Genomic DNA, 144,179 nt, shown 5'->3' with positions numbered 1-144,179 from the left:
ATGTAAGACGTAATGAATCATACTTTATATTATATATACAATATATCAAACAGAGACTTGAACTTCTCTTTGAGGATGATGTATTCTTTTTGGGCTAATGGTCAAATTAGTCTTGGATTTTGTAAGAGTTTGATTTTAGTCCCTCGGCGGAAAAAATGATGTTTAGTGGCAGTCATTTTTGTAACTACTATCTATTTTTTACCGTCATTAAACATTATTTTTCCGTCAAAGGACTAAAACAAACTCACTTACAAAATTATGGATTAATTTGACCATTAACTCATTCTTTTTCTTAATGCTGAAGAGGCTTTCATCAAAGACTTTCCTCATTAATGCACCATTGCAGTCATTAGCTATGATATACTCGTACTTAACATCCTTTTACAATTCATTTTCACCTTGTTTTCCTTCACCCTCTCTTCTGTTTTCACATATAACATCATATCACTCGTTTTTCTCTCTTCTGATTCTATATCTCTCTAACACTGTGTTTAATAGCATAGAGATGGAGAAGAGATTGAGGGAAGAGAGAGATATGAGAGAGGTGGATTGTGTATCATTGTTTGGTTGTGCATTAATGTAGGTGAGAGAGATAGAGTGTGGGTTTTTCCCCTTTGTTAATCTCTTCACATTTTGCAAAGAGATTCATGGCTCAACTTTTTTTTTTTAATTTAAGTGCAGTTGGTGGCGGTTCTAAACCCTAAACTGCCACTATTATATGATTTATTTTTTCATTTTCTTAGCAGAACCGCTACTAAGCTACATTCTGACTTTTTTGTTTTTAAAAATATTTTTTTAATCAAAACTTAACTTTTTCTTTTCTTCCACCTCATTATTTCCCATCTCTTTCTTTTATCTATATAATACCAAACAACATATAAATTTACTTTATTTCTCTATTTTAAATTCCTCTCTTCTCAATTCTTTTTTTGTCTATTTTTTTCTTCTCTACCAAATAAAATAAAATGTAAAAGTGTAAGTGGAGATTATGTTTATGTGACATTGATGTATATAATAAAACAAGAAACAAAGCATTCAACAAAAAAGCATTTGTTTTCTTTTTTCGTGATTTTGACCTCCTATATCATTTTCATTATTTGTGGTGATTTAACTTCTTCATTCTCTGATTTTTCTATCTCACCAACTTTTCCTTATTATTACTAGACCCATCATTAGTTCCTCTGGAAAAGTTGGACAACACTCAACCCGAATTATAACTCGATAAAATTAGAGGGTTAAGGTTAATACGATTAGAAAAAAATATATAATGTCCCAATTTAAATCAACCTGAGTGGGTATAGAGTAGTCTGCAAGTTTGAATTATATAGTAAAAGAAACATTTATTTATATAAAATCATTTTAAAACTTTCAGTCATATTTTTTCTACTTAACTTTTGATTATATAAATACGAAATAAAAAGCATAAGCGAATAGATGGACCTGAGTAGGGTTAATCAAATTAATTCGATAACTCTCCTTTGGAATGTGAGGATAAAAACATAATCAATCTTGTTTTTATGGCGAATTGACCAGTTAAAAAGGGAAATTTTAATAAAAGAAAATACATATAAAAATCACAAATGCATTGTTCAAATTGGATGTTTTTGTGAGTTTTCTTTTGTTCAAAGTGAGTTGATGAATTAATTCAGCAAAATAGTGCAGATTGGTTTTTTCACTAAGTAGCTGTTTTTTTTAAATAATACTTTGAAAATATTATTATATTTTATGTTTGTAACACATATAGTGATAAGTATGAATAAGTAGAGTATAATTTTTACAGGGACATCTTATTAGAGTTAATCAATCTGTGACATCATAATTAATTTTAAATAAAATATTTAAAATGAAAAATTAAGATATATAATTAGATGTATATGAAAAACTCTTTACATTATCGTCCTATATAAATTAAATACCTATTCCAATAATAATTTTATTGATCGAAAATTTAGTAGCATTGATTGCATAAAATCAACCAACTTTATAATGACTATGATTAGACTTAATTACTACTTGCGGTGTGGAAATGGCCTTTTGTTGCTGGACGTTGATGGCACTGACTACGGCAGACAAGAAATTGACGCGATTATGACAATATAAAAAATCACTTTCATTAATGTAACAACTTCCATATCCTTATTGACTCAAAGTTTTCTTTGTTTTTGGTCAATACAAAGTTTTCAAAAGTAAAAGTAGCCACATTTTGGGCCATTGTGAGACTCATGTTGGGCCCTGCATATTCCCCAACAGTATATCAGTCTTCTTTTTGGTTGATAGTACCCAAATTTCAGCAGTAAAAATGATTATTTTTGTCAAAGCAGTATAAATGTAGAATCGCATTTTGTGATTGATAATGTTTTGACGTATTCTGTTTGGATTGCTGCACTTGCAAGCCCAAAACAGAGACATTGTTTTACAAAGGCATGGGCTCCTTTTCTCACACCCTACACTCAGAGCAGTTTGACAAAACACAAAGGATATCAATAATCAAAGTTCATTTTTTTTTAGTTACATCGGAAAACAATAATCAAAGTTCTTTAAAGACATATAACTTGGCTTGAAAGACATATCAGGATGAAGATCCTTTGCGGATATGGAAGTTTCTGCCGTACACTGTCACTTTGATTCCCCTTATGTGTTAGGACCTTTATGTCTAGTTTTTTTTGGATTTCTTTAATTCTTTTTGTTACACTTACAAAATTAAAGAAATCCAAAAAAAACTAGACATAAAGGTCCTAACACATAAGGGGAATCAAAGTGACAGTGTACGGCAGAAACTTCCATATCCGCAAAGGATCTTCATCCTGATATGTCTTTCAAGCCAAGTTATATGCAACAAGATTATCCTCACGACCTCATGGGAAATATGAAAGAAAGTAACTGACCAGTCCATGTCCAACATCAATTGTGACTATCTTCTCCCTTAACCAGTAGCTATGAATGTCTTTGTCATTACTAAGAACATGTTTTTACTGTAGTCAAACGCACAGACAACCTTACGTAAGCTACGGTACCCCAAATCTAATACGTGTCGGAAACCAAACACTACATCAAGTAACTCCACGAAAGAATCCTCTTCTTCAAAACTGTCTGAGAAACCTGAAATCATCTCCCATCTAATTCTTGAATTGCTCCTCCTGCTCTCATCTTTTTCACATCATGTAGCCAACTTCCATATATCCACTGTAAGACGCAGTTGTGTTGAGTTCGCGACAACATAGAATTAAGTGGTCTTAATTTGAAAAAGTGTTTAAAAATTATGATAAATGTGTTTTTTAATCTTTAAATATATATAATTTAATCCATTTTTGAGAAACTATTTTTTTATGAAAACATTGTATAATACAATTACAATGAGTTTGTTATATTTTCGGATGACAAAAACGATGAGAGTCTCAAATTGTTTTAAAAATGAGTAGAATGTATTTTGGTTGAACTAAAATAGAAAATTTTAAATTTGAAAAAAAAAATCTTAAAAACAATGTTTGTTTGAATGGTAACATACAATTACTTTTGAAGTTTAAGTGTAATGTGTGAGTCCCACACTCATAAAAAATCTGGATGGAAACATAAGAAAGTTTTACTTCACTAAAAAGATCTTTAACATAGAAAAAAAAGTTGCTTTTAGTATAATTAATTTTATTTATAAGAAATGACTTATGGTTTGCCCACATCATTCTAGTAGAATACATTTTGCCCACAATGCATTTTGGAACTCAAAATAACCAGGCACCAAATTTTTAAAATTGCTAATCGAAATGATTCTTTAGATATATATAACTATTCAAAAAATTATTTTACATTATTACTTCTATCAACTGGTTCATCAATTTCATGTATAATGTAGGATATAAGATCTAATTTCAACTGTAGATGGTTTCATGATTTGGCCTATGTAAATAGTATAAATTAAGTAAGGTTGTGTCTTTATTGCAGGGGTATCATTATGTGTTTCTCTGCCATGATGAATTTCTGCGAATCAGCTTTGTTAGGCTTCAAGCGCAAGGCTTATGCTAATTCAAATAAGACTCAAGAACATGATAAAGTCCAATTTATCTCTTACATAACACTTGCTTATAAAAAAAAAATGGGGGTTGTTTAGGTGGGTTAGGACTATAAGTGAGGATTTTCATCTGGCAGTTGCATTATTTGGGAATGCAGAACTTATGGTTTACATTTCTTTTTGCTAAGACAGAATGTGATGGAATAATTCCATTATGGGTGGTTTGTTTTTAGCTAGCTGGTGATCTGTAATTCCCATTCTTAAGAGATGGTTGTTCTCAAGCTTTGGCGTTTCAATAATAATATTAATTTAAAAAAAATAAAAAAAATCTCTTACATAACACTTGTGACCCTTTAACTTTACTAAAGCACACATTGATGAGGCAGCGGTAGAATAAACAACATAGGGAATAGAGTAAAAATTCGCCAAAATTAATTAGTCAACATAGCTAGCCAAACAACAAAGCTAAAAGCTTATAGAATAAAAAAAACTTATAATATTTTTAATCTTATCTTATTTTAGATAATTTAGATTATTTCCCAAATTAATTAATTTTCTAGTTTTTTTTATATAACTAGGATTAGGAGTCTACACATTATTATGAGTAGGGGTATGTAGGTTATCTTTTAATAAAATCAATCATTCACAATGTAAACTCTAGTGCACTTCTGTTTCTTCTTCTCTTCTTTCTTCTTCCCTCTTATCTTTACATTGTTTCTCCTTACCCTTGCAATTGAGAACTAAGAATAATACGGTTACGGTAACAAATTGTTGAAACACACAATTTGAAATTCAAGATATCTTTGTAACAACCAAATACGTGTGTTAGGCTAATGCCAGCATATAGGAGCAAATTAGATTTGTTTAGACTTTGTCAATTTAAATTTAAACAGGTTTGTTAGAGTTGTTAGATATTCTAGCAACAAACTCATGTACATATACAACACTTTGATTCAGAAATAAACATCTGAGAAAACCATTTTTACATGGTATCAGAGCACAGACCAAAATTAACGTGAAAGCTTCATATGGAAGATCCAACAAATGGAGCTGAGAGTCTTGCGACATCTTCAACAATTGAAGATGCTCAAAAGAAGAAACCTTCCCCTTATGACCATCATAACAGTGATAATCCTGGAAACATAATTGCTCAGGTGCAATTGAAAGGTGATAATTATGATGAATGGGCAAGAGCTATGAAGAGGTCTTTGAGAGCCAGAAGAAAGTGGAGCTTCATTGACGGCACCATAGCAGAACCCAAAGAAGGATCCCCAAACTTTGAAGATTGGTGCACTGTTCAAGCCATGTTGGTTTCATGGATCTTGAATACAGTTGAACCAAAACTAAGAACTTCCATATCATACTTGGAAACAGCCAAGGAGGTGTGGGATGACATCAAGGAACGATTCTCGGTTGTGAATGGACCTCGAATTCACCAACTGAAATCAGAACTAGCACAATGCAAGCAAGGAGGGATGTCCATAATAGCCTATTATGGAAGGCTGAAAGAGTTGTGGGATGATCTCGCGACTCATGAACCAGCCATCATCTGCACTTGTAGCGGGTGTACCTGTGGAGTTGCTGCGAAACTTGAGAAACGCAAGGAAGAAGAAAAATGTCACACTTTTTTAATGGGTCTTGACGACGCAACATATGGACCGATTCGTTCCAACTTACTTGCATCTGATCCACTGTATTCACTGAATAAGATGTATGCTATTCTTATTCAAGAAGAACGTGTGCGTGACATCACTCAGGAAAGAGATTCCCGACCTGATGCTATGGCTCTTATCGTTCAAGCAAACGTAAAGGCAAGGAGTCGTGACAACAGCAAGGTGACTTGTACTCATTGTAACCGAAGTGGTCATGAGGCCGCAGGTTGCTTCTTGCTTATCGGATACCCATAATGGCGGGGGGATCGTCCTCGCAACGGAGACCGCACCGCTGCACGCCGACGCCCGCAGAATGGGAGTGACGGTCCCAGTACTCGTGCTCCTAAAGGTCATGTGCGTGCTAATGCTGTGCAAAATACATGGAACAATTATGACGGAAATTTGGAATATGGAGGCTTGAGCAGCAAACAGTGGAAAACTTTGGTAGGAATGCTTAATTCATCCAAAGTCACTCCAAATGAGAGCATGAGTGGTAAGTATACAAATAATGCATGGATTCTTGATAGTGGGGCCTCACATCACATGACAGGTAACTTACACAATTTGTGTAATGCAAGAGACGTCTCTGGAAGTCCTGTTGGACTTCCTAATGGACAATATGTTCGCTCTACTAAGGAAGGAACAACAAAGCTGACTGAAAATTTGCATCTTCAGAACGTCCTTTATGTCCCTAAATTAAATTGCGATTTGATTTCTATTTCTAAATTGACAGATGAGTCAAATTGCAATGTTTTATTCACTCGTAAAATGTGTGCTATACAGGACCAAACCTCGAAGACGGTGATTGGAGCGGGTAAACGACGGGATGGACTCTATTTCTTTCAACCAACTCCTAAGAAGACAGTGTGCAAGGTTGAAGGAATGCATGAATTTGAAGTATGGCACAAGAGGTTGGGACATCCTTCATGGAAGACTACTCGGTTTATTTTAAAGGACAATACTATTAGAGATTTCAATAAAGTTTGTGATACCTGTCAAAGGGCAAAACAAACTAGAGAAACATTTCCCTTGAGCATTAGTCAAGCTTCTAATAAATTTGATTTGATTCACTTTGATTTATGGGGTCCGTATAGAACTCGCTCATCTTGTGGTGCTTCTTATTTCTTGACTATTGTTGATGATTGTTCGCGTGCGGTGTGGATATTTTTGTTAACCGACAAGAAACAAGTCACGAAAACATTGACAAATTTTTTTTCTATGATTGAACGACAATTTGGCAAAAGGGTTAAAACTGTGCGTAGCGACAATGGAACAAAATTTATCTGTATGAAAAATTATTTTTTGGACCATGGCATAGTTTTCCAAATTTCGTGTACAGGAACACCTCAACAAAATGGGAGGGTCGAACGCAAACACCGTCACATTCTAAATGTTGCCCGTGCCTTGCGTTTCCAGAGAAATTTGCCAATTAAGTTTTGGGGCGAGTGTGTTTTGACAGCAGGTTATTTGATAAACAGAACTCCAACCGCAATCCTAAACGGCAAGACCCCATTTGAAGTGTTAAATGGACAAGAGCCTTCCTATCAACACCTTCGTGTTTTTGGCTCTCTCTGTTTTGCTCGAAATTCTAATGTTCAAGGTGATAAATTTGCAAGTCGCAGTAGACGTTGTGTATTTGTGGGATATCCCTATGGGCAGAAAGGTTAGAGACTTTATGATTTGGAAACTCATGCATTTTTTGTCTCTAGAGATGTTCAATTTTTTGAAACTCAATTTCCCTTCACAAAATCAGAACCAGAACCCAATCCTCCTGCTCTCCTGCCCATTGAGCCACTGGAGATTGATGATGAAGACGATCTGCACAACAGGGGGGGTCCACGAAATACTCTCATAGACAACCCAGTCTCTTCTCATGCGCCTGACCCAGCGGCTTCCTCTACTGATGTCGCGTCTTTTTCAAACTCTATGGACGCTGCGTCTTCTCTTGCGCCAGGGCCAGCGGCTCCCTCCCCTGAGGTCGCATCTCCTCCAGAACCCATGGAAGCAATTGCTGGTTCTTCTACTGCACCTGAGTCTGCGACTTCCTCCGCTGGTGACAGCTTGCTTCCCGATGCTTCTGTTGATCCTGATGCATCTTCTCCTTCCCCTCTTGGCCGCGGACATCGCACCAAACAGAAATCAACCAGATTACAGGGGTACGTCACTAATACTGCACACATTAAGAGTCCATCCCCGAGTTCATCAGCTTCATCATCGTCTTCAGGTACTCTTTATCCTATTGCTCACTATGTCAGCTATGACAAATTCTCTGTGCCCCATAGAAACTTTCTTGCAGCTATTACAACAGAGACAGAACCTGTATATTTTCATGAGGCAGTAAAAGACCCTCGGTGGAGAAAGGCCATGCAGGCTGAGATTGATGCTCTCGAACGAAACGACACCTGGAGCGTACAACATTTACCTCCCGGAAAGAAGGTTCTCGGATGCAAATGGGTGTATCGTATCAAATATAACTCTGATGGCACAATTGAGCGGTTTAAAGCTCGCTTAGTTGTTCTCGGCAATCGTCAGGAAGAAGGCATCAATTATACAGAGACTTTTGCACCTGTTGAAAAAATGGTGACTGTACGCACTCTTCTTGCTGTAGCTGTGGCCCAGTCATGGGAACTACATCAAATGGATGTGCACAATGCTTTTCTTCACGGTGATCTTCATGATGAGGTGTTCATTCGCAAGCCTCCTGGCTTTACCGATTCTTCACCTCACATGGTGTGCAAATTGCGCAAATCTTTATATGGATTGAAGCAGGCTCCGCGTTGCTGGTTCAATAAGTTGTCCTCTGCTCTTGCTTCCTATGGTTTTCTACAATCTTGTCTTGATCATTCTCTATTTACTTTGTATCGTGACGGCACCCAGCTCGCTGTACTGGTTTATGTTGATGATCTTATTATTGCTGGCAACAACTCTTCTGCCATCCAGAGATTTAAAACATATCTCAGTGAATGTTTCCACATGAAAGACCTTGGCAGTTTGAAGTATTTTCTGGGTATTGAGGTTGCTCGCAATCCTACAGGAATTTTTCTTTGTCAGCGAAAATATGCACTAGATATTATCTCTGAGGCTGGCCTTCTTGGCGCCAAACCAGCCGGCACTCCATTGGAACAAAATCACCATTTGTCTTCTGCCTCTGGTCCACTCCTTGCTGATCCAGAGCGTTATCGTCTTTTGGTTGGCCGCCTAATTTATCTCTGTTTCACTCGTCCAGAGCTGTCTTTTAGTGTACACACCTTATCTCAGTTTATGCAGCAACCTCATATCGTGCACTGGGATGCTGCTCTCCGGGTGGTTCGCTTTCTCAAAGGCAATCCAGGACAAGGCATATTCCTCTCCAGCAATTGTGATCTCCGGCTTCACGGGTGGTGTGATTCTGATTGGGCAAGTTGTCCTCTCACCCGGCGCTCCGTGACTGGATGGCTTGTTCAACTAGGTCAATCTCCTGTTTCGTGGAAGACCAAGAAGCAGCATATTGTTTCACGCTCTTCGGCTGAGGTTGAGTATCGCTCCATGGCTACAGCTACTTGCGAACTCAAATGGTTAAAAAGGATTCTTTCTGATCTTGGCATTTCTCATCCCAAACCGATGGCTCTTCACTGTGATAGTCAAGCAGCGTTACACATCGCCAAAAATCCGGTGTTTCATGAACGCACCAAGCATATTGAGGTTGACTGTCATTTTGTCCGTAATGAGGTTCTACAACAGAATATTCTTCCGGCATATGTCTCTAGTACAGTCCAGCTTGCAGACATCTTCACCAAGGCATTGGGCAGACCACAGTTCGAATTCTTGATGAGCAAGTTGGGCATTCTGAATCTTCATGCTCCTACTTGAGGGTACGGTTACGGTAACAAATTGTTGAAACACACAATTTGAAATTCAAGATATCTTTGTAACAACCAAATACGTGTGTTAGGCTAATGCCAGCATATAGGAGCAAATTAGATTTGTTTAGACTTTGTCAATTTAAATTTAAACAGGTTTGTTAGAGTTGTTAGATATTCTAGCAACAAACTCATGTACATATACAACACTTTGATTCAAAAATAAACATCTGACAAAGTCATTTTTACAAAGAAGATGAAAAAAAAAAACACAAGAAATGTGTGAATCAAATTTCTCACACCTACCTCATCTCATCGATCCAACCGTTCATGATGTTTTGAAACTGCTATGAAAATTTCAGCCACATTCCAACTCTAAATAAAACTGCAGTAGCAATGTTATGTCAACTACTTTGAGTGAGATTGACTTTGTGCCTCTTTGAATTTGAATTGGTGGCAAAATAAATTCTATCAAAACTTATTTCAAAACTCTCATTCTTTGGTTAAAATTTAAGTGGGTTCAAAAAAATTTGGGACTCACGTGAATTTTAACTAATTAATAAAAGTGCTACTAGCACTCCTCTTGGTGAAAATGTGAAAACACAATCGCCCAATACAACAAGTGTATTTCATTAGTTGAATGTGCATTGAAATTTACAATAATGATATGGAACAACATTTCAATGCATCTCAACAAAAAAAAAGAATAACTTTATGTTCACACTCTTTTACCACCACCTACACTAAGGAGAGAAAAGAGAAAAATAATGGGTATTATGATGTAAACAGAAAATAAAGATAAGGCTTAATTGCAGTTTTTGTCCCTGATGTATACCCCTTGTGCAATTTTGGTCCCTTTTTTTAAAAAGAGCAATTTTGGTCCACCAAAGATCTGGACGTGACAATTGGGTCCTTCTGTTAGTTGTTGTTCAATTCCTAACGGAATATTCTTTTCTAGATTCTTTTTTACTAATTTCACCACCAGAAATGACACATCAGTAAATAAATAAAACAAAAAAAAAACAAAGTAAATAAAGCAAATTAATTAAAAACTAAAATTAAATCACATTGAACCCTAATCCCAAATATCTAACATCTCAGTTCAGAACCTCCAGCCCACAACCACCGTTGCTCCTAACTCCCCTAAATTCTTCTCAATCCAACAACCAACGCATCAAGCCGATCCGGACATGGCCTATTTTCCTTCGCCTTTGAGCATGTTCATCTTCCTCCTCTTCATCTTCACACACGAAGAGAGAGAAAGCCAGATCAAGAGTGGATGAAGGTGAGTCTCCAGATCGAGGTTGTCTTTGGAGCGGTGGTGCGCCTCCAGAAAGAGAAAAAGCCAAATCCATGTTGTCTCTTGAACGGTGGTGCGTCTCCAGATCGAAGAGGGAGAAGGGGAAATGGTCGTGGAAGGGGAAGAGGCTTCGCCGCAGCCACCGCATGTCTTCCTCCACCGTCTCCATATCTCTTCTTCTTTTTCCCTCTCTCTTTGTGTCGATTCACTTAGCTTCGTCGATTGGGCATGGGGAGAAGCTTAGTGATCTGGGTAAGGCAGAGGTTTGTGGAGTGGGTTTCTGAGTAATATGAAGAGGTTTTGGGTGTTTTGGGGCAAGTGACGTTAAATTTTGGGTTAGATTTGTTGAATCTAACATGAAGATGAAGATGATGTTGTTATTTCTGGACTTTTTATTATTTTTTGGATTAGGGTGAAGGAAGGGGAAAATTGATTTTTGTTTATGGAATTTCTATAGCCTTCTTGTTGATTCTGGATTTGTTGTTGCTTCTCAATTTTTTCCAGATTTTTGTTGTTGTTGTTGCTTGCAATTACTGCATTGTCCACACTTGAATTACAGTGTTTGTGAGAGGGGTTATCACTTATTGGAGGAAGCTCTTGCTGATCATCAGAACATATCAGATTTTGTTGTTGTTGTTGTTGATTCATCTGAGATGAAGGTGGAGGGTGATTAGGGATTAATGATTTAATTAGAATTAAAGTTAAATAAATTGTTTTTTTTTTAGAATTTTTATTAATTTTTAGTTTTATTATGTGGAGTCTTAGTGTTAAAATGTGTGAGCGCCACATCATTAATGAGCGTCACGTATGCAAATTCTGTTTGAAATTGAACGGAAACTAACGGAAGGACCCAATTGTCACGTCCTAATCTTTGAGGTACTAAAATTGCTCCTTTTAAATAAAGGGGACCAAAATTGCACAAGAGGTATAGATCAGGGACGAAAACTGCAATTAAGCCTAAAGATAAAAACCAAAATTTAGTGAACATTACATGAAATAGAAAGAAAAATGTGAATGTATCAAAATCCAAAAGCCACCAAGCCCTTTCTCTCATCTTTCCATATGTGACTTTTCTATCTTGACAAAACAAAAACTATTTGTACACATAATAAGATCATTCTTCACTCAAACAAGTGAGATACAAATTGAGCTCACACATTCATACATTTTCTCCACATATAAAAGTAGCCAAACCCATCATACATAACCCATTGAAGGAGCAATGTTCAAGCCTTGTCAACTGTGGTGCAAAGGGTGGGGTGACACATTCATGCCAGGGCCCCCAACCTTTTCAGTTTTGGTTTTCTTGCAGATGATACATACATATCTCAATTGTATAAACTATTATGATTTATGAACCTATCATATTCTTTGATATTTGGTCTTGTAGTCTCAAATTTCTATCACTTGCCAATTCAACTCAACCCTATTGGGGAAAACAGAGAAACCCGAGAGAGAAGATTAGAGATAGAGAGTGTTTGGACATAATATAAAACATTTCATATAACCCTTATCTAACGGTGGCTGTTAGGGTGCAAGTGCACCCTAAGTCTTACACCATGCAAGACCAAAAAATACCTGCTATAATAGGTTATGTTTACCTGTTAGAAAAAAAATCAAAACAATAAGTACGTGAATAATACAAAAATACCCTCTCCACCTCTCTTCCCTAGTCTTCAGTCTTCACTCATGCTTCCGCCGCCGCCGTTCTACTCTGCCGCTACCGTCGCTTTTCCTTCCTTGTTGCATATTGAGATGCTCCGTCACATGACCACCACTCTCCCTTCTCCCTCTGTCCATTCTCCTTTCCTCATCAAGGTCGATTGGTGGTGTGTGGTTCGCAGATGAAAGGGGTATTGCTGGTTCGACAGAGGAGTTCTACGGTGCGGCGGCCGTTGGGCCATGAACGGCGGTGGGCGATTAACGCCGATCTGATTGCGATTCATTTCCTTCTCATTCGATCTATCAAGTTTGGGGAAATCGTTTGAGCCAGATCTGGGTGTTCATTGTTACATTCTGAGCATTGTTACTTCTAGTTTTTTTCTTGGAAATTTCAAATCTTTGTCAAGGTTGATGTGAGCGACATAGTGGGGCGACGGTGGTCGCGAGTTCGACGATGGTGTTTCGCGTTCTGGTTCATTCTAGTTTTTGTATTAGTTTGGATTTCTCCATCCACGTTTTGGGCAAAGCTCAATTAGAAACGGTGTTTCCTGTTCTGAGTTTGACTATTAATTTTATCCTGATCTCAATTTTCTATTTTGATCTCATTTTTGCCAAAATTAATGTAAATATTACAACTTTCTCCTGAAATATCTGGGTTGATGCAACTCATGCAAGGTCTGGGTTTTGGACAGCTAGATTTTTATAATCAGGTTGAATTTCCAAGGCAAAATCCAGATGCCAAGTTCTTGAATTGGGGATGAAGGGTGTTGAAATCAAAATGGGTTGATTATTGTAAGTAGTATAATACAAAAGTCAGTTAGTTAGTATTTTGTTAAGTGATTGTTTAGGGGTTAATTGACTGTTACTTGTTAATTCAGTGAGTCCATATATAAAGAGTCAATTGATATAATTGTGAATTGTGAAATCATCATATAAGTTTGGCTTAATTGCACTTTTGGTCCCCCAACTATTGCCTTCCTGCGAAAATCGTCCCCAAACTTCAAAATTAGCAAAAAACGTCCTCCAACTATACATGTTGTTGCACTTTTGGTCTGCCGTTTGCCTTCCATGAGAAAACTAACGTGAGAAGCTGATGTGACTCCCTCACGCGTGTCTCACGTGACTTTCTTCAGAGAGCTTGATGACTGGACAAGTCACATGCTTCTCACGTGACTCTAAAAGGGTTTCTATGGTGAAGAAGACGATGGAGGAGGGAGATGACCGTTGGAGCCTTTCAGAGTTACGTGAGAAACATGTGACTTGTCCAGTCATCAAGCTCTCTGAAGAAAGTCACGTAAGACGCGCGTGAGGGAGCCACATCAGCTTCTCATGTTAGTTTTCTCACGGAAGGCAAACGACAGACCAAAAGTGCAATAACAGGTATAGTTGGTGGACATTTTTTGCTAATTTTGAAGTTTGGGGACGATTTTCGCAGGAAGGCAATAGTTGGGGGACCAAAAGTGCAATTAAGCCAAACTTATATGATGATTTCACAATTCACAATTATATCAATTGACTCTTTATATATGGACTCACTGAATTAACAAGTAACAGTCAATTAACCCCTAAACAATCACTTAACAAAATACTAACTAACTGACTTTTGTATTATACTACTTACAACAAACCCAACCTCCACCTCCCAACCCCCCTCCCCCCTGGACCAAAGAAAGGACCATTACAGCACAGTGAAGGATCCAAGGACACCTCTGCCTCACAACAGAGTAATTCTCTTCGCAACAACCATTATAAGTTTATTAAATAATGTCCAAAGTTTTTTGGGGGTGGTGGATGATTCACACTGACTTGGTAACAGTTACACAAGTTCAACATGGAATCTTATAACTTTGTAATACTGGTCCAGCCTGACCAGCCAGTCCACCAAACAGAAGGGCTCGCCATTAATTGATTCATGGCCTTAAGTGTTGGAGGTGTTTGGAGCAAACAGCCATCCATTTACTTTGGCAAATATGTGGTGCTGTTGACAAACATTGAATTTAATTATTTGCTCATCCCTGCTTTGCAAAATGTTTACATGTCAGAGAGTTGGGTTACTAATTAAATAATGACAATTTATTTCACGCTAGTTGGGAAATTCAACCAAATTAAATAGAGTACTGTTTTGAGAGGCAGGGAAGAAGGACTATACTGAATTACTGATGCATTGAATAAACCTCAATTTTGTCAAACTTACCCTGTATCCGTTGTTTCACTAGTTATTAGTTCTCTCTTATTTATTAGGAAAATAATCTTAAAAAGATTTATTCGCACCTCATATTTTTTTCACTTTATTTTCGCCCAATTTTTTTATATCTCCCTCGTTATCTTTTATCCTCTACTTCTAATATTTTCTCTCTCTTTCTCTCCTCTTTTTTTCTACCTATCATTTTCCTCCTCTACTTTCTAGTAGAGTGTGAACAAAACAGTTTCCATCATGAAAATGATTAGTGGACAATTAGGTGTAAATACCTACAGTAAAGACTAGGGAAAACAAATGAATATAATATATGATATAATGTGATAAAAAGAAAAAGAAAGAGAGAAAAAAAAAGTGAGTATACAATTTTGATGTTTATCTAACATAATTCTATTTATAAATAAAAAAATTTATTTCTTTACATTTGTGACTTTTTAAAATAAGACACCTGACTAACTCTTTTACTAGCCAAACACAAATTTAGACTTAAAAAAATATAAGTATGTGATAAAAAACAATGTTTTTTTTTCCATCAAAAGTTTTGTGAATAAAAAAAATTCATTGAAAGTTAGTCTTATAATGATGTAGGTGTTTCTAGTTTAAACATGATTTTCTCATCAGAGAATACATGTAATTACTAAATACTAATATAACCCACCAAGTGATAAGTGTGTAGATCCGGCAAGGTCTCATGTTGAAATCCTACTAAATGTAATAGCCTTAAATATTTAGTAAAGGATTTTTCGTCTAACTTGTTTATTTACTCTAAAATTAAAAATTAAAAATTTTAATAATGTCAATGAGTGAAACTTTTCTTATCCCAGTCGCAATTGTCATTTTTCTTTTTTAAAAAAACCATCCTATATTGTCATATACTTGTCAACTTATTATAATCATAATGTATAAGAAAAATTCAAAAACATGTTGTTCATCTAGCAAATCAATATTAATTGTTTGTCTGGAAGGTAATCATGTGAACATAGTGGTGACAATCCAAATAATGACATATGTCAGTTATGAGAATTTTGTTTTGTTCAAGAGATATCATCTCTTGTTTGTGTATATATATGTTCCTCGCAACAAATGTTTTTTCTAAGATTTAAACTTGTACTGTAATCCTTATGAGAATCTAACATACTTATCATTACACTAACACATTTATTGGTTTAAGTTATGGGAATTTTATTTAAGGAAAAAAGGATGGAAGTTTGAATAAGACATTTAGTTTCCATGTGAGGAGAAGCCATTGGAGTAGTTGTGAGTTTTCTCTTTTATCAGCAGAAAGGAAGGAACCAAAAGCGGGTACCCCGTATTGATAATGGTGGTGGAGCCGGTTGCTGCTGGTTGGAATTGGTTCGGCACTGTCTTTTCTCCCACGCTCTCATAGGAGCGTGTCAGCACGTGCACAAGACGACAAAACTGATTTAAGCGAAAGTAACACGTGTCAGGAAAGGGATAGATGAGAAGTATGGGTCCTGTCTATTAGATCCCAACATATTAATGTTGGCATTGACTCTGCATCGACTCTTTTTGGTCCTCACCTTCACCCTATTAATTCTACTTCTATTATTCTCTCATGTCATGTGAAAGTATCTAAGGTGTCGCCACTTTTATATATATTGCATTAATGATTATAAAATTGGTAATGATATGTGGACATACTACATACAAATATATACGGATATCCAATAAATATAGGGTTAGTGATGATTTTTAACCGCCGAAAGTTAAAAACGGTCATTAACCTGTATGTCCCATTGGGTTATCTGTTCAATTTGTATGTTCCGCTAACATTTTCCATTCATGTATCCAACTAACATTTTTCTTATAAAATAACAACAAGTTGTGTAATAAGGTATCATATAATTAATTTTTTTAGTAAAACATTTTAATTTTGGTAATAGATCTTCATTTTAATTTTTTATTATTTTAAATTATTTTTTAATCTAATTGTAATGTTGCAAAATGATTAAATCTAATTGACTAACGATGTAATTTTTTTAATGATTAATATAATTAATTATTTTTAAAAATATATGATAAGCCTTAAACGATATGAGACAAGAGGGATTGTTATTGGAGTCACAGCTACCTCTAAACAAGGAGGTCATTCTAATCTTATGAAATCACTTTATTTATTTAAGTATGAAAAAAAATCTTAAAATATTTACATTAATTTTCTCTTCCATTTTTTATTTCCACAAACTTTATCACACACATCTCTCGCTACTTTCTCTTCTATTTTTTCTCTCTCTCTTTAGATAGAGATGGAGGTGAAATGTGATGTCAAAGTAACTTTTTTAGAGAAAGATTGATCCAAGCTTCATTTATATCCACACACATGGAGAACTAGGAATATAACACTTTGTTTGGAGATAGATGTTGAAGATCTTGCGAGAAAGAATGATCCATCATCGTTAGGTTCAACGTATCGTAGAGAAAAGAGACTCGCATGCAAAATGTGTAGAAGTGGGACATTAATGTGTTTTTTTGGGACTTATTTATCCATATAACTTGTAGTTGTAAACCGCCACAAATGATGTTTATTAAGTGCCAACAAATGTTTACATTTGATACAAATTTATTTTGATAAAATAAAAAACTTTTTCTTACATCAATTATCCACATCATTAGTTTCAAAAAAATATTATCCACATAATTTTTTATTAACTTTCTCTTTTCTCTTTATCATACAAAATAACTTACAAATTAACTTTTCTTCTCACATCTTTATCTTCTTCTCCCTTCTTCTTTTTCTCTTTCTCTCAACAACCAAGCAAAACATAAGAGAGAGAAATAAGAGATATGATTAAAAAAATATATATAAAAAGAGAATATTAGTGAAAATGAGATGAAAGAGAAAATAAAATAGAAAAAATCAAAACCATTCAGATGCCAACCATTTCGGGTTGGGATACAGTCACAATTACGATTATTCATCCCTCCTCAAATGTATTGTACTAGGATCAGACCCAATAGGTTGCCAACTTGGTTGTCCCTCATGGTGAAAATACATCTATTAGATAAAAGATATAAGAGCTAGGATTACATTATTGATCTTGGAAAAACGAAAAGTTCACACTCATTCCACTCGAACCTTATTAAAACATAAAAATGAAAGAAAAAGAAGTGAAAAACATGATCGATCATCTAATCAAGCGCATTTTGTAATCAGTCATTTACCGTTTAGTGCGAGCATTTGCGACATAAGATAACTTAATGATCGGATACTAGGCTGAAAAAAGATTAAATTAGTTAACTAATATTTAATACCTCTATCTCTCAATTAACTGCACAGGTGTCTCATGGAGTCAGAGTAAATTGGGTGTGAATATGGAATTCTGATACTGCATAGGGGTGTTCATAACCGAACCAATCCAAACAAAACCGACAAACCGATCCAAAAAAACCGAAATCCAATCAAACCGAAAACCGAACGGACTGGAAATTGAAAAAACCGAAATTATTTATTGGATCGGATCGGATTTCGGATTTGATTTCCAAAACCGAACCAATCCAATCCAAACCGAACATTCACAAATATGTATACTTTTAGTTATATATATATCATTTCATTTACACTTACATAGTACATATTTATTGTATATATATTGATTATATCACACATGCATAAAAGTTTGCTATATACATGCATCAAAGTAAACAATTATAATCATAATTTTAAAATATGTTGACTATGTTATAATTTATGAATGTTATATTAATATTATAAATTATGTATCATTGTATTTATCATATATTATATATTTTTAAAATTTATACAACACAATTTCAAAGTATAAAAAAGTGAAACAAAAACCGAACAATCCAATCCAATCCAATCCAAACCGCTATAGATTGGATCGGATTGGTTCGGATTTGAATTTAGTAAAAAATTCATTGGATGACAAAATCATAAAACCGATGAGATCGGATCGAATGATTTTTCTCCTCAAAACCAATCCAATCCAATCCGCGAACACCCCTAATACTGCACACTCTCAATGTCTCTCTCCAAAAATAGCAACCCACAAAGCAAACCTCTACAGTTTCAATGGAGTTTAGGAGACCGACGCAGCAGTGACACTATTTCAAGTTTCAAGTACACTTCTTCAAGTAAAGTGACACACTTTCTTTCTTTCTATCTATATCTCTTTCTCTCTCTCACCACTTGACTTGGGCAACTAGTAGTTTTCCTTTTCTCATCCCCTCAATGTCTTTCTCTTTCAGTACAATAATACTACTATATGGATTCTGTGTTATTTGCCTCCTTCATCTCCTCTGCTTAAGCTGACACACTCTTTTCATTCATCATCATCATATTCACCCCCTTTCTTTTCGTTTCTCTTCACGTGCTCCTCTGACATTTTTCTGCTCTCTTTCTTGCCTCCTACTTGGGTTAATCTTCTCTTCTTTTTCTCACCTTTTCTTTTTTATTTATTTGTCAGGAATGAACATGAACTACAACAAAAACTTGTGGCTTCAGGGAGAGTAACCAAAAATCTTTGCTGCTTTTCTCTGTCTGTTTTGTTGGGCACTCGTTTGTCGTGGCCTGTGTACAACAAAAATGCTTTTTCAAGCCTCTCCAATGGTTCCTTTCTGAGGCTGAAATTTAAGCTCAACTTTTTTAGCTACAGAATCACTGTTAAACCGAACTGGCTTCTTGTTTCTTTCTCACTTTCTCTCTTGCTTCCTGATTCTGTTGCATGTGATGGAATCTTGGAGCTTTGTCTCTGAGGATCAAAAGGGGTATTCACTTTCACCTCCCAACACTCTTGGTAGAAGTAAAAATTCATTCTTAGGCTGGGAATTGAACACCCCTTGTAGTTTTTCCACCGACATCAACATGAGTCAGCAAAACGTTGATAATCAACCAACTGAGGAATTGGGTTTTCCTGATATGTTGGGTGGGAAACAGCAATTTTCTGATCATGATCTGGTTTGCAGTGTTCTCAACAGAGGTGAATCAAATTCCTCCAAGCTTACTTCAAACTCTGTGGCGGTTTCTAACGGTCGGGATTCCTTCATTGATTTGAAGCTGGGGCGTTTTGCTGATCATGGAGATTCACATGCCTTTGATTCAGGATTTTCCAGAAGAGTTCCTATTTTGTCTTCTTCTGAGTCATCAACACCACCCAAGAGAGTGAGAGCTTCAGGGATGCACTCTCAGACTGCATATTGTCAAGTCTATGGCTGTAACAAGGATCTAAGCTCATGTAAAGACTATCACAAGAGGCACAAAGTTTGTGAGGTTCACTCCAAGACTGCCACAGTTATTGTGAATGGAACTGAGCAGAGATTTTGTCAGCAATGCAGTAGGTTGGTCAATTTTTCATGATTTCTTCTCTGGAATCTTTGTTAATTCAAGGCTGTTTTTGTAAGCTGAATTTTTGTTGATACACAAACTTATTTTACCTGCTTATAGCATGTTTGAATTGGCTACTATTGTCCTAGAATAAATTTGGACACCAGAAACTACTTAGTTCATGTTTGAATACATGGACGGTGAGAGTCAAAATCACGATGGACTGAACCAAAGTAACTTGCCTTAGCTTTTGGAGCTATCCATTGTGATTTTGGTCAGAAGCTACTTAGTCTATGTTTGGATACACGGAAGTGAGTCAAAATCACGGTGGCCCAGACCAAAGTACCAGGATTTTGGCTTTACCGTGGTTTTCCATCATGTATCCAAACAAAACTTTCTTAGAATTGATTTTGGCTTTAGAATCAATTGTAGAAGAATTCCAAACACACTATTGTTATGCTTATGAACTGTAAATTGTTGCTCCACTAACTTTTCTACTTCACTGAAATGGACAAGCTTGAAATAAGAAGCTGCGTTGGTATATGATGTATAGTTCTGCTGAAATGTTTTGCTTGTTATACAGGTTTCATTTGCTCACTGAATTTGATGATGGTAAGCGCAGCTGCCGTAAACGCCTTGCAGGCCATAATGAGCGGCGAAGAAAACCACAATTGGGTATTCACTCCGGAAAGTCCGGGAGGTTGCTTCAGCCATGTGGTGGTACTGATATAACTCTGCTCTCTACTTCACACTTCCCTTTACTCTCATGGTCCCGTTCCTCCTTTTGGCTTATGCACATTCATCATTGCATTCTTCAGTTATTAAGTTCCATGTAATTGACTGCTTAACTATAAGGAAAATGCTTTTGTTGGAAAGGTTTTTCATGTGTACTAATGAATATTAGGCTAAATATAAGTGAACGGTTTCACAGTTACTTTTAAACAACTTCACATAGACCAGACCCAAGATTTGTCATACATTACTTCGTTTTGTGCTCACCTTCATCAGAATCATGACGATCTTTTAGTAAATAGCATTTTTTCTTTTCAATAAAGGATTCATTGGATGTGTGGTGGATGTAAACCATAAAAGCATGTTTTCTTTTCAGTTGTCTTTAAGTGAATGTGGATCCATGTTTAACCCTTGTTTCACGTTTGGTGTCTGGGAAAGTCGGATCTCAGTTTCCAAGCAAATGAACGTGCTTTCAAGCAAAAGCAAACACACCCTTATTCAAAGAGAATAATGGTGTTATCACTGAGGGGAAGAGATTTTCTGTCACTAAACATGCCCCCCCTCAGGAACTATGTTTTCTCCTTATGATCAATCATTAACTTATACCTGTTTACTAATAGAATGAAGTCTAATTGACAGTAATTAGTTCCCTACTTACCTTTCATAATACTAACCTTAAGGTTCCAGCATATATCTTGGCTGTTACTACTCATTTTCTATCTGATTAAAAGGCGGGAAAAGGGTGAAGCCAACCTTAACTGTGATAACTGATGCCAATTTTCTCTGCTTTTGCAGTCATTATTTGATATCGGAAAAATGGTTTGATTTAAAGTTTTATAAAGATCTTATGGTTCTTGCAGATAGCAGATTCCAGGGAACAAAGCTCACACCAGCATCTTTTATCGTCCCAGAGATGCTCCCTAGTGGGATCATGCATCCTGAGAGATATGAAATAGGTGGCTTCTGGAGACCTATAATAAAAGCAGAATGTGGGGGTGGCTTTAAACATCTTTCTTCTATGTCTATTACCAATGGACATCCTATGTCAAGATCTCTATTTCCTTCACACAACCAAAAACAATTTCCCTTTCTTCATCATGAAAATGGTGCCGCGTCCACTACCGAAAGCATCTTCTGTGATAGCAATGGCCAATATCCACCTTCCCTCGGGGCTGCCCAAAATTCTGGTTTACGACCACTATTCCACGACACCTCCTTAGGAAGTGAGGACTTCAATGTTTTCTACACACCATCAACTGTTCAGGGATTATCGGGAATTTCAGACTCTTGTGCTCTCTCTCTTCTGTCATCACAATCCCAGAACTCGCCAAGCCAATCGTCAGGAATTCCTTTGGCTCACCCCTTTGTTATTCCCAGCAGCCATAGCCATCACTACAGCATGAGTCAGGTCTCGGAAAAGATAGGAATAAGCTCACACACTTCTTCAAGCCGTGTGTCGGATGGGTTTCCATCAGAACTAAATCATGCAGATGGAGGTAATCTCGGTCCTGCATTGATATCAGACAATCATGATATTGTCCACTTTGGAATGGCAGATGGGATTTTCCAACAATCAGATTTTGTGAGCGTGAAAGATCGTCTTTCCTGTGAAGATGATGCGACCATTGACTTGCTCCAACTGTCATCACAGCTTCAGCGAGTGGAGCATCAGCGGCAATCCTTGCAGCTAAAGCAAGAGAATGATTCTCCGTGCACTCTCCGGATTACTTAAGGTGCCTTGAAATGGTATGTCGTTCTGTTTTGTTAAATTTTACAAACTGTTTTCTCCATGCAAACTATGTTCGCACTAGATCAAGATCCTCCGAGGCTCCGACCCCAAATGGTGTCTCATTCTCTATCCCACCAATGAGATTGTGACATGTCAATTAAAAGCCATCCATGTAAAGTTTTAAATTTCATATCCTTGTTTTTTTTAATTGGCATGACATAATTTCATTGGTTGAGACATAAATGATAGTACATCTCATTTGGGAACAGAAGATCTCAATCAGTTAGCACTTTGCTCCAGACAAACTTGTTTTGCACTAGCCTGAAATCATGTTTCATTTGATGCAGGGTAAAAGTTGTGCAGCATGTGACATACACCTATGCCAATCATCTTAGACAATGTAGAAGACAAGGAAGTAGAAACTTGGTGCTATTCCCATCAGATGCTAACTATTTGGATCAATTTGGTTGTGCTGATTTGGAGGAAGAACTTGTGAGTAGAATAGCTTACCGTGTAATCACGTGAGGCTACATCAATTTTTGTTTGTTGGGACTAAAAAAGTTGTCCCTCTCAGTCTTAATTTATCCATGCGGATGTAATAAACTAGAGCCTTAGATGCATCAAAATGTTCTCTTCTGGGCATAAATACTGATACCCGATTTCATGAATCTGTCATTGACTTTTTTAAGGTCATAATGAAGTGTTAATGCTATGCAGTAATGTGAACCAAACAGTAGAAGATAGCTTCATCATGTTAGATCAAGGAAGATAAGGAGTTTTCCTTTTTTTAATGAAAGGGTAATGATACATCACTCTGACAGAGGCAGAAGGAAATTCATCAATCCACTCTGGAAGAGGCCAGACCAACTCACAAGTAGGAGTAATGCATATTAATTTGGTTAGGTTTTGAAAATGAAAGTTTTTCTTTCAGCTCATCCCTTTTTTTTTTAGAAAGATAAATATATATAATAATAATAATAATATCAAAAGGCTTCAGAGCAACTATACTTATTTTTGGGCCTAGTTTAGTTTCAGCTCATCCCTTCTTATAATTCAACTAGTTTAGTTTAAATTAAAATTTAAAATGATTTGGATTAAATCAATTTTTTTGGTTTTAATTAATCTTACTATTCTTTAAGCTGGTAGTGAATAAATCCTAAATATTTAATAAATGTAAACAATTTAAAATATCAATTATTCTGTCTATAACTTCAAATATTTAGCGATTAATTACTTTACATTGATGACGGTGTATCAAGGGTTAATTAATTACTTTACATTGATGACGGTGTATCAAGGGTTAACACAATCGTACAATTAGAAATTATCAATTTATCATGTCACAATTAAATTTGAATTTTAAAATATTTAAAATAGAAAATAGTGATATGATTGGATGGGAAAAAAATCTCATTACTCCCATAGGATATAGAGTGTTCAGTTCATTCCTTCTTCCATTCAAATTATGCAACCTATCTTTGTATGGTTTTTTCTTTTGGTCATCTGCCTATGTATGGTTAGTTATCCGCACTATTTAATTATTGAGTCCAAATTTTTACAAAATGAACACGATAATTGTGTACTAGAGAAGTACTGAGTGTTAGTATTCTGGGACTACCAAAGATTTTCTCTATTGAGTGCATGTGTAAAACTCTTTACAGTTTACACTGTCAATCATTGTATGTAAATTGAATCCTAATATTTAATGCAAGTAAAGTTGATTTAAAGAATTTCATGATTTTATTCATATTTAATCCAAAATAAATAAAAATTAATATGCGAAAATGGATAATTAATTAATTATACTTTTAATTATTATATTACAAGATATTTAATTATTTGAATTAATTTTTTAAATATAAATCAACATTATGGTTCAATTGATGATGAAATTCTAAAATATCTTCTGATTAGTATCTTCCTCGTGACCAAAAAATCAACATTAGTAATATGATAATTTTAAAATATTCAGAAAAGTAGACATTCAAAAAAATTGTGAATAAAAGAGATATAATAAATCTATAAGTAAATACTATATAGTTTTTTTTTTAAATGTATAAGTAAGTATATAGTCGGACCCATATATTTTTTACCAACATTGTTTTTGGTTTACATGTGGAATGATGAGGGAATAGGTAAAGTGATAAATTTCACTTAAAAGTCCATTTAAAAATATTACATATGTTACCTTCAAAAAAAAATATTACATATGTTTGAAAAAAAAGAGATTACATAGATGGGTGGACGACACATAGCCCAACCCAAGTTCTCTTATTTCTTTGCTTGCTTTTAGGAGGAAGAATTACCGATAAGGATATTTGAAGCCGGAGTTTATATTGTTATTGAATCCAATTATCCAACCTTTTATTTGTGTGCCCATTGCGCGCATGTTACTTTTTTTATTATTTTGTCAGCTTTGTAGGTTACTGTTTAGCAAGGCCGAGTATGATCATCTCGTATCTAATAGGCCCAAAAATAAGTATAAGCCAAGTAAAGATACCATGTCCTAAAAAAGGCAAAAAGGAACTGGGTTATAATTAAATCATATTTTTGTCAGTGGTGTTTAGCTAAACACTTAAAATGGTTGTGTAATGTTCTCGAATGATAGTTCAAGTGGTAAGAGCTAAGGGATATGTGGGTTGGGTGGAGGAGGTCCCGAGATCAATCCCTAAATGGTGCAATTTATATTTTCAATGTTTCCCCGAGGGTTTTCTCACATCTTTGAAATCTGATTGGTTGATAGTGTAATAAAACTTTCTACCGTCGGTGCATCATCTTTTTCTCATACTGAACTAGAATAGTACATTTATAGTTTTAACTTTTAAGTATTAAAGCAATGATTGGTGCTTTTTTAACTAGATTAATTAGAGTAATTTACTTTTAAAATTACCAAAAGATTCTTAAAACATTATCAATATGAAATCTGATTGGTTGACAGTGTAATAAAACTTTCTACCGTCGGTGCATCATCTTTTTCTCATACTGAAATAGAATAATAACATTTATAGTTTTAACTTTTAAGTGTTAAAGCAATGATTGGTGCTTTTTTTAACTAGATTAATTACAGTAATTTACTTTTAAAATTACCAAAAGATTCTTAAAACATTATCAATATGAAGAAAGTTGTATGTACGTAATCATATATAGAACGAGTGGATTGAGAGCTTATGTAAGTAGTTTATGATTGAACCATGATTTATTTTGAGCTTATTTTGATAAGTTATTTTGATTTAAAATTAGCCTATAAATACGAGCTTATACTTATATATAACTTATTTTAAATTTATTTCAATAAACTTGTCAATTAATTAGCTTATGAATAAACTCTTATTACAAAAAAATGCTTAATTAAATTATTTACTCAAACGTACCGGTATTCTCTATACACAAGGAATTTATGGTCATCAATAATTATTTGAAAAAAGTTTTTTAGTTTTTATTGGAACGTGAAATTTGAGGCTGGTCATAAGTGCTACAAGAATTTCGTACTTATTTTCCGATGGAAAAAAAAAGAATTTCGTACTTAGAATTTGTTTTAAATAAAAGTAGATTTAATTTGTTACATTATACATTTTGATAAAAGAAATTCTAGTTTGATAATAATTCTAAAATAATGTCACTGTAGGATAGCACAAGTGGTAGTAGCTGAGGGACATATGAGTTGGGTAGGGGAGGTTCATTGATCGATTTCTGGCGGGTGCAATTTATGTTTCCGACGTAAAAAAATAATTCTAAAACAAATTGCCCTAATTTAATATAAAATGCAAAGGATTTGATTTCTCGTTTAGTGTGACTAAAGGTATTCAAACAATTTCCCCATTCAAAAAATTCTTATAAGGTTCGTTAAATACTTGATGTCACTATAAGATCAGCATGCTCATATTACAATTCAAAAGCACCTTTATTATGTGGTCCATAAGTCGGAAAGCATATAGGAAGGAAGTACTTTTGCTTCCAATGTTTCTTTAACATGTTGAAGCATATGTTGGAGAAGCATCCAGCAACTAGAGTATGATGATTAATTATACATTTATTAATTAATAAATCAGCCACATGTATGCTTTAAAGATGCATGCGATCGATTAATGCAAAGAGAGATCATAATTGGGATCTTTAATTTCTTTATTAGTACTAGTATTTAGTACGATATAATTAACGTATATAGAAGATTTTCCCATAGGTTTATTTGATGGTGGAGAGGGTGATGATTCGTTCATATGCCTTTTAAAAGTGTTTCAAATTTTAGTTGAGGAGGCGGCGCAGGTTTTTCTATGTGTTTATTTCCTTTTTGATTTCAATCTTTGCTTTTAGAATGATAGGAATAATCATCACCACAATCACATACAAATAAGGCAATGGCATGGGGATTAAACCTTTAATTTCCCATTTGGAGGACAAATGCCATTGCTATATTTAGTCATACTTCTACTACAATCCTCCTTTTAATTGGATTCAGTCAATTTTTCTTTTTAACAAATTTAGCTTTGTGGTAGATCTACCAATATGCTGATGTGCTTATAGTTTAGTTGATAATTATTGGTTTTAAATATTTACGTGCAGATGTTCGATTCTTTATTAAACCATTTACTACTCCTGTCTAGAGATTTACAACTTGTTGAATGTATAACAGAAAACAAGGATAAACAACAGTAACGTTGAAAAAAAAGGCAATGGGAGAACAAACAAAAAATTAAGAATATAATGCACGTATTTTTGAAATCGAATATAATGCATGTAAATCTTAATAAATGGTTATTAAACACCTTGCTTTTGTTTGAGAATTAGAGTTAGGATTGAGTAAAAGAAGCAAATCTAATATTGGCTCTTGTAAAAAAGCAAATCTAACATTTTTAAAAATTTTTTTTATTCCCCTATCAAGATTCAAGAGCATGCAACCCCATATGTTATACAACAATGAACCATAGTTTTTAAAAATATTTGTTCTGTAAGCCAATTCTATGTGGATCATGTTAATTAAAAATTGGTTCACCATAAATCATGTTTTTACAACTAATATTCAATTCTATGGGGATCATGTTTTTGTTTGTGGTTTCTTGAGGTGTTTGGGAAGGTCTTTGATGTAGTAGCTGAGTTTTTACTAGTTTTTTACTGGCTAGGTCACCGTACTCATGTTGTTGAGAGGGGTTGTATCTCAACTTTATATATATTTATATATATTTAACTTTAAAAAATGTGTTTTTTTTTTTTAAACAAAAGTTATATATATATATATAAAATAAAGTCGATAGTACAAATAATATCCAATGCTACAAAACAGATATTAAAACTGCTACCCAGCGATCATGAGAACAAACTCAGATAAAAACCTACGAGACAGACATCCGTCGGGGACCCAATTTGTGACAAAAGTCACACAACCCAAAAAAAAAGTGTTTTTTATATGTTAAAATTAATTTGTAGATACATTTTTAACTTTTTGAACCATATTTTTCTTAGTCCGCAATAGATAAAGTTATGTTACAATTTATAAATGTTATATAAATTCTATATATTATTTATCATTTTCTTGATTTTATATCATATATTTTAAAGATTTATATACTACAATCCCAAAGAAAAAAAGTTAAATTTAAAAAATCGAAAAAATTCAATCCATGATCCAAATTGCTAAATATTAAAATTCAATCAATGACCTAAAATCGAAAATTCAATCCATGGGCCAAATTCCTATATATTGGATCATATCAGATCTAAGAACAAATGCATTGGGTTAATTATAAAATAACAAAACCAATTGAATTTAATTGGACTATTTTCTCCTTCAAAATTGATCAAATCCAATCCGCGAATAGCCTTGCTAAATTCGCATGTATATATTTTGTAGCGAAATGATAAGAGATAAGAGATTAATTGAAGTACTCCCTCCCGGCCCTCCGTTCTTTATTATCTATCACTTTAAGGTTTTGTTACATGCATTAAGGAGTAGTATTAATATTCTCATTTTTATTAAAAGTTTAAAACTCCTAACTTTCTAATACACTATTTTTATCTCTTATTAACTCTGACTCTATAATTTTTCGACCACGTACTATTGAGAATTATATCAAGTTAAGGGTATAACTAACAAAATATAATTAATATTTTCTTTGTAAAAGCAACAGATAAATAAAAATAAAAATAATCTCAAAATAATGAGAGATGTATAGGAACAGATCAGACGATCAGTACAAAAGATATATTGATAATATCAAGTGCAGTACAGTGAATTCTGGACAAACTAAATTGGATGAGACCAGATGGACTAATCCTATATAGTTATCAATGTTAGATCTTGATGGGTGCCACATGAAAGGAATATCTCAATAATCTTCAGGGCCGGTCCCGATATTTTAGAAATTCTAGACAAAAAAAAAAATGGATTCTTAATAATTTTAATGTTCGAAATTTCATTAAAACCATTATGTTGGTTCGTTTGGCAACTGACCTCTTGCAACTCATTTAGGGGTTGCGTGTTCGAATCCAAGCAACGCGACCTTTTACTTTAATTTTTGAATTTTTTCAATTCAAATTAATTACTCCCTCCGTTCCAAAACTATTGTAGTTTTAGCTTTTTTGTTTTGTTCCAAAACCATTGTTGTTTTACATATCCAAAACACTTTATCTCATTTTCTTCCATTCATGCCCTCATTTAATATTGTATCTCTCAAGTACCACCTCTTATTTGCACCAATCACAATTTTCACCATTCGAACCCGGTACATAAAAGTAACATACACAGTTACTAACCACTAGACCAGCTCAAATCATTAATAACATTTTAAACATTAATTATTATAACTAAATTTTATTTTAGGAGAAAGTTTAATGAGATTTTTTTTTTGAGCCCGGGGCACGTGGCCCTGATAATCCTCATTAGAGATATGTCGAAGACACAAAAGTACTATGAAGTGTTGTACAAGTCAATTTTTGACAGATATTTTATACCATATATATATATACTTTTAAACAAACATAAAGTTAACCATTTTCTTTAAAGAAGGAATATCGTGGAAACCCCATATAACTTTGAAGTCATGAGTCATCTGTTGTGATTATTCTCAGGATTTTGGTTGAGTACGGATGGGTGATGTGTTCATGATGGATGGTAGCTGGTTGTGACTTGAGAAAGAGGAAAGGAATAATGGAATATCAGTATATATAGAGAGTGACAGGACGAGAGAATCAGTTAGAAAAGAATGGAAGACTGCATTGCACTGAAAAGAAGAAAATACACAAATTATAAAATATGAAAAAGGAAGGCCTAAAGCAACTTAATTGGTACACACACAAAAAATAAGAAAGATACTATCAATTTCTTTGGATATTCAATTCCTATTTGTGAATTTCTTTATGGGTGGGAAAGGAGCAGAGCTTTTTCACAGGGGCATAATTTATGAGCTAAAGATATATTCGATCTGCGGAAGGATTTGGATCTTGTGTACATAAATTTGTTAGGTTCGTATTCCTCATCATTTTATAGTTTAATTTCTGCAAGGAGAGGGATGAAAACAGATAAAAAGGTGAAATCCTTATGATCATCACGCTATTTGCTACCAGTACCAAGGAATCAATCATTTTAAAGTGATGCTGCGCAGATATACAATGATGCAGCCATGATATGAACATGGACTGATTTCATTGGTTTAATTGATGGCTTAACTCTATTACATGAGCGTTCATTAATAAAATGGTAGGTTTAGTACTTTAGTCCAATGTTAACTAAGACATACACTTATGAGAAAGAAGATTCATAATAATTAAGTTAATATCCACTATATATTACCGGATAATATCGATTATACTTAACAATGCAATATTCACACCAGATTTTCTCAAGTTTATTACAACTTTACGTATATATACAACTTAAGGGACACATTTTATATACATATGATATATGCTCAATTATAATCCTTATTTCTCTTCAACCTTGTTGACTTGAGAGTCAGAATATCCACCTACGTTCGCCACAATCATGGCCTAAAGTCTCAAATCTCAAGCTATCCAAGTTGTATGTAACGGCAGGGAGTTGAGGGAGACAACCATTGCCGACCACTAAGCCTTACGATGGATTAACCTACAAGGAAATGATATAAGTTCCGAACTTTCGTCATGCCTAAAACATGAATACATGAAGAAAAAAAGGATTGAAGAACTTACCAAAATTGAAGAGGGATGAAGATCTTGACGGAAAAAATGCTAAATGCCTCTTGGACTAGCGATTTACGACTACTTCCAAAACAGAACACTCTGCCAATGTGGCAAGAGTCAAGGAAGGCAAAATGACAATCAATTCCTAAATTTAATGGTGATGTCAGGGGCAAACGTGATTCTTCACCTCCCAAGTGAGGACAAAAGCGACATTTCGTACCTAATGTTTCATCATTATGCAACATTTAGGGAGTTGCGTCGAATCAATCACCACCGATCAAAGCGTTACACAGAGTCACCGTCTTTGTGATAAGACACACATCTTCATATTTCGAAGTACCTCGATCTAAGTGTTAATATCTAAGGTTGGAGCCCACGACAAGATTGAATCAGTCTTAATCATCCCATGCATATGCCTAAGGAGATTTTAAGCTCATCCTGAATCAAAAGTATATTGTTAGAGGCGAGCCAAGTGACTCATCGCTTCAGACTAGAGACTATCTCGAATCATGACATTCCAAGCATCATAATACCTCAAATACTCATACTAGGGGCAAATGTTGCACAATAAAATGATAGACACAATACTTTGGCTTGATGTTGCAAGTCGTATGCTTATGGCTTATGAGAATGAAGATTCATAATTAAGGTAATACCCACTATTACCACTGTCGTTATACAATAATATCATATGCACACATGACTCTCCTAGGATTTTGTTACAACTCTTATTTCTCTTTTGAATGTGTTGCAAGTGCTTACCTGATTGCTGGGTATGAGAAGAAAGAGACCCTTACACACGGATGAGCACAACAACCCTGTCCCTTTACTTATGTCCTTCACTCAAGTTTGATTTTCTCTTAGATAGAAAGTGCGGTGAAAATGAAGTACAAATTAATGTTAGGAGTTTAGTGAAATATAATTCTAATATTTTCATTTACCACTTTGCTCCCTAGATTTTTTTTATAATTATTATATTCATTTTTGTTTCCAACAAATAAGTGTGTATTTCGATTTCAATTTGTAAAATAGAGTTTGAGTGAGTTTGCAAAACAGAGTTTGGTTTAAAGTGGCTTGATTGTAATATGATTTAAGTTTGATACTTTTATTTCAAAATAAAGTTTGATGATTAAAATAGGTTGAGTAAATGTAGAAGTGACAATTTGGTGAATTGAGATAAAAGTTAGTTTGAGGCTAAAAGTGAGTTCCGTGAGTGTGGTTCTTAATTTATCAAACTTGGTAGTACAGTTACATAAATCTAGGCCCAAACTCAAAAACAAACACAACCTTAAATGTTATCTTTGTTTTGGCCTGTCTCCTTTGATTTGCAAACAACATATGGGGTTAGGCGCACCTAAACATATCACTCTCAAACTCAGATCGTGTGAATGTAAAGGGCCTAAAGGCTGATCAAATTAATACCACTCTTACCTGAAAGTGTGAAAATATACATGATCCCCGGAACTCAATTACTATGAACTATCCTAGAACCCAAAAAATCAAACAAACTGCAAAAACATAAGCTCAACAAACTCCTCTTATTTCTGAATTTCAAGCTTACATTGATTCGATCACACACTTTTTCCTAAAACAAACCACAAAAACTGCTACTCATAAGTTAAAAGTTACCATAAAATTAAACAAGTACATGGCCAGTTCATTCTTGATTGCGCATAATAGCTTTGGAAACCAGCGAGTTTTTCATCTCCAAAGAGAGTTTCAAGCACTCAGACAAGTCCACACCAGAATCATCAGCAGCCATCCATTTAAACCTCTGCAGCAACATTGCAAGCCAAAGCTCCACAGTGGCCAACCCCATGGCCTTACCAGGGCACACCCTTCTTCCGGAACCAAAAGGCGCGAGCCTAAGATCAGAACCCATGATGTGCACATTATCTTCACCCTGCAGCAGAAAACGCTCTGGCTTGAACTCTTCTGGATCAGGCCAAATATCTTGGTCATGAGTGATGGACCACATGTTCACCATGGCAGTGGTGCCGGCGGGGATGAAGTGGTTGCCAATATGTGTGTCGTGGATGGCGAGCCTAGCCCATGAAAGAAGAGGGCCTGGTGGGTGCATCCTCAAGGTTTCCTTCACTATGGCGTGAAGGTAAGGAAGGTTTGGAAGATCAGTGTCAGAAACAGTGCGGTCAGAGTCAACAACAGAGTCAATTTCAGCTTGTGCCTTAGCTTGGATTTCAGGGTGCATCACCATTCTAGCAAGAATCCACTCTAGAAGGATTGCTACTGTATCAGTCCCCCTAAAGATCATTTCCTGCAAAATAAAATCACATTAAACCTCATTAAAAAATAACATGATCACTAGTTTATTCAAACATATAGAAGGGCTTGATTCCCAACTCTAGTAAATGAAAAAAACTCATTGATCAGTCGTCTACAGTTTGATGTGCTAAACACCATAGATATTACTTTCATGTACTCCTATGTGTAATTTAGAGGGTTTTACTGCCATCTCTTATTAATGAATGCTGATTTCAAAATTCGTTATTATCTACCCTGATATAATCATTGTTACACTAAACAATTTGATCAATTACAAGTGTATGGAAAAGTTCTCCTAAAGATTGTGCAGAACTTGACATCTATAAAAGGTTATACAGAAAAAATGAGACTTTTCAGAAATATCTAAGCAAACGAATTTAATTTGGATGTTTTGTCCTTTCCATAAATTATGCATCTTCTGTCCTGTTTTAAATTCAAAAGAGGAATAGAAATCATTGAATAAAAGCAAACAATGATAACATGAACTTAAACAGATAAAGCTCAATATGGTTAGCCCAAAAGTTCAACTTAATGCAACTATTCATGACATTTTGAACAATAATATGCATCTAAAACATTCCTCTGCAACTAACCTGGAATAATCAATAAAAAGATGAGATTGAATAAGGGAAAACTCACCCACAAAATTGCTACCATATCTGAGTGTTGAAGCTTGTTCTCTTCCTCCAAATCCAGCAGCACATCAACAAAATCACTAGAGCTCTCATCACAACCTTGTCCTTCAGCAGCCCTTATCATCCTGTGCTCCAATATGATTTTCCCAACAAAAGCATTAACCTTAGCCACCAAATTCTTGCACCTCTTCCTCACACCCTGCAAGTCCATCCAACCCAACAGAGGAAAGTGATCACTCCAATTGAAAACACCAAGCAAATCATACCCTTCCTTAACCAGCTCCTCAACCTCACACCCATCACCACCCTCACCAAACTCATAACACCTCCCAAACACCATCATCATCACATTGTTCAGTGACCCAAAATGCAAAACCTCCCTCACCTCCACTTCACCCTTCATCTCCATCACCCCCTTAATCTCCCTCACCATGTGTGCCCCAATCCTGGCCCTGAAATCCCCAAAGGATGCAATCTTCCTCGGAGAAAACATGTGGGTTGCAGAGATTCTCCTCAGGTTCCTCCAGTACTCACCATAAGGTGCGAACCCCATTGCCCTGTGAAACAGAAGCTCAAAAGCAGACTCCTTCACAGGTCGATCAGCGAAAGCAGAACTATTGAGAAGCTCTTTCGCTGTGTCAGGGTGAGAAGAGATCACAAAACGAGTGAACCCAACAGAGAATGCCATTAAGGCTTTCGCCTTTAAGGCTCCTGCGAGTTTTGCGAGAACCCTGTGAGTCAGAGTCGTCCCTGTGAAAGCAAAAACCATGCCAAACAGGGGGAAACCAGAGGGTCCAGGAATGGAAGAAGAAGAAGAAGATGAAGCTCCTCTGTTTTTGGAAGATGCTCTGTTTTTGGAAATTGCTCTGTTTTTGGACAGAGCCCAAGCAAGACCACCGGGAACAAGCCAGTAGCCGAAGACGGCGGCGAGGAGGAGGAAGCCGAGAAGGACATCGAAGGTGAGAGTGGTTGGACATGAAGGTGGGTGGAAGAAGAGGGAGCAGAGAGGTGAAGACATTGTTATGGTTAACAATGAGGAATAGGAAGAAGAAGAAGAAGAAGAAGAAGAAGAAGAAGGTTTTGTGTGTGTGAGAGAGAGAAAGCAGGGGAAGTGCTGAAATTGTGATGGAAGACCAAGAGTGTGAGGGAGGATTTATATAGTAAGATGTTAGAGACTGTTGAGAAACAATTTTTTTATTTTTTGTTATCCAAATGAACACTAGTTGCCTTAGAGTAATTTTAATTCTAGAACATTTCTATAATATTCTTTCAAATATTTTAATGTTTTTTTTAATTATTAATGTTTTTTTTAAGTGATGTACAAAAATTGCTTAGCTCTTGAAGTTGGGTGGGTGGTTTATAGCATTGCAATTTCCCTTGCTCACGTTACAAACATGCTGTGCCTCATGCAATTATTCTTCATGCAATGGTTCAGTTCAGTTAGATCAATTTATTTTAGACTGGTTATAAGTGTACATACAAATTTAGTGGAAATTCAATATACATACGATTTAACAGCGGTCTTGAGTTGCTACAAAGACATGAGAGAAATTGACATAATAATATAGTTAAAAATCATCATTAAATCATATGTTTATTGAATGCATGTTGGGAATCACAACTTAATTTTTATAGTTTTGTTACAAAAAGTAGTTTGTGTGGGTTGGCTCCGGTTATAACCTCAAGTCATGACATATTTCCAAAACCACATGTCGCTCAGAAGTACGTATAAATTGTCTACTAATGCAGTCCACACATCAATAATGAAAATTAAACACAAAATTTTATAAAGAGAAGTGTTTCGTCCTTATCATGAGTCAACTTGCGAATTGCAACTTAGGTACAACTAACATCTTCCTTAATTTAATTTTGTTTTTAAATAGTCATAAAAGTGAATTCCTCTGATAGTGGATGCAAGTCACCCACCATATATAAGTGCATGCAAGCTAAGGCTTCATTCTTTTTGTCAAGTGATACCCAGTTCCTATATATGCCTCCTCATCCGGTTAATCAACACAGTTTTTATAGTATCTTTACATCTTCTCTTTAATCCTAAAACTCAGATTCGTATAAGTTCCTTCCTTTAATTAATTCAGGTTTAAGAGTAGAATCAAATTATTTGCACTTAATCCCCTTAATTGCATTAATTGCACTATGGAGCTTCTCCGTTAACAATGAATTGGAGTGCGCCCAAGACAAATCCAAACATATGCCGTTAATCTTCTTAGCTGAATATATCAAAATCACAATGGCTCACACCAGTGAGCTAGCGTTAATGAGAAAAGGTGATAAATTCAAATCACAGTTTTTACATATAACACACACCTCAAGTTTTTATTTAAAAAAGAAGAAGCAAAGAAAGAAGAGTAATGATTTATACACACCTCACTTCTCTTCCATCTCATTTCCACTCATTTTTTATTTTTATCTCTTTCTGCATTTCCTGTCACATCACATATCATATCACTTATTTCTCTCTTATTTCTTCACCATCTCCTAAGGTGGAGGTGGAATTGATTAATGAACAAAACATTATTGACCAAAGAAATATGTCACCTTTTTTTGAGTATATATCCAACGTGCACAAACATTATACCTATAAAAGGTGCGGTTTTAAATCCCTTGTGTCGAAGCAATTGTTGGATATTCACGTGATATCCTTGTTATATTTGTAGACACTGATAACTGCTATGTCTGCCTCCAGGTTGAAGAGTCCAAAAGGGGACGTTAATGCCAACAGAGAAACTCTCCCTCCTTTCACGTTAAATGTCACCAGAACATAAATCAAAATTCAAACATAGAACTATACTACAACTAGGATTATAGCCCGTCTCCGTGCAATGCACGGACGAGCAGTTCTACGATTTTATAAAATTATTTTTTTATCTTATTAAGATGAACATATTAATTCACATACCAAAACTTTGGAATGTTTGAATTATATACCACAATTCTTTTTATGACTTATAAAAAAGTTTGAGTAAAAAAAAAACATAATCTTAGCTAACTCAATCACATTTCGTATATTATTTTCATATTTTATTTATTTATTGGTTCATACATTGTAAACGTTTCTATTTATGCATGGACAACCAGTTCAATGATTAAATATATTTATATGTATTATTTATTAACATTAATAAACTAATTCACATATGTATAATTTGTAATCTTCTCAAATATATAAAATCAACAAAACATATTACCAAGGTCTAAAATCAATAAAACATAGTATAAGTCCTTAAGGTACAACACTATCTTCAACCAAAACAAAAATCAGACACATCTAAATTTTTAACAATAATCAATTGTAGATTCTTTGAAAAACCATTTTTTGTTACATCTCGTTGCGTAACATCCTCATTGCATATTAGAATCTTCAGACCTGATTTCGTCTTCACACGAGAAACAGCAACATACAATTGGCCATGTGAAAAAACAGGACTTGATAAATACACACCAACACTTGACAGTGTTTGCCCTTGGCTCTTATTAATAGTCATAGCAAATGACAAAATAAGAGGAAATTGCCTTCTTTGGAACCTAATTGGCATGGTCTGTCTACTTGCATGTGTGTCCGTTACGACAATACATCCAACAAAATTTGGACAAAGATGTGTAACAATAAGCCTAGTTCCATTGCACAATCCAGTGGAAATATCTAGATTTCGCATGAGCACAACAGAAGAACCCATCTTCAAAACCAACTTATGGTCCGGAATACCAGAGCACTTGATATCATTTAGGAATTCGGTTGTAACCCATCCAGCTTCAACACCAACCTCTTCATCAACACCCCATATTGAATCAGAGCTTAAATATGTCATCTTCTGAGCAGGTAATTGTGACAACACATATTTATCAACCATATCAACTGCATCCAATGTTGGAGCAAGTATAGCCTTGTCTTGAAAATAATCAGCACATCCAATCTCTTGAAGAATATTGGGATACATGGTCTGAACAATTTCACAAATAGGATTCAAAGACTGTTGAATCAATGTTTCATCTGTTACTTTTATCATAGATTCACCATCATTATAGGCTCCTAAATTTCCATCTCCAACATCTAATACCCATTTCGCAAATGATTTAACCTCCTCAATTTCGTGATCACTCAAGTTACCAAGCAAACGCATGTTTTCAGTCAATGTGAGCACCTTACAAAATCTCCACAATCTAGATGAGTTAATGGTAGACATCACAATCTCAGCTCTAGTACCCTTAGGGATAACTGGTAGAATCTGTCTAAAATCACCCCCTAGAACAACAAGATTGATAAAACCACCTCTCCTCATCAGCCAGACCACTAACCTTACCAAATACTATGAATACACCCTCCTATCGAAATTATAACATAAGAGGTAACTTGTTAAATATTCTTTTTTTTACAACTCTAGTCATTTAAATCCATTTCAATACAAACTCATCTTCAAGTGGAACAATTGGAACACCCCCATCAATTACACCAAGAGGAACATTCAAGTCAACTCCATGCACAGCCAAACTACATACACAGATAAAAAACACATAAATAAGTCCATATCTGTGAAAAAATTAATCATCAAAATAACAAATACACATAGACAACTATATCATATATAGCAACAGATTAAAAGAATACCCATTCCTAAATGATGCGACTTCAGGAATATCAAGATTCCATAGAAGTTTAGTACCTCTCATCACATTTTGAATAACAATATCACCTATAGTTTAAACATAAGGCAGATAGCAATTACACCATTGGAGTAACTTAATAAAAGACAAATAAATGGAACCAAAAGCTAACAATTTTAACAATACCCCTGAATGACTTTATCTTAGCGAACTGCACAACCATCACCGGAAATCCATTTCGATCAATAGCCAGAAATTCAGTAACAATGTCAACGTAGTTACCAAATAGGGCACATTTCACCATACCCCTACAAAGACATAAAAAAATTGCTGCTTTAAAACTAATAAACATCAGTTAAGTATTTGAACACATAATAAAAATCTTAAGTTCTGGTCACTTGTCATCAATCAGATCAAGCTCAATCTTCCTTGTGACTCTCCCATCTTTTACATATTGCCTCTCCCTTAAAACATGAGTAACCAGTCCAATAAAATCTGAAAATGAAAAAAATGTACATTCAGCAAAACAAAATTGGAATGAAAGCAATCACATTTACAACATAAGCTCCTGGAATCATAATTAAATATAAATGACAATAACTTATGCTCATAACCATCCATCATCCATAACAATGAAGAAGAAAACGAAATGATTATATACAAGAAAATGGATCCAAATAATGAGATTCTTAGCTTCTCTACCTGGATTTCCCCAATCTTACAATCCAAATAACACCCATTAACACTACTATCCCCTATTTATATTACCTTACCTAACTATCCTTTCTTGTAACTACTAACCAACAAACTATAGGTTCGTTCCAGAATTAGAGATTCAATAAAATGAATCCTATAGGTTAGAGTTCCCTAAAGCTCCTTTACATATCCTTCAATAGACATTAATTGGGATTTACTACTAACATGCGTGCTCGCATAACATATAGATAAACTGATCCGATGAATAAACTTAAGTGGTTATCCTAAGTAACCAACACACATCTTTTCTTAAAGTAAAGTAAGCATTACACTTCAGCCAATACAACTCTAAGTTGGTTACGGGTTAGTTCCACAATCAAAATGAATACAATGGCTAAGGATTCCCGAAAACTCCATTACATCTCCTTTCATAGAAATTAATTGCGATTTACACCTGCTATACATCAACTCATAATATACACATAAGCTAATCCAACCAACTAACTTAAATGGCTTTTCCTCTAAGTAAACAATACATTTCACCCAATACACACGAAACAAAATCTATCACATATAAAGGGCAGTACTTAAAATACAATGAATAAATGATATAAATGATACTAACCAATGAGAAAATCAGATTCCCCCATTGTTGCATCAATGTAAGTAGAGTTCTTGAGTGATAAACAAATATTTGGAATCACATCAGAATGTTCCTGCGCTACTCTTGTTCTATGATTGAAGAATATCTTGCAGAAATGTTCAGAGGCGCGAAATATGCCAGAGTTCTCAGAAACATCAAAATAAGTTATCTTGTACACATTACCCTCTGAAAATTCACCCTTGAACTTGCTAAGATAGTTCTTCTTAATGTAAGCCTCAATTTTGACACCCTATACACCAAAATAAAATTCCCAATGACAAATTAAAATTTGCTATAGCTAAACATAGTCCATAATCATAAAAAGGATTTACACAGGTAGAAAATAAAAGAATAAACCTCTGAATCAATCAAGACAAGATTAAGCGCATATGGCTTAGAAGGCTCACCAGCAGGAAACATCTCCCACTGACGAAGAACACGAACCTTAACTTTCCATGTATCTTTGCCAGGCCTTAAAACACGAAGGGGATGGAAAGGACCAGCAGTGAACGCCATGAGTAAATCAAATTACCACCAGTGTAGAGCAAAAGGGACAAGAGACAAAGACAAGAGGTTAGAGTAAGAACACCAGGAAGACCATACAATAGTAGTATTTATAGACAGCCACAAATGAGATAAGATTACAAATAAATTGAATTGATGTATTCATATGGTTGACAACAACAAAATAGCTGGAAAACTGTACATACCTAACCTCTGCAAATCAACTGACATAGCAACAATCAGCTGACGAAGGAGTGAAGGACACAACATCTATGGCTTCTGATACACTGACAACAATCAGTTCACAAATGAAACATTTTCATCACAAATCCTTTATCCTCCCTCTGATCTCCACCTAACATAAGAGATCTCCAAGAAACGTATGTAACAATGATGAAATTTTCAATCAGCCAGTATCAATACAACTGTCAAACCTAAAATTTAGTACTTCTCCAACCTTCAGACTGCCAAATTCCCTCTCTTCTCAAATCTGATCTCCACCTAACAGAAAAAGCCTTCAAGCAACGTATGTCATAATGACGAAATTTACGCTCAGCCATTATCAACACAACTGTCATACCTAAAATTTAATCATTCTCCTACCTTCAAACTTCCAAATCTCCTCTCTTCTCAAATCTCACACTACACAACAGTTACGGGGACTGTTGTCGTGGCCACACCCAATTGCAACCCGATTCACCGACCCGGATCCGCCAAACGACATCGTTTCAGTCACGAATTCCCCAACTGTGAATGACCCATCACCGTATGAGACTTGGTAGAGGCACGACTGGCACTGTTGCAGGCTGTTACAGTCACGAATTCCCCAACCCGATTCACGGAAGGCTGAAACCTCCAGCGCCTGGTACAGTTGCGCGTCGCATGTCAACGACCGTAGGTGGAGGATGTTGTCGGGTCGGATTGTTGGTAGCAATCGACAGATCGCTCCAGTTCACGTCTCTCACTTCTGCTACAGTTATGGGGACTGCAACAACGCAGATTGCTCCAGAGAAAAACCAAGGCAACACTCTTCTCCTTCATGACAGAGAATACGTTCAGATCAGAATGGGCAAAGTAAAGATGAGTCAATTTGAGATGAATGGACCAGATTAAATGTACTCTTATCAATAGTTAGTGGGTAGGTATGATATGAACGGGCAAGATTCAAAGTTCCCAGCTGAATAGTGCTCTAGTAATTAGAGATGAATGGTTGAGATGCAAAGTTCTCTTATGAACAGTGATTTCATGTCTCTCTTTTAAGATGTAGTAGATATGGAAACTTCTATATATATAATGCAGAAAATGACTTGGTGCATCATGAATATATAGTGACATTTATAAATGACTGTTAGTGATCGAGCATGTCTATCTTATTGCCATGTTTGGGGGTTAATTAAGCAGAGGGAACCAGAGCTAGCATGAAACATGATGCAGCTGTTGTGTTTGTACTTTCAGCCAGGATGATTTTCTCTCACACTCATATATAGGTCATCCGGCCGGTAGATCGATGTTCATTCCTACAATTTCATGCTCCACGTGTCTAATCTTGGTCATGTTGGGAGTGTGTTGTGCACTTGTGCTGAAATCACATTAACTAGAGATATGACTAGATAAATGTTGTAAAGGAAGAGATCCTCTAGCTAATTTTTAGTGTAGAGCTAGGCCCACTCCAAATTGTAAGACATGTTATCCTCTTCGGCCTCCAATCCCCGTGGAACCACTTCCGAAAAACATGTGAACAAACATCTACTCTTCTTGTAAAAAAGTGGTCCAAATTAAAGATGAAATAGAGCGAGATAGATAACTGGTAGCAAGAAGTTGTTCTAGGGAAAACGCAGAGGAAAAGAAAATAAAGGAAAAATACCAAGATGTGAGCAAGGCTCGAATTTTCTCATTAATTTGCAAAAGGAAATACAAAGGCTATTTAACTAGTACAGTCTTGGTCCCAAAGCAAGGAAGACCCAACATATGGCCCAATCCCTTTTAAGAAGACTAAGCTGACTTTGATTCATTAGACATATATAATTTCTCCCTATGGGAAATAATTAAAAAGCTGAATAGAAATAGAATTAGCTAGAAGCTTCTAGTAGAAGTCCTTGTAGCGGGCTGGTTTTTGGATTGTACGTTTGGGCATAGGTCCAGTGGTATCAATACCATCCCCTGGAAGACCAGACATGTCCTCATGGCTGGGTTGATGAGTGGATGCATCGGACAGTGGAGGACTCAGATCTTGACCCGTTGATTGATTTGAACCGTGTGGCAGGTGCGTGGGACTAACGGAAGGGTCTGGAGCCATTTGCGTGTTGGGCTCACTGCCCGAGGCTCCTTTTGGCACGTGAGAGCCAGCTGTGTGGCCTTGGTAGTCCCGCTGATTGTTCGCTGAAGAAAGAGAGGAAGAATCCAAGGCAATTGCCTTAGCTGGACCGTTGGATGGGAAAAGGTTGTGAGGATCGGATGGATCTTCTGGGTCCTCGTTTCCTTCAGAAGTGATATTAGGGTTGGAGGTGTGAACTGAAGTACTTGTGTTTTGTTTTGTATTTCCAGAGGTTGAAGCTGCCTCCTTTTCTCCCTTTTGGCCAGAGCCAAAATCCAAGTCTGAGGTTGGATCCTTGAGGGTTGGATTTGTGTGAGCAATGGAGCTTTCTTCATACGATCCCTTCTCCTTTTCTTTCTAGGGTTGCCTTTCTGCTGGCTTGTCTGCGCATGGAGCTTCCATGGCCGCTGGTGTGTCTCCAGCGATGTCTGTGGCTAAAGGTGGAAGGGGGGAGAACGCGCGCACAGGATCTCCATGGAACCGTTTGAGCAACGACACATGGAAGACTGGGTGGAGGCGGCTTGAACCCGGCAGATCCAGATGGTATGCAACATATCCGATCTTGTTGACAATCTGGAAGGGGCCATAGTAGCGCGGTGACAGCTTTTGGTTGTTCCGGCGCAGGAGGGACTGCTGACGGTAAGGTCTCAACCGCAAGAGGACCCATTCTTCGGCGGTGAAGGTAACTTCTTGCCGATGCTTATCCTTCTCCAACTTCATTCTGTGTTGAGCCCTTCCCAGATTGGCCTTGAGTATTCTGAGGATGATATTGCGGTTTTGCAGGGTTGCATCCAAGGATTCCACGGTGGTGCTTCCAAGAACATAGTCCAACATCGATGGGGCTGGTCTACCATACAAGGCTTTGAATGGGCTCATTCCAGCGGAAGAGTGATGAGCCGTGTATTATACCAATATTCGGCCAGATGAAGGTAACAGTACCAGGTCTTGGGTTGCTCGCCGACATAACATCGGAGGTACGTTTCCAACCCCCTATTGACTACCTCGGTTTGTCCGTCGGACTCAGGGTGGTACGACGTGCTAAACCGAAGCTGGGTTCCCTGGACGCGGAAAAGCTCCCTCCAGAACTGGCTCAAGAAGAGCTTGTCCCGATCAGACACAATTGATCGGGGTATTCCATGGAGTTTACATATGTCGGTGGCAAACCTTCCCGCTAGGTTCTAAGCAGTGAATTTGGAGGGCAACCCAATGAAGTGGCCATACTTAGTTAATCTGTCAACTATGACCCATATTACGGAATGGCCATGAGAGTTTGGTAGTCCAGTGATGAAATCCATGGAGAGGTCCTCCCACACTAAAGTAGGACTAGGTAAGGGCTGCAAAAGGCCTTGCTTCTTAGTGGGAAGATACTTGTTATGTTGGCATGCTTTGCACTTCTGAACAAAGATTTTGGCTTGTGTGTATAGGCCTGGCCAGTTGAAGGAAGCAGCAAGGCGAGCCAACGTGGGTTGCAACCCGGAATGTCCTGCCGTCGGCGAAGCGTGATACTCAGCGAGTATGTTCCTCTTCATTGAGGGTAAGTTTGGAAGGTAAATTCCCCGTTTGTAATAAAGCAACCCTTGATGTTGATAAAACCCTTCGTCTTGTAATTTCTGACGCATTTCTGTTTGACCCTCTGAGGTTTGATAAAATTGGAGCAATTCAGCAAGGATTGAAGGCACGACTGTAGTAAATGAGTGAAAGGTGCTCGTGGAGTCCTCTGCAAAGCTTCGGGATAACGCATCTGCCACCTTATTACTAGAGCTTGGTTTGTAATGAATCTCAAATTCAAACCCTGTCAATTTGGAGGCCCATTTTTGTTGTTCTGGTGTTTGGATTGATTGTGTAAGAAAATGCCTCAGGCTTTGTTGGTCAGTGTAAACATGGAACTTGTGGCCTATCAAGTATTGCCTCCATTTCTTTACTGACTCTGTAATAGCATACATTTCCCTAACATAGGTGGATTGTGATTGCATCTGCAGGGTGAGCTTCTTACTGAAGAAGGCAATAGGGTGGCCCTTTTGGGAGAGCACAACTCCAACTGCTAGCCCGACGCATCTGTCTCTATGAAGAAGGGTAGCTTGAAGTCGGGAAGCGTGAGGACGGGAGCGGTGGTGTCCAACTCCTTCAATCGTTTGAAAGCTTCATCAGCGGAGGGATTCCATTCAAATCCCCCTTGCTTCAAGAGGTCGGTGAGGGGTGTCGTGTGGGCTGCGTAATTGCGCACGAACCTCCTGTAGAAGCCTGTTAGCCCGAGGAATCCTCTGAGGGCGGTGAGGGACTTCGGTGCTAGCCAATCCACTATGGCTGTGATCTTTTCAGGGTCTGGTTGCACTCCCTTTGCTGAGACAAGGTGGCCCAAGTAACTGACAGTGTCGACACCAAAATCGCACTTGGATAGCTTGGCAAAATATTGATTGGTAGCAAGGCTGTCAAGATGGTGTTGAGATGTTCTAGGTGTGCCTCCAAGGTAGGGCTATAAATCAGTATATCATCAAAGAACACAAGCACGAAGCGGCGGAGATAAGGTCGCAGAAGATCATTCATCGCGGATTGGAAGGTGGATGGGGCGTTGGTGAGGCCAAATGGCATCACCTTGAACTCATAATGCCCATTTACTGTCCGAAAGGCGGTCTTGTGAGTGTCTTGAGGAGCTACCCGAATCTGGTGGAAGCCAGAACGCAAATCGATCATCGTGAAGATGGTGGATCCACCAAGCTCATCGAGCAGCTCATCCACAGTTGGGATAGGGAAACGATCCTTAAGAGTAAGAGAGTTCAATGCGCGATAGTCAACGCAAAACCTCCACGTCCCATCTTTCTTTTTGATAAGAAGCACAGGTGACGAGAAAGGGCTGGTGCTAGGCACCACAATGCCTTCTCGCAGCATATCAGAGAGGAGGGTTGTCATCGCTTCTTTTTGTGAGTGGGGGTATCTGTATGGACGCACGTTGATTGGGGAGGTGTTAGGTAGCAAGGTAATCTGTTGGTCGTGCGTGCGTGGGGGTGGCAGCCCTTGGGGAGGTTTGAATACTGACTCATAAGACTTAAGCAATTCCCAAATTGACTGATTTAGCTCCACTGGTTTGTTTTCTAATGAGTCTATTTGCAGGAATTCTGGTTGGACAACGTCAGCTGTGGGAAACATGGAGATGGTGAGGTATTCGGAAATTGTGTGCTAGTGGGTCAACCGTTGGAACTGATGGAAGGAAGCTGAGTTAGGCGGAGGTTTGGGCTAGCCCGAAATAGTGAATGGTTCGTCGTTGACAAGGAAGGTCATGGTTTGGATTGTAAGATCAAGTTTTGATCGAGTAGTACAACTCTATGTTTTGATGATTACAAGTTAACATTTGAGTATGAACAATTATGGTACTCTAACGTGTTTGTCTGAGTGTGCTATTTACAGGCTCTGACCTCAATTTAATCTCACACAAATCAAAAGCACTGTGCATGAAGAGTGACCCAAGCAACGCTTTCGCAACATCTATGTTCACTCTGAACAGTAGAAATGCTTCAGAAGATCTGAAGTTATACAAGCTCTGATATGGATTCAGTCACTTGAAGTTCTGAAGATCCAGATGTTCTGACAACCAAGAAACTCTGAAGGTTCAGATGTTCTGAAAGGTGTAGAAGACTCTGAAGATCCAGAAGCTGAAAAGTGGAAACTCTGATGTCCAGAAGCAAGAAACTCTGAAGACCATGTACTTCCCTCTGAGTTCAGAATCAGAAGATACAACGGTCAGAGGATCTGTGCTTTCCCTCTGACTCTGATCAACTGGCTTCACAAGTTCCAACATGAAGCATTCCCCTGATCAGAAGTCTCCTAGGTTTAAAGGTCAAGTCACTATCCAAGTACAAAAGCAAATGTACTATCCTGACGACCTACCTAACGTTCTCAGCCACAGCAGAAGCTGGAATTTCCAGAACTGCCCTCCAACGGTAGCATTTCCATGCAGCGTTCAAACCCTAATCCTTGGAGTATAAATAGAGGCTGAAGATTGAAAGATGCGGTTGGAAGAATTACACACGCGCAAGCTATATTCAAAAAACCTTCTAAGCATTCTTTCATCTGAATTCATTGTGTTTACTATTAGCTTTTCAGAAGAAAATCCTTTGTAAACATTCTTTCTTAAACAGTTTGTTTAGTTACCTTTAGGAGATCAAGGTTGATCGGATCCTAGAGAAGACTAAGAGAGTGAATCTTAGTGTGAGCTAAGTCAGTGTAATTGTTAGTCACTTGTAGGTTTCAAGTGCAGTTGTAACACTTACCTGATTAGTGGATTGCCTTCATTCTAAGAAGGAAGAAATCACCTTAACGGATGGACTGGATTAGCTTGAGGGATTTATCAAGTGAACCAGGATAAAAATCCTTGTGTGCTTTTCTATCTCATATCTTTAGCACTTAGTTCTCGAAAGATTTGTTGAAATCTTTAAGGTGGAAGTCTTATCTTGAAAACGTTATTCAAACCTCCCCTTTCTACCGTTTTTCATACCTTCAATTGGTATCAGAGCGCAAGTTCTGATTACCACACCTAACAGTGTTCAGTGATCCGGGCCGGTGTGAAAAACAATGGCTACCACCAGTGAAACTCAAAGAGATGGTTACAATGCAAAGCCTCCCATGTTCGACGGTCAAAGGTTCGAATATTGGAAAGATAGACTTGAAAGTTTCTTTCTGGGTTTTGATGCAGATCTCTGGGATATTATTGTGGATGGCTATGAGCGTCCAACTGATGAAGAAGGCAAGAAGATCCCAAGGTCAGAGATGACTGCAGATCAAAAGAAGCTTTACTCACAACATCACAAAGCTAGAGCAATTCTTCTAAGTGCTATATCTTATGAAGAGTACCAGAAGATTACAGATCGTGAGTATGCAAAAGGCATCTTTGAATCCCTGAAGACGTCTCATGAAGGAAACAAGAAAGTCAAAGAATCAAAGGCATTGTCTTTGATCCAAAAGTATGAATCCTTCGTCATGGAGCCAAACGAGTCCATTGAAGAAATGTTTTCCAGATTTCAGTTGCTTGTAGCTGGAATACGACCTCTCAACAAGTGCTACACAACAAAAGAACATGTCATAAGGGTCATCAGAAGTCTTCCTGAAAGCTGGATGCCCTTGGTGACTTCAATAGAGCTCACAAGAGATGTTGAGCGTATGAGTTTAGAAGAACTCAGAAGTCTTCCTGAAAGCTGGATGCCCTTGGTGACTTCAATAGAGCTCACAAGAGATGTTGAGCGTATGAGTTTAGAAGAACTCATCAGCATACTGAAGTGTCATGAGCTGAAGCGCTCAGAGATGCAAGATCTGAGGAAGAAGTCAATAGCCTTAAAATCCAAATCTGAGAAGGCTAAAGCAGAGAAGTCAAAAGCTCTTCAAGCTGAAGCAGAAGAATCTGAAGAAGCATCAGAAGATTCTGATGAAGATGAGCTGACTCTGATCTCAAAAAGACTCAACCGTATCTGGAAGCACAGGCAGAGCAAGTACAAAGGCTCTGGAAAGGCCAAAGGAAAGTCTGAATCCTCAGGTCAGAAGAAGTCCTCAATTAAGGAAGTTACATGCTTTGAGTGCAAGGAATCAGGGCACTACAAAAGTGACTGTCCAAAATTAAAGAAGGACAAGAGGTCAAAGAAGCACTTCAAGACCAAGAAAAGTCTGATGGTGACTTTTGATGAATCAGAGTCAGAGGATGTTGACTCTGATGGTGAAGTCCAAGGACTCATGGCCATTGTCAAAGACAAAGGAGCAGAGTCAAAGGAAGCTGTTGACTCTGACTCAGAATCAGAAGGAGATCCTAACTCAGACGATGAAAATGAGATATCCTTGATAGCTCCACTGAAACACCAGTCATGGTATCTAGACAGTGGATGCTCGCGTCACATGACGGGAGAAAGGCGTATGTTCCAAGAGCTAAAACTTAAGCCTGGAGGCGAAGTTGGCTTTGGTGGCAACGAAAAGGGTAAAATTGTTGGTACTGGTACTATTTGTGTAGATAGTAGTCCATGCATTGACAATGTGTTATTGGTAGACGGCTTAACTCATAACTTATTGTCTATAAGTCAATTAGCTGACAAGGGTTATGATGTTATCTTTAATCAAAAGTCCTGCCGGGCTGTAAGTCAGATCGATGGCTCTGTTCTATTTAACAGCAAGAGGAAGAACAACATTTATAAGATCAGATTATCTGAGTTGGAGGCTCAGAATGTGAAGTGCCTTCTGTCTGTTAATGAAGAGCAATGGGTATGGCATAGACGGTTAGGGCATGCCAGTATGAGAAAGATTTCTCAACTGAGCAAGCTAAACCTTGTCAGGGGCTTGCCCACTCTGAAGTTCGCTTCAGACGCTCTTTGTGAAGCATGTCAGAAAGGCAAATTCACAAAAGTCCCTTTCAAGGCAAAGAATGTTGTCTCAACCTCAAGGCCGTTGGAACTTCTGCATATCGACCTGTTTGGACCAGTGAAAACTGAGTCTATAGGTGGCAAGAGATATGGGATGGTCATTGTTGACGACTATAGCCGCTGGACATGGGTAAAGTTTCTAACCCGCAAGGATGAGTCTCATGCTGTGTTCTCTACCTTCATAGCCCAAGTGCAAAACGAGAAGGCTTGTCGGATTGTGCGTGTCAGAAGTGACCATGGTGGAGAGTTTGAGAATGACAAGTTTGAGAGTCTGTTTGATTCCTATGGAATTGCACATGATTTCTCTTGTCCCAGAACTCCTCAACAAAATGGTGTTGTTGAGAGGAAGAACAGAACTCTTCAGGAGATGGCTAGAACCATGCTCCAAGAAACTTGCATGGCTAAGCACTTTTGGGTAGAGGCAGTAAACACAGCATGTTACATTCAGAACAGAATCTCTGTGAGACCAATTCTGAATAAGACTCCCTATGAATTGTGGAAGAACATAAAACCCAACATTTCTTACTTTCATCCTTTTGGTTGTGTTTGTTATGTTCTTAATACTAAGGATAGATTGCATAAATTTGATGCTAAGTCTTCTAAATGTCTATTACTTGGTTACTCTGAGAGATCTAAAGGTTTTAGATTCTATAATACTGATGCTAAAACAATTGAAGAATCTATTCATGTTAGATTTGACGATAAGCTTGACTCTGACCAGTCAAAGCTAGTTGAGAAATTTGCAGATTTAAGTATAAATGTTTTTGACAAAGGTAAAGCTCCAGAGGAAGCTGATCCAGAGGAAGATGAACCAGAAGAAGTTGGTCCCTCTGATTCACAAACTCTGAAGAAGAGCAGAATCACTGCAGCTCATCCTAAGGAATTGATTCTGGGCAACAAAGACGAACCAGTCAGAACCAGATCAGCCTTCAGACCCTCTGAAGAGACCCTGCTCAGTCTGAAAGGATTGGTGTCCTTAATTGAACCCAAGTCAATTGATGAAGCTCTTCAGGACAAGGATTGGATTCTGGTCATGGAAGAAGAATTGAATCAATTTTCCAAGAATGATGTTTGGAGCCTAGTGAAGAAGCCTGAAAGTGTCCATGTAATTGGAACAAAATGGGTGTTCAGAAACAAGTTGAATGAGAAAGGAGATATAGTCAGAAACAAGGCAAGGCTAGTCGCTCAAGGCTACAGCCAGCAGGAAGGAATAGACTACACAGAAACGTTTGCTCCAGTAGCAAGACTAGAAGCAATCAGACTGTTGATCTCTTTCACAGTGAATCACAACATAATTCTACATCAGATGGATGTTAAGAGTGCCTTCCTAAATGGATACATATCAGAGGAAGTCTACGTTCATCAACCCCCAGGCTTTGAGGATGAGAAGAACCCAGACCATGTTTTCAAGTTGAAGAAATCACTTTATGGTCTGAAGCAAGCTCCTAGAGCATGGTATGAGAGACTCAGCTCATTCCTTCTAGAGAATAAGTTTGTAAGGGGTAAAGTAGATACAACTCTCTTTTGCAAAACTTACAAAGATGATATCTTAATTGTGCAAATTTATGTTGATGATATTATATTTGGTTCTGCTAATCAATCTCTATGCAAAGAATTTTCTGAGATGATGCAGGCTGAATTTGAGATGAGTATGATGGGAGAACTCAAGTACTTTCTGGGAATACAAGTTGATCAAATACCAGAAGGAACATATATCCATCAGAGCAAGTACACTAAAGAACTTCTGAAGAAGTTCAATATGCTGGATTTCACAGTGGCCAAGACTCCAATGCATCCTACATGCATTCTGGAGAAAGAAGATGCAAGTGGTAAAGTATGTCAGAAGCTCTATCGTGGTATGATAAGATCACTTCTATACTTAACTGCATTTAGGCCAGATATATTGTTTAGTGTTCATTTATGTGCTCGTTTCCAATCAGATCCAAGGAAAACCCACTTAACTGCTGTTAAGAGGATCCTAAGGTATCTGAAAGGTACCACTAACCTTGGCTTGATGTATAAGAAAACATCAGAGTAGCTTTCAGGTTATTGTGATGCTGATTATGCTGGAGATAGAACAGAGAGAAAAAGCACTTCTGGAAATTGCCAATTTCTGGGAAGCAACTTAGTCTCATGGGCAAGCAAGAGGCAATCAACCATTGCACTATCTACTGCAGAGGCAGAATATATCTCAGCAGCAATATGCAGCACTCAGATGCTCTGGATGAAACATCAGCTGGAGGATTATCAAATCATAGAGAGCAATGTCCCAATCTACTGTGATAACACTGCTGCAATTTCATTGAGTAAGAACCCTATCTTACATTCAAGGGCAAAGCACATTGAGGTAAAGTATCACTTTATTAGAGATTATGTACAGAAGGGCGTACTTCTTCTGAAGTTTGTTGATACTGACCATCAATGGGCAGATATCTTTACAAAGCCCTTAGCAGAGGATAGATTTAATTTCATTCTGAAAAATCTGAATATGGACTTTTGTCCAGCATGAAGATGGATCAGAACCTCTGACTATGATGCTTCTTCATCAGAAGATGTCTAGTCCAGAAGGTAACTCTATCAGAGTTTATGTACCCATTGGTGCTGACTCTGAAGCTGAGACAGTAAACGTGTGTCAGTATCTCTGATACATAGTTTCTTGTGCCCGTGTTGACAGTCTGTTGTAATGAGTGTTGATGTGCTTCTCTCCTGCGTGTGATAGGTGTATTTACTGTTACTATCTATCTTTAATTTTTAACCGTTGATTTTAAATTGCTTTTTGAATCAACAACGGTTATTTGTCAAAACCCACTATACACACACGATCTCTTACACTTACGGTTTTACACTCTTTCTCTCTTCAGTTTTTCAAAACCTCTTACCCACGATCTCTCTCTCTCGCTCTCTATTCATCCTTAATCTTCAACCCAAAACCTTCAACCGACTCCAAAATGGTGAGACAAACCAGAACTGAAGCTGCGGATGCAACCAGGTTCCCTTACATGGTAGTAGGTCAAGCTACAGGCCAATTGGGTCCTGAAAATCCAAATCAAGGTCAAGCGTCAGAGAAGATGATTCCAATCGCAGAACGGGGATGTGCCGTTCACTGCGTGTATGCTCCGGAAGAACTCCAAGTGCTTGCAGAATGGAGATTCGACCTGGATAACATTGCCGCAAATGGGTATGACTTGCGTCCTGAAGTTCAAGCTCAGGGATGGGAAGAGTACTTCAACAGGCTCAGAGGACCAATATATGACAAATTGGTCAAGGAATTCTGGAATCACGCGGACTGTGATGATACACAAGTTGTCTCCTACATTGCTGGAAGGAGAATGATCATCACTGAGAAGTCGATTGTAAATCTGCTGGGTGCAGACACTGGAACTGGGTATCAATTTCAACTGGCTGAATCGAAGCTGAAACCCAGAACCAAGGATGAAACAAATAAGGCTCTTTACACCACCTACAAACCGGGCAAGAGCGACTACAAGGTGGTGGATCTTCATCCCAAGCTCAGAATCTGGCACAAGATCCTACTTCACTGCATCAATCAAAGGCCGAAGGGTAGCTCTCCTGATTACATCAACTTCTGCCAGAAGGCGATGTTATTCTTCATTTTTTTTAGAAAGTGAAAATATAATGAGACCTTTCCACTGGGCTGTTACACGCTTTTTTTTGTTATTCTTCATTCAGGATAAGACGAAGATCTGCCTTCCCTTCTTCTTGTTCTCTTACCTGAAGGAATGCATCAGGAAGTCCAGAACAACTGCCTCTATCAAGTCTGCCTTCAAGTACATCCCCTTTGGGAGATTGCTTTCAGATCTCTTCATTGAAAGTAAATTCGTAGAAGATCTGATCAATGCAGGATGCACAGAGGATCTGTCCACAATAGTCAGTGATGTCTTCACAGCCACATCCTTGAAGAAGATGGGCTTGATAAAGAAGAAGATAGCCTCTGCTCATGAAGATACTTCTGATGAAGTAAGACACAAAAGGGTGCCTCTGAATGACTTCCCTCTGTGGACCCAGGCGGACAACCCAGAAGCAATACTGTGCTATATTGATGGTCTGAGACAACAGGGATATGAAATTGATGTAGATGAGTTCTTCAGAAGATTGCCACCAGCTCCAGAATTTGACTCTCCTCCCAAGAGGAAAGTTCAGAGGAAGATGGTCTTGGAAGAATCCTCTTAGGAGTCTGATGTTACTCTGAAGAGGAAGAAGAAGGCTGGCCAGCCTAAGAGGAAGCATGCTGAAACCACCAAGCCAGATGATGGTGATGATGGTGATAATGAAGATGGTCCTTCTCCTCCTAAGAAGAAGAAGAAACAAGTCAGAATCGTGGTGAAGCCTACACGTGTGGAACCTACTACTGCAGTCATCAGAATGGAGACTTCTACCAGAGTGACTCGGTCTGCTGTGCGTACAAGTAAGTCTGCTATCATTGAATCTGATGATGATTTAAATTCTATTGATGCACTTCTCATTTCTACCCTCCTTAAACGCACCTCCACCCAACTCACTACTATCCCAGAGTCTCAACCGACTGCTCAAGCCACATCTCCACCAAATTCCCCAAGGTCTTCCTTTTTCCAACCTTCTCAAGCAGAAGCCCCTTTGTGGGATATGCTCCAGACTCCACGTCCAGATGAACCAACCTCACCCATTACCATCCAATACAACCCCTTAACTTCTGAACCCATCATTCCTGAACAACCAGCACTTGATCAACCTGAACCTGAACCCAGAACGTCTGATCACTCTGTCCCTAGAGCATCAGAACGTCCGGTTGCTAGAACCACTGATACAGATTCTTCAACTGCCTATACTCCTGTATCATTCCCAACCAACGTTGCTGACTCCTCACCTTCCAACAACTCTGAGTCACATCGTAAATTCATGGAAGTCAGAAAAGGAAAAGTGTATGCCATCCCAGAGTATTACCTTACGGTACCAAGCCCTAGGAGATACCCTGGACCTAGACCAGAACGTCTAGTTGATCCAGATGATCCTATCCATGCTGACCCTTTGCATGAGGTAGATCCTTTAGGCCAACAAGCTCAACCTGACCCTGTCCATCAAGAGCCAATTCAACCAGAACCAGAACACTCTGTGTCTAACCATTCTTCGGTTAGATCACCACATCCTCTGGTTGAAACTTCTGAACCACACCTTGGAGCCTCTGTACCACATGACGAAACCTTTAACATTGGCTCTCCTCAAGGTGTCTCTGAGGCAAACAGTAGCAACCACCCAACCTCTCCTGAAACCAACCTCTCCATTGTTCCCTACATTTACCTCAGACCAACCTCTCTCTCTGAGTGCATTAATGTTTTTAATCATGAAGCTTCATTGATGCTACGTAATGTGCAAGGTCACACTGACCTGAGTGAGAATGCCGACTCTGTTGCTGAAGAGTGGAATAGTCTGAGTACTTGGTTAGTAGCTCAGGTTCCTATTATGATGAGGCATCTGACTGCAGAAAGGGATCAGAGGATTGAGGCTGCTAAGCAGCGGTTTACAAGGAGAGTGGCTCTGCATGAACAACAGCAAAGAAATAAGCTCCTTGAAGCTGCTGAAGAGGCCAGAAGAAAGAAAGAGCAAGCAGAGGAAGCTGCCCGTCAAGCAGCTGCACAAGCTGAACAAGCAAGATTAGAAGCTGAGAGACTTGAAGCTGAAGCTGAAGCCCTTAGATGCCAAGCTCTTGCACCAGTGGTCTTTACTCCTGCTGCTTCTACTTCCATTCCAGCTCATCAATCTGCTCAGAATGTTCCTTCTAGCTCCACACAGTCCAGCTCTTCCAGACTCGATATCATGGAACAACGTCTCGATACTCATGAAAATCTGCTGATGGACATGAAGCACATTCTTCAAGAACTTCCGCGTCGCTCTGACAAGCCTTAGTCTTAGGATTTCTTCGTTTTCATTCTTAACTTTATTTAATTTTATTTCTATTTTATTTTGCTTAAGTTACATTACTTGCTTTGCTTTGTTAGTTGCTATTTCTCTTTGCACATGCATATATATATATATATATATATATATATATATATATATATATATTCAATCCAGCATCTGTTCTGATCTACCCAACGCTTTTTGGGAAAGGAGGAGCCATATGGTGGAACTTCCTTATGAAAAAGATTTTTCAGACAAACAGATTCCAACCAAGGCTAGGCCGATTCAAATGAATGAAGAACTTCTTCATTTCTGCCAAAGTGTACTATCTACTCTTGAGAAATCACTATGGTGGATTGAATTGGAGCAATCACTACTGAATTCGTCATCGACAAAGAAAGTATCAAGGCAGATTTCTACTCTGACCGATGGACTCAGCAAAGAAAATGGTTCTTTGCAAAGTATCAGGGTGAAAAGAGAAAGAAGATCCAAGAAAAATTCTATGGGTTCCTTGAGAAAACCCAGCAAAACATCTTCTTTTTTGAATGGTTTCAAGATTATGCCAACAAGAATTGGAAATCTTACCCCTTCCAAATTGACATGGTTAAATGGCAGCATAAGGATGGAAAAGAAACCCTTTCTAACCTGCCGCCTAAAACTCCTTTCCTTCTTAAAGGAGCTCAATCTACACCTGTCCTAGCTTCTCCCTTCAAGACTAGGAAAGAAGAAGGTGATGTCACTGGTAAAGACATCAAAGACCTCATGGAACAATCCAATTATACCAATAAGTATCTTCAAATTCTTGGAGAATCCCAAGTTCAGGATTCCTCTTCCAGGAAAGGAAAAGAAAAGGTCAAGATTGAACCTTCCTCTTTTAATCTTGATATCCCTAAAGGATGTCAACTTTAGGATGTCAACTTGAAAAACCTCTTTTCAAACCTTTTCAAATCAGTAGCCGTTCCAGACACTCGGCTCAAACTCTTCGAGCAAAAAAGGAATCTGACAATGAGCTCCTCCAAAAGGTGGTAGAGCAACTTCAGCTTCTCAAACAAGTTATTCCTGAGACACCGGAACCTCCTGAGACTCCGGAACCTACTCCGGAAGCAGTTTCTAATCCCACTATTACTGCTCCTCCTCCTCCAAAAACTCGTACTTCTACTCGTAATACCTCTACTTCTTTAAATAATATTGAAGATGGTAAGGTTGAGTCTGATTCTGATATTCAATCTATGAAGTCTGACGTTCAATCTATCAAAAGTATTCCGGTCAATACTGTCATTCACAATTCTAAGAATCAGTGGAGAAAAGAAACCAAGCTCTACTATCCTAGAGCTACTGCTCCTGATCTTCTTTTAGAAGAATCTTCAAACTTCAAAAGCTTCAGTGCCAACAATGTCTATGAATGGAATATTGATGGTGAAAACGAGTATGGCATCACCAAAATCCTCCAAAATATGACTATGGTAGCCACTGCCTATGTTACCGCCAACAATTGTCCTGAATCTCTTATCGTTGAAGTCTTGGTTGCTGGTTTCTGTGGCCAGCTCAAAGGTTGGTGGGATAATTATCTCACTCAAGACGAGAAGGATCAGATCTTGACCGCTGTCAAGACTGATGAAGAAGGTAATCCTATCATGGAAGATGGCAAATTCATCTCTGATGCTGTCAACTCCTTAATCTTTACCATAGCCCAACATTTTGTTGGAGATCCTTCCCTCATCAAGGACAAATCTGGTGATCTTTTGTCCAATCTTAAGTGCAAATCTTTGGGTGATTTCAGATGGTATAAGGATACCTTCCTGACCAGGGTTTACACCCGTGAAGACAGCCAACAAGCCTTCTGGAAAGAGAAATTCCTGGCCGGTCTTCCTAAATCTTTTGGCGACAAAGTTCGTGAGAAACTTAGAAGCCAAAATCCGGGGGGAGAAATCCCATATCACACCCTTAGTTATGGACAACTCATAGCTATCATTCAAAGAGTTGCTCTCAAAATCTGTCAGGATGACAAAATCCAACAGCAACTCACTAAGGAGAAGTCTCAGAATCGCAGGGATTTGGGTACTTTCTGCGAACAATTCGGAATTCAAGGTTGTCCCAAGAAACCTAAACCCAGAAAGCATGATCCTCCTCCCAAACAACAATGGAGAAAGAGATCTAGCAGGAATGTGAATGATCATAGGAAACCCAAGCCTAGATCAAAACCCCAATCTTCGCAAATTCCAAAGAACCCTCCTGAGACTAGACCCTCTCAAGGAAAAGATGTTACCTGCTACAACTGCGGCAAGCCGGGCCATATTAGCAGGTATTGCAGACTCAAAAGGAGAATCTCTGAGCTTCATCTTGAACCTGAGATCGAGGACAAGATCAACAATCTCCTCATTCAAACTTCTGATGAAGAAGAATCTAACCCTTCGGATTCTGAGGTCTCTGAAGACCTAAATCAAATTCAGAATGATGATTCTCAATCATCATCCTCCGTCAATACCTTGTCCATCAACACTTTGACCAATGAACAAGATCTTCTCTTCAGGGCCATTAATTCTATCCCTGATCCTGAGGAAAAGAAAATCTATTTGGAACGCCTCAGATCTACTCTTGAAGATAGGCCTCCCAAAAGTCCAACCAAAACAGGAATGAGAAGAGTTTGATTCAGATCTTCCCAACCCTCTTCTTCTTCTATCGATCATCCTCATCAATCCAATCAATTATCCAAATCTGTCTTCAAAGAAGAAATTCATTTTGAAGATATCAATCAAGATCTTGACAACTGGGAAATTCCAAAAATTTCTCATGCTGAGATCTACAAACCAAACGGATCCTTTTTCAAACGATCAGATTTCATTATCAAAACCGTTGAGCAAACCTACAAGCTCAGATCTGATGATGAAGAAATCCATCTGCTTTCCGAGAAAAGCATCAAAGAACATATCAGCAAGAACTTCAACTATCTTCATATAGGTAGTGTTCAAGTTGGTCTTAAACCCCTAACCAGGAAATCTCTTGACATCGCTGTACTCCTTTGTCTTAGGGATGTTAGACATAATCAATTCCATGACTCCCTCTTAGGAACGGTTGAAACCAGCCTGAGTAATGGACCGATCTTTTTCAATTGCTTCCCAGATCTAACTGTTAGTCTGGAAGATAAAAACATCCTTGATGTCCTCTTCCTAAATATCAAGCTTCATGGCCTTCATATGAAGGAGGATTCCATTCCTATCTCCTTAATCTACAGGGTTCAATACAAAGTAATGAACTCCATCAAATCTTATTTCTTGCGAACCAATTGTGAGAAATCCGGGGAAACAACTCTTTTCCTTACAGATTATGATAAGGCAAACGTTATTGTTCCCAAAACCATCCAATGGAGTGATATCACCCTTCCAGAAAAATGGTCTTTAGAAAAGGCTACTCCAGCCCAACCTGTTGAAACTCCTGAGTTTCGTGAAATCATCCAACACCAATCCGGCCAAGTAGATCTCATCTTTGATAGGCGAAATTCCTTCTCTATCCCTAGATCTATTAGGACATCCTCAAATGATTTCCAATCCGCCATGTCTAGAAGATCTTTTTCTATGACTAGAAGGAACCAGCCTGAGTCTAGTGCTCGACCTTCCCTCTCTCATGACGGATCTACTATCCATTTGGCTGGATATGTCAATACCACTCCTGTCAAGACTACCTATGACAAGGGTGATGAAGAACATCAATCCACCTTATCTCCAACGTATTCTTCTCTAGAAACCCCTGGAGAAACTTCTGATTTCATTGGAGCAATCACTACTGAATTCGTCATCGACAAAGAAAGTATCAAGGCAGATTTCTACTCTGACCGATGGACTCAGCAAAGAAAATGGTTCTTTGCAAAGTATCAGGGTGAAAAGAGAAAGAAGATCCAAGAAAAATCCTATGGGTTCCTTGAGAAAACCCAGCAAAACATCTTCTTTTTTGAATGGTTTCAAGATTATGCCAACAAGAATTGGAAATCTTACCCCTTCCAAATTGACATGGTTAAATGGCAGCATAAGGATGGAAAAGAAACCATTTCTAACCTGCCGCCTAAAACTCCTTTCCTTCTTAAAGGAGCTCAATCTACACCTGTCCTAGCTTCTCCCTTCAAGACTAGGAAAGAAGAAGGTGATGTCACTGGTAAAGACATCAAAGACCTCATGGAACAATCCAATTATACCAATAAGTATCTTCAAATTCTTGGAGAATCCCAAGTGCAGGATTCCTCTTCCAGGAAAGGAAAAGAAAAGGTCAAGATTGAACCTTCCTCTTCTAATCTTGATATCCCTAAAGGATGTCAACTTGAAAAACCTCTTTTCAAACCTTTTCAAATCAGGAGCCGTTCCAGACACTCGGCTCAAACTCTTCGAGCAAAAAAGGAATCTGACAATGAGCTCCTCCAAAAGGTGGTAGAGCAACTTCAGCTTCTCAAACAAGTTATTCCTGAGACACCGGAACCTCCTGAGACTCCGGAACCTACTCCGGAAGCAGTTTCTAATCCCACTATTACTGCTCCTCCTCCTCCAAAAACTCGTACTTCTACTCGTAATACCTCTACTTCTTTAAATAATATTGAAGATGGTAAGGTTGAGTCTGATTCTGATATTCAATCTATGAAGTCTGACGTTCAATCTATCAAAAGTATTCCGGTCAATACTGTCATTCACAATTCTAAGAATCAGTGGAGAAAAGAAACCAAGCTCTACTATCCTAGAGCTACTGCTCCTGATCTTCTTTTAGAAGAATCTTCAAACTTCAAAAGCTTCAGTGCCAACAATGTCTATGAATGGAATATTGATGGTGAAAACGAGTATGGCATCACCAAAATCCTCCAAAATATGACTATGGTAGCCACTGCCTATGTTACCGCCAACAATTGTCCTGAATCTCTTATCGTTGAAGTCTTGGTTGCTGGTTTCTGTGGCCAGCTCAAAGGTTGGTGGGATAATTATCTCACTCAAGACGAGAAGGATCAGATCTTGACCGCTGTCAAGACTGATGAAGAAGGTAATCCTATCATGGAAGATGGCAAATTCATCTCTGATGCTGTCAACTCCTTAATCTTTACCATAGCCCAACATTTTGTTGGAGATCCTTCCCTCATCAAGGACGGATCTGGTGATCTTTTGTCCAATCTTAAGTGCAAATCTTTGGGTGATTTCAGATGGTATAAGGATACCTTCCTGACCAGGGTTTACACCTGTGAAGACAGCCAACAAGCCTTCTGGAAAGAGAAATTCCTGGCCGGTCTTCCTAAATCTTTTGGCGACAAAGTTCGTGAGAAACTTAGAAGCCAAAATCCGGGGGGAGAAATCCCATATCACACCCTTAGTTATGGACAGCTCATAGCTATCATTCAAAGAGTTGCTCTCAAAATCTGTCAGGATGACAAAATCCAACAGCAACTCACTAAGGAGAAGTCTCAGAATCGCAGGGATTTGGGTACTTTCTGCGAACAATTCGGAATTCAAGGTTGTCCCAAGAAACCTAAACCCAGAAAGCATGATCCTCCTCCCAAACAACAATGGAGAAAGAGATCTAGCAGGAATGTGAATGATCATAGGAAACCCAAGCCTAGATCAAAACCCCAATCTTCGCAAATTCCAAAGAACCCTCCTGAGACTAGACCCTCTCAAGGAAAAGATGTTACCTGCTACAACTGCGGCAAGCCGGGCCATATTAGCAGGTATTGCAGACTCAAAAGGAGAATCTCTGAGCTTCATCTTGAACCTGAGATCGAGGACAAGATCAACAATCTCCTCATTCAAACTTCTGATGAAGAAGAATCTAACCCTTCGGATTCTGAGGTCTCTGAAGACCTAAATCAAATTCAGAATGATGATTCTCAATCATCATCCTCCGTCAATACCTTGTCCATCAACACTTTGACCAATGAACAAGATCTTCTCTTCAGGGCCATTAATTCTATCCCTGATCCTGAGGAAAAGAAAATCTATTTGGAACGCCTCAGATCTACTCTTGAAGATAGGCCTCCCAAAAGTCCTATAACCACCAATAAATTCAATCTTAGAGATACTTTCAAGCGTCTTGAGAAATCTACGGTCAAACCCGTCACTATCCAAGACCTTCAATCTGAAGTCAATTCCCTCAAGACTGAGGTTAAAAGTCTCAAACAAATCCAAAATAGTCAGCAGCTTATCTTGGAAAAACTGACTAGAAATTATGAGGAAGATGATTCTTCTGTACCTGATTCCAATCCTGCTCCTAACAACAATTGCGAAGACTTTCTGGAAAATATTAACTAGGTCACCATTCAGAAATTCTTCATCCATGTCAAAATCCTCATAGGAGATTTTATTCTCGAAATCCCTGCCCTTTTTGACACAGGGGCAGATTCCAGTTGTATCTCGGAGGGACTCATTCCCACCAGATATTTTGAGAAAACTACTGAGAAGCTCAGCGCTGCTGAAGGATCTAGACTAAAGATCAAGTATAAAATCCCCTCAGCTATCATCAAAAATGGTAGTCTTGAAATCGAAACTCCATTTCTGTTAGTCAGAAATTTGAGTAAAAAAATCATTATAGGGACCCCTTTCATTAAGAAGCTCTTCCCCTATAATACTGACGAAAACGGCATCACTGTTCAGCATCTTGGACAGCCTATCTTGTTCAAATTCTCTGAACCTCCCATAGATAAGACTTTGAACGTCATATCCTACAAGGAGAAGCAGATCAACTTCCTCAAGGAAGAAATCTCTTACAGAACCATTGAGGATCAATTGCAACAACCTTCTGTTAAATCAAGGATTGAGAATATTTTGGAAAATATTCAATCCAGCATCTGTTCTGATCTACCCAACGCTTTTTGGGAAAGGAGGAGCCATATGGTGGAACTTCCTTATGAAAAAGATTTTTCAGACAAACAGATTCCAACCAAGGCTAGGCCGATTCAAATGAATGAAGAACTTCTTCATTTCTGCCAAAAGGAAATCAATGATCTCCTTGAAAAGAAACTTATTCGCAGGAGTAAGAGCCCTTGGTCCTGTGCAGCCTTCTATGTCAACAAACAAGCTGAGATAGAACGGGGAACCCCTAGGCTGGTTATTAACTACAAACCTCTCAATCAAGCCCTTTGTTGGATTAGATATCCTATCCCCAACAAGAAAGATCTCTTAGCCAGACTGCATGATGCTAAGGTCTTTTCAAAATTCGACATGAAATCTGGATTTTGGCAAATCCAATTGCAAGAGAAGGATAGGTATAAAACTGCTTTTACTGTTCCTTTTGGGCAGTATGAGTGGAACGTTATGCCTTTTGGGCTAAAGAACGCCCCATCTGAATTCCAAAGGATTATGAACGAAATCTTCAATCCTTATTCCAAATTCACTATTGTCTACATTGACGATGTTCTAATCTTTTCCCAAACTTTAGATCAACATTTCAAACATCTCAATACGTTCATCTCTGTAATCAAAAGGAATGGCTTGGCTGTATCCAAGACAAAGGTCAGTTTGTTCCAAACCAAAATCAGATTCCTTGGTCACAACATCCACCAAGGAACCATCATTCCTATCAATAGAGCCATCGAGTTCACGGATAAATTCCCTGATCAAATCATTGACAAAACCCAACTACAAAGATTCCTGGGTTGTCTCAATTATGTTGCGGACTTCTGTCCTCAACTCAGTACCATAATCAAACCCCTTCATGATAGACTCAAGAAGGATCCTCCACCTTGGTCCGATATTCATACCAATGTGGTCAAACAAATCAAACTTCGTGTCAAGAATCTCCCTTGTCTTTATCTCCCTAATCCTCAAGCTTTCAAAATTATTGAAACTGATGCCTCTGATATTGGCTTTGGTGGTATTTTGAAACAAAAGGTTTTTGACAAGGAACAAATTATTGCTTTTACTTCAAAACATTGGAATCCTGCTCAGCAGAATTATTCTACTGTCAAAAAAGAAGTTTTAGCAATCGTTTTATCTATTTCAAAATTTCAATCTGATTTGATTAATCAAAAATTCTTAGTCCGTGTGGACTGCAAATCTGCGAAAGAAATCTTACAAAAAGTGAAGGTATGAAAAACGGTAGAAAGGGGGGGTTTGAATAACGTTTTCAGTATAAAACTTCCACCTTAAAGATTTTGACAAATCTTTCGAGAACTTAAGTGCTAAAGATAAGAGATAGAAAAGCACACAAGGATTTTATCCTGGTTCACTTGATAAATCACTCAAGCTACTCCAGTCCACCCGTTAAGGTGATTTCTTCCTTCTTAGAATGAAGGCAATCCACTAATCAGGTAAGAGTTACAACTGCACTTGAAACCTACAAGTGACTAACAATTACACTGACTTAGCTCACACTAAGATTCACTCTCTTAGTCTTCTCTAGGATTCGATCAACCTTGATCTCCTAAAGGAACTAAACAAACTGTTTATCAAAGAATTGTTTACAAGAGATTTTCTTCTAAAAAGCTAATAGTAAACTCAATGAATTTCAGATGAAAGAAAAACTTAGAAGAATTTAAGATTGTCTTGCGTATGTGAATGCTTCTAGCCGTTTCTTTCAGTCTTCAGCCTCTTTATATACTCCAAGGATTAGGGTTGAGCGATGCATGGGAAATGCTACCGTTGGAGGGCAGTTCTGGAAAATCCAGCTTCTGCTGTGGCTGAGAACGTTAGGTAGGTCGTCAGGAAGGTACAGTAGCTTTTGTACTTGGATAGCGACGCGACCTTTAAACCTAGGAGACTTCTGATCAGGGGAATGCTTCATATTGGAACTTGTGAAGCCGGTTGATCAGAGTCAGAGGGAAAGCACAGATCCTCTGACCATTGTATCTTCTGATTCTGAACTCAGAGGGAAGAACATGGCCTTCAGAGTTTCTTGCTTCTGGACTTCAGAGTTTCCACTATTCAGCTTCTGGATCTTCAGAGTCTTCTACACCATCAGAACATCTGAACCTTCAGTGTTTCTTGGTTATCAGAACTTCTGGATCTTCAGAGCTTCTAGTGACTGAGTCCACATCAGAGTTTGTATAACTTCAGAACTTCTGAAGCTTTTCCACTGTTCATACTGAACATGGTGAATGCGAAAGCGTTGCTTGGGTCACTCTTTATACACAGTGCTTCTGATTTGTGTGAGATTGAGTTGAGGTCAGAACCTGCAAATAGCACACTCAGAAAAACACGTTAGAGTACCACAATTGTTCATATCAAAAGGTTAACTTGTAATCATCAAAACATAGAGTTGTACTACTAGATCAAAACTTGATCTTACAATCTCCCCCTTTTTGATGATGACAAAACTAAGATTTTTGATGAACAATTCTTAAACATTAAACTAAATTCACTCAGAGTTTAGAGATATAGAATAAGACTTATCCTGATGTGAATAGTTTATCTTGCTCATTCTGAATTCAAGTCACTGCTTGATTCTGAGCTTAGCTCCCCCTGAATCTAATACTTGATGAAAACGTTAGTAAAGTCTAGATTCTGAGCTAAATAATATAAGAGTTCAGAGTGAAAAAGTTATGACATAGATGAAAATCGAGTAATCAGAGCGCATAAGTAATCAGAGTCATGGACAAGGTATCAGAGTCTTGGGTATCAGAGTCAACTTATAATCACTTCAGAAGAAGTGAAATGTATTCCTTGTATTTGCCCAGTGACACATCTATGGTCATGAAGGTGGAACTCTTAAAATCTCCAAAAGAAAAATAAATCACACTAACACATCTTACACATCAAAAACTGGGTTGACTCCCCCTTTTTGTCATAAGCAAAAAGCTTGGGGTGTGAAAAACTTAGCTTGAAGTACAAGGTACTCCCCCTTAGAGAAGGTCTAAGTTTAAAGGAAAAGAAAATGATGCAAGAATCTGAGTTAGGCGAAATAAATAGAAGAGTTAATGCAAGAGAAGAGCGTTTACCACCGGTCAAGTGAGTAAAGAGAAGGGTCAGTTACCAAGAACTTAACCTCGAGAAACCGTAGGAGCATTAACTTTCAGAGAGAAAGTGAAGCCCATATAAAGTGTTGGAGAGAAAGGTAAGCTTCACACCTCGAACAATTTTCAGTAAGGAAAAAAATGGCATCATACATCGTAGCACTAGAAGAGCTGAGGAGGAAGGCCTTTGAGGAGGACTTGTTCCTGAACATCAGGCATCCAGAGGGTACAACGACCATCGCGGAGCTGACACGGACACTGCTGGAAGAGGACCTGCGTCCAGAGGTGAAGAGAGACCTGAGGGAATTTCTTGCCTTCGTGGAGGAGGTGCAAGAACTCAGCCGGCTTGAACTCAAGCTGCTGGAAGAAAAAGAAAGTTTGGAAGAGAAGCTCAAGACTGCAGAAGAGATTCTGGAGAGGGATGAGCTAAAGGACAGGCTCAACAACATCCAGCATGCACTGGAGCGTCTGGAGAAGAATAGGTCAGAGCAGCGCCAGGAGTGCAGAAGAATGAGGAGGGATCCTCCATTCTAGACTTAGGGAAAGAATGTATGATGTAAACATAAAGAAATGATGAATAAAAAGATTTTTGCAAACATATGTGACACAAATATATACATATAGAATCACAAACGAATAAAGTAGAATAAATAAATAAAAAGAAACAGAGTTTAACCAAAAATAAAACAACGTTAAAGAAAAAGAAAAACGAAGAGATCCTAAATTAGGGTTTATCAGTTCGTCGCAGAAGTTCCATCATCATGTGCTTCATCTCAATGAGCATGGATTCATGAATGTCAAGACGCTGTTCCATGATGTCGAGTCTGGATGAGCTTGACTGAGCAGAACCGGAAGGAACATTCTGAGCAGCTTGAGAATCTGGAATGGAAGCAGAAGCAGCAGGAGTAAACACAACTGGTGCAAGTGCTTGGCATCTAAGAGCTTCAGCCTCAGCTTCAAGTCGCTCTGCCTCTAGTCTGGCTTGTTCAGCTTGAGCTGCTGCTTGACGTGCAGCTTCTTCTGCTTGAGCTTTCTTTCTCTTGGCTTCTTCAATAGCTTCAAGAAGCTTGTGCCTCTGTTCTTGTTCATGAAGAGCCACCCTTCGAGCAAACCTTTGCTTGGCAGCCTCAATCCTCTGACTTCCCTCTGTATGCAGGAGCTGCATCATAATTGGAACTTGAGCCACCAGCCAAGTGCCCAGATTGTTCCACTCATCAGCCACACGTTCAGCATTCTCACTGAGGTCAGTCTGACCGTGCACATTGCGGAGCCTCAAAGAGGCTTCATGATAGAAAATATTGATGCACTCAGAGAGAGATGTGGGTTGGAGGTGAGTATAAGGAATTATGGAGAGGTTGGTTTCAGGAGAGGCTGGGTGATTGCTGCTATGAGCTTCAGAGGCACCTTGTGGAGAACCAATGTTAATCATTTGAGTATTGGGTTCAGAGGTTCCAAGGTGAGGGTCTGAAGTTTCAACCAGAGGATGGGGTGATCTAACCGAGGATTGGTTAGACACTGATTGTTCGGGTTCAGGTTCTGGTTGAATAGGCTCTTGTTGGTCAGGGGCAGGGTGAGCTTGTTGAGCCAAAGGGTCTGCCTCTTGTAAAGGATTGGCCAAGATAGGTTCATCTGGGTCAACTAGACGTTCAGGTCTAGGGCCAGGATATCTCCTAGGGCTTGGACAAGTGAGGTAATATTCCTCTAAGGTAGACACCTTTTCTTTTCTGACCTCCATGAATTTTCTAATGGATTCAGAGTTATTGGAGGGAGAAGAATCAGCAACATTGGTTGGGAAGGATACGGGTGTATAGGCTGTGGAAGAGTCTGTATCCGTGGGTTTGAGAGCCAGACGTTCTGATGCTCTTGGGACAGAGTGATCAGAGGTTCTGGGTTCATGGTCTGTGTAGGTAGGCTCTGGTTGTTCGAGTGGGTTGTATGGAATGGTGATGGGAGAGGTAGGTTCTTCTGACCTAGAGGGTTGGTTCTGAAGCAAATTCCAGAGAGGTGCTTCAGTAGGGGAAGGGTGAAAGAATGAAGATCTTGGGGAATGTGGTGGAGAGGTGGTTTGTGTAGCTGGTTGGGATTCAGGAATAGGAGTGAGGGGATTTGAGGAGTGTTTGAGCATGGCAGATATAGGGAGTGCATCAAATAAATTCAAATCATCATCAGAAGCAAGTGCAGGCTTACTTGAATGTGCTGATGATCTAGTCACTCTGGCAGAAGGTTCAGTCCTTCTGACCACTTCAGCAGCTGGTTCCACCCGAGTAGGCTTCACCACGATTCTGACCTGCTTCTTCTTCTTCTTAGGAGGACCATCCTCATTATCACTATCATCACCATCATCAGGCTTTCTCTTCTTCTTTTTGACCAGAGGGACATCGGATTCCTCAGAAGATTCGTCCAGTATCATCTTCCTCTGAGCTTTCTTCTTGGGAGGAGAAGGAAACTCTGGAGCTGGCGGCAGTCTGCTGACGAAATCATCAAGATCAATTTCGAATCCTTGAGCCCTTAGGTCATCAACATAGCACCTAATGGCGTCAGGATTGTCTGCCTGTGTCCACAGAGGGTAGTCATTCAGAGGCATCCTTCTACTTCTGATCTCAGAAGATGTGTCTTCACGAGCAGGAGCAATCTTCTTCTGGACCAAACCCATCTTCTTCAGAGAATTTGCAGTGAAGACATCACTGACCATGGTGCTCAGATCCTCTACACATCCAGCATTGACCAGATCTTGCACCAGGTTGCTTTCAATGAGAAAGTCTGAGAGCAGTCTCCCAAAGGGGATATATTTGATTGCTGACTTGATGGAGGCAGTGGTGCGAGACTTCCGGATGCATTCCTTCAAGTAGGAGAACAGGAAGTAGGGAAGGCAGATCTTCTTCTGGTCTTGGATGAAGAACAACATCACCTTCTGGTTGAAGTTGATGTAGTCTGGAGAACTGCCCTTTGGTCTCTGGTTTATGCAGTGTAGCAAAATTTTGTGCCAGATCCTGAGCTTGGGATGAAGGTCCATCACCTTGTAACTCGTCTTGCCCGGTTTGTAAGTGGTGTACAGGGCCTGGTTGATTGTATCCTTGGTGCTGGGTTTCAGCTTCGATTCCGTGAGTTGGAAACGATACCCATAAGCAGTGTCTACACCCAGCAAATTCACGAAAGACTTCTCTGTGATGATGATCTTTCTTCCGAGAATGTGAGATACCACCTGAGTATCATCGCAGTCGGCGTGCTTCCAGAATTCCTTGACTAATCTATCATACACCGGTCCTCGAAGTCTGTTGAAGTAATTTCCCCAACCTTGAGCTTGGACTTCAGGACGAAGATCATACCCATTTGTAGCCAGGTTGTCGAGGTCGAATCTCCATTCTGCCAGGACTTGGAGTTCCTCAGGAGCATATACACAGTGAACGGCACAGCCCCGTTCTGCAATTGGAACACTCTGGTCTTGAGCTTGACCTTGATCTTGTGTCGGATTCTCAGGGCCCCTTTGACCCGTTGCTAGACCAACTACCATGTGAGGGAACTGAGGTGCATCTGCAGTAGATCTTCTGGTTTGACTCACCATCTTTGAAGCGGTTGAAGGTTTGAGGTAGAAGATGAAGGTTGGAAGATGAAGAGAGATCGAGAGAGAAATCGAGAAAAAGCGGTTTTGAAAAGTAGAGAGAGCGAGAGTAAAAACCGGAAGTGAAAGAGATCGTGTGTGTATAGTGGGTTTTAACAAATAACCGTTGTTGATTCAAAAAGCACTTTAAGATCAACGGTTGAAAATTAAAGATAGATAGTAACAGTAAATACACAAATAACACACAGGAGAGAAGCACATCTACACGCAATCATAACAGACTGTCACACGGGCACAAGGAACTATGCATCAGAAATACTGACACACGTATTGTTGTCTCAGCTTCAGAGTCAGTACCAGTGGGTACACACACTCTGATTGAGTTACCTTCTGGACTAGACATCTTCTGATCAAGAAGTATCATAGTCAGAGGTTCTGATCCATCTTCACTCTGGACAAAAGTCCATGTTTAGATTTTTCAGAATAAAATTAAATCTATCCTCTGCCAAGGGCTTTGTAAAGATATCTGCCCATTGATGGTCAGTATCAACAAACTTCAGAAGAAGTACGCCCTTCTGTACATAATCTCTAATAAAGTGATACTTTACCTCAATGTGCTTTGCCCTTGAATGCAAGATAGGATTCTTACTCAATGAGATTGCAGCAGTGTTATCACAATAGATTGGGATATTGCTCTCAAGGATCTGATAATCCTCCAGCTGATGTTTCATCCAGAGCATCTGAGTGCTGCATATTGCTGCTGAGATATATTCTGCCTCTGCAGTTGATAGTGCAATGGTTGATTGCCTCTTGCTTGCCCATGAGACTAGATTGCTTCCCAGAAATTGACAATTTCCAGAAGTACTTTTTCTCTCTGTTCTATCTCCAGCATAATCAGCATCACAGTAACCTGAAAGCTTATACTCTGATGTTTTCTTATACATCAAGCCAAGGTTAGTGGTGCCTTTCAGATACCTTAGGATCCTCTTAACAGCAGTTAAGTGGGTTTCCCTTGGATCTGATTGGAAACGAGCACATAAATGAACACTAAATAGTATGTCTGGCCTAGATGCAGTTAAGTATAGAAGTGAACCTATCATGCCACGATAGAGCTTCTGACATACTTTACCACTTTTATCTTCTTTCTCCAGAATGCATGTAGGATGCATTGGAGTTTTGGCCACTGTAGATTCCAGCATATTGAACTTCTTCAGAAGTTCTTTAGTGTACTTGCTCTGATGGATATATGTTCCTTCTGGTGTTTGATCAACTTGTATTCCCAGAAAGTACTTTAATTCTCCCATCATACTCATCTCAAATTCAGCCTGCATCATCTCAGAAAATTCTTTGCATAGAGATTGATTAGCAGAACCAAATATAATATCATCAACATAAATTTGCACAATTAAGATATCATCTTTATAAGTCTTGCAAAAAAGAGTTGTATCTACTTTACCCCTTACAAACTCATTCTCCAGAAGGAATGAGCTAAGTCTCTCATATCATGCTCTGGGAGCTTGCTTCAGACCGTAGAGTGATTTCTTCAATTTGAACACATGGTCTGGTTTCTTCTCATCTTCAAAACCTGGGGGTTGATGAACATAGACTTCCTCTGAGATATAACAATTTAGGAAGGCACTCTTTACGTCCATCTGATGTAGAACTATGTTGTGATTTACTGAGAAAGAGATCAACAGTCTGATTGCCTCCAGTCTTGCTACTGGAGCAAATGTTTCAGTGTAGTCTATTCCTTCCTGCTGGCTGTAGCCTTGAGCAACTAGCCTTGCCTTGTTTCTGACTACATCTCCTTTCTCATTCAGCTTGTTTCTGAATACCCACTTCGTTCCAATAACATGGACACTCTCAGGCTTCTTCACTAAGCTCCAAACATCGTTCTTGGAAAATTGATTCAGTTCTTCTTCCATGGCCAGAATCCAATCCTTGTCCTGAAGAGCTTCATCTATGGACTTGGGTTCAATTAAGGACACCAATCCTTTCAGACTGAGCAAGGTCTCTTCAGAGGGTCTGAAGGCAGATCTGGTTCTGACTGGTTCGTCTTTGTTGCCCAGAATCAATTCCTTAGGGTGAGCTGCAGTGATTCTGCTCTTCTTCAGAGTTTGTGAGTTAGAGGGACCAGCTTCTTCCTCTGGTTCATCTTCCTCTGGCTCATCTTCCTCTGGAGCTTTGCCTTTGTCAGAAACATTAATGCTTAAATCTGCAAACTTTTCAACTAGCTTTGACTGGTCAGAGTCAAGCTTATCGTCAAATCTAACATGAATAGATTCTTCAATAGTCTTAGCATCAGTATTATAAAATCTAAAACCTTTAGATCTCTCAGAGTAACCGAGTAATAGACACTTAGAAGACTTAGCATCAAATTTATGCAATCTATCCTTAGTATTGAGAACATAACAAACACAGCCAAAAGGATGAAAATAAGAAATGTTGGGTTTTATGTTCTTCCACAATTCATAAGGAGTCTTATTCAGAATTGGTCTCACAGAGATTCTGTTCTGAATGTAACATGCTGTATTTACTGCCTCTGCCCAAAAGTGCTTAGCCATGCCAGTTTCTTGGAGCATGGTTCTAGCCATCTCCTGAAGAGTTCTGTTCTTCCTCTCAACAACACCATTTTGTTGAGGAGTTCTGGGACAAGAGAAATCATGTGCAATTCCATAGGAATCAAACAGACTCTCAAACTTGTCATTCTCAAACTCTCCACCATGGTCACTTCTGACACGCACAATCCTACAAGCCTTCTCGTTTTGCACTTGAGCAATGAAGGTAGAGAACACAGCATGAGACTCATCCTTGCGGGTTAGAAACTTTACCCATGTCCAGCGGCTATAGTCATCAACGATAACCATCCCATATCTCTTGCCACCTATAGACTCAGTTTTCACTGGTCCAAAAAGGTCGATATGCAGAAGTTCCAACGGCCTTGAGGTTGAGACAACATTCTTTGCCTTGAAAGGGACTTTTGTGAATTTGCCTTTCTGACATGCTTCACAAAGAGCGTCTGAAGCGAACTTCAGATTGGGTAAGCCCCTGACAAGGTTTAGCTTGCTCAGCTGAGAAATCTTTCTCATACTGGCATGCCCTAACCGTCTATGCCATACCCACTGCTCTTCATTAACAGACAGAAGGCACTTCACATTCTGAGCCTCCAACTCAGATAATCTGATCTTATAGATGTTGTTCTTCCTCTTGCTGTTAAACAGAACAGAGCCATCGATCTGACTTACAGCCCGGCAGGACTTTTGATTGAATATAACATCATAACCCTTGTCAGCTAATTGACTTATAGACAATAAGTTATGTGTTAAGCCGTCTACCAATAACACATTATCAATGCATGGACTACTATCTACACAAATAGTACCAGTACCAACAATTTTACCCTTTTCATTTCCTCCAAAGCCAACTTCACCTCCAGGCTTAAGTTTCAGCTCTCGGAACATACGCCTTTCTCCCGTCATGTGACGCGAGCATCCACTGTCTAGATACCATGATTGGTGTTTCAGTGGAGCTATCAAGGATATCTGCAACATAGATAATCTTGTCCTTAGGTGCCCACTTTCTGGGTCCTCTCTTGTTAGTTACCCCAGAGGTTCTGATCACCTTGGGTGTCTCAACATGATATTTTAAAGGAATATTTGCATGATATTTAGTCATAGAGAAGGATCCCTTTTTAAGAGGGTTTTTAGCAACTTTAGCAGGTACAGGATCAGGCAATATGGTACCAGAGGGAACAAAGCATTCATACAAGGATTTAGCTTTAGACACAGAGGGCTCATTTCTAATTGGTTTAGAATAGTCAATGTCATGCATTCCATTTCTGCTTACGCCATAGATCATTGAAGCCATTAAGCTTCTATCCACGCTTTTAGCTAGGAATCTTTGAAAAGACTTTTCATACTTAGATTCATTTCTACAATCAGAGGCATCACAGGCAACAATTTCTTCTAACTTAGCAATCTGGTTCTTAAGCACAGAGTTAGAATTGATCAAAGCATGATTATCATTTTTCAAATCAGAAATAATTTTCTCATGTTCAGAAGGAGTTTTGGAAACAGCAGATAAGTTCTTTTTCAGCTTCTTATGCTTAGACAATAAGGAGTTATACTTATCCATGATATCAGACAATGCATGTTTCAGTTCAGAGGTAGAGAAAGAAGCGAATACCTCATTTTCATCGTCTGAGTTAGGATCTCCTTCTGATTCTGAGTCAGAGTCAACAGCTTCCTTTGACTCTGCTCCTTTGTCTTTGACAATGGCCATGAGTCCTTGGACTTCACCATCAGAGTCAACATCCTCTGACTCTGATTCATCAAATGTCACCATCAGACTCTTCTTGGTCTTGAAGTGCTTCTTTGGCTTCTTGTCCTTCTTCAACTTTGGACAGTCACTTTTGTAGTGCCCTGATTCTTTGCACTCAAAACATGTGACTTCCTTGATTGATGACTTCTTCTGGCCTGAGGACTCATACTTTCCTTTTGCCTTTCCAGAGCCTTTGAACTTGCTCTGCCTGTGCTTCCAGATGCGGTTGAGTCTCTTGGAGATCAGAGTCAGCTCATCTTCATCAGAATCTTCTGATGCTTCTTCAGATTCCTCTTCTTCAGCTTGAAGAGCTTTTGACTTCTCAACCTTAGCCTTTTCAGATTTAGATTTCAAGGCTATGGACTTTTCCTTAGATCTTGCATCTCTGAGCGTTTCAGCTCATGGCATTTCAAAATGTGATGAGTTCTTCTAAACTCATATTCTCAACGTCTCTCGTGAGCTCTATTGAAGTCACTAAAGGCATCCAACTTTCAGGAAGACACCTGATGACCCTTATGACATGATCTTTTGTTGTGTAGCTCTTGTTGAGAGGTCGTATGCCAGCTACAAGCAACTGAAATCTGGAGAACATTTCTTCAATGGACTCATTTGGCTCCATGATGAAGGATTCATACTTTTGGATCAAAGACAATGCCTTTGATTCTTTGACTTTCTTGTTTCCTTCATGAGACATCTTCAGAGATTCGAAAATGCCTTTTGCAAACTCACGATCTGTAATCTTCTGGTACTCTTCATAGGAAATAGCACTTAGAAGAATTGCTCTTGCTTTGTGATGTTGTGAGTACAGCTTCTTTTGATCTGCAGTCATCTCTGACCTTGGGATCTTCTTGCCATCTGCATCAACTGGACGCTCGTAGCCATCCACAATAATATCCCAGAGATCTGCATCGAAACCCAGAAAGAAACTTTCCAGTCTATCTTTCCAATATTCGAACCTTTGACCGTCGAACATAGGAGGCTTTGCATTGTAACCATCTCTTTGAGTTTCACTGGTGGTGGCAGCCATTGTTTTTCACACCGGCCCGGATCACTGAACACTGTTAGGTGTGGTAATCAGAACTTGCGCTCTGATACCAATTGAAGGTATGAAAAACGGTAGAAAGGGGGGGTTTGAATAACGTTTTCAGTATAAAACTTCCACCTTAAAGATTTTGACAAATCTTTCGAGAACTTAAGTGCTAAAGATAAGAGATAGAAAAGCACACAAGGATTTTATCCTGGTTCACTTGATAAATCACTCAAGCTACTCCAGTCCACCCGTTAAGGTGATTTCTTCCTTCTTAGAATGAAGGCAATCCACTAATCAGGTAAGAGTTACAACTGCACTTGAAACCTACAAGTGACTAACAATTACACTGACTTAGCTCACACTAAGATTCACTCTCTTAGTCTTCTCTAGGATCCGATCAACCTTGATCTCCTAAAGGAACTAAACAAACTGTTTATCAAAGAATTGTTTACAAGAGATTTGCTTCTAAAAAGCTAATAGTAAACTCAATGAATTTCAGATGAAAGAAAAACTTAGAAGAATTTAAGATTGTCTTGCGTATGTGAATGCTTCTAGCCGTTTCTTTCAGTCTTCAGCCTCTTTATATACTCCAAGGATTAGGGTTGAGCGATGCATGGGAAATGCTACCGTTGGAGGGCAGTTCTGGAAAATCCAGCTTCTGCTGTGGCTGAGAACGTTAGGTAGGTCGTCAGGAAGGTACAGTAGCTTTTGTACTTGGATAGCGACGCGACCTTTAAACCTAGGAGACTTCTGATCAGGGGAATGCTTCATATTGGAACTTGTGAAGCCGGTTGATCAGAGTCAGAGGGAAAGCACAGATCCTCTGACCATTGTATCTTCTGATTCTGAACTCAGAGGGAAGAACATGGCCTTCAGAGTTTCTTGCTTCTGGACTTCAGAGTTTCCACTATTCAGCTTCTGGATCTTCAGAGTCTTCTACACCATCAGAACATCTGAACCTTCAGTGTTTCTTGGTTATCAGAACTTCTGGATCTTCAGAGCTTCTAGTGACTGAGTCCACATCAGAGTTTGTATAACTTCAGAACTTCTGAAGCTTTTCCACTGTTCATACTGAACATGGTGAATGCGAAAGCGTTGCTTGGGTCACTCTTTATACACAGTGCTTCTGATTTGTGTGAGATTGAGTTGAGGTCAGAACCTGCAAATAGCACACTCAGAAAAACACGTTAGAGTACCACAATTGTTCATATCAAAAGGTTAACTTGTAATCATCAAAACATAGAGTTGTACTACTAGATCAAAACTTGATCTTACAAAAAGATGTCAAAAACTTAGCTTCAAAACATATCTTTGCCAGATGGCAAGCTATTTTAAGCGTTTTTGACTTCGATATTGAATATATAAAAGGATCTAACAATTCTCTCCCTGATTTTCTTACTCGTGAATATTTGCAGGGAAGAACCTAACATGGCCTCCAGAGGCCCCTCCTCCTCCTCCTCACGAGGAAGAGGCAAAAGCAGAGAAAGGAATAAAGGTATTGTAATCTCTGATCCTTTAATCTTATCTGAGCCCACTGCTCACCAAACTGGACCCACTGTCCAAAAAATTGAGCCCACTGCTCAGACCCAATCTTCCCAACCAAAACAAACTAAAGCAGATTATGCTTTATCCATCCCAACACTCCTTGCCTTCAAACAAGCAGGCTTAGATGAAATACCTCAAGGCCTCACCAAACTTCCAAATAAATCTTGGGCCAGCATCGCCGACAAAGATGATGATCAAGAAATTCAATCCCTCCAAGCTTTTATTGATAGAACCAGAAGCTTAGCAACTTATGATGGGAAAAAACCTGTTGTTGTTGCCCAACCTAGCCCAGTTGCCCGACCTAGCCCAAATTCAGGTTACTTGGCTAAAGCAGATATGAAATTCCAAACCTTCATCGAACCAGAATGGTGGGACAATTCTGGAGGAGTTAACCTGGCCAATAAAATTGGTACCAAGCTCTTCCCAAGTCATCTTGATCCCACTCACCCAATCAAAAACCAAAGATTCTATGAGTTTATTTTGGTTGACACAAACAGTGTGGAAATCAAACATTTTAGGGATAAAAATGATAATTCCCTAATTACCCATTCTACACTACAAATCCTCCGTGTCCTTCGTCCCAAGGACTTTGGACCAAATCCACACAGTTACAAAAAGTTCTCCCAGAATTTCGACCCAGTTGGTTTTAATTATTGGGACTATATCAGGGCTTGGGATAATATAATCCTTGGTCTGCAAAACAAAAGTTTCAAACATTCTTGGCTCATTTATTTTAAATGGACCAACAAATATTCTTTTCCAAATTGGTTTCATTCATGGTGGAGCTTCTTTGGACCTACAACTGAAATTTTCCCCTCTGAAGTTCTTGAGGGATACAATCACTTCATTAAACACTGGAACAAAGAGTTGAACAATTATCCAGATTGTTTAAACTTTTTTACAATCTTTTCCCTCTCTTGGGTGTTCTCTTGGCGTTATGGTCTTAAGACCAAAACCCAACCAATCCTTTACAAACAGGCTCTGATACCAAGAGGGGTTCTGTAACACCCCGATTTCGGTGGCGTCACTTTAGTAACTCGAAAATAAAATAAAGTAAAGTGGAAAAGCAGGTATTTTTTTTTCGTTTTTGTTTAAATAAAAAGACTTGTCGAAATAAAGACTCAACCCAATCGCGATTAACAGCGATTAATATACAATACAAGCACAGCCCTCGCTGCAACTAAAAACATCGTCACGAGTGTCCTCAAGTGACGGAAAGTAACATCAAGTAACTAAAAGTGTTGCCCAACGGCAAACAAGTGCGACTCATAAATAGAGTCATAAGTTTTATAAATACAGTCCTTCGAAAAGTAAGTCAGCCCAAAACGGCTTCCAAAAAGACTTCTTACGTCCGACTACTCCATGCGATTCCCATCAACGGAGAACCACACCGAAAAGCAATCTGTCGGAAACTACCCTGTCCCAAAAGTACAAATGACGATTCAGAGCTATGACACTAACACCCAACCTTAGTAGGCTCTAAACACCCATACCCTATGCTTCCATCATCGACCCTCATCTGGTCATGCATTCAGTCCGGGTCCTCGTCGAAAGCTTCAGTAATAATCATTACGCTCCTGGTCCTCCTCGAGTGACGAGTCATCACGAATCGACTGACGGACGCCTGGCAGCAGGCCGACCGCCCAAACACAAACATACAAACAAAGCCAAGGCGCTAGGGTCAACTCACGGAATAAAATAGATAATACAAACAACATGTGAAGAATAAGGGGGTATATATATATATATGTTGTATATCTACATGTAATTTATGTATTGCCTACCCTAAGGTATATACATAGCATGTTATCAAGGCTCTAATAAACAATTCGATATCTGCTATCTCAACAGTTCAATAAACAATGACTCAATAAATCAGTAGGGGTGCATGTATGCATGCAATGTCAACTCAGAAGATTATCCCAACAATTAGGCATGTCAAGTCGATCAAACCCCTTGGGTTGAACATACGGACTCGCACACGCAACTCCCACAATTAGGCATGTCGAGTCGATCCAACCCATCGGGTTGAACATACGGACTCGCACATGCAACGAATGACAACGCCAAGTCGGTTCACTCAAAAGAGTCGAACATACGGACGTTGCGCGTGTCCAATGACTACCGCCGAATCGATCCAATCCATCGGATTGAACATACGGATCCGCGCGTGTCGAAAAGTTGTCGCTGAATCGATCCAATCCCTCGGATTGAACATACGGATTCACGCGAGATAAAATGGCAATCGCTGAATCGATCCAATCCATCGGATTGAACATACGGACTCACGCGTGCCTGAGTGACTACCGCCGAATCGATCCAATCCATCGGATTGAATATACGGATTCGCGCGTGTCAACAATTATTGCCGAATCGGCCCAACCCGTCGGGTTTGGACATACGGATTCGCGCCGCAAAGTCGAAGATACACCCTTGGTGTTCTTCGTGAAGGCCCAGTCTTCTGACCGTCCCAAACCCCAAACATATGCATAATGCAATATGGTTAACAAAACATCGAATCGTCCTCACACGTACGAGTTTAACCACAAGTCTCAATTTAAAAGGACCCGAAGATCAAAGTCGTCTTGCGACTAGGCTGTGAAAAGCCGGAGTACATATTGCACTCAGTGACATTTCCATGGTCACTATGGTTCATCCTCGTGACGACCATCAAATCATCTCAAGTTCAAGGCTTTTCGACTATTTCCCGTTTTTCACAATCATTTCCAAGTCTTAAATTTTCCTAAAGGTCTCGTTAATTAATCAAAGCATTTCAAGTGGAGTTAATCAAGTTATGAGGTTTATTATCGAAATCCAAGTTCCATAAATTCTCAAGTTCCAAATTCCAACTATTCAAAGTTTCCCAAATCCCCCAAATATAATCCCCGGAAAAGTCTAAGTGTTCAAAGAGGGCTAGATCTCAGACCTAAGGTCAGGACCTGCCTAGGGTTTCCTCTCAACCCGAAAGATCAACAACATCAACTCAAATGTCCTACGCTCCGCAATCGCGTCAACACGCACAATTCGATATCAATTCAACAATATTCAGCTCTAAAGAGCGATGCAATAAGAGTATGGTGCGGGAATCATAAGACAGAAACCAGTAAACGGCCGAAGCCTCTCAGAAAACGGAGACACACGTCTCATATAAGTTCACTCGGCCAAAGCCTCCAGAAAAAAACTTTCCAATTTCAAACGATCAACAATACCCAAGCAATATTCAATAACAAGCAATATTCAATATCAAGCAATATTCAAGTCGAATTTATCGACGCCTATAAATCATTAGCTAGTAAGTAAGTTGCCCTAACCTCGAGTTGTTCTGGTCTCGCGGTGCAGGTCTCGCTCACAAGCTTGTTCAGTCAATCCCAAAGTTTCCACAATTGAACCTTTGAGCAAGCAAAGCAATAATGAATCAAAACAAGTCGATACAGTCGAAACAATCCTAACTAATGTTCGACGAAGCTCAAGAAGCTTCAGAGTACAACATTTAGGCACGAATGGAAGGGCTTTCCCCGAATGGATGAGTTTTGACTCGATTCAAGTTTTGTACAAAAACACTTTATTCGCTAAAACGTGCATAACTCGAGCTACAGAACTCGGAATGACACGAAACCGGCGCCAAAATTTCGACAATTGAAAGAGCTACGCAATGGCTCAGGTCATAGAGACCCGAAAATTATTTTTGGACACGGTACCCAAGCAAATAGGTTTCGGCCACTATAGAAAATAGGGTTTTCGAACTTTTTCTTCGATCTAAATCAATTCCAAGGTATTCTTAGGCGATATCTAGGCCAGGGAAACTCTCAGAAAAATTATCGGGTCGAAAACTGTCGCAGGGGTATTTTGGTCATTATTTTCAGCTCAGAATTTCAAAATTGGAATTTCGAAAAACAAATTGGATGGGATCGATCCTAACGACATTTATAACAACTAATCCTACTAAAGCTAAGCTCAGTCGTGAATTTCCAGCTTAAAGAACGGAACTTTACCCAGAAATGGGTTTTTCCAACAGAAATTGATCCCGGCGGCATTTCGGCGACATTCAGCAGAAAACAACCGGATATTCACGCTCTAGAGCACGTAGGCAATAAGTTTAGACACTAAAATCAGCTTATTTGGACAGTTTTACAAAAAGCTCAAAACTTTGAGCACAGAAAGACATAGAAAAAGTCGACAGATCTGACGATCAGAAGTGAGGGATAGCATCAGTACCTCGATGTCTACGCGTAGCAACGAACGGAACGACGATCGGTCAAGAATTGGAAAAATCACTTTTCTTCCTTTTTCCTCTTCAATGTCTCGGCCGTGTGTGTGTGTTGTGAAGCTATTTTTTTGATTTTTTTTTTCATTTTTCATACTATATATAGGAAATGGAAAATGCGGAAAAATGAGTATTTCGCGAATCCGATAATTCCTACTGATTCCAACGTATTTTAGACACGATATTCTTCCCGCTGAATCTTCTAATTCTCCAAAGAAATATCAGTATGATTTTTTGGTTTTCGAGGCTTGTTTTTAATGTGTACCGGCTTAAAATGCACTTTATGCACTTTATGATTTTGACCTCGGATGCAGAAACTTCCTTCTGAAGAAAGATCTGGAACGTCGATTAGAGTGGGCGTATGCGGATGAAATCTTTATTTGAAGCTCCGAATAGAAAAAGTCTTCATCATCCGTTGATTTTAGGGTTTCTGAACTATCAGTGATTCGGTTTCGGCAAACTTCCGAGTATTGGAATTTGACGTTCTTACATTCTAGGGTTTCGTATCGAAACGCTCGTTTATAGACGAATAAGAGAAGTTCTAACATTTCTCTGAAAATTTTTGGAATTAGTTTTCATCGTGCCTTAAAGAGTAAATTAGCTATTTCCTAGCGTTCTTGACCTAGGTTAAAGCGAATACTAACCGTGCTATAACCTTTATCGACTTGGATACCATCCTTAGCTTTTTCCTGAACTTTCTCCTTCACAAATTTATTCCATTCAATAGACACTTGTTCAGGTTTTCCTTCACGTTACCTCAAATTAATCGTGAAAAGGAATTTTATTCGGTTTATTCCAAACTTAAAAACTTGGGTCTCACAGGTTCGGAAGCAGAAGGAGGGGGATGAGAAGAGGATTAAGAGAAGTAGGACGCCACCACGGAGGGGCTTCTTGCAGAAAATTAAATTGCAGAAATTAAAACAGGAATTAAAACAGGAGGCTCAGCCTTCCATAAACAGAAAAATAAAACTTGAATAATTAAAACAGGAGGCTCAGCCTTCCATAAACAAAAAAAAAAATAAAACTTGAACAAGATATATATTACATAAACATAGATTACAAAACTGAAACTTAAAACTGAAAAACTGAAACTTTAAAACAGAAAAGATTGAAAGGAAAACTGAAGGAGAACTTACAGAAGGAATTCTCTCAGTGTTTCTCTCTCTAAACTCTCTATCTAAGCTCTACCAAACTCTCAATCAAGCCCTTTGTTGGATTAGATATCCTATCCCCAACAAGAAAGATTTCTTAGCCAGACTGCATGATGCTAAGGTCTTTTCAAAATTCGACATGAAATCTGGATTTTGTAGCAAATAGTGCCGGTTTTAAAACAGGAGGCTCAGCCTTCCATAAACAGAAAAATAAAACTTGAATAATTAAAACAGGAGGCTCAGCCTTCCATAAACAAAAAAAAAAAAAAAACTTGAACAAGATATATATTACATAAACATAGATTACAAAACTGAAACTTAAAAACTGAAAAACTGAAACTTTAAAACAGAAAAGATTGAAAGAAAGGAAAACTGAAGGAGAACTTACAGAAGGAATTCTCTCAGTGTTTCTCTCTCTAAACTCTCTATCTAAGCTCTACCAAACTCTGCCTAACAAGGTTCAGAATGAGCCTATTTAAAGAAAAGATTGGACACTGTTTGAATAGTTCCGGTTGAATAGTTCCGGTAGACGGTACTATTTGACTGGCACTATTTGCTACAGTAAAAAGTCAATTTTACTGTTGCTACAGTACAAAAATTGAATTATTACAGAACAAAATGATTACAAGACGACAAACTTAGCAGAAGTCATCATCATCTGATTCTGTGGTTTGGACAAAATCTGACGACCCAAGAGAGGATGGCTCGGAGACTTTGTGTTGAGGGGCCTTTGAAGATGAGGCCTGCACAATTGGCTCCTTCAATAATTGAAGAGCAGATTGAAGATTTCTTAGCAAGTCTTCTTCTGTTGAAGCTCCTGCAAGGGCCGCTGTGATGTGGGCCTTTTGATTTAGCAAGAGGCTGGTTTGCGGACTTGCATGCTTGAGATATTTCTGATTGGTTTTGAACCATTGGCTCACATTTTCTTTGTGGGCTTTTGTCGCATCAAAGATTTTCCACCATTTGATGAGAGCCTGTTTGTAAAGGATTGGTTGGGTTTTGGTCTTAAGACCATAACGCCAAGAGAACACCCAAGAGAGGGAAAAGATTGTAAAAAAGTTTAAACAATCTGGATAATTGTTCAACTCTTTGTTCCAGTGTTTAATGAAGTGATTGTATCCCTCAAGAACTTCAGAGGGGAAAATTTCAGTTGTAGGTCCAAAGAAGCTCCACCATGAATGAAACCAATTTGGAAAAGAATATTTGTTGGTCCATTTAAAATAAATGAGCCAAGAATGTTTGAAACTTTTGTTTTGCAGACCAAGGATTATATTATCCCAAGCCCTGATATAGTCCCAATAATTAAAACCAACTGGGTCGAAATTCTGGGAGAACTTTTTGTAACTGTGTGGATTTGGTCCAAAGTCCTTGGGACGAAGGACACGGAGGATTTGTAGTGTAGAATGGGTAATTAGGGAATTATCATTTTTATCCCTAAAATGTTTGATTTCCACACTGTTTGTGTCAACCAAAATAAACTCATAGAATCTTTGGTTTTTGATTGGGTGAGTGGGATCAAGATGACTTGGGAAGAGCTTGGTACCAATTTTATTGGCCAGGTTAACTCCTCCAGAATTGTCCCACCATTCTGGTTCGATGAAGGTTTGGAATTTCATATCTGCTTTAGCCAAGTAACCTGAATTTGGGCTAGGTCGGGCAACTGGGCTAGGTTGGGCAACAACAACAGGTTTTTTCCCATCATAAGTTGCTAAGCTTCTGGTTCTATCAATAAAAGCTTGGAGGGATTGAATTTCTTGGTCATCATCTTTGTCGGCGATGCTGGCCCAAGATTTATTTGGAAGTTTGGTGAGGCCTTGAGGTATTTCATCTAAGCCTGCTTGTTTGAAGGCAAGGAGTGTTGGGATGGATAAAGCATAATCTGCTTTAGTTTGTTTTGGTTAGGAAGATTGGGTCTGAGCAGTGGGCTCAATTTTTTGGACAGTGGGTCCAGTTTGGTGAGCAGTGGGCTCAGATAAGATTAAAGGATCAGAGATTACAATACCTTTATTCCTTTCTCTGCTTTTGCCTCTTCCTCGTGAGGAGGAGGAGGAGGGGCCTCTGGAGGCCATGTTAGGTTCTTCCCTGCAAATATTCACGAGTAAGAAAATCAGGGAGAGAATTGTTAGATCCTTTTATATATTCAATATCGAAGTCAAAAACGCTTAAAATAGCTTGCCATCTGGCAAAGATATGTTTTGAAGCTAAGTTTTTGACATCTTTTTGTAAGATTTCTTTCGCAGATTTGCAATCCACACGGACTAAGAATTTTTGATTAATCAAATCAGATTGAAATTTTGAAATAGATAAAACGATTGCTAAAACTTCTTTTTTGACAGTAGAATAATTCTGCTGAGCAGGATTCCAATGTTTTGAAGTAAAAGCAATAATTTGTTCCTTGTCAAAAACCTTTTGTTTCAAAATACCACCAAAGCCAATATCAGAGGCATCAGTTTCAATAATTTTGAAAGCTTGAGGATTAGGGAGATAAAGACAAGGGAGATTCTTGACACGAAGTTTGATTTGTTTGACCACATTGGTATGAATATCGGACCAAGGTGGAGGATCCTTCTTGAGTCTATCATGAAGGGGTTTGATTATGGTACTGAGTTGAGGACAGAAGTCCGCAACATAATTGAGACAACCCAGGAATCTTTGTAGTTGGGTTTTGTCAATGATTTGATCAGGGAATTTATCCGTGAACTCGATGGCTCTATTGATAGGAATGATGGTTCCTTGGTGGATGTTGTGACCAAGGAATCTGATTTTGGTTTGGAACAAACTGACCTTTGTCTTGGATACAGCCAAGCCATTCCTTTTGATTACAGAGATGAACGTATTGAGATGTTTGAAATGTTGATCTAAAGTTTGGGAAAAGATTAGAACATCGTCAATGTAGACAATAGTGAATTTGGAATAAGGATTGAAGATTTCGTTCATAATCCTTTGGAATTCAGATGGGGCGTTCTTTAGCCCAAAAGGCATAACGTTCCACTCATACTGCCCAAAAGGAACAGTAAAAGCAGTTTTATACCTATCCTTCTCTTGCAATTGGATTTGCCAAAATCCAGATTTCATGTCGAATTTTGAAAAGACCTTAGCATCATGCAGTCTGGCTAAGAGATCTTTCTTGTTGGGGATAGGATATCTAATCCAACAAAGGGCTTGATTGAGAGGTTTGTAGTTAATAACCAGCCTAGGGGTTCCCCGTTCTATCTCAGCTTGTTTGTTGACATAGAAGGCTGCACAGAACCAAGGGCTCTTACTCCTGCGAATAAGTTTCTTTTCAAGGAGATCATTGATTTCCTTTTGGCAGAAATGAAGAAGTTCTTCATTCATTTGAATCGGCCTAGCCTTGGTTGGAATCTGTTTGTCTGAAAAATCTTTTTCATAAGGAAGTTCCACCATATGGCTCCTCCTTTCCCAAAAAGCGTTGGGTAGATCAGAACAGATGCTGGATTGAATATTTTCCAAAATATTCTCAATCCTTGATTTAACAGAAGGTTGTTGCAATTGATCCTCAATGGTTCTGTAAGAGATTTCTTCCTTGAGGAAGTTGATCTGCTTCTCCTTGTAGGATATGACGTTCAAAGTCTTATCTATGGGAGGTTCAGAGAATTTGAACAAGATAGGCTGTCCAAGATGCTGAACAGTGATGTCGTTTTCGTCAGTATTATAGGGGAAGAGCTTCTTAATGAAAGGGGTCCCTATAATGATTTTTTGACTCAAATTTCTGACTAACAGAAATGGAGTTTCGATTTCAAGACTACCATTTTTTATGATAGCTGAGGGGATTTTATACTTGATCTTTAGTCTAGATCCTTCAGCAGCGCTGAGCTTCTCAGTAGTTTTCTCAAAATATCTGGTGGGAATGAGTCCCTCCGAGATACAACTGGAATCTGCCCCTGTGTCAAAAAGGGCAGGGATTTCGAGAATAAAATCTCCTATGAGGATTTTGACATGGATGAAGAATTTCTGAATGGTGACCTGGTTAATATTTTCCAGAAAGTCTTCGCAATTGTTGTTAGGAGCAGGATTGGAATCAGGTACAGAAGAATCATCTTCCTCATAATTTCTAGTCAGTTTTTCCAAGATAAGCTGCTGACTATTTTGGATTTGTTTGAGACTTTTAACCTCAGTCTTGAGGGAATTGACTTCAGATTGAAGGTCTTGGATAGTGACGGGTTTGACCTTAGATTTCTCAAGACGCTTGAAAGTATCTCTAAGATTGAATTTATTGGTGGTTATAGGACTTTTGGGAGGCCTATCTTCAAGAGTAGATCTGAGGCGTTCCAAATAGATTTTCTTTTCCTCAGGATCAGGGATAGAATTAATGGCCCTGAAGAGAAGATCTTGTTCATTGGTCAAACTGTTGATGGACAAGGTATTGACGGAGGATGATGATTGAGAATCATCATTCTGAATTTGATTTAGGTCTTCAGAGACCTCAGAATCCGAAGGGTTAGATTCTTCTTCATCAGAAGTTTGAATGAGGAGATTGTTGATCTTGTCCTCGATCTCAGGTTCAAGATGAAGCTCAGAGATTCTCCTTTTGAGTCTGCAATACCTGCTAATATGGCCCGGCTTGCCGCAGTTGTAGCAGGTAACATCTTTTCCTTGAGAGGGTCTAGTCTCAGGAGGGTTCTTTGGAATTTGCGAAGATTGGGGTTTTGATCTAGGCTTGGGTTTCCTATGATCATTCCTGCTAGATCTCTTTCTCCATTGTTGTTTGGGAGGAGGATCATGCTTTCTGGGTTTAGGTTTCTTGGGACAACCTTGAATTCCGAATTGTTCGCAGAAAGTACCCAAATCCCTGCGATTCTGAGACTTCTCCTTAGTGAGTTGCTGTTGGATTTTGTCATCCTGACAGATTTTGAGAGCAACTCTTTGAATGATAGCTATGAGCTGTCCATAACTAAGGGTGTGATATGGGATTTCTCCCCCCGGATTTTGGCTTCTAAGTTTCTCACGAACTTTGTCGCCAAAAGATTTAGGAAGACCGGCCAGGAATTTCTCTTTCCAGAAGGCTTGTTGGCTGTCTTCACGGGTGTAAACCCTGGTCAGGAAGGTATCCTTATACCATCTGAAATCACCCAAAGATTTGCACTTAAGATTGGACAAAAGATCACCAGATCTGTCCTTGATGAGGGAAGGATGTCCAACAAAATGTTGGGCTATGGTAAAGATTAAGGAGTTGACAGCATCAGAGATGAATTTGCCATCTTCCATGATAGGATTACCTTCTTCATCAGTCTTGACAGCGGTCAAGATCTGATCCTTCTCGTCTTGAGTGAGATAATTATCCCACCAACCTTTGAGCTGGCCACAGAAACCAGCAACCAAGACTTCAACGATAAGAGATTCAGGACAATTGTTGGCGGTAACATAGGCAGTGGCTACCATAGTCATATTTTGGAGGATTTTGGTGATGCCATACTCGTTTTCACCATCAATATTCCATTCATAGACATTGTTGGCACTGAAGCTTTTGAAGTTTGAAGATTCTTCTAAAAGAAGATCAGGAGCAGTAGCTCTAGGATAGTAGAGCTTGGTTTCTTTTCTCCACTGATTCTTAGAATTGTGAATGACAGTATTGACCGGAATACTTTTGATAGATTGAACGTCAGACTTCATAGATTGAATATCAGAATCAGACTCAACCTTACCATCTTCAATATTATTTAAAGAAGTAGAGGTATTACGAGTAGAAGTACGAGTTTTTGGAGGAGGAGGAGCAGTAATAGTGGGATTAGAAACTGCTTCCGGAGTAGGTTCCGGAGTCTCAGGAGGTTCCGGTGTCTCAGGAATAACTTGTTTGAGAAGCTGAAGTTGCTCTACCACCTTTTGGAGGAGCTCATTGTCAGATTCCTTTTTTGCTCGAAGAGTTTGAGCCGAGTGTCTGGAACGGCTCCTGATTTGAAAAGGTTTGAAAAGAGGTTTTTCAAGTTGACATCCTTTAGGGATATCAAGATTAGAAGAGGAAGGTTCAATCTTGACCTTTTCTTTTCCTTTCCTGGAAGAGGAATCCTGCACTTGGGATTCTCCAAGAATTTGAAGATACTTATTGGTATAATTGGATTGTTCCATGAGGTCTTTGATGTCTTTACCAGTGACATCACCTTCTTCTTTCCTAGTCTTGAAGGGAGAAGCTAGGACAGGTGTAGATTGAGCTCCTTTAAGAAGGAAAGGAGTTTTAGGCGGCAGGTTAGAAAGGGTTTCTTTTCCATCCTTATGCTGCCATTTAACCATGTCAATTTGGAAGGGGTAAGATTTCCAATTCTTGTTGGCATAATCTTGAAACCATTCAAAAAAGAAGATGTTTTGCTGGGTTTTCTCAAGGAACCCATAGAATTTTTCTTGGATCTTCTTTCTCTTTTCACCCTGATACTTTGCAAAGAACCATTTTCTTTGCTGAGTCCATCGGTCAGAGTAGAAATCTGCCTTGATACTTTCTTTGTCGATGACGAATTCAGTAGTGATTGCTCCAATGAAATCAGAAGTTTCTCCAGGGGTTTCTAGAGAAGAATACGTTGGAGATAAGGTGGATTGATGTTCTTCATCACCCTTATCATAGTTAGTCTTGACAGGAGTGGTATTGACATATCCAGCCAAATGGATAGTAGATCCGTCATGAGAGAGGGAAGGTCGAGCACTAGACTCAGGCTGGTTCCTTCTAGTCATAGAAAAAGATCTTCTAGACATGGCGGATTGGAAATCATTTGAGGATGTCCTAATAGATCTAGGGATAGAGAAGGAATTTCTCCTATCAAAGATGAGATCTACTTGGCCGGATTGGTGTTGGATGATTTCACGAAACTCAGGAGTTTCAACAGGTTGGGCTGGAGTAGCCTTTTCTAAAGACCATTTTTCTGGAAGGGTGATATCACTCCATTGGATGGTTTTGGGAACAATAACGTTTGCCTTATCATAATCTGTAAGGAAAAGAGTTGTTTCCCCGGATTTCTCACAATTGGTTCGCAAGAAATAAGATTTGATGGAGTTCATTACTTTGTATTGAACCCTGTAGATTAAGGAGATAGGAATGGAATCCTCCTTCATATCAAGGCCATGAAGCTTGATATTTAGGAAGAGGACATCAAGGATGTTTTTATCTTCCAGACTAACAGTTAGATCTGGGAAGCAATTGAAAAAGATCGGTCCATTACTCAGGCTGGTTTCAACCGTTCCTAAGAGGGAGTCATGGAATTGATTATGTCTAACATCCCTAAGACAAAGGAGTACAGCGATGTCAAGAGATTTCCTGGTTAGGGGTTTAAGACCAACTTGAACACTACCTATATGAAGATAGTTGAAGTTCTTGCTGATATGTTCTTTGATGCTTTTCTCGGAAAGCAGATGGATTTCTTCATCATCAGATCTGAGCTTGTAGGTTTGCTCAACGGTTTTGATAATGAAATCTGATCGTTTGAAAAAGGATCCGTTTGGTTTGTAGATCTCAGCATGAGAAATTTTTGGAATTTCCCAGTTGTCAAGATCTTGATTGATATCTTCAAAACTGAAAACTGAAACTTAAAAACTGAAAAACTGAAACTTTAAAACAGAAAAGATTGAAAGAAAGGAAAACTGAAGGAGAACTTACAGAAGGAATTCTCTCAGTGTTTCTCTCTCTAAACTCTCTATCTAAGCTCTACCAAACTCTTCCAGTGCAACTATGTATGATGCCATTTCCTTTTATGGAATTGATCGAGTGTGAAGCTTACCATCTTCTAAATCGCTTTATATAAGCTTCAATCTCTCATTGGAAGTTATTGCTCCTACAGTTTCTCGAGGTTAAGTCCTTGGTAACTGAAGTTCTCTTTACTCCCGTGGCCGGTGGTAAACGTTCTTCTCCTGCATTAACTCCCTTCTTTACTTCGCGTAACTCTCATTCTTACCGCGTTTATTTCTCCATTTTTTCACTCAGACCTTCTCTGAGGGGGAGTACCTTGTACTTCAAGCTGAGTTTTTCACACCCCATACTTTTTGCTTATGACAAAAAGGGGGAGTACACCTAGTTTTTGATGTGTAAGTGTGATTTATTTTGGAGAGTTTAAGAGTTCCACTTTTATGACCATAGATGTGTCACTGGGCAAATACAAGGAATACATTTCACTTCCTCTGAAGTGATTCTATTTGACTCTGATACCACTTATCGTTGACTATGAATACTTATGCGCTCTGATTATTTATTTCATCTATGTCATGCGCCTTCACTCTGAACTCTTATATTATTTAGCTCAGAATCTAGATATCTCTAACGTTTTCATTAAGTCTTAGATTCAGGGGGAGCTATGCTCAGAATCAAGCTGTGACTTGGATTCAGAATGAGCAAAATAAACTGTTCACATCAGGATAAGTCTTATTCTATATCTCTAAACTCTGAGTGAATTCAGTTTATTGTTTAAGAATTGTTCATCAAAATACTTAGTTTTGTCATCATCAAAAAGGGGGAGATTGTAAGATCAAGTTTTGATCGAGTAGTACAAATCTATGTTTTGGTGATTACAAGTTAACATTTGAGTATGAACAATTATGGTACTCTAACGTGTTTGTCTGAGTGTGCTATTTACAGGCTCTGACCTCAATTTAATCTCACACAAATCAGAAGCACTGTGCATGAAGAGTGACCCAAGCAACGCTTTCGCAACATCTATGTTCACTCTGAATAGTAGAAATGCTTCAGAAGATCTGAAGTTATACAAGCTCTGATATGGACTCAGTCACTTGAAGTTCTGAAGATCCAGATGTTCTGACAACCAAGAAACTCTGAAGGTTCAGATGTTCTGAAAGGTGTAGAAGACTCTGAAGATCCAGAAGCTGAAAAGTGGAAACTCTGATGTCCAGAAGCAAGAAACTCTAAAGACCATGTACTTCCCTCTGAGTTCAGAATCAGAAGATACAACGGTCAGAGGATCTGTGCTTTCCCTCTGACTCTGATCAACTGGCTTCACAAGTTCCAACATGAAGCATTCCCCTGATCAGAAGTCTCCTAGGTTTAAAGGTCAAGTCACCATCCAAGTACAAAAGCAAATGTACTATCCTGACGACCTACCTAACGTTCTCAGCCACAACAGAAGCTGGAATTTCCAGAACTGCCCTCCAACGGTAGCATTTCCATGCAGCGTTCAAACCCTAATCCTTGGAGTATAAATAGAGGCTGAAGATTGAAAGATGCGGTTGGAAGAATTACACACGCGCAAGCTATATTCAAAAAACCTTCTAAGCATTCTTTCATCTGAATTCATTGTGTTTACTATTAGCTTTTCAGAAGCAAATCCTTTGTAAACATTCTTTCTTAAACAGTTTGTTTAGTTACCTTTAGGAGATCAAGGTTGATCGGATCCTAGAGAAGACTAAGAGAGTGAATCTTAGTGTGAGCTAAGTCAGTGTAATTGTTAGTCACTTGTAGGTTTCAAGTGCAGTTGTAACACTTACCTGATTAGTGGATTGCCTTCATTCTAAGAAGGAAGAAATCACCTTAATGGGTGGACTGGATTAGCTTGAGGGATTTATCAAGTGAACCAGGATAAAAATCCTTGTGTGCTTTTCTATCTCATATCTTTAGCACTTAGTTCTCGAAAGATTTGTTGAAATCTTTAAGGTGGAAGTCTTATCTTGAAAACGTTATTCAAACCCCCCCTTTCTACCGTTTTTCATACCTTCAGGGATTGCCCAGTCGGCGGTGGTGGTACCCAGGGTCCGTAGCCAGGCCATGCCCAAGACGACGTCTGCGCCTTGTATGTCGAAGAGGTGGAACAGAACCTGAAACACCTGGCCATTGATCAATAAAGGTGTGTTCGAGCAAATCCCGGCGCAGAAGAGGTGTGCCCCATTTCCAACCATCACTGGGAAGGAGCTGACGGCTTGCACAGGGAGGTGCAGGCACTGAGCCATGCGAGGTGGCATGATGTTGTGTGAACTCCCCGTGTCCACAAGCACCTGCACGCGTCGCCCAAATATTGAGCCCTGAAACTTCAGAGTTTTAGGAGAAGCTAAACCTCTTATGGCTGAATCTGAAATTTGGAAGTGAACTGCTTCTTCAGTCTCAGCTTCTCCTACACTGTGCTGGTCAATGTCAGGGTCAGGGTCTTCGTCCGGGTCTTCAACTTGAAGGATGAGGAACTGGTTGGTGCGGCAACGGTGTCCCACCACATACCGCTCATCGCAATTGTAGCACAAACCTTGTGCCCTGCGTTCCTGCATCTGAGTGGCGGTGAGGCGCCGAATGGGGTACTGGGTTGGTCTAGCTGCGGGCGGAGCATACGCCGGGCGTGCCGCTGGCGGAGGAGTCGCGGGTTGTGGATTCGCCGCGCCACCCACGGGCGGAACTAGTCTCCCTGGGAAAGAAGGGGTCGGTGAGCGGAATGGTATAGGCTTGGGTGAGTCCCTGAGTTTCGATTCAACAAGTTTTGCTAACCCAATAGCTTGTGTAACAGAGTATGGGCGGAGGATAGCTAACTCGCGCTTAATGGCAGCACTCAAACCAGAGATGAAGCAATTTAAAATGGTTTCAGGGGAAAGCCCCAATACCTGATTACTCAGCTTTTCAAACCGCGACTGGTATTCAGCTACAGAGGTTAGTTGCTGAAGCTTAAAGAGTTCCTGTTGGGGGTTTTCATATGCTGATGGACCAAAACGCAAGGTCAGAGAGCGTGTGAACTCCTCCCATGTTGAGATCTGGCCATTCTGATGGAGCCACTTGTACCAGCTCAGGGCGGCGCCATCCATGAAGAAGCCGATGAGACCCAAGCGTTGATCCGGTGGTGTTTGAAGATACTAGAAGTACTGTTCAGCTTTGAACAACCAGTCGAGGGGATCTGCGCCGGAGAAAGAAGAGAGTTTGAGCTTGGGTACCTTTGGGGGTAGCGAACCAGATCCGCCGGTGAGAGGGCCGGTGGGAGTTTGGAACGAGGCAGAAGCGAGGGACTCGAACCCCGGCGGAGGCTGCGGTGGTTGCCGGCGTTGTTGAGCCGTCAGATCTGTCATCTGCTGAGATAGGCCTTGCAAAATGGCGTTGAATCCGTCGTTTCTGGCGTCCTGAAACTCGAGGCGGCGCAGCAGGGAGGTGAAACGGTCTTCGAGGTCCTCCATGGGAGTACGGAACGAAGAAGCCATGGCAGGGGAAATGAAAGCACCAAAATCCGGTAGCAAGAAGTTGTTTTAGGGAAAACCCTAGCAGAGGAAAATAAAATAAAGGAAAAATACCAAGATGTGAGCAAGGCTCGAATTTTCTCATTAATTTGCAAAAGGAAATACAAAGGCTATTTAACTACTACAGTCTTGGTCCCAAAGCAAGGAAGGCCCAACATATGGTCCAATCCCTTTTAAGAAGACTAAGCTGACTTTGATTCATTAGACATATATAATTTCCCTATGGGAAATAATTAAAAAGCTGAATAGAAATAGAATTAGCCAGAAGCTTCTAGTAGAAGTCCTTGTAGCGGGCTGGTTTTTGGATTGTACGTTTGGGCCTAGGTCCAGTGGTATCAATAACCCAAATTTAAGTTTTATTTTTCGGTCCCAATATTTGAACCTCTGTGCTCCAGACTACCAATTGACATACGTGTTAAGTGGTGATTTATGAACAACAAGGTATATTTGCTATATTTTAGTTAATTCTTCTTTTTTTTTTCGTTCCATCGGAAAACTAACAACAAAGAAACAACTACACCGAGCTCAAACGATCCCTCAAAATTAGGGTCTCTAAGTCCCAAGGGGGAGCCTCTATCACGCACCAAGGATTCAAAGGAGAAGCTGCTCCTCTCTTTGCCAACCAATCCGCCGGTTCATTACAATCTCTAGGAATATTATCCAAAGTAACCCTCCAACTCCTTTGCAAGAGCTGTTGAATGGTCCTCAAAGTTGGCATAAATTGGCAACGATCCTCATCCTGTAGAGCCAGAAGAAGGTCTCTGCAATCCACACTACAAATAACATTTCTGTAGCCTTTTCCCCACGCCACTTTCAGCCCATGTTCCAGAGCAGAAGCCTCAGCTTGCAGAGCATTTCCACCATCTTGGTACCCATGAAATCCAAGCAACCACTGGCCCTGTGAATCGCGAAAGATGCCACCCCATCCCATACAATCTGTTTCACTTTTGAAGCTGCCGTCGACGCAAAGGCTCACCCATCCCTCCGGCGGTGGTTTCCAACTTCTGAGCATCCGTTGATCATCTTCTATCCCGTCACCACCCTCCATGAATCTGACCATGTCATCATGTTCGTGACAGATGCGACGCCAGGCTTCATTAGCCGACCAGGGAGACTCCTCAAAAACCATATTGCACCTCCACTTCCATATGCCCCATAAACACGCCAGAAATTGGATCCCATACCTGCCTTGAGCATGATGACGGACCCATTCACCGCAATCGTTCACCAGGAAACCTTGCCAAGACAGAGCTCCACTTCGCAGCCAAATCTCTCGTGAATGGGGACAGTCCCTTAAACAATGAAGTACATCCTCTTCCACCGCCGAGCACCGGGAACAATTTGCGTTCGCTGCCATATTACATCGGTAACGATACGAATTTGTCTGGATAGAATTCTGAAGTATTAACCAGACGAACATACGCACCCGCTCCGGAACCTTCAAATGCCACACCCACTTCCAATTGCCCTGCACAGCCAGCGGGTATTGTCGTCGATGGAGCCAAGCGTACGCCTCCTTGACCGTGTAGCAACCTGAACTGCTACCATCCCATATCCAGACATCACGCTGATTGGGCTTTATGTGAGGCTCAATGAGTTGGAGACGCTGCTGATATTCATCTGGGATAGTTGTGTAGACGTTGCCCAGGTTCCAGCTCCCATGCGAAATAACATCTCTTAAAGATAACTCAAGGTCATGAATGTCAACGTACAGTACCTTCGTCGCTAGCGCGCCATCACCGCACCAGTCACCAAACCACAAGGATGTGTCTCCGGTTCCCAACCTGAACCTGAAACCCTCCCTCAAACGGTCACGGGCCTTGAGAATTCCCCGCCACACTGGCGAGTCAGTGCCCTTAGGTTTCACCTGCAAAACAGAAGAGTTACGAGTGTATTTATGCTTCATTGTCTCCACCCACAATTTTTGTGGTTTATGTAAAATACTCCAAATTGCTTTGCCCAGGAGTGCCGTATTCGCCAAACTGGAATCTCTCACCGCTAAGCCACCTTGCTCCTTTGTTTCAACAATTTTGTCCCAGCCAACAAGATGCCATCCTCTCGAGCCCCCATTACTAGACCAAATGAAGGATCTCATCATTTTATCAATGCGATTCGTCACGCTCCGAGGGAGGTTAAACACTTGCATAGAATATGTCGGAATTGAGGCAATCACAGATTTTGCTAAGCATACTCGTCCTGCTAAATTCAACATATTCCTTCTCCAAGTGCCCAGCTTCCGCTGAATATTTTCAATAAGAAAATCAAAATTCTGTCTGATCACACGCCCCCCTTTAAGTGGGAAGCCCAAGTATTTACCCAAGTCTCTCACGAAAGGGATGGGGGCGATGCTTGAAATCTCCGCCCGAATCTCCGTGCTAACTCCCTTTGAGGTGATGGCCTTAGATTTTTGGAGGTTAATCTTAAGACCGGAGCTATCACAGAAAGACTTCATAAGGGCTGCAAGAAGATGAACCTGGTTTGTACTTGCCTGGCAAAACAAAAGCACGTCATCAGCAAAAAATAAATGAGAAATTTGTGGCCCTCCCGGTGAAATCCGAACTGGCTTCCAAGCTCCATCATCTACACTACGCTGTATAGACACCGACAAACGCTCCATGCAAAGCACAAACAGATATGGCGATAAGGGATCTCCTTGCCTGAGCCCTCTCCCCGGCCTGAACTTAGGGAGCCTAGACCCATTCCAGAGGATAGAGATTTGGGAGGAGGTGACACAACTCATAATAAGATGGATAGTCCTTTCAGGGAAACCATAATACATTAAAGTTTCCTCAAGAAAGTCCCACGAGACGCTATCATACGCTTTCTCCAGGTCAATTTTAAAGGCTAGAGCACCTTTTTTTGCCTTGGAATGATGCATATGGTGAATGATCTCTTGTGCCAGGAAGGCATTATCTGAAGTACCACGGCCTGGGATGAAGCTATTCTGCAATGGCCCAATCAGGTTATTAAGAAAAGGTCTAAGCCTATTGACGATTACCTTAGTAATGATCTTGTAAGTGACGTTACACAAGCTGATGGGCCTGAACTCTTTGATCCTAGTTGGATGATCAACTTTTGGTATGAGCACTAAGAGAATTTCCATAACCTCTTCTCTTACTGACCCTCCCTGGAAAGCTTCCTGCACAAACTGCCACAGGGCATCTCCAACATAATTCCAATATTTCTTGTAGAAGAATGGTTGGAAGCCATCTGGCCCCGGAGCTGTGTAAGATTTCATCCCCATCAAAGCCTCCTTGACCTCCTCCTTTGAAACAGTTTGCACCAAAGAAGCCTTCGCCTCATCAGGTAATGTAGGAAATCGATCATGGGTAAGGTTTGCACCTTGGATAGGTACCGATGCAGCAAATAAGTCCACAAAGAATCTCTGGACCTCTTGTTTGAGCACCTCCACATCCGAGCACCAGCTACCATCTTCAATTTTTAGCTGATGGATCTGGCTCCTCTTCCTTCTGATAACTGTCTGAGTATGGAAGTATGCTGTGTTGCGGTCTCCGAATCGAACTCTGCTTTCCCTGGATTTTTGGTACCACAAAAGCTCCTCCTGCTTCAGGATGCTCCTATATTCTCTTTGTAATTCCGCTTCAAAAATGATAAGGTCCGAGGTTACCAAGGAGTCTAGTTCCCTCTGAACTCCCCTTAGCCGCCCTTCCACATGTCTCTTCCTCCTGAAAATATTTCCAAATACCTCCTTGTTGAATACTTGAGAAGCCTCTCGCACCCTATTGAGTTTGGTGTATATGTTCTCCTCCCCAGGTCTCCACGCATTTTCCACCACTGCTTGGTAATGTGCATGATCCGACCATGCAGCAAGGAATCGGAATGGCCGGTCCTGATTATATGTCCTTGCAGGGCCACAATGAAGGAGTAGAGGACTATGGTCCGAGTGAACTCTATTCAAGACCTCCACAAAAGCATCCTGAAAAGCCACTCTCCAATCAGCATCCCCCACTGCCCTATCTAGACGTTTGGACAGGATGAGTCTATTGTTCATTTTCCTGAACCATGTAAATTTTCTGCCCACAGCTCCCAGATCAATCAAATTGCATCTGTTTAACACCGAAGCAAAGGAATCCGCTCTACTTGGAATGAAGTCACCTCCCCTAACCTCAGAGGGAAGAATGACTTCGTTGAAATCACCAAGCAGCAGCCAAGGCAGAACCAGAGTGGTCCTCAATTCCAAGAGATGTCTCCACAACAGTTCCCTCTGAGCTGGGACAGGGGAAGCATACACTGCACTACAAACCCATGATAGGTTCGTTTTCCAAATCTCAAAAGAAACCACGTGATGATGGGCATCCACCAGACGAAAGGACACATTTGATTTTTTATTTGAAAGTACCCAAATGCCTCCACTGAAACCTCTCGCTTCTTCAATGTGAATGGGCATGAAGTCCAAGGAGTCCCAAAATCTCTTTGCTCTCCTGAACTGACATTTAGTTTCTAACAGAATCACCACGTCAGGCCTCTTACTAATAATAAAATCCTTCATAGCAAGCTTCCCATGAACATGCATGGCTCCTCTAATATTCCAAGAAAAAATTTTAAAGTCTTCAAACCCAATCATTAAACCAATTTTAATGTGGTTGGGAAGTAATCCCCGGGCCCCTGCTTCAATGATTCCGTTCATCATTGATAACATTTGAATTTTTTTCCTGGCTTTCTCCTGTTTCGGATGCCACATTAATGAGCTTCAAGTCATTTACCAACGTAACTGACATCTCCATGACGTCCTCACTCAGTCCACCCGTGTGTTGGTTTTGAATTTGCAGTGGGTCCCGCTGCATTTCATTGCTTGTCCCTTTTGAAATCACTCGATCCCAATCATCCCCCCTTAGCCTCCGCTTCTTGTTATGCGTATCCAAGGTGGGCCCACTAGAACTGCCAAATTGGAAAATTTGAGGCGTTGGGGAAGCAACAGATTTCCCTTTTAAAGCCTCCCCAATAATTATGCCTTCATCATTTCTTTGACTTGCTGGAATATTCTTCCCTTGAATTCCGTTATGCTTCTTCATAACATCATGAGCCTTAACTTTCTCATCATTAACTCTTAATTTCCCTTGACTTCCGTTTCCTTTCTTCTTCACTGGTAGCACTTCCGCCGCCACCTTAGCCACGTGCTCAATGGGTTTCTTCTTGTTTTGCTTTTTTCTTTTTGTAACCGTCAACCATTGCCCATGTGGGTCCCCTTCGGCCCCATTATTGGGGTTAATACCATTTTTCTCAACCTGAATCGCATCATCAATGATTGGTCTGCTGGCACTAATTCCTTCTGTAACGGCTTCCTTTGGTAACGTCCCCTCCATCGTTTGATCCTCCATGGGCCCCACCTGGCCATCGTTCCCCGTTTTCTCCCCCGGAGCTCTGGCTATTGACTATTTTGACATATTTTGAGATTTTTCAAAATTTTAACTTTCTATTTGTTTGTTGGCCAACAAACTGAATCCAAGGGAGGCGAACAATATTTTTGTCCAAGGTGATGCGAAAATAGACCAGCAAAATATTATTTAAGCCCAAATGCCCAATAGTTTCACAAGCAGCCCGATCCAGTTATATATGCTCATTTCCTGCCTAGGCGATGCTAGTAGATATGATATTTGACAAAGAGAAATTGAAATCAAGAAATAAAAGCCTGTAGACTATTGACTATTTGGCCACCAATAGCATCTATAAACTTGACTTAAGTATTTAGACAGTGATTCAATTCAAACTATGAATGATTTGTATGGAGACAAATTATATAATTTATGAAAGAGTTTTCTCAATATTAAAAACTATTTATTAAAACATGATGACCAAATTAATACCAAAAACAGGATGATGAATAAATAATTATTTCCTGGTTTGGGTTATTTGTTGCATGACAAACATATTTTTTTTTATTTTTTTTTTGTATCCGCATAAGAAGACATTAATAACAAAATAATATATAGAGTTAATGCATCTTCCATATGCAGTAATAAAGACAGTCTACTTCGCTCTAAAGATTACTTTGCGGCCCATATAAATCCTTATGAAAAGTACTAATGCATACACTTAGGTAATAAAAATGATGTGAATAATGAAAATTATGAAGAAAAAAGAGATGCGTACGGAATAACATATAGAAGCTTGATATGAAAATGTATGGGATGACAAAATGGGTTGGAGGTTGAGGTATTTATATAAAGGTTGAAAGGGGAGGGACCGGGTCTGTCCAAGGGTAAAGCCACCCAGGCAAGGGATTTAGGTCTCAAAAAAAAATTTACTAAGAAAAAAGGGCCTCAAAAAATATTTTTTTACTAAGTTAAAAATGCCTTAAAAAACCAAGCATTAATACTAAGTTAAAAAAGTCCCATAAAAAAGTCTCACTTTAAAGTTTGTTTTAGGCCTCATGTAGTGTTAGGCCGACCCTGAAAGGGACTAGCAGGGAATGAGAAATGACATGGGTAAAGGGAAGAGGAAAAGCTCCCCTGTTGATAGGTAATGGTTAATGTTAAGTCAAACTTAAAAATGTTGTTTGCGTTTTAAACAACAGACATACCCCTTTTATATTGACTAACAGTAAGATGCTAGGATGACATGTCATCTCTTTGACCAGTTAATTTTATTTTCTAAATTTGAGTCCCTAAATTTTTTAAGTTTTTCATTTTAGCCCAATTATTTAAATATTTTTGAAATTAAGAAAGACAAACTTAAACATATGATTTTATTTTCCTATATAAAAAAACTTCAAATAAATTTTTAGAAGAATTAATAAAAGAACTCATCCACCCGTTCATCCTCTTGCTCTCTTCAGTGGCAGCCTCGCCTGTGGAGCCGCTCCACCGTTGCGTTGCGTTTCCTTCCTTTGCACCACCGTGTTTCAACTTCATTTTGAGCATGGGCCTCCTCTCTCGTTCTAAACACTACTTCTAATTTCACCTAAATATTCAGCCACCACAGTATATATTCAGCCACACCACCAATTTGCACCCTAAAAAATAACAAACAACCACCAACTTACCTCCATCGTCACAAAAACCGAGCACTTTAGTCCCCACAAGGGGCCTTCACCTAAGCTACTTCTCGTGCTCCTAGCAAAACCAAGGAACCAAAAATGTAACAGCCTTTGATAGCAATTCCGCAAGCGTACGGATTGTCCGAAGTAATATAAAGATATCGAACCACAAAAGATAGTTGTTTATCAAATTGTTCAAGGAATTTAGTGTTTAGAATTGTAAAAGAAAACAATATAAGTTTGAAGTTTTGATGTGCTACGTTTAACACACTTGTGATGAAAAGCAAGAATTGTAATTCAAATAAAAAAGTACCTTGGGTAAAGTTTACTTAGTCCAATTATGTTTCTTACAACCAAATCCATATATGAACTTTAGAACCCCTTCTATGGTGATGTAGCCTTTACCTTCACTTGTTAATACCTTAATCAAGCAAATCATTCAATCTCAGGTTGCTAAGCCTAATACCTTAGTACCTAGTCAATTCAATTGAAGAATTATTGTTCTATGTTCAAACCAACACAAAAAGTTTCCACTGTTATACCTAAGTGGTAGCAAAAAAATCAATCTAATCCCAAGTCCCTTCATCCTTACTGTTGAGTATTTTGTTTAGTGATTAACTTCATTTTGTCTAAACATTGTGTGTTAACATGGTTGTGTAACTTGGTGTGATGAACAACTGTGTTGTCTGATGTGCGACCATATGTTCTAGCATTGGGCAGAACATTGTGAAACTGTTTGTTGTTTGGTTACAGTAATGTGTTTTACGTGATGCATTCATGTGATGTGTTTTGTCAGAAGATTTGTTGTGATCTCACACACTTCACAAGTTGTGCATATCTTCTGTGTATTTGGAAGAATTAATCTATTTGGGGAAATAAGATTAATTCTGCATGAACCAAGTAATTAAGAAGATTTGGTTCCGTTTTGATATTTGTGGAAGAAGATCTTTTCGAGATTTGTTCCTAGTTTACTACATGAACTTGTTGATGTTCAGCCCGTTGAAGACAAAGGCTCGAAGAACATCTATTTAAGTTGTGCAAGAAACCCTAGCTGCGACACGAATTGTTAGTTGTATTGCTTAAGCTATTAGGGTTTATTTTGTGAGCTCATCTTGTACTTTTTGTAATCAACTCAAGTGTTGTCGTTCGTTGTTGTTATTTAGTTGAATTTCAAACCTCTACATCTTCATTGTAACCTGTGATTCAATCAATATGGTGAGTGATTGAGAGAAAGTGAGAGGGGCTCTCATACTTAGGGGAGTACTAAGTAGAAATATGTTGGGTAGCGTTTAGGTTGTAAGGCTTTGAACAAGGAGTGTTCTTGTAAGACCGGTTGTTCCTACACTACTAATAGTGGATTTCCTTTCTTGGGTGAAAACCCTCTAGACGTAGGTGACGTTGCACCGAATTGAGTTACCCATTCCTTGTGTTATTTTGTTTTATTGTTTTGTTTACTTAATAGCACGTTTAATTATGTTCATTGTTGTTTGCATGTTCTACACAATGACCTGAACATTGTGTAATACATTCGTCCAAGAAGAATCAGAATTTCACTTACCAACTACCGCTGTGCAAGAAGAAAGAAAAACACTTGTGTGCACTCAAGACAATATTGAATCAGGGAAAAGATACATGGAAAGGAAACTCAATTCATATAAGAAACTCTGAAGCTCAAAACATAATCAAAGCTAAGGTTCACTTTGTTAGAAAAAGAATAGGCTTGATCGTGATGAAATCACTTTCCTTAAAGTATTTCAAGCACTCTCTGAATTCGTCTTAGAGTTTGGATGCTAGAATACCCAGGATAATCAGCCTTACTTCGAGTTTGCACAAGACTAATGAAAACTCGAAATGCAACGAAGTGTTTTCTGGAAAAACAGAGGATATGATTGTTGTTCTGAATCCTGAACATGCACTCTATTTATAGGCAAAACAGAACAATTTATAAGGTTGCGACCCTTCATAAATTATGTCTGTTACCAACAAATATGTGAATAATTGCGACCCTTCATGAACAGGTGCAAAATTCGAATTCCAAAACGACCAAAACAAACGGACGTTACAGCAATCGAGTCGCCGTCGATGCGTCGTGCTAAAGTGCCTCAAGTGTCGTGCCGTCTACAAGCCGCCACTAGCGCCTCTACGCCCACGCCGGTGGCGACACCGGCGAGGGGTGGTGTGAATGGAACATGTGACATAAAAGCTTGGGACCACCAAACCATGCACATGTGGCACTATATCCTCACTTTGTCTCTTTGTTGAATGGTTGGCATTTAATGATATATAAATGCTTTGAATAGTTACTCCACTTTCTATGTGGGACTTCATTCAAATCCATTCAATGCAACACATTTGTCATTTTGGAACACTATGTAATTATTACTCCTTGAGTAATTATTACAACACACTTCATACAATGTACAAAAGGTTTACTAGCCAAGCATGGCTAGGGAATTCATAATGCAAATTAAAAGAACAAAAACCTGAAATAAAAGTGCGAAGAAGCCTCCCACAAGCTCCAAGAAACTAAAACTCTAAGTTTTATTCACAAAATTACAAGATACCTAAAAGAAATAACAAAATCCATATTTATAGAGTTTCCAGCGGCAATCCACGCATGTGCGCGGCCTCCTCCACACACATGCGTGGGCAAACCACTCAAATTGTCCGGTACAGGTCTGATCACCACGCATGTGCGTGGCCTAGTGGCGCACATGCGTGAGTAACAAAATTTTCTCCCTTTCTTCGAATAGTACTTCCACGCATGTGCGTGGCATCCATGACGCACATGTGTGGCTTATCTGATTTTTCTTCAATTTTGTAACTCTCACTTCTCCTATTATCATGGCTCATTACTTGGCCTTCCACCATCATCATTTGCCATCAAAATCCTATCAAACCTGAAAAGAATCTCAAGAACCCGTCAAAACAATAATGTAACTCATGAGAACATGCATATGCATTCAATCACAATCATTCAGCTTTCTTCCAATCAATTCATCAAATGAAATCCCAATATGCAATCAGCACTCGTGTGTTCATAAGATTCTAGCTCAAACCTGACCATAAGAATTATTCTCTAACTAAATCTAATAAAAACTAATAAAAAGACCAAATAAATAAATTAAAAACACCTAAACTAATGCAGATGCAATTATGAACTAAAAAGGGACTCAACTTGACTTAAAACTCAATAGATGACTCAAAAATGAAAAGAAAGAAACAAGAAGGACTCGACAAACAAATAATAAACCTCGGGTTATCAGCCATCCCTGCCATTTTCTTGGCGCCACCCATAGCCAACACCACCCTCCTCCATTTTAAAGAACAGGCACTTAAAAGAAACAAAAACAGAGGGAGATGAGAGACCAAAACCAAACCAGAGAACCCAATCCCCTTTCCCTCCATCGAACTTACGACATCCCTCACAACCTCGATCCAACCTTCTTTCCTATATGAAACCCGCAACCCAATCTTCCAACACTTAAGAGAGAATTCCCAATTCTCTTTATTTAAGTTTTAATTCAACACTTAAAAATCAACTACAGACCCAAATAACTCAGAAAAGTAAAAGAAATAGAAGCGGGAGGAGGTTAGGGAATGCGGGGGAGGAGATCATTGATGGTAGAGGAGGTCTTGCGACAGACTAGGGCTTGCAGCGGTAGCGGTGCTTCTGGGCTGAGGGGAAGTTAACGGCAGCAAAAGATGAAGTGAGGCCTACCCAATGTCAAGAAGATGAAACACACCAGAGAAAGATGAAACACAACGGAGGAGGAGGAAGAGTGGATGAAGGATTAGGTTAAAGAGATTTTTCCCAAATCAAACTTAAAATGTTTAAATTAATTTTGATAAAGGTAAAATCAATTTGTAAAACCAGAAATAAACATTTTTTGAAAAAATAAATGTATTTTTATTAATATTGTAAAATCTATAATATAAATAGTTGGAGATCAATTTAATAATTTTATAAGTTTAAATGACATGACACAAATATCCACTTTGCATTCACTCATTGACTATGAGAAAAACAACATTATAACCCCTCTCACCAAATAGCATGCAAAAGTTTTCCTAATGTTAAATCATTTTAGGCACGGTAACTTAATCGAGGCTACTGCCTTAGTTTCGACCATTTATTTTATGGTGAATTCTATGGTACCTATATTTTTTTTTGGGTCTAGTGCCTCGTACAATATTATAAGTTAATAATTTTTTTATCTTGTTGAAAAAAGATGGAGGATTTATTGTTGCAATTTTTAAAAATTTAAGTTCAATGACTCGATGAAACTATTAATATATTGTTCTTAAGTTTGTTTATGTTATTCAATGCATGATTTGAAAAGTAGGATTTTAAGTTTAACTTACAACTCTGGGAGATCATCTAAGTTCCTTTCTTGTCAGGATCATCTTCCTCCCTGCCCCACGCATGTTGAACCTTGCAAATCTTCCTTCATCTTCTTTATCTAAATTGAAATTGTATTTTTTTTATTAAATTTATCATTTTAGGTACACACCTTAATCTGCTTTAAGGCACCACAACAAGCACCTTATTTTATTCGACTCAAATAAATTTATTTGACCAAACTTAATTCTACACATTATCAGTTTCCAAAAAAAAAACTACACATTATCCACATCCACAAGATTATTTAAAAAAAAAAAACTTAATTTTACTTGACTAAAAACCATCGCTTGCGACTTTGGAGCCTCGAGAGTAGCTTCAGCGTTTGTTTCTCCATGCGGAAGCTTCAGGTTTGGCAGCCATTTGGGGAATATGGAATGCTAGAAATCAAGCTTGTTTGGCACAGACCATAGTTCCAGAGGAGCAGCTTCTTCGTTCAATTCAGGAGCAACGTACTCTATTTTTGAATGTGTGGCCTGTTTCGCAACTTGTCTCCCCTCCTCGTCTGATATCGTGGAAGGCTCTGACAGCTCATGCGGTGGCAGTTAACTGCGATGGTAGTGCGTTGGGGGTCCCGGTGCGGCTGGGTTTTGGTGGTTGTCTGCGTGCGACGAGTGGGGACTGGCTCTCGGGTTTCATGGGGCATCGTACGAGAGGCAGCGTGCTGAAGATGGAACTCCTTGACATCTTCCATGGCTTGGAGCTGGCCTGGCAGAAAGGATATAGGAAACTGGTGTGTTATTCCGACTCTATGTTGGCTGTTAATTTTATCCAACATCCTCCTTCTCATCATCATGGGTATGCTGTCTTGATTTTTAATATTTGTGATCTCCTGTGGCGTAGTTGGATTGTTCGGATTGAGCACACTTTGCGGAAAAGAAATGCTTGTGCTGATTTCCTTGCTAAAGCAGGTGCTTCCCAGGATCTTGATCTCCAGGATCCCCTGCCTGGCATGGAGCACTTGATTTTGGCATACTCTCTAGGAATAGAGATTATTAGACCGTAGGGTGTTTTAGTTTTTTTTCCTGTTTGTTCTCTTTTGTTGTCTAGCATCAAAAAAAAAACCAACGCAAAAATACATTTTTTTTTTCAGTAAACAAAAAGAAAACGACGTATTGGGCTATTGGCTCTATTGTCTCCCTAGAGTGTTGGTACCACCACGCTCACGGACTGAACTAAGCTGACTGAACCTGATTTGAGGATGGCAAACTTTTGCATGTTGTTTGCTGAGAGACAGTTATAATGCTGTTTCTCTCACAGCCAATAAATAAATGTCAAGTGGATGCCAAGTGGATGCTTATGTCATATCATTTAAACTTATCAAATTCTTAAATTGGTCCTTCAATTATTTGTATTATAAATCTGACAATATAATAAAAATAGATTTATTTTTTCTTGAAACATTTATTTTCTGGTTTAGAAATCTCATTTACCATTAATTTAAACATTTCAAGTTTGAAAACCTACTCCTTCCTCCACTCCTCCTCCTCCGCCGCCGTTTCTCATCTTCCGGTCAAACCAAAAAGCACCGCTGCCGCTGCTGGTGCAAGCCCTTCTCCGCTGCCGGTGCCGGTGCAAGCTCTTCTCTTCTCTGCTGCAACTTCTTCTCAAGCCCAGAAGCACTGCTGCTGCAAGCCCTCCTCTGCCGCAAGCCCTCCTCTACCGTGAAGATCCTCATCCCCACAAGCCCCTTTTCGTCTGAAGATCATCTAACTCGATCTAATTCGTTGTGTGCACGGTATTTCCTGACCTCCTCCTGCTTCTATTTTGTTTCTTTACTTTTATGAATTATTTGGGTCTGTAGTTTTCTTGATAATGATTTGGGTCTGTAGTTACTTCTATGAGTTATTTGGGTCTACCCACTTCATCTGCCATGCCCAAATCATGTACAGAAAATGTCTTCATTAGGGAGTATATATTAGAGAGCCTATAAAGCGAACACATACTGTTAAGCTAGCATGTTTTGGGTTGGATTTGACTAATGCTTTGCTTTAGTAGTAGGTGTTATTAAGTTATTTTTCCTTGTCTGCTATTGTATTTGGTTTATGCACTCCTAGTGCTTCTCTTTAATACATCTTCTTTCCCTTTCAAAAAAAAACCCCACATTTTGTACAAACCTTGACATTTTATCTTGTGTGATATTTGTTATGTTGTCTGATTTTGTGTAATTGTTATGTCAACTTTATGTGCTCCAAACCTGATTTTGTGTATTTTCATTGAAATTAGATGTCTGACTCTGACTTGTTCGAGAATGAAAAACATTTTAAAAATGTTTATGAAGGAGTCCCTGAGAAAATTGATGGTGATGGCGATGATGACGACGGTAAATCGGCTGAGGATGTTTCTGATACAGACTCAGATTCTGCCAATGAAAAATACAAGGCGATTCCTGACCTAACAGCTGATCAAATACGAGGCCTAAAGTTTTGTTCTTCGTTGGATGCTCTCAAATTTTACTCCAGCTATGCCAAATCTTATGATGCCTGAGTCTAGTGGGAAGGAAGTTGAATACCCTACAAGTGATTTTGAAACAATATGCAGTTCACAACCTTCATCTTCTGTAAAGTACTCTTCTTTCATTTCAGATGTATCAAACCAAGATAAAAGTTGAAGATTAGACTTAGCAGACATATTTGATCTAATATGAGAATGTCAGTGCCCTGCAGTTAAATTGAATAATGAATTTGTATTGGTAATTTTCATTTGTTTTTATGATTGATTCTTTTTATACTACCTGTTGTAGTTAAATGGCAGAGCATTGACTTATAATACATCGATTTTGTACATCCATGGCAGTGTAGATTTCTTTTTCATTTTTTCTGATTCTGGAAATGCTCTACAAATATAAATCTGCAATAAAACCATGTTAGGTTCAATATTATTGCTAATATATTGTCCGTAAAACCACACATTAAGAGGAAGAGTGGTAGCAGAAGATTAGAGCCACATGGAGATATTGCCAATAGTAACTGTCCACTAGATAGTTTCTTTTTCTGTTTTTAACAATATCATCCTAGTTCTTCTATCAACCTAAAACTGAGCGTGTTTGGAGATCTTTTGAGCAGGTAAGTTAATTAAATTAACATGATTGTGAAACTAAAATGTTTTTTTAAATTATAATATAGATTTATGCCAGATTTATTCAAAGTAGAGTAGACTTAAGCATCAAAAACTGCAAGACACAGTTAACATTAAGTAGAGTTGTTCTCCATTAAAATTATGATAGTTTCTACTGTATAGAAAAACAGAGTTGTTCTCCATTAAAATGAGTGGTTGATGAGCTATTTGATAGTTCTATATTGTTAGAAGTATTTAATGTTTTTCCGTCTCAATCTAATCTTGAAAAATAGCTTCAGCAGTCCGTACTAAATATGCCTACAATCACTAAAAAAGAAAGAAAACTTATATTACATCACACTCTTAAAACAACTGATGAAGCTGCTTGGGCATGAGATGTTGCCCACACGTTTTCTTCTTAGAAAATAAAGCTGTCATACAAATCAATCATTCTTGTGGCATAAGGTATAACTGAAAAACTGTTTTCATGCAACAGTGAAGCTTCTTTAAAAGTTCATAGTTTGGAGTACTAAAGTTGACAAAGGATTAGATTTCAAGTCTCGTTTTATTGCAATCAAAACTTGTTACATCATTGTGCAACTACTGAAGTTCAATAGTGCATATTCAGTAAGAGTACATTATTGATAATTCAAATTCAACCTATTCTACATAATAATCTTCACGCATTCAGTAGAGAATTCCCTTCGACCAAACAACACACCTCAATAGAGAATTCCTACTGCCCCTCCACGGCACCAGTAGACAGGTTTAATGCATTGAATCGGGTTCGAAACCCATTCAAAGAAGGAAGAGGAAAATCCTTGGAGTCCAGCCGTAATCCAGTTCCATGAACAAATTTGTACCATCTCAAACAATCTTTCTATCTCCATCTCCACCTCTCTAAACACCAGGTTGTTTCTGCCATTCCACACTGTCCATATAACAGCAAGCCAGACCACCTTCCACAATTTATTCTGCTGCCTATTAAGCCCCATCAACTCAAATTGCAGCATGAACATGGCTATTACCTGGGAGAACTGTGACATTAGTAACGAGGATGTCAATATCCTATATATTTGCTTAAATCAAAACCATTATTCCCATTTCAGAAGCAATCAAGCAAGATAATAACATTGATGGTTAAAAAAAATTCTAAAACAACAATACCATATGTGTTGAACATCAAGAATGAAGATTGGAGATTCTGAAACAAAGTGAAAAACAGGATTTGTCATTAATATATTAATGCCACTCATCTGAGGGTTCCTTTGCTTAAAGCTTTATTGGGATGTGTGAAAATTAAATTTCTCAATATTATATAGCTATTAAAACAATTCAATTTTCAACCTATGATGCCAGTCAAAGAAAATCAGAATTTCTTATAAGAGAGGTACAATCAAGTGTGCAGGCATCTACTACAATTTACCCAAGGTAGTATGACATAAACCACAGCCAATAATTTCATGTGTATGTATGTCCTAGTCTACAACACCAAAATTTTCAGTAGAAAGGAAAATTCATCAAACTTATGCACAATGTGATTGTAGCTCAAGTGAGATACCATGTAATGAGTCAATCACAAGTTCACAACCAGTATTGGATAGAAGTAGAATTGATATAGCAGATCAAAACAGATAAATATACCACAATGGGAAGATGAGCTCTTTGCATATCTGGCTGACTTGGAAGTAACTCCACTCTCTCCTTTTTTTCTTTTACAAACACTGCTGCTCAAAAAAGCACACCCACTAGCAGCAAGAGAAATGATTCACCATCAGTTACCTTTAGCTACCAGTGAGAGTGTGGGACTGAGATAAGCTTCCCCACTCTAGAGTTTTATCAATTTAATTAAGCCACGAGTAACAACAGTTCCAATGCTTCTTCATGGTAACTAAAAAGACCATGATAATTGTGCAATTCAAGTAGGATGAGGATGTAGACATAGCTAACTAAAATTCAAGTTAGAGGAGTCGCATCTTATTCTACACTTAACAGTACAAGAAAAGGTTCAAAATATCACATTAGGGAAAGGAACAAGTAACAATCAAAACTGAAAAATCAATACCCACTCAGTTTTCCCCTAACCAAGTCCTAATTCTTAAAGATTTAGCAGCTTAAATAAATGTCTCAAACTATAATGAGTTGAACATCCAACCAATTGGTGTTATTCTTGATCTATGCAAAAATAAAAAGAATTGCTCTTAGATCTTACTCCATTTAACATCCACTACTACTATACTTGAGAAGGTAAAATAAAAATACAAAGCAACATTGAGATTTGGGACTCTACAGGGAGAATACAGAAGACGAAAGAGAAAGACACTCACAATTGAAGGTCTGCCCATATGACTGAAAAATCATTGACAGGGGTTGTTATTTCAAGCAAAAACAAGTCTGCTTCTTCTAACTCCTGCACTCAGTCTCTTCATCTCCAAATACACACTTACGGCTTGCGACGGCGGAGGAGGTGATTTTAGTCAGATCAAAAGGAGCTGCAAAAGTGCAATAAACGAGGCTTGCGGCGACGAGGGAGAGGGCTTGCAACGGATGGCGGAGGTGGACTTGCGGTTCAAAGGAAGGAATCTAGAACGAGGGAGGAGGCCCGTGCTCAAAATGAAGCTGGAACACGGTGGTGCAAAGGAAGGAATCGCGGCGGTCGAGCCACCACCGGCGAGAGCAAGAGGATGAATTTTTTTTCCGATGGTTCACTAGAAGATGAATTAGGGTTCATGAATTCTTCTAAAATCTGATTTTAAGTTTTCTTTTTTTGTTACAGAGGAAATAGAATCTTATTTTAAATTTAATTCGTTTTTTTAATTACAAAAGTAATTAAAATATACAAAAACTTGAGGCTAAAATGCAAAATTTAGAAAGTTTAAGGACTAAAATTTAGGATATAAAATTGACTTGTTAAAGAGATGACATGACATCATATCATTTTGCTATTGGTCATTATATGGGGAGTATGACTGCTGTTTAAAACACAAACAACATTTTTAAGTTTACCTTTGAGGATATGCCACACAAATATTCACAATTCATTTCCTTTTTTATCTCATTTTTAATAATTTTTCATTTCTATTTCTCTCATATATATTACGTCATCTATTACTATATTTATCACTTTTTTCTCATCTCTTCATCATCTCACAAAGATGAAGCTGTACTTAATTCTGAACAAAACATTATTCATGCCACATTGCCACACTTTTATGCTTGATTTGATTTTAGATTCTAAATGATGATGATGACGTGCTTGCTTACGTCTCCTTATTTTCTCTATATTTGACTATTAGCTGAATTACGTGCTATTGCTCTATTATGTTTAAATTTGAGGCAACATTCCAAGTTCCAACGACTCAACGAGTGAACGAGGCAAATTCAGCCGTCAACACAAAAAAACAACCAAACGTAAAGTAAGGAGCAAAACATAGATCATCTCTCTATAAAAAAAACATTTCAACACATTTCTCTGCACTTATTTTAACATTAATATTTATTTATCTGAAGCATTCAGATTGCCCTTTCTCTTTTTTTTGCAGTTTAACTTTCTCGCACCTCAAAAGGTGAGACAAGAAATCGAAATATAGATCATATAGATTTTTCAGAAGAAGAGAATATACCTAAAAGTAAAAATATATTCTTTTTAATATTTTATTATGAACTTATGTATAACTGAACTTTACTTTCACTAACAGACACAATTGATGGCTATTTCACTATTTTGATTCATACAGTTTAGGTTTCATAATTTTCTTTATAAGTTAAAAATTTATTTTCATAATTCGTATACACCATCTATTTTTTATTTTAAATGATACATACCATCTTTGTAATTTTAAATATTTTATATATCCCAATATTTATTAATATGAATTTTAAATTTAAAAAGTCAGTCTGATGCAAAAAAAAAAAAAAAACCTTCGGTTGAAATTTCAAATTTTATTTAAATCACACATTGATTTGAAATACCATACAACTCATGAAATTTCAGAAAATAAATTATGAATTGACTATATTTCAATAATTTATTAATGTGGATTTTTTCATAGGATCGATCGTTCTACTAGCTATTCCTGTTTTATAGATTTTTTTATGTTACTATCATTGAAAAATGTATATTAATTAAAATTAAAATAAGAGAATAATTTTAAAATTTGACTATGGAATTTTGTATTAATTTCCTTGCATGTGCACTGCAGTCACGGATAACTTACCAGTAATAATATTATTATTGTCCTATCAAAAAAATTATTATTGTCATTATTCAATAACCACTCAACAAGAACAAGGTTATCTTATTGCATTGGTATGATTATTATTATTATTTTATCATTACATTTTTATGGACATTGTGCATAACGTATTGGTATTGTACTCTTCTCTTATCAAACAAAGCGTGAGAAGAGTGGAAGCACAAGGAATACAAGAGCCATTTTCAGGAACAAGAAGAAGATGAACGGGCACAGAAGCGAGAGAACCCCTCTCTTGGAAGCTGAGCGCGGTGCCGTAAGTCAAATTCTCTCCCTCTCTCTCTTCTTCACCTGCAACTATTTCAGTTTTCAGTTCTGCAAATTAGGTTCACTTCAAAATTCAGCTCGATTCTATTCTATTCAAATGTTTCATTTCGTTTTTTTAATTTCCACTTTGATTGCTGAATGATATTCAACATTACTATGAGAACAAGAGATAACGCTTCTGAATATTGCATGGTTTCTTTAGGTTTAAGGGTACACTACAGAGTGAGTCCCATTTTGTTCTTCTGTCAATGAAACTAGTAGTGTTAACTAAGCCCCCAATTATTGGTTTTTGACATGTTTCTGAGATTGCATATATCCTTGTACTGCTGCTCCAATAGTAGTAAGTTTTTGATTTTTCCAGTTTCTTATGTAGGGAAGGGGAAAGAGAAATGAGGATGCTTCTGAAGGTCCAGTCTCAGACCTTGAACACGGTGATGCCGTACCGGTAATTGAACTCCATATATATATATATATATATATATTATTGCATCATTCAATAACATGTTTGGAAATCATTTTGCAATTTATTTGAAAACCGAAATTGATTCTGGGGAGAAGCTTCTGTGAGTAGCTTCTCGTGCCATAATTGATTCTGAGGAAAAATAAGCTGATTCGAACATGCTTTAACATCTCATATTCATCTATGTACTATTTTCTTTTGCTAAGTCTGGGCATCAAAATTTCAGGCGGCAAATGTGGGGTTCGGTAGAGTGCTTTCACTTGTAAGTGGTCAGTATTTTTCTGGATGGATTGGTGCCATGTTTTTGTGGTTGTTTAAAAACTTCTTTTTTTGTTGTTTTTTCGAATAATCACAGGCAAAGCCTGAGGCTGGAAAGTTGGTGGTTGCTACGGTGGCTCTGTTGATTGCAGCCACTTCGAGTATCTTAGTTGTATGCATCATTTACTATCTCTCCTCTGTCTATTTCTCTCTTAAACACATATACTTAAGCACATGTCTTTCTAAAATTTATGTCAACAACATGTGTTTATATTATTTGCTGCCAATTTACCTGTTGAAGGTGGTTTCTAATTAACATGGAAATGTTCCTGGTGCAGCAAAAATTTGGTGGGAAGATAATTGACATTGTCTCAGGGGATATGAGGACCACAGAGCTGAAGCAAGAAGCATTAAATGCTGTCAAGAGCACCATCCTAGAAATCTTTCTGATTGTTGTTTTTGGGTATGATTCATCCTTGCTTGAGCAGTTTCCAACTGATCATATAGTTATTTTTTAATGATTTCTGTTATGTTACATGAATTTCCTTGGGTCTTAATTGGTTCACTGAATTTTCTGGGTGTTACAGTTCAATTTGCACAGCACTTCGAGCTTGGCTCTTTAGTTCTGCTAGTGAAAGGGTTGTTGCACGACTCAGAAAGGATTTGTTCAGTCACCTTGTAAACCAGGTCAAACAATAGTCATAATGACTCTTGCAGCTTGTTATTAGCCTTAGCTTGCAATTAAGCTTGTTTGTTATGGATGATGAGTTTTCAGGAGATAGCCTTCTTTGATGTCACTCGAACCGGGGAACTTTTAAGTAGGTTATCAGAAGATACACAGATCATAAAGAATGCTGCAACAACCAATCTTTCTGAGGCTTTGAGAAACTTGTCAACTGCATTTATTGGGCTCAGTTTCATGCTTACAACATCATGGAAGTTGACATGTGAGTAATACACGCCCTCCTGCACTCTCATGTTTATCCCAATGTTTTAAATGGGGGGACCAATCATTGAACCTATGAATACACTGATTCACATTTCTCCAGTTCAACCATATATAGTCAAATAGGTGATACTTAACTATATTTAAAATATTATATATTACAAAAGTAATTAGTTAACATAAAAACTCATATGAAATCAAAATAGATTAAACTTTAAACTAGCATAAATGGGCAATTTTTTATGAGCCTGTATATGATAAAAAATTAATGAGAAAATTGCTAAATAATATTAATCCATATGTGGACCTCATACATGAGCTTTTCTTTGTCTAAAAAAATATTTTTGGTTGAATAAGCCAAGGTTGAAATCGGTTTGTCATCACTCATTAGTATTTTTTATTGGTTTTGGACTAGCTCAATCAGTTCCTCAACTGCCGTTTTTTGGGCTGTCCAAAATAGTGACCGGAATGGTTCATTGGCTTTCCGATGGAATTGAGTCTGTTAATATATACATTCTTATCCTAATCGGTGCTCTCTTTTTCTCTCTTGACAACAACTTTTAGTGTTGGCTTTGGCTGTTGTACCTCTTATTTCTGTTGCTGTTCGACAATTTGGCCGTTTTCTGCGTGAACTTTCGCATAAAACACAAGCTGCAGCTGCAGTAGCTTCTTCAATTGCTGAGGTATGTGATTATGTGAATGTCTCTCCAAATTAAACAAATACTATAATAGAGGATTTTCAAACTGATGTTACTTTTGTTTGTGTTGCTTAGGAATCCTTTGGCGCAATTAGAACAGTTAGATCTTTTGCTCAGGAAGATTATGAAATAACACGCTACTCTGAGAAAGTTGATGAGACACTTAAGCTTGGACTTAAACAAGCTGTGAGTTGGTCAATTATGTCCTGATTCACATCCTTGTATTTAGTTTAATATGTTTGTCCTTACAACATCTTGTCTTACCTGTTTGGTGATACAGAAAGTTGTGGGACTCTTTTCTGGAGGCCTTAATGCGGCATCTACACTATCAGTTATTGTAGTTGTTATATATGGAGCAAATTTAACAATCAAGGGTGCCATGTCCTCGGGTGATCTTACATCTTTCATTCTTTATAGTCTCTCGGGTAAGTTACTCTTACTAGTTTCCCCTTTTTCATGTGAAGGAAACCTTATACACAATTGAAAAGTTTGTATAATCCAAGGGTGTTAGTTGAGTAAGTGTATGTTTGGGTAAACTGCTTACACTTATGTTGATAAACACTTAATACACAAATGCTTACTCCTGAGCTTCTAAAATAAACTTTTAATAAAACACCCAACTAAGTGTTTATGCTATAAGATAGGCTCAAATAAGTTCTTCTAGACGTACCCTGAAATGCTAGTTTGTTTTGATTTAGTGATTCATTTCAATGTTAGTTTGATCCGTTTCATTTGAACTGCTAATATTGTATTTATGCTGACTCAATTACTTTGCCTTGTAGTTGGATCCTCTATATCTGGTCTTTCCGGATTGTATACAGTAGTTATGAAAGCCGCAGGTGCGAGCAGAAGGGTATTTCAAATTATGGATCGTGTCTCATCCATGTCTAAGTCAGGAACTAAATGTCCTCTGGGGTCAGTTTCTTAGATTTCCTAAAGTATTTCTTTAAGTGCTATTTTCTGAGACAGGGGAGTACAGCTGCCCTTCTACTTATTTTTAGTATTTTTCTATCGTAGGACACACCAGTGACCAGTCTAGGATGTGTGGATTAAGGCTCACCTTTTGGACTGAGAAAAAAGTTATTGATGGCTCATTAAGTCATTATGGAACCAACTGCTATATTTAGACACATCATGACAACCCCTATTTGCTTAATATTATAAGAGAAGTTGAACTTATAATGTAGAGTATGAAAGCCTGACACAGGGTGGGAACACAAAAAATCATAGGCATCTTTCACTCGCGGTTTTATAATGTGAAATTCAGAATCATTTTATTGTTTAAATATACCTATTTTCTAAAATATTTTCTATACGAGGTATGTGATCTTTTAAAATAAGTGATACTAAATTATTATTGCAGTGATCAAGATGGGGAAGTGGAACTGGATGATGTATGGTTTTCCTACCCATCTCGCCCAAGTCATCCAGTGCTCAAGGTAGCTGTTCCGTTTTATTTGTTTGCTCGGGTTATACATCTTCAATGGTAAATAACTAAAATAGTACACTTCATCATTCATTTTAGGGCATTACAATGAAACTGCACCCTGGCTCAAAGGTTGCTCTTGTTGGTCCTAGTGGTGGTGGAAAGGTGTAGGCTCTTCTCTTATTATCATCTTCTTTTTCTTTTTCCTTTCTTCCTCTTAATTTTAGCAGCTTATCATTTCGCGAGGTTATTGTTTAACATGCTTGGATTGAACAATATAAAGCAAGGTACAGTGAAGTGAAAGGAAAAACATCATGTGTATGAAATCGTTGCTTGCTTGTGCAGACTACAATTGCAAACTTAATTGAAAGATTTTATGACCCAACCAAGGGAAAGATTCTGCTGAATGGGGTTCCTCTGGCAGAAATATCACACAGGCATTTACACAGAAAGGTATCTTGAGCATTGCTTTTATACATCACTGACAACAAATTATCCAATTTAGTGTTGTGGAGTCCATTTTTAGTTTTCAGAACATGTATATCTTGTATTATTTTGAGTATGGGATAGAATCCTATGAAGTCTAGGCGAAAATTTATTAATTCATTCCTTATGCCCATGACATTGTCACCTATTATATTTCATGTTTTACAGCCATGTAATTAAGCTTAAAAGTTAAAACTGGAGTTGTAAAAGTTGATGTTTGAAAAATTAATTATTGACCAAAAAAAAAAATTCAGGGAGGAACTAATTTAACATGATGATAACAAAAGAAACCAAATTCTCCCAAATCTAATTTCTATTGTGATTTTGATAACTTCAATGCAGTTTACTCCCGTATTTGCAGATCAGTATCGTGAGCCAAGAGCCTACACTCTTCAACTGTTCCATAGAGGAGAACATAGCTTATGGATTTGATGGCAAACTCAACTCTGTTGATATAGAAAATGCAGCTGTAATGTTTCATGTATTCTTTTACTAACAAGACCCTCTCTCCCAAATCTTGCTTAATGTATGGATTTGAATGCAGAAAATGGCCAATGCGCACGAGTTCATATCAAAATTTCCGGAAAAATACCAGACTTTTGTTGGAGAGCGTGGGGTAAGGCTTTCTGGAGGGCAGAAACAGAGAATAGCAATTGCTAGAGCCCTCCTTATGGACCCCAAAATTCTCCTCCTGGACGAAGCCACCAGTGCCTTGGATGCTGAAAGTGAATACCTAGTGCAGGTGATTTCTTTTTCCAGATTCATGTAAACTTCTTCTAATCTTTTAATTTTTGCACCGTAAGCTAATGATGTGATGGATGTGGTGCAGGATGCCATGGATTCTATCATGAAGGGAAGGACAGTTCTAGTCATTGCTCATAGGTTATCAACTGTTAAAACCGCTAATACTGTCGTGGTTATTTCTGATGGCCAAGTAGCTGAGAAGGGCACACATGATGAGCTTCTCAGCCAGAATGGTGTCTATACTGCATTGGTCAAGAGACAACTCCAAACAACAAAAGATGAAAATCAAGTCATCTAGTCTCTGTCTTGCAAGTCATGAAGAACCGTCACAATGTTCTTGTTGGAAAGACGAGTCTACCCCCAAAGGGGATTGGGATAATCGATTCTTAGGAGCACAAAACTTCTTCCTATGTCCCTCTCTACCATAGTTGCAAGTTGCAACTTCCATAGTTGCAAGTTGCAACTTTAAGTTGTAGCCAGTCCCTCTAGTCTGAAGTCAATGTTGCTCCTTTGATTAAGTATTCTGTTTTTCAGCACTCTGAATTGAGTAGTGCCCAAGATTTTAAAGCTTACAAGTGATTCTTGAATTTGGTTTGTCCCCAAATTTTGTGAAAATTTGCAGTTGAAATGATCTATACCATAGCCTCAAGTATGAGGCTTGCAAACAACTAGTGCTGATTAAACACAACATTATCACAAGAATATGGGATGCATTTTTCTTTTCTCTCCCTTTTATGTTACACCACTTCGAAATACTGATTATTGTTGATTAGGGGCGGAATCATTGTTATTCCACTAGTTGAAACAGTAAAACTACATCCATAACTGATTAGCTGAAAAAGTTAAGATGCACCAACCTAATCAAATGAAGATAAGCATGACTGAGAACTTGACTAGTTTGCAATAAATTTAGTGATTAGTTCTTCCATATCTCATCACTGATATAATGATTTAAGGTGTGTCTGTTTTTCTGTTGCAATGCCATTCTATATAGGATTCTCAATTTCCAAGTCACACTCAGGCGGATGGATCTCACTCGTTTGATTGTCTGAGCGAATGTTCACGTTCATCTAACAATTTTTCAAACAGGCACTTAATTGGCTCGTTATGTCTTTCTACATTTACTAATGCATGAAGAGAACTCAAATGCCAGTAGAAGTCAAATGAAGTTGCTTGGTGATCGACTTATTTGTGAATCCAAACTCAGAATACACCAATGTTGGTTATGCATAGGCGACCATAGTAATGTGTAGCTTGGTCTCGGTGGGTTAGGTGACTCTATTTGGTAGAGAAGAGAGAAGATGAGTAGAGAGAAAGATATGAGAAATAAGGAGAGTGAAAAAATAATGAGTAAACATCATTTCTTCTCAATTTGAGAGACCATAAAAAGGTGATGGGGCCCACATAAAAAATATCTCTTCTTCAACTCTCTCTTCCAAACAAGGGTAGATTATGGCCCCGTTTGGAAAAACAGCTTAATTAAGCACTTATGGTCATAAGCGCTTATGACATAAGCGCTTATTCATAAGTTATTTTTGAAAATTTATTGAAATAAATTAAAAATAAGCTGTATATAAGCATAAGCTGTTTTTCATAAGCTATCCTGAGTAGCTTATGAAAATAAGCTGAAAATAACTTATGGCAGGTCATAAGCTGTTTGCATAAGCCCTCCCAAACGCTGGCATAAGAGCTTATGCTGTCAGATAAGCTCAAATAAGCTCTTCCAAACTGGGCTATATATCTCCTTGCTAACTCTTTCTTCTCTATCTCTCCACTAACAAACACAATATCAAAGAGAAGTGAAGAACGAACAAATGAGTGCATACATAATAATGATAGCAAGGATAAGTAGAGTGATTAGATTTATAACACACTTGACACAACTTAATCTATTTTGCTATTTTCAAAAAAAAAAACCTTAATCTATTGCTAAGACGATTTGGTTCGTTTCGAATTTGAACTGCAATAAAATGAAAATTTGGACGACTACGCACATGTTTTGAATTTGACAATAAATTCTAAAGATATCTAGGTAGAAGATTTCTATTCAAAAAAAAAAAGGGGTAGAAGATTTGATGTTGAGAAATGTCAAGCTAATAAAACATGGTTATTGATTGAAGTTCCTAGAGTTGCTAGTGACTTAGATCTTGTGTAGTTCGAACGTAGTTGAGATTGAATGTATCTTGTCTATTTGTCATATTTTTTATTTCTTTTTTTTTTTTAAATAAAACAAATCTTATTGATGAAAGATAGAAGCAGGGAACAAACCACTCATGGATTAGGACGATGCCACAATAAACTGAACCCCGAGAGGACACCCAAGAGAAGTGAGTCTTGTTAAAAACTTACTAGAAAAATTCAGTGAGAAAAAACCTAGTAAAGAAAAAAGACTACTCACACAATAAATCCACAATAATGATTTTTTTTTTCTTAATAGTTGGTTGAGATTATTTATAGTTACTAATGTAATTTAAATACACTAACATGTTGTGTGTTCGATTCATGCAACGATTTCAGCATTGGGTTGATAATTAACTTTTAAGTATCTCTATTAGCAATGTGACTCAAACATAAATTACACCGAAAAATATATTTGAATACTCCAATATCATCTTTCCTTTTTCTTTTATATATGTCAGATTTAAGTAAATATATTAAGAAATAATCTTAATATTTTTTTTTATTAAACTTATTATATAAATTTTTAATATACTAGTATCATTTAACTTTACACGTGGCTTTTGAAAAAAAAAAACTTTACACGTGACCTTGACCCGTATTAATTAAGTAGGGGTTTGTTTTGTCATGCCAAAATTACACCAAACGGTCGAGAAAATGCAGAGGCTTCTTCGCGAGTTAGTTAGAAACCACCACCACCACATCTCTTACCGTATCTTCCACACTAGTGGTGGCGGCGTTGCCACCATTCACACCCCGAAACCTACACAGCTAGGGCACCCATTTCATCGTTTTCACTCATGACATTTGTAAGATTGGATACTCTCACCACAAATTGTGTGTGAGGTAGACAATGTTATTTATAATAATGAAAGTACAGAATATGCTAGGAATATTCTGAGGCATATTGCAAAATAAGTCAATGAATAAATAAAGAAATATCTCGAAGCTTGGATCTAAAAAGGTCAAACAACGGACGAGGCAATGCCTTAGTAAAAATATCAGCAAGCTGGAGAGAAGTGGGCACGTGGCGAACAGTTAATCGACCAGAGGAGACAAGCTCACGAACGAAGTGACAATCCAAGTCAATGTGTTTGGCATGCTTATGAGCAACGGGATTTTGAGCCATAAACAAGGCACTCTGGTTGTCACTAAGAAGAAGAGGAGTCGCTGATAACCGAACACGAAGCTCATGAAGAAGATTAAGCAACCAAACTAGCTCAGAAGCAATATTAGCCATAGCGTGGTACTCAGATTCACAACTAGAGCGAGCAACAGCAGGTTGTTTCTTAGCACTCCAAGACAAGAGATTATCACCAAGAAAAATAGCGTAGCCATAAGTAGAGCGGCGAGTGTCCGTGCAGCGAGCTCAATCAGCATCACTATAACCAAGTACAGCGGGGGAAGAGGTACGACGAAACGTAAGACCGAAGTGTTGCGTGCCACAGACATAACGGAAAATGCGTTTGACGGCCTGAAAATGATACACAGTCGGAGCCTGAAGGAACTGACTAACGGTATTAACAACATATGACAAGTCAGGGCGAGTAATAGTTAAATACTGCAAGGCCCCAACCAAAGAGCGATAATGCGTAGGATCTGAGTAAGCATCACCGAAACTGACAAGATGAGAACCAACAGTCAAGGGCGTCGAAACATGACTGGCCTCAAGCATCAGAGCACGAGAAAACAAATCATAGGCATATTTGTCCTGTCCCAAGAACAAACCGAATTTATATAACAAATATTATTTTAATGACAAATGGAGGTGTATACAAAATTCAGGTTCCAAATTCTAATTGAAGTACCATATCTTCATATATTCAGCTTTTAGTACTAAATTGATTATACTTATTACTCTGTTTCTCCTTACAAAACAAAACACATACTTGTGTTAAGCTTTGTGGGAGTGGGAAAAAAAGAGATCGAAAGAGGACTCCATAACTCATCGCACTACAAGTCTCGTCCAAACCTCTCGCGCATGAATGCTTCTCCAATGTTCGAGCAACGAGGACAATTATAAAAAAAGGCAATCCTGTTGCATAAACGTCGGGTACACAATAGTACCACTCATTGCATATAAATTAAAAAAATATTTCTCAGTTGAATATTATCTAATATGGATTTTTGGAAGGAAATTAATTATTTATTAATTATTTAATATGAATAGAGGATTCCAAGCCAAAAATTACACCAAAGAGTTCAAACAATGCAGAGGCTTGTCCGCAAGGTGGTGGTTACACTCCCACACCACCACCACCACCACCATCAACCCAACCTCTCCTTCAACAACTCTCTCCGCCACCGTATCTTCCACACTAGTGGTGGCAGCGCCCACATTCACCACCACACCCCGAAACCTACACAGCTAGGTCACCCATTTCATCGTTTTCACTCATGGCACTCCTCCAACTCCAACCACACCAAAATCCGATCGTGTCTCTCCCAACCAATCATCGCATTCAACGCTCTCCGGCGAATCAGCCTCCTCAACTGCAGGCCCAAGCCTCCCGCTCTTCATTCTAGATTCAATTCCAACCGGAGTTATGGTTCTTACCGACGTCGTGGTGGTTGGTAATTTTCCGTAAGATTGTCGATGCATTAGCCTGCATAATCGGTTCATTTTACTTGTTTTATGCTAAAGTTTAATCGTTTTGCTCACCCTGAATTTTTCCGATTAGAATCATGGCTGAGGTTTATTTAGGGTTTATGGGGTTTTTGCTTGTGATTGTTTTGTTTCTCAACTATATTTCTTGATTTTATTATTTGGTTGGAAATGGTTGATTTAAATTGAAATTGACTTTGATGGAAGTGATTTGTGTGTGGAAATAGATATATCAGAAGCAAGTTTGTACTTTGTAGAACAAGGTAGCATAAAATTTTGAACACAATGCAAAAGCAGAGCCATTATTTTAAACATGTTTGTAGTTGCGATTGGAAGTATAATAGTGGATGAACTGTCATTAGAAGCTTTAGGGTGGCTCCACTAGAAATGTCAGAAACTCGTAAGAAGTTGCACGTTTCTCTGAATTTTCAAAATTTTGAGAATCTGCCAATGCTGGTTTGCTCAACTAGTTAAAGAGATGTTGATCACACTACACTATGCACTCTCCATGTGCTTGGACTCAAATGCTTGGGGGAGCCTTCAACCAATAATTCTTCATGGGGTCATCTAATCCTAATCATTACCCTTGTGCCCTGACTAAGTATGGGAGTAACTTATCCTACATATCCTAAGTATTTTTTTCCTGGCAGATAGTAAAGGGCCTATATTCCTCCACATTGTAAATTGGAAATTCAAATTTTATAATTTTAATATCAGAAGTGTTTGTTATTGCTATTTGGAAAGAATGAAAAAGTAGAAGAAAGAGGATCAGATGAAACTCCCATTTAGAGAACATGTCATTTTTAGCTTATAATGAGCAGCATGAAGACTATACCTTCTGAGTTCCATTTTTGCATTTACCGATTTACATGTTCTTATAGTGTTGTCAAATGTCAAATAGCGGATATTGCGACGCTATAGTGTAGCGCTTTGAGGGCTCACCGCTATCCGCTTTTTGCCACTATTTTCCTCGATCTGCGATTAACAACACTGGTTATTTACGATAGTAAAGTTCAAATGTTAATCCGTTGTAGCAAGTCCTTCTGATTCTTCTTATTCGTGCATCATCAACAAAAGTCTTATCCCACTAAGTTAGGTCGGCTATATGGATCATCCAATACCCATTGAGCTTGATCAAAAACCAAATTTTGTGGGATATTATTCTAATTTTGCGGGATTCTAAATTGTGCATCACTCCAACAAAATGCTTGATGCTTTACATTTCATTGCTATTTTCATATGTGCAACTTGTAATTAGCATAGTTGTAATGCATTCTCATCGTGCCTATAAATCAACCTGGACGTGGCAGACAATTATGCACCCTATTATCCTTTCATTGACCATTTGTTTTATTCTTTATGCTGGTGAAACTCTGAATTTTCTTGTAACTCTCTTTTAATATTGAAATGCAGATAAAAGTATTTCCATCAAAATAATCCTATGCAGAAAAGCCATGATTTTTAATACAAATGTTTAGACTGTTTAATATGATATGGTAAATTCAATAAATATATTTTTTCTTATTTGCAGGAACTCTTGGTTGGACACGCTAACACCCGATAACATGGTTTTCGGCTTGATTATAGCCAATACTGCTATTTTTTTGTTATGGAGGATAGCAGATGAAAAGTTTATGATAAATAACTTTACTGTGAGTTTCTTGATTAATAAACTCGGTGATGCCTCTTGTAAATATTATTTTCCTGCCATTGCTTTGTACGTAAATCCCATCTGTGTTGCGGGTGCATCAAAGACAAATACTGTTTTGGAAATTCTTCATTGTGATAGTGTTATATATAACATTACTGTCTTTGATGGTGTGTCTGTACCCTTATCTTATTTTTGTTGAGTATAGAAAGAAAATGAACAGGAGTTTTGATACTTAAAATAATTCTTCCTAATAGCTGTAAATGTAACAACCTAATCTCAAGTTGAAGTTTATTTTTTGGAGATACTATGAGACACTTAGACCAAGTCCATACCTGATGCATATAAGTTAGAATAGATTCCATCAAAGTAATGGTTATTGCTAGTATGGTATCACCTGTGCGAAAAGGCTTGGTTGTTGTTGTTAAGGTACTTTAGCAGCTGTTTATGGATGAAGTTGGGAAATATGGTATTTCAGTGTTATTCTCTGTATGGATTTAACGTCTTCTAGAGTGCTAATTTATTTATTTTCTGTTAACAGATCTCTTTGGACAATATTAAGAGTGGGCGCTTGCACACTTTGATTACCAATGCATTCAGTCATGTAGATGCCTGGCATATAATTTCCAACATGCTTGGACTCTACTTCTTTGGAACGAATGTGTGGTTGCCTCTTCTTGAATTATTATTTTTTTTATTATTTCTCTCTCGTCTCTTTCCTTATATTGTTTTGGGTTGGCATGTATATATAAATGAAAAAGAAAAGAACAATATGTCACATGGTTATGAAATTCAGAGTCCAAAACACAAGTTTCGTGCAAGAATTATATAATATCTTGAATTTCTTATCGCATTCTAGATTATCAGGCTTGTGCATTGGGTGGCTCTTCCAGAATTTCTGTCTCTTGAAATTTGTTTTTATTACTTATCATTATCATACGATAAATATCTCAAATATACTGAATATAAATCTAGTAATCACATAGCAGGTTTTTAGTTATACTATTTTCCATAATAACTTTTGGCTTTAAATTAGATGAAAAATACCAAATCGACTATATATTTTATCGTATGATGCCATTTCTGTCGTTCTCTTCAATTTTCTTGTTTTTTTTTATGGGCTTACGTACTCATAGTGATAAATACGTTAGGATTCATTCAGTTTATAGTTTGTTGGTATCATTGTGATTAGGTGTGGTATTTTGCCGTCAGCAGCGTTTTCTTTTCTTAGATTGTAAGAAAAGACAATAGGAGAAGGAAGAAGAACCTAACACATGGGATGCTAACTATTGGGTTTGTAGTTTAATGAGTTACTACTATATGTTGATAGTTTTGGAGCATAAGATTTAAAGATTGTGATTTTATCAAAAGAAGAAAGATATTTTTGTCATTGGCCATCCCCTAAAATCTAGTTTGATTTATTTCTGTTCATTTGTTGCTTCTCTCTTATTTTTCTTGTTGATAGTTGATACGATGTCTTTTCCTAACACATGGAATGTTAACTATTGGGTTTGTAGTTTAATGAGTTACTACTATATGTTGAGACTTCTGGATGATAAGATTTATAGATTGTGATTTCACCTAAAGAAGAAATATATTATTGTCATTGGCCATCCCTAAAATGCAGTTTGACTTATTTCCGGTGCTTCTCTTATATTTTTCTTGTTGTTTCTCTTTTCCATTTTGGTGCACACAGTAAACATATTCTTTCATTCACAACATTGGCTTGTTAAGAACTCAGATACCATCACTTAAATGATAAATTTCTTGCTTTTATCTTTCTAAAATGAATAATTTATTCTATTAGTTTCCATTACTCATTACTTTTTCCCCTTGGCTTTAAGCAGGTTGTAAGCAATTTTGGACCTGGATTTTTGCTGAAGCTGTATCTTGCTGGGGCAGTTGGTGGTTCTGTTTTCTACTTGGTGCATCAAGCCTATAAGGCTCAATCATCAAAGGTCCTGTATTGATTGAAAGGGATAAAATGTCCGTGACCTTTTTCTTCGCATTTTCTGTGCGACAGAAAATGGAAAAAAATCTTCATTTGAAGTCTACCATAGCAACTAGAATAATTAATATGCCAATTCTTCAATCACAACCTTTGATATATCAATTCCTAGATCTTACTTTCATTTTGATATACCTGTAACAGGGGAAAGTTTTAAATCTAAAACCTATCTTCAGATATGTGGTACATTTGATTCTGAAGTAGCAATCTATGAATGGTCTTTCTATATTGTTTTGATAGAGCATACAATGATAATAGACATATTTTGTGCCTAAGGTGACTTGATTGGTTTCATTAAAATATGAGCAACAGTTAATATTTATACTCTTGTTGGTTGGAACTGACATATTTTTTTAAATACTTTACGAGATGTGAAAAATCTTTATCTATATTTTTTACCGAGGTTTTAATGTTTCTCTTCAAATGTTTGATACATTTGTTTCAGAAGTAACATCTATAAATGAACTTTCCATATTGTTTTGATAAAGCATACAATGATAAAAGGCATATGTTGTGCCTAAGGTGACTAGGTAAGTTTCATTACCAAGCAACAGTTAGGGCTCGTCTGGTTACCCGTTTCATTTTTCATTAAGTGTGTTTAGTTTACTTTTTGTAAAGAAAAAGTGTCTCGGGATGTATTACTTTCCCATTTTCATACTTTTTGGCTGGAAGTAACATATTTGTGTGAAATACTTTACAAGACATGAAAAATCCTTATCTACATTTTTAGTGTGGTTTTAACATTTCTCTTCATTTTGTTTGCAACAGGGCTGGAGATTTAGCAATCATTCAAAAGAATTGGCATTGGTAAATTTTTAGTTACTATTCTATAATAACCTTCTCTTCTTCAGGGAGTGTAGGATGTGTTTTTGTGATAACAGATGTTCTTGGTCTGACTTGTTGACTATGATTTTTATCAGCAATGCATTCAGGGAATTATTTATGTTTTTAATCTGTGTTAATTCCCTTGACGATTCTTCTATAGTTCAATTAAAAACTCGAATGAAAGAGGATTTTTCTACATACATTTAATTTTGTTGTTGCATAGCATGGCCAGATCGAAAGTTCCTTTCTGTTGTGATTGTGATGCGTTCAGTGAGTTAATTCCATTTTGGTTCTAAACTTTTTTTACTATTATTACCTTTGAGGCACGCATCGTTATGTAAATGAGCTGTCATTACCTACCAGAATTAATCAATTATATTCTGATCACTAGACTCCATTAAGTTCTCCTAGTCATAGGAAATGTCCATTAAGTTCTCCTACAATTGCTTCCGTCAAATTATAGTGAGATTATCAAGTTACTTTCGTATATGCATTAAAAATTACTATTTGCTTGTATCACTTGTGTGTTGTCACATTAGTTAAAGTCACTGCATGAGATTAATTTAACTAGAACTTGGCAATAATTAGGGGGCAAGTGGAGCTGTGAATGCAGTTATGTTGCTTCAGATATTCCTCTTTCCAAAAGCAACCATCTATTTCGATTTATTTATACCAGTTCCTGCAATCCTGTTGGTAAGCTCTTCTCAACCTTATGCTAAGTCAAAACTGTGATCTTTGTAAGATGGAGACTCACACATCCTTTTCTTCTGTCTTATAAATTGTTGACAATTAAGGGAGTCTTCATGATAGGGAAAGACATGCTCAGGATAATGGAGGTATGATGGACTGACTCTCTTAAGGTGTACTAATCATGTTTACTATTTTTGATAGCACTTTCCACCTCGAGCAGCTAGTTGTAGACAAATATATAATGCCAGACTTGTAATTACTTGTTTTATGACTCCAACACAGTTTCTATAAACTCAAGAGTAAGCGCTTTATGGCAATAAGCGCTTATTCTTAAGCTAATTTGAGAAGCTTATTGAAATGATCTCCAAATAGATCATAAGTAGGTCAAATGCTTATTCATAAGCTAATTCTAAGTAGCTTATGAAAAAAAACTCAAAACAGCAGAAAGGTAGCTATTTACATAAGCTCTCACAAAGACTTGCATATGCTCTTAAGCTTAAATAAGCTCTTCCAAACAGGGCCTTTAATATTTTAAGAATTGTCAAATTTATGCCATCCAGTTGGGGTCTGTCCTTGTTGTGAAATTACTGTATAAACCACTTGTCTTTTTGTTACCACTTGCGTTGCGTTATGAAATTTCTGTATAAACCACTTGTCTATTGAATTGATTATTTCCTGCATATCTTTTGAACTTCACTTCTCGCATATTTCCATGGCAGAATATGAAGAATAATCGTTGGTTTTCTATTTGTAGGGAGACACTAGTATATCAGGATCTGCACATTTGGGTGGTGCTACTGTTGGAGCTATAGCTTGGGCTCTAGTTCGGAAAGGAAGATTCTAAATCCTTTTTCATACCTCAGTAAACCCGATTCTTTACTTGTTAATTACCATTAAAGGAGTTGTTAATATTGACACATGAGTTGCTGTTCCTTTTTGTTTGTCTGTAATGAATTACCATAGCTTAGGTATCATTGTTAAGTTATTGGGTTAAATTTGAATTACTAACAGTTGCTGCTGCTTTACAAGCTCCTATTAGTTACAATGATTTATTCAATTACTAACCCAGAAACCTTCCCTCGTCAAACCCATAAGGGCATTGTTACATACACCACTCACCACCTTCGCCCCAAAACACACCACACCCACTTTATCAAAAACCCAAAAAATACTCTTCTCCTCAACCTTCTACTCACTCTTTCCACGATACTCTCACACCATTCTCCCTTACCATCTTCTTCCACAACTCTCCTCACTACTTTCTTTTCCAACATCCTCACCATCACTCCACACCACTCTGCTCACCCTTTGACCACCATTTTTCGCTTCTGCAGCAACAATGATGAAGCTTCTCATGGTGTGGGCGATCTCAACAATAGCTTCCAGATTTATGTCATCACTACTCCGAGCTTATTTTCAATAGCTATTTATGTCATCACTACTCCGAACTAATTTTTGGTATGCAACAATAGCTTCCAGATTTATGTTGAATAATTATATCTTCACACTCTCACCTCCAAAATGAGGTGTGGAGAGGTGGAGGAAGAGAGAGATATGAAGAAAGGAGAAAGAAAGTAAAGATGTGATAAGTGATTTGATTGATAGAAAAAAGATAAATAGATAGAAATGAAGGTGGAAAAGCAGTGGAGAGGTGTGTATGTATCATAACTCGATTTATGTTTGCAAAACATTAGTCAAACAAGGACTATGTGTTTTTTTTATCTACCAAAAAAAAAGTTAATTGTTTCTTTATAGTAAATAATTAAATTACTTATTAGCAAAGATTTTTTAAAGAATTATTTAAGAATAAAACTGTAAATTTGAATTGAAGGATTATTACCAAAGAATTGTGTTGGATTTAAAAAAAAAAGCTGTGTTGGTAAAATATGAGCTCCCACTCTTTTGGTGAGCACAAGCTCATTTAAGATTAAGTTGGCCCCATATGGGCGTAAATTAGGATCGCCCTAACCCAAACTGGCACTTTTAGTACTTTGGTAGATGGATATTCATACTGGTGGCTAAATTTTGTAATTTTTTTAAAGAAATGAAATTGAAAAAAGCCTTATTAAAAGGGAAATGCCATTTGTTTTCTCTTATTAAAAGGGAAAAACAAAACTCAACTAGAGTTATTTTCTGATGTACCATATGATGTGATTTTTTTTAATAATGTGAAAAAATGGGTAAAAAATGGTATTTACTGAAATGGTGGTGAATTTGGACAGCTTGGGGCTTGTGTGGCAAGAGCTGGATTCGCTCCAGTAAACGCGGGTCCGTTGTGTTGAACTCGCGATATCTAACGCAAATGAATGGCATTGATTGACTTAAAAACGACATGGAATTCGTCCCACCTTACGCGAATCCATGTCTGGGGGACATGATGGGAGGTAGGAGACAGGGGTGATGCAATAAATTCGCATGAGTGGAGGCGAATTCATTGAATTCGCATTAAAGGAGGAGAATTCACTAGATTCGCATTAAATGAGGTGAATTGATTAGGAATCATACCTTATAAAATGATGCTGAGAACTCATTATGCTCACACTCAAAAAAATCCAAGTTACTTTTGAAAAAAAACTTTGTTGAGCTCATTTTGAAATCCTAAAGATGAGTCAAGTAATTGCTTATGTCTGTTACAATGGTAAAGCTTATAAGGGCACTGAAGGGATGATGTTTGAAGGCCCGAAGAAGACAATGCATCTAAAACGCGGCATCACATTCAACAACTTGAAGAAGAAAATTCATACGAAATTGAAGCTCCGAAGTAACCAGGTTATTTCGTCTGTGGCCTTTATGTATTTGTCTTCATCTAATCTAATTCGGTATACAGGTCTTGAGATAGTGGATACTAATGATGTGTCAGTCATGATGGACGTATTTACTTAGTAGTCCGCGCAAAAGTCTATGGAGACCATGTTGGAGCTGTATGTACAAATTGATGAGGCAAGAAGTTCATCGGTACTAGTTTCAACCAATCCTACGAGCACTCATCCGACGTTGATAGACGAGGGCGTCACACAAATGGAGATTCATGAAACTGAACCAAAGAACGTTCATTTGGGTCCCACCGTCAATTTGGATGATGATGATGATGTCTACCGTCACCATGTTGACAATTCTAACATCATATTTTTAGAACCTGATGACAATGAAGATGATAAAAGGCTTCAAGCTGCCGATGGAGACTCATCTGGCACAAATCAAGATGATGACCATCAGACGACACCTCCTCCCCCTGTTAATCCTGAGGTCCATGGTATGTACAACCAACTTATCATTTGCATTGCTGAATTAACCTGACAGTGCATGTCCTGTTTTTTTTTTATGTTCAACTATCCCAAACACCACACCATTTTGGACTTTTGCTTCACACTACTCATATATCAATTGGGATCACCAAGATTAGGAGACGGATTTTTTCCAATTCCCGATGTGTCTGGCTCGTGGCAGTTATGTGATGAATTGTATGTTGGTTTACGTTTTAAGAGCAAGGAAGATACCAAGATGACCCTTAAGTACTATTATTCAAATGTCATCAAACCTTTAAGATGCTCGAATCCAAACCAATTATTTTACTTCCTACTGTCCCAATTATGAGGATGAATGCCTTTGGAGGATGAGGGCACGCGTAGACAAAAAAATCGATAAGTGGGTTATATCTAGGTGGGTTGGCTCTCATACCTGCGTTAATCCAATGACTTCTCAGGACCACAACAAGATGACTTTCGACGTCATATGCTCTTACATACTAGGTATGATTGTTGTGATATCTATAATTTCTTGCTCTTAAAAGGTAGGTGGTCATCCATCTGTCTCATTACGACCATTCAGGAGAGAATCAGTGGGGAACTTCACTACCAAGTGTCATACAGGAAAGCATGGACAACGAAACAAAAGGCACTTGCAAAGTTATTTGGCGATTGGGAAGAATCATACGATGAGCTTCTGAGATGGCTTGCTTATATGAGTTCAATTTCCCCAGGATCTTATTACTACATTTACATAGATGATTATGTCGGTGTGGATGGTCTCGTTGATGGTGTTCTTTGTAAATTCAGTCGGTTGTTCTGAACTTTCAAAAAGTGTTGCGAATATTTCAACTTTTGCAAGCCGATGATCCAGATAGATGACACATTTCTGTACGGAGGGTATAAAGGAACATTGCTCATTGCTCATTGCCACCACACAGGACATAAACTCCAATATTTTGCCGATAGCTTTTGCAATGGTGGAGGGTGAAACTTTGAGTCCACGGTCTTGATTTTTGCGTCTAATAAGGCAACATGTTACTCATAAACAAAGTATATGTCTGATATCAGATAGACATGCAAGCATCATGACCGTCGTGGCTGATCCGAGAAACGGGTGGCAACCTCCAAATGCGTATCATGTGTACTGCATCTGTCACATTTCAAGAAACTTCAACCATAAGTTTAAGAACGCAAAGCGAAAACATGAGCTGGTTATGATGGGTATTTTTTTAATCTCACTTGGATAATTTTCTTGTAATAGACAGAAAGACCAACATTGCTCACTTGTGCAGGTTACGAGCCATGTTCGTATCTTTTTTAGCAATGATTGGCCAAGTTTCAACACACTAGCCCTGTTATCTAGGCATGGATTGATGGCATTAGTAAGGAGAAATGGAGCCTCGCCTGTGACATTGATGGTCGTAGATACGACCACATGACAACCAACCTAGCAGAGTTTGTTAATAAAGTGTTCAACATGGATCCATTAGAGGCGCTTCTAGGAACAACGATGCACTCCATCTCTTCGCATAACGCAAGGAAATGCGTGGCCTACCTCTGAATGTTATCAACTGTGCACCTCCCTTGTTCGATCAGAGGCAACCCATACCAGATGTGATGGAGATTTGCAGCCTACAATTATAACAAAATAAAAGACAGGGTAAGTAATAAGCATAACTTATATTAAAAAATTTGTAGATCATCAATTTGAAAGGTAAGCTTATTACCAATTGCCCCAATGCTGCTCCATTACATGTAAGCCAACGTCGAGAGTGTTGTGAATACCACCGCTTCCTGCAAGCCTTATTGATCTAGGGCCTTCAACTAATTGGCGATGTCTGTTGTTCCAAGTTGAAATAAAAGGTGCATGCACCGTGACCCAATCCCAATCATGTTTCTCCGACAATGACATGTTGTGCACCTGAGCGGCTTGGAGAGGTTTTTCAGGAACATGTTGCTGAAATCCAAATTGTTGCATCACCCGATCTGGCTGATGCCATTCAACAATAAAAAAGGATATCATGGGTGCTATACTTCTCCACAAATGAATATTGTTCCGACATATTAGAGGTAGCTGCTGCAGAACACTAAGTGGATAAGGCATCCACACAAACTACATCCACAATAACAAGGAAAAGAAGAAGAAAGAGATTAGACTTGGACGAATATAATATCACACTGCTATATGTTTAATGACAGGTACTCACTTGCTCAGTTTTAAGTGTGTCAAGTTTGTGCCTCCACCAAGGTAGCTGATACTTTATCTATTCAGCATTATCTTTCTACTGATATCATACAAATACATTAGGTTGGTATATGTTAGAGACCCGGTAAATTGATCAACTATTCAAATTTGAAGTAACAATGGTTGCATACTTGGCTCCAAGAGCTCGACCTTCAATGATAGGGTGAAGTTCTTTGAGGGGGCCAACATCAGGATATCTCGTCCAAACCGAGAACTAGATGAGTTGTACACAACTACCGATCTCCACACGTGAGGGTTTGGTTGCATGACACATTTCTTTATATAGATAGGCAAGTACTGCTGAACACCAACGATATTTTCCAGCTTCCTCGAAATTCCCTAAAAGAGGAAGATATCTCAGAGGAACATGCGAACCACTATGGTCAGGTAAGAGGAAACCTCCAATCATGAGCATGATGTATGCCCGTGCAAAACACGTCAATTGTTGGGGGTTTCAACGAAGTCTAGCACATTATTAAAAGTATCATTTAACCACCTCATTTTTAACGCACCTCCTCTAATAGCATCCGCCGGGGGTACCCGTCCCAAATATTGATCAACGATGTAAGACCAATCACAAAAGGTGGGACCGGACCAGTGACAACGTTACCATCAATCTTCAAGCCCAGCTGTAGTGCAACATCTTGAAGAGTTATGCTGCATTCTCCGAACGGCAGGTGGAAAGTGTGCATCTTAGGTCTCCACTTTTCAATAAACGCTGATATCAAGGTAAGGTCTCGATAAACATATGAGACTAGCGCACACTGGTAAAAACCCGCAACTTGAAGGTGACCTTTGATTATATCGAGAACGCCGCGTACGAGTCTCTGCGTCTTATATCGTGAATCACGTGATCGTCAGACTTTGAGAATTCTATCTGGTTGTTCATTCCAGACTTTATCTAAAATGTGTGTTTCTTTGTGAGTAAGATACAACAAATCGGTATTATTGGGCTTAGGATTGATCACCAATTCCTCTACCATTGAAATTTTACAGAAAATGGGAATGGGGATCAAAAGCTTTTTGGATCCCTAGAACATTCATGTGGTCGAAGGGTGACAAGAAACGGGGGTGGCATTTGGTGAAATGGAGCACGGTTAAAACAACCAAGGAGGAAGGTGGTCTTGGTGTCCGGGACATGGCAATGACGAATACTGCGCTTCCTGGGAAAGCGGTATGGACGAATACTGCGCTTCTTGGGTTAGGGTTATGCAAGATAAATATCTTCAACATTCCTCCATTCTGCAAGTTGAGGCTCCACAGCAAGACTCGATGGTGTGGCGTGGACTATTACGTGCCCGGGATGGTCTTCGAGATAGCTTTGAATTTAAGCTAGGCACGGAGGAGTCATCGATTTGGTATGATGACTGGTCTGGACAGGGAGCTTGGGCTCCAAAGCTTCCTTTTGTTCATATCACGGATACGAAACATCGTTTATGCGATGTTATTCAGAATGGAACCTGGTCCCGGAACACTTTATACACAGTGCTGCCATCTGAGATGCAAGCTTGTTTGCAGAAAATTGCACCCACGCTGAACATGACTAGGCAAGATAAATGGGTTTGGCGAGAAAGTTCAACGGGTTGTTACAATGTTAGAGATGCTTATAATTGGTTGAGTGTGCCTGTGGTAGTCGTGGATGGGGCTGAATCGTGGCGGTGGATATGGAAGCTCAAGGTTCCTGAACGAGTAAGATTTTTTGTGTGGCTCATCATGCACAAATCCTTACAGGTTAATGGCAATCGTTTCAAATGCCATATGTCGTCTTCGCCGGCGTGTCCTAGGTGCTCGGGGGAGATGGAGGACGAGCTCCATTGCCTTAGGGACTGTCCTCATGCTCGGGAAATTTGGCTCCATATGGGGGCTTTGAGTTGGAGGAGCTTTCTGTCTGGCACGGTCGAGAAATGGATGAAGAATAATGTGTGTGGTAATCGTGGCATCCTGTTTGTAGCAGGGGTTTGTGGCATATGGAAATGGAGGAATAATAGTGTTTTTTAGGACAACGCCTGGAGCGTGGAGGAGGCTTGGAGGCACCTTTCTTTGGAGCATGATGCGTTCGTAACAGCCTTGGAACCAGGGCATGGGATGCATCATAGTACTTTGATAAGTTCTTTTTGGAAGCCTCCTGACAGAGGAAGAGTAAAACTCAACACAGATAGGAGCTGGCGTATTGGTAGCAGATTCGTGGGCGGTGGCGGCCTGATTCGTGGGCCGGACGGTGGCTGGATCAAACGCTTCTGGTCGGTGGAGGTTGGTGACAACGCTTTTATGGCAGAGGTTAGGGCTCTTCGAGACAGACTTATTATGACATGGGAGATGGGCTTCAAAGATGTCATGGTGGAGGTTGATAGTAAAGAGGTGCTGAGGGAATTACACCACAAGGAGAGTCATACGTTCTGTCATGCTAGCTGACATAGACTCATTACTTTTGCAGCAGTGGCAAGTGGTGCTACAATGGATTCCGAGAGAGTGCAACACCGCAGCGGATTGCTTGGCGCATCTAGTCGCATTTTCAGATCTGGTTGGGTTACATATTGTTGAGAAACCTCCGGTGGAAGTTGAACCTTTCATCTTGAGGGACTCGTTTGCTTGTGTGTAGTTTCTGTTCTTTTATCAATCTTCCGATGTATCAAAAAAAAAAGGAAGAAGGTTTAGTGAAGAAGTGAAATTAGTAAGGTTTGGAGAAGAAGTGAAGTAAAATTAGGAAGATTTAGAGAAAAAAGTGAATTAAAGTGAAGTTGGGTCGGATGTTATTATGGCGGTCCTTATATAGGGGTGTAAACCGCCAGAAGGTGACAACGGGATGCACACCGGTCAACGCGAATTCATTGATTCACCTCGGTCAACGTGCATCCATGTCCCCTGTCAGCTACGCTTGTCCCCTAGCCTTGTCTCCTGCAGCATTGATTTCGCCTCGGTCAACTCGTATTCAAGGCATTGATTTCGCTTTACTGACGTGCATCATTCACGTACATCTAGCTTGTCTCCGGTCAGCCATCAAGTCAAACATGACTTGAATACACGTGCATGTGGGCGAATCCACTAAATGCCAAGCCAGATTCTGATTCTCACATAAAGAATGAAGGGAATCTTTGATGGTTTTATGATGTTGATAATTCAAGTAAGGTGGGGTGTATTCAATGTTGGATGCGCGCGTGAAGTGACACGCATCATACCTTCACCGCCACGTAAGATCCAAGCTGTCCAGATTCACACCATTTTGGTAAATACCATTTTTCATGTACCAACTTTTTTTTTTTTCAATGTACCAAAAAAAAAACCAACAAAAACAAAAATAACTCATGAATCTAACAACTTATCCAAACCCCACGTTTTGGGGATCGACCACCTTAAATCCTCCACGTGATATGTGAAAACCTAGTCTCTCTCACTCACTCTTCAGATTCACCTTCTTTCTCTCTCTCTCTCTCTCTCTGGTTTTTTACTGGCCTCGTCTCTATCAGCGAACCAGTTTTTCACTCTCGCTGTGATTGTGATATGATATTATCTTCTCTCTGATTTGATTGATTTCTTTCACCCCACCCCATTTATTCTCGAATTAAAAAACCTTTCAAAACTTTACTTTATTTTATTTTATTTTTGTGGGGGTGTTGTTGAGTTTTCCTCAGAAAATTGATTTCCTTTGTATTGTCGAAAATGCGGTGGGAAAAGGTTCAGGTGAACCCCATATCAGGGGTAGCTGAAGCAGGAAGCGTGGTTTCTCCGCCGGGGAGAAGGTGGGGACACACCTGTAACGCTATCAAAGGTGGCAGACTTGTCTATCTCTTCGGTGGTTACGGCAAAGATAACTGTCAGACCAACCAGGTTCATGTTTTTGACACTGGTGGGTTCACTCTTCACTCTGCTTCTGTTGTTATTCCTCTGTTTACATTACAATCTTCTGTTAATAATTTTTATAATTTAATCTTTTGTGTGGAATTTGAGGCACCTTCATTTGGCTTTGTTGTTTTGTTTGCTCTCTCTTCTGGCAAGAAATTTGAAAATTTTCAATACCCCGGGTGGTGGGTTGTTCCAGATTTTTGCCATCTATGTGTTAGCATTTATACTGTGTTAATGATTCTGAATTTCTGATCAAAAGCTCATTTTTTCTAGAGGGTTTTACTTTTGTTATTACCATGTTTCTTTGAGGCCTTGTAGTTTGACTGTGTGCTGTTAGAAAGGTTCTTCTCTTGAGCCAAATAGTTTCTCTTCAATTTAGTTTTTTTTTTCTTTTCCTTTTTCCAGGATTGAAATGGATGTACTGAAAAGTTGATACTTGTTTTGTAGCTCAGAGAATAGAGTGTGTTACCATGTTTTTACATTTGTGCCTGGCTGTTGATTTATGTTTTAAGCATTTGTTTTGTGACTTTTGTGAAGATAATGTGGGCATTCTTTATTTTCTCATTCCTCTTTGGTGATTTGCAGTGAAGCAGACTTGGAGCCTGCCCCCGGTGAAGGGGACTCCACCTACTCCTAGAGACAGCCATTCTTGCGCAGTCATTGATGATAATCTATATGTGTTTGGGGGTACAGATGGGACCAACCCGCTGAAGGATTTGCACATATTAGACACTTGTGAGTAGTCGTTCTGATATCTATACTATTATGCAACTTTGTTGGCTTAATGTTTATACCCATTTGAGAAGTGCTATCAATACACTTTCTGACTCACTATTGCGGATTCCACTAAAAGTCTTGGGACCACCCTCTTTTTGTGAGCCTAACATGAAACTTAGTTGATAATAGTATTTCAAAAGAGTGAGCTTGTAGCCATTCCTCATATACCCATTTTGCCTCCAAAAGCCAAGATGTATTGTTTTTAGCTGAATTTGAATGATATATGTGTAGCCTGTAAGTTCTAGTCCTGCACCTTTCTTGGATGATGACCGTTTAAGCTAAAACTAGGGGACATTGTGCAGCAATGTTTAATTACATGCTCTTTATCTCTCATCTGTTTGACGTTTATGTTAAATCATTTTTAGCTTCACATACATGGATTTCTCCAAGTATAAAAGGAGAAGGGCCAGAGGCACGTGAGGGTCATAGTGCAGCAGTTGTTGGCAAACGGCTATACATCTTTGGTGGTTGTGGAAAATCTGCAGATAACAACAATGAGGTCTACTACAATGATCTTTACATATTGAATACAGGTAATTTTCTTTCCCTTATTATACTATGGTACTGCCAGTCATGGTAGCCGAAATCCTGGTTTTAAACAATCATGCGATTAATGAGGGGGACAGTGGTTTGAATCGAGTTTTCGACCTGTTTCCTTATTTGACCCAAAAGTTATCAATCGCACACTTTTGCTTTAACCCTATAGAATCTTCTCAAGCAAGTCTGTTTATCATCTTCCTTGTGCTCCATCCACGAGTTCTCTGCCGGCGGAGTTTCTTCTGTTCATGAGTTCTCTGTTCTCCAATGAGTTCTCCGTTCACAGTTTTTCCTTGTTTGTTTCTTCCTTCTCACTTTCGCGAGTTCTCTAAGGCCTATTTGTTAGATTAAACACCTAGATTCTAGATTTAGAACATTACAATTTGATGTATTGTGTTTGGACTTTGGAGTTGTTAAGATTTTAGGTACTTTATGGCTTATGCATGACACTCTTTTGGGTTATGAGTTAGGTTTATAAATAAAATTTTATTTAACTGTTTCCAGTTATTATTTAAGGCTTTACACGGACGCAACAGTGCTGAAAATTGGAAAGGTTTCGGAAGGCTAGAAATGAAGTGAGGAAAGCTGCGAGTGAGGAACGATCCAAGACATATGAGGAGTTTTTAGAGATTTTGGAACAAAAAATAGAGAACAAAAAATATATAAGCTTTTCAGAAATAGAGAAACAAAATCAAGAGATTTAGACCAAGTGAGATATATTAAAGATGAAGACGGAAGATTTTTGGTTACAAATCAAAGTATTAGAAAGAGATGGAAGAATTACTTCAACAAACTTTTTAGTGATGGACAAGGATCAAACCTTAACATGGAAGAGGATGAGCAAAATCTGGCTTACCATCACTGAATTCGAGTCGGAGAAGTTAAAAAAGCTCTCGAGCATGGATAATGGTAAAGCAGTAGGTCCTGATGATATCCCTTTTGGAGTTTGAAAATGTGTAGTAGACCAAGGTATCGGTTGGTTCGCTAGGTTGTTCAATGAGATAATATAAACATATGTCTGATGCGTGAAGAAGAAGTACTTTGTCCTTACATATATAAACAAGGGGGTTATTTAGAATTGCGGTAACTATAGAGGGATAAAACTTATGAGCCACACTAAAAAATTATGGGAAATTTTGTAACAAGGGGAGAAGTACTTTGTCCTTACATATATAAACAAGGGGGTTATAACTTTGCACCTTCAATTTTAATTTTGTCTTGACTACTCCTTATACTCCAATGTAGATTAATAGTTTAGATTTGATGAGGATTAAAATTTGAGATTTATTCCACTGACTCTAATTTGGAACCCTAACATTTATTTACCAATAGTTAGTGCGCTTTAAATTAACAAAATGATCTATTATAACAACAGTTGAAGTTTTGGGGCTGATTAGGACAAAATTAAAATTGAAGGTATTTATTTGCAAAAGGCATGATTGCATGAACTTGAAGGTGTCTCTGTACATTTTTCCCTTCCATTTATTTGCCTCTTTCATGCACGTGTAATGAAAATCCGCCTCTTGCTTTTGATTGGTGGACCAGATGTGAATCATTGTAATCATTCATGTTCATTTTTGTAGAGACGTTTGTTTGGAAGTGTGCTACAACATCAGGCACTCCACCATCTCCTCGTGATAGCCACAGTTGCTCCTCTTGGAAAAACAAAATCATTGTGGTAGCGGGTGAAGATAGCCGTGATTATTATTTGTCTGACGTCCATATCCTTGATACTGGTATCAATCTGTTTTATCTTTTAATTTTATAATGCAAATGAATGGCTGTATTTGTATTATGATTAATTTCTCACTGTAAGGGGCATTTATCTGAATATATAGTAATTTTCTTTGAAACTTCTGTAAAAATAGATACTCTAATTTGGAGGGAGCTGGTCACTTCAGGCCAAAGGTTGACACCACGAGCTGGTCATTCCACAGTTTCTTTGGGCAAGAACTTGTTTGTTTTTGGTGGATTTACGGATACCCAAAATCTATACAATGACCTTTATATGCTTGATATTGGTATGTTCGATATAGCTTATACAATATGTTTTCATCTTATGTCTTTATTCTTGCTATACCATGGCTTAAGTGTTAAAGAGAAGCAGAACCTTACTATGTGATGGAATTAGAGGGTTTAGTCTTTGAGGTATAGAAGGTGAAAAAAGAAATGCAGAGATTATAATTTTGTTGATATGATATATGGGGTTTGATCTTACAAAAGATAAAGCACTTACCGCTATTTTTTTTATAGTAATAGTACTCTTAAGTCTTAATCTAGTTAGACTGGGGAACTGATTAAGGCTCATAATCCTAATCTATACAATGGCCTATATATCCTTTATATTGGTCTGTTGAATATTGCTTATACTATATGTTCTTATCTTATGTCTTAATTCTTGCTATACCATGGTTTAAGTGTTCAAGAAAAGCAGAACCTTACTATGTGATGAAATTATAGTGTTTAGTCTTTTAGGTATAGAAGGTGAAAAAAGGAATGCACTAATGCAGAGAATATGATTGTATCGATATGATATATTGGGTTTGATCTTACAAAAGATAGAGCACTTGCCCTCTTTTTTATAGTAAGTAGTACTCTTAATCTAGTCAAATAGAGAAATTAATTAAGGCTCATAATCGTAATGAAATAAGGAATCAAATCAATATAAATAAGAAAGTAAAGAAATCAGCAGCAAACTAGTAGCAACCAAATAGAAACCGTGGAACATAGAGATTGAACAATTTGGTGCGAAACAAAGCCACGAAACTGAGAAGACAAAACGTCCAAACAAACCCTAAAGTACTCCAATTAGGGATAAACAAGGGGGAGCAAAACTAGCCATGATAAAACCAGACAAGGTGCCAAACGAGAATGAGTCACCGATGACTATCTTTGTCCCGCAACAAATAGTTGCTGAACAAGATATCATGACCAACATTTCCAAAAGCCGAACTGGGGGGAAACTTAACTGGAAGGAGCAGACAACCATAATAGAAGAAGCGGCGATGTGAAAATAGGCCAATTAGGTGGTGCGTGTACTCATGTTGGCAACAGCTTGTACTTGAGGCCGCATGTGAAGGCACGAGGTGGTGGATTTGGTGAAAACGTTTGGTGGATTGACGAGGGTGTCACCTTTGACACCTAATGACTGCTGAGAATGGGCCGAAGCAACAAGGGTCGGGTGACCGGTGGCTTGAGATAGCTTATGATGCCACCTTCAACTCCTGACAATTATAGGGAGTGTTCCAGCGCTGACACCAATTAAAGCCTGAAAACCAAATATCAAAATAAGGGATCAAAACTTGTGGCGATAAGCGGATAACATATGGTGTGCCAATGCTGATAGCTGCTGGAACCCTCAATTCTAACACGAATTAAAAATAGAGTGCCTCGAAAAATCAGGATAACAAGAATTGACCAAAATGCTTGTTTGGGAGATAATGACGTTGTTATAATAGTAACTTCGGGGAACTCAGCAGCGAAATGATGATGTGTCAGGTCACAGAGGATGGTACCGTGATGAAATGATTAGAATTATTCTTTAGAGTATAGAAGGTGGAAAGGAATATAGAGAATAAAATTGTATTGATATTGTTGGGCCATGTGATGCTTAAAACCCAGGAGTTAAGGGCAAACCACACAATTGGATTGGACACCGCATCTTTCACCCAAAACCTTAAGGCTTTAGATGTATGGGTCCTCTCAGTTATAAACTGCTCAACACTCACTTTTTCATCCAATGTGGGACTTCTTACACTCAAACTTGGTTTCCCAACAGATATGATCTATTGGGTTTGATCTTACAAAAGGCAAAGCATTTACCCTTATTGATAGTAATGATAGACTCCTAATTCCAATGGGAAAATAATTAAGACTCTTAAACAAATCAATATAGATATGGAAATGCCAAACCAATCCTAAAGAATAATCTAACTTACCTTAAATTACTTAAGGTATGATCAAGATTATTGGTAAAGACTAAGATGCTCTAACACTAAGCATCATGGGTCCAACTTTTCCGGCCACACTTGCTTTCTTGGTGAAGAATTTAGCCCTCATGGGACAAAGGTGGATGTGCTGGTAACTGTCATTTAACAACCTTATTTGCTAGAAATTTCATTGGCACAAAATACTTATCTTTTCTTTCAGAAGGTGTTTAATCATTCATATGGTGGGAGTTTCACATTTGCCATAACCTTTTCCAAACTTTTCACTTTGTGACTGATGTAATTCTGCTAGTTTGTCATTTTTTTTATTTTGGAAAAAATTGTCATTTTTAAGAAAGACATTTAGCCTGAAATAGGGACTCAAAGTCTAATACAGCCATTAGGAGAGATCCCGGTGATTCACCAATTCTTGTTTGCTGTTCTGGAAGTGGTATCATGCTATATGTTTATCAAGGTTGATCTAGTTGGTATACCTCGTATCATCTTTTATTCTGATTGGGTGCAGATACTGGTATTTGGACAAATGTTACAACTACAACCAATGGTCCTTCAGCCAGATTTTCTGTAGCTGGTGACTGTTTGGACCCATTTAACGGTGGTGTTCTAGTGTTCATTGGTGGTTGTAATAAAAGTCTCGAGGCCCTGGATGATATGTATTATCTGCATACAGGTTGGATGAAAATTCTTATATTCGCTAGTATTAAATTTTTTGAAACAGTATTTTAGTTCTGGTATTTGTCTAGAATATTATGCAATGAATTGTGATATGTTTGTGACCTTTAGGGATTGCTAGGGGAAGTGAACAGAGACCAGAGAAGTTATCTTTAAGGAAGCAATTGAAGCTGAAATGCCAAGAACAAAATCTCAATCCTGGCCAAAATCAAGGTCTTGCTAGATATGGAATGGGTGCTGATACTAGCCCGATCATGACCGTGTTGAAGTATACCCAGCCAGGTATGAGTTTTCCACCTTTCCTTCATTATAAAGTTTCTGATTCATTGATATCAAGAAGTTTAATTTTTCCCCTAAAAGGTATATCATCCTTGATCTATTGGATTCAGGATGTTCCTCAAAAGTATATTGGGGCTTATGTTTAAAGATTTAGGCCACTTGGTTAATTAAGTATAAGGCAGTTAAGAATTGTGTTCTCAGTTGAACTCTCGTTAATTCAATTAGTAAAGTTTGTGTTAATGTAGTAGAACTAGTTCCTCCAATTAGCATATGTATCATCAATCTTAGACATGGTGTGTAGTTATGACACGTCAGTAATTGACCAAAATAATGATCTCTCTTAAAGATTTTGGTTTTGATTATTTATGAGCCAGAAGGACGAAATGAATGAGAATGTTTGACTATTTACATTTCAAAGTACCAATTAAAGGACAGCTAAATATCTAGCATCATAAATGCAGGTAGACAAAATATCCCAGTAAACCAATCCCTGCTTCATTCTGGAAAGAAAATGTTTGAAGCCAAGGTTTCTGAAAACATCTCAGATGGAGGATTAACTATTGAAACTGTTATTGATGGAAAGCCGCTACGCGGAGTTCTGTTTTTAAACAAGCCAAACTCTTTGAACCCAGCTGGTCTTGCCTTCAGTAGGTAGGTCTTCTCCAGTTCTTCCCCTCCCCATACTCTTTCCTTCTCACTTAAATATAATTTTCTTTTAACTTCTGCTTAATTCTCAAAGCAGGAAGAGGACTGCTAGTGAAATTGATGGTGTTATCTCAAACGGTACACACCCTAACATATTCAAGACTCCTAAAGTGCTTAAGCAAAATCAAATGGAAAATAGACAGTCAGTTCATGGAGACAGTTCAGAATCTCATGAACACGGTTCTGGAGCTGTTTCTGCGCTTACACCAAATAACCCAATTACTGCCACTGCTTCTGATACCTATAAGGTAAAGTTATTTTCTCTACTTCTGTTGGTTAGAGTTCTGGAGGCAGGTCTGGGGAGTGATTTCTAAATTTTTTTTCCCCCTCTAAATACACATGGCAGAGATTGATCAATAGAAATATTCTTGAGTAAAAGTTTGACAGAATGATTTAGTTGGGCTTTCGTATTGAAAGGAGGTTGATTTTATGCTATGCTTTATCTAATCAGATGTATAATTGTCTTTAGAAATGTGGGAACTGCTGCTAGTTAGAGTTGGTACTGCCTGAGGTTATTGAATTTCCACGAAGTATTATTTCCTATAAATAATTAGCTCAATCGCCGGGTCTATTTCTACAACTTTGCCTATAAAATCCCCCATCCCTTTTCTTGTGAACTACAGTTGATATAATTTGTTCAGTATGTTTCTGGGATATCGGTACACAATAATGTGTTCCTTTGTTCCATACTTCCATGGGTTAAATATTGTCCAATTCTATACCCTATGTATTTTCCTTGATAAGAAGATGGCATAGTCAGTTATTGAATGAGGGATTGAGGGACTTGGATTTAGTTGTGGTTGAAAGATCACCATCCTGTGTTAATCTCGTCTGAAGATATGAAAAGCAAGTTTGAATTTTCCTTGTCTGTCTGCGGTTTTCCCAAATAATTGATGTCAAGGTAATAATGCGTATCCATGGGAATGCTAGGCAGGTCTTTTGCATAGTTTCTTTTATATATTCCTGACTGTCCTGCAGGTTTCTGCGAATCCAGAACCAGAAGGCGCTTTGTTGAATCAAAATGACGAAAAACGTGAAACACCAACATTAGGGGAAAACTTGAGAAGTGATGGAGCAAATGACAGTTCCAAAGGTGAAGCCCAGACAAATTATCAAACAATTGTTCCCATTTCCAACTTAGAAGTTCCAACAGATGATAAAAAAAGTGATGCACCAAACGGCAAAACAGAATTTCTGGAACCTGCACCAACTGCGTGTTTCTCAAATCAAGGTACGAAAACAAGGAGCTGTAGGTGCAAAATTTTCATGTGTTTGCACTAAATGGAATTTTCCCTTTCTGGTTCAAGCATGAACCAATATTTTAAAACCCTCCCAACTGTTAGATCTAACTGTGTCTCATGTGAAATCTCTTCGGTTTGTGTCTTGAAGCATAGATAGTTAGTTGAATGCGAGAACAACAAGAATTGAACTCTAGGTTACATTGTTAGACGCTCCGCTAGTAATGTATTTGCTAAGTTTAGTTTCAAGTTTATTTCTTGTTTCTTGACATATAAATTGGATCTTGCTTACCCAACATTAGATTGATTTTTTTATGAACTGACAGGTGCAGTGGCGGATTCCTCAATTCCAAGGACAGGAGAGTGCAGTGAACCAGCAAAATGAATTGAGCTGATGGTAGTGGACACCTTGTCTGCTTGACGTTTGTACATACCTTTCCTCAAGGTGACCATATAACTGGTGATATAGACTAACATCTTCAATTGGAGGGATACACATTATGATCTTCTGGCTGGCACCCTTTGATCTGAAATTTTTATTCAACAAAACCATGACTACCTTAGGTGTAGGTAGTGATAGAACCAGTTCTTAGTATGAAACTATTGAGTTATCTATTTTTTTTTTCCATTCCTGTCTTCTCCTTTCATTGTAAGGGAAGAAAATTTTGTTGAAAGCCTAACATCTACTTCATCTGTCATAGCTCTAGGATTACTCTATTGTTACTTTTCCATCTTTTTATTACAATTATATTGTCTGGAGTTGCATTGAGCCTTGCTTTGTTCTTTAGAAGCCACACATGGCACACAAGTTGAGGGTTCGCTTGATAGCTTAAAAAGTTTTAAAGTGGAAAATAAAGTACAAAATTAAATTGAAAGGAATGGCTAATCCTTGGAAGTTCTAGAGTCTTTTACCATATGTGAAACTATGTTAGTGCTCAATTTTTTTTTATAAACGGAGGCTCTAAAAGCCCAACAAGAACGAAAGCAACTAACTTCCTTCAAAATGAACAGTCTTTCGACTTTTAGTGTGTTTAGAAATTAGTTGATATTGACCAAAAAAAAAAGAAATTAGTTGAGTGATTAAAGAAAAAAAAATTTAGTTGAGTGTAAACTTTCATCTTCTCAATTAATATGAAGAGTTTCTTTTACTTTTTTATCTTGAAGGTACATGGTAATACATAAGCATTACCAAATGTAACATTGGTACATTGCCAATTTTTCATCTTCTTTGAGAAAACCATTCTTCAAGTGATATGAAGCTTTT

General features: G+C 38.4%; 9 protein-coding genes and 1 long non-coding RNA gene across 15 annotated transcripts; 5 read left to right on the top strand and 5 right to left on the bottom strand.

The window, feature by feature from the left end:
• The first annotated feature begins 18,662 nt into the window (after positions 1-18,662).
• On the top strand, positions 18,663-23,139 carry LOC130712048 (squamosa promoter-binding-like protein 6). Of its 2 annotated transcripts, none has more exons than XM_057561874.1 (5): positions 18,663-18,769; positions 19,102-19,972; positions 20,542-20,678; positions 21,551-22,436; positions 22,767-23,139. In XM_057561874.1, exons 2-4 carry the CDS (start codon positions 19,365-19,367, stop codon positions 22,420-22,422), a joined length of 1,617 nt encoding a protein of 538 aa, XP_057417857.1. In that variant the 5' UTR covers positions 18,663-18,769; positions 19,102-19,364; the 3' UTR covers positions 22,423-22,436; positions 22,767-23,139. The 2 variants fall into 2 exon arrangements, with proteins under 2 accessions (XP_057417857.1, XP_057417858.1); XM_057561875.1 differs by lacking the exon at positions 18,663-18,769 and adding an exon at positions 18,784-19,005.
• Positions 23,140-32,089: 8,950 nt separating this feature from the next.
• On the bottom strand, positions 32,090-34,627 carry LOC130714158 (cytochrome P450 78A5-like). Its single transcript, XM_057564051.1, has 2 exons — positions 33,493-34,627; positions 32,090-32,845 (listed from the first exon to the last, which is right to left on the bottom strand). The coding sequence occupies exons 1-2, from the start codon at positions 34,504-34,506 to the stop codon at positions 32,228-32,230; spliced, it is 1,632 nt and encodes a 543-aa protein (XP_057420034.1). The 5' UTR covers positions 34,507-34,627; the 3' UTR covers positions 32,090-32,227.
• A 2,121-nt stretch (positions 34,628-36,748) lies between these two features.
• Positions 36,749-37,786, bottom strand: LOC130713079 (uncharacterized). The gene has a single exon (XM_057562880.1). The coding sequence runs from the start codon at positions 37,784-37,786 to the stop codon at positions 36,749-36,751; it is 1,038 nt and encodes a 345-aa protein (XP_057418863.1).
• A 106-nt stretch (positions 37,787-37,892) lies between these two features.
• On the bottom strand, positions 37,893-39,963 carry LOC130713078 (uncharacterized). Its single transcript, XM_057562879.1, has 6 exons — positions 39,805-39,963; positions 39,430-39,697; positions 38,507-38,603; positions 38,295-38,416; positions 38,113-38,197; positions 37,893-37,995 (listed from the first exon to the last, which is right to left on the bottom strand). The coding sequence occupies exons 1-6, from the start codon at positions 39,961-39,963 to the stop codon at positions 37,893-37,895; spliced, it is 834 nt and encodes a 277-aa protein (XP_057418862.1).
• Positions 39,964-103,983: 64,020 nt separating this feature from the next.
• LOC130715906 (uncharacterized) lies at positions 103,984-105,590 on the top strand. Its single transcript, XR_009011808.1, has 2 exons — positions 103,984-104,616; positions 105,105-105,590. It is a non-coding gene; the product is annotated as an uncharacterized LOC130715906 (long non-coding RNA).
• Positions 105,591-106,481: 891 nt separating this feature from the next.
• On the bottom strand, positions 106,482-108,704 carry LOC130715159 (uncharacterized). 4 transcript variants are annotated; one of them, XR_009011566.1, is made up of 4 exons: positions 108,263-108,704; positions 107,580-107,683; positions 107,103-107,139; positions 106,482-106,972 (listed from the first exon to the last, which is right to left on the bottom strand). XR_009011566.1 is itself a non-coding variant. In XM_057565222.1 (2 exons), exons 1-2 carry the CDS (start codon positions 107,604-107,606, stop codon positions 106,658-106,660), a joined length of 342 nt encoding a protein of 113 aa, XP_057421205.1. In that variant the 5' UTR covers positions 107,607-107,702; the 3' UTR covers positions 106,482-106,657. The 4 variants fall into 4 exon arrangements, 1 of the variants encoding a protein (XP_057421205.1); XR_009011565.1 differs by lacking the exon at positions 107,103-107,139 and having other exon boundaries at positions 108,263-108,703; XR_009011564.1 differs by lacking the exon at positions 107,103-107,139 and having other exon boundaries at positions 106,482-106,963; positions 108,263-108,703.
• A 1,583-nt stretch (positions 108,705-110,287) lies between these two features.
• LOC130711784 (ABC transporter B family member 25) lies at positions 110,288-116,202 on the top strand. Of its 2 annotated transcripts, XM_057561522.1 has the most exons (17): positions 110,288-110,444; positions 110,829-110,900; positions 111,142-111,177; positions 111,271-111,345; positions 111,512-111,636; positions 111,761-111,860; positions 111,949-112,120; positions 112,684-112,802; positions 112,893-113,003; positions 113,098-113,242; positions 113,600-113,732; positions 114,181-114,256; positions 114,343-114,408; positions 114,589-114,696; positions 115,091-115,198; positions 115,274-115,471; positions 115,559-116,202. In XM_057561522.1, the coding sequence occupies exons 1-17, from the start codon at positions 110,391-110,393 to the stop codon at positions 115,769-115,771; spliced, it is 1,911 nt and encodes a 636-aa protein (XP_057417505.1). In that variant the 5' UTR covers positions 110,288-110,390; the 3' UTR covers positions 115,772-116,202. The 2 variants fall into 2 exon arrangements, with proteins under 2 accessions (XP_057417505.1, XP_057417506.1); XM_057561523.1 differs by lacking the exon at positions 110,288-110,444 and having other exon boundaries at positions 111,142-111,184.
• Positions 116,203-119,020: 2,818 nt separating this feature from the next.
• LOC130713077 (uncharacterized mitochondrial protein AtMg00810-like) lies at positions 119,021-119,600 on the bottom strand. Its single transcript, XM_057562878.1, has 2 exons — positions 119,541-119,600; positions 119,021-119,362 (listed from the first exon to the last, which is right to left on the bottom strand). Exons 1-2 carry the CDS (start codon positions 119,598-119,600, stop codon positions 119,021-119,023), a joined length of 402 nt encoding a protein of 133 aa, XP_057418861.1.
• Positions 119,601-119,828: 228 nt separating this feature from the next.
• On the top strand, positions 119,829-126,472 carry LOC130714421 (RHOMBOID-like protein 12, mitochondrial). The gene is made up of 8 exons (XM_057564317.1): positions 119,829-120,225; positions 121,788-121,908; positions 122,446-122,565; positions 123,752-123,862; positions 124,681-124,719; positions 125,326-125,430; positions 125,532-125,573; positions 126,182-126,472. Exons 1-8 carry the CDS (start codon positions 119,861-119,863, stop codon positions 126,269-126,271), a joined length of 993 nt encoding a protein of 330 aa, XP_057420300.1. The 5' UTR covers positions 119,829-119,860; the 3' UTR covers positions 126,272-126,472.
• A 7,833-nt stretch (positions 126,473-134,305) lies between these two features.
• On the top strand, positions 134,306-143,684 carry LOC130711655 (uncharacterized). Its single transcript, XM_057561358.1, has 11 exons — positions 134,306-134,764; positions 135,346-135,495; positions 135,903-136,070; positions 137,658-137,810; positions 137,943-138,095; positions 140,527-140,691; positions 140,805-140,975; positions 141,434-141,623; positions 141,715-141,925; positions 142,656-142,908; positions 143,242-143,684. Exons 1-11 carry the CDS (start codon positions 134,578-134,580, stop codon positions 143,298-143,300), a joined length of 1,860 nt encoding a protein of 619 aa, XP_057417341.1. The 5' UTR covers positions 134,306-134,577; the 3' UTR covers positions 143,301-143,684.
• Positions 143,685-144,179: the final 495 nt, after the last annotated feature.

The sequence above is a fragment of the Lotus japonicus genome, chromosome 4 (assembly GCF_012489685.1).
Source record: "Lotus japonicus ecotype B-129 chromosome 4, LjGifu_v1.2".
Taxonomy (NCBI): Eukaryota; Viridiplantae; Streptophyta; class Magnoliopsida; order Fabales; family Fabaceae; genus Lotus; species Lotus japonicus.
Note: the sequence above shows the minus strand (reverse complement) of the source record. Positions and strands in the feature narration are given on the sequence as shown.

Bases quoted from the DNA above. Each gene is read 5' to 3' on its own strand.
- LOC130712048 (XM_057561874.1), top strand. From the start codon at position 19,365: ATGGAATCTTGGAGCTTTGTCTCTGAGGATCAAAAGGGGTATTCACTT. The intron at 19,973-20,541 runs GTTGGTCAATTT...CTTGTTATACAG, and splicing joins TTTTGTCAGCAATGCAGTAG to GTTTCATTTGCTCACTGAAT. The intron at 20,679-21,550 runs GTACTGATATAA...TGGTTCTTGCAG, and splicing joins GTTGCTTCAGCCATGTGGTG to ATAGCAGATTCCAGGGAACA.
- LOC130714158 (XM_057564051.1), bottom strand. From the start codon at position 34,506: ATGTCTTCACCTCTCTGCTCCCTCTTCTTCCACCCACCTTCATGTCCA. The intron at 32,846-33,492 runs GTGAGTTTTCCC...TTTATTTTGCAG, and splicing joins ATATGGTAGCAATTTTGTGG to GAAATGATCTTTAGGGGGAC.
- LOC130713079 (XM_057562880.1), bottom strand. From the start codon at position 37,786: ATGAGGAGAGGTGGTTTTATCAATCTTGTTGTTCTAGGGGGTGATTTT.
- LOC130713078 (XM_057562879.1), bottom strand. From the start codon at position 39,963: ATGGCGTTCACTGCTGGTCCTTTCCATCCCCTTCGTGTTTTAAGGCCT. The intron at 38,198-38,294 runs GTATTGTTAAAA...TTTAAACTATAG, and splicing joins TAAGATAAAGTCATTCAGGG to GTGATATTGTTATTCAAAAT. The intron at 37,996-38,112 runs GTATTCTTTTAA...CTGTGTATGTAG, and splicing joins GTCGCATCATTTAGGAATGG to TTTGGCTGTGCATGGAGTTG.
- LOC130715159 (XM_057565222.1), bottom strand. From the start codon at position 107,606: ATGCAAAGAGCTCATCTTCCCATTGTG. The intron at 106,973-107,579 runs GTATATTTATCT...CTAATGTCACAG, and splicing joins GAGCTCATCTTCCCATTGTG to TTCTCCCAGGTAATAGCCAT.
- LOC130711784 (XM_057561522.1), top strand. From the start codon at position 110,391: ATGAACGGGCACAGAAGCGAGAGAACCCCTCTCTTGGAAGCTGAGCGC. The intron at 111,637-111,760 runs GTATGATTCATC...TGGGTGTTACAG, and splicing joins TTTCTGATTGTTGTTTTTGG to TTCAATTTGCACAGCACTTC. The intron at 112,121-112,683 runs GTGAGTAATACA...AACAACTTTTAG, and splicing joins AACATCATGGAAGTTGACAT to TGTTGGCTTTGGCTGTTGTA.
- LOC130713077 (XM_057562878.1), bottom strand. From the start codon at position 119,600: ATGAGTTATGGAGTCCTCTTTCGATCTCTTTTTTTCCCACTCCCACAA. The intron at 119,363-119,540 runs GTATGTGTTTTG...TTCTTGGGACAG, and splicing joins TCCCACAAAGCTTAACACAA to GACAAATATGCCTATGATTT.
- LOC130714421 (XM_057564317.1), top strand. From the start codon at position 119,861: ATGCAGAGGCTTGTCCGCAAGGTGGTGGTTACACTCCCACACCACCAC. The intron at 123,863-124,680 runs GTCCTGTATTGA...TGTTTGCAACAG, and splicing joins ATAAGGCTCAATCATCAAAG to GGCTGGAGATTTAGCAATCA. The intron at 125,574-126,181 runs GTATGATGGACT...TTCTATTTGTAG, and splicing joins ACATGCTCAGGATAATGGAG to GGAGACACTAGTATATCAGG.
- LOC130711655 (XM_057561358.1), top strand. From the start codon at position 134,578: ATGCGGTGGGAAAAGGTTCAGGTGAACCCCATATCAGGGGTAGCTGAA. The intron at 135,496-135,902 runs GTGAGTAGTCGT...AATCATTTTTAG, and splicing joins TTTGCACATATTAGACACTT to CTTCACATACATGGATTTCT. The intron at 136,071-137,657 runs GTAATTTTCTTT...TCATTTTTGTAG, and splicing joins TCTTTACATATTGAATACAG to AGACGTTTGTTTGGAAGTGT.